Source organism: Nicotiana tabacum, chromosome 23, assembly GCF_000715075.1.
Source record: "Nicotiana tabacum cultivar K326 chromosome 23, ASM71507v2, whole genome shotgun sequence".
NCBI lineage: Eukaryota > Viridiplantae > Streptophyta > Magnoliopsida > Solanales > Solanaceae > Nicotiana > Nicotiana tabacum.
This window is the reverse complement of record NC_134102.1, coordinates 140,387,501-140,512,771: the sequence shown is the minus strand read 5'-3', so window position 1 is coordinate 140,512,771 and position 125,271 is coordinate 140,387,501. Positions and strand designations below refer to the sequence as shown.

Sequence of the window (125,271 nt, the reverse complement as noted above, 5' to 3'; positions counted from 1 at the left end):
CACTAATAATGGATTGAGAGCCTTTTAAGGTGTGATGTATATAATTTGTAAGTAATCCTTGTTTAGGGAGGGTAATATAAAAAATTAGAACAATTTTGTTAGGAACGAAAAGATCCCTTGATTTTCTTTGGGTTATTGGCAAGTTAGGTTAGAAATTTATTGAAAATTTTACCTCCTATAGCAAAGTTATACACCCTATTTATTATAAATTAAAATAATTTTTAAATATTATTTTCTATAGCTACCTTTTATATTTTATAGCAAAATAAGTATTTATGGTATATATTATCATTGAGGCATGAAATAAGGCATGAAATACGCTATTTATGTTTTTCCTATCTCTTAGACAGCTGGACATACCTATTTTTAAGGTGATTGACGATACTGTATTCATGAATACATGGCGCGAATACATATGAATGCATGCGCATACAGCTGAACTTTCCTGATTTTAGGCATTTCTTTACTGCTATATTCATGAATACAACAGCGTGAATACATGTGAATACATGCGCGTACAGCTGGACTGCCTGATTTTAGGCGCTTTTTGCTGATGTATTCATTAATACATGGTACAAATACATGTGAATACATGCGCGTACATCTGGACGGCCCTGATTTTAGGCGCTTTTTACTGTTGTATTCATGAATACAGCAGCGCGAATACATGTGAATACATGCGCATACAGCTGGACTGTCCTGATTTTAGGCACTTTTTGCTGCTATATTCATGAATACATGGTGCGAATACATGTGAATACATACGCGCACAACTGGACTACCCTGATTTTATAACACCCCGAAAAAAACTTTTTAAGTATTTTATGATGGGATAAAGTTGAAAATTATATGATGGGATAAAGTTTCAAGTGAGTTTGCACAAAATCTAATTTCAAACGAGCATAACTATCAAGATATGAAGGGTTATATGGTGTATAACCTATCAAATTAAAGCTTTGTGAGTCTAGTTTTCAATGCATTAAACCGTTCATCATTTGGATATGTATACAGAAAGTTATGGCCATTTTACTGGGCATGTGTCATATGCGCGCCCAGATGCACGACCGGGCATATTTGAGACTTTCTGCCTTAGGTGCGCGGCCACTTGCCCAGGTGCGCGGCCGCGCACGTATGAGCTCATTTAATACCCCCAAGGCCGGGTAGGGAGAAGGTTTAAGTCATTTTTGAGCTAAAATCTGACATTTTAGAGAGAGAAAGTGAAGACTTAGTCATTTATCCATCAATTCTTGTTCAAGGTTTGAAGATTTCACAAGGATCTTGCTAGGACTTCAAAGAGGTAAGAATTTATTTCCCCAATTCTTCAATTTCGGGTTTGGAGTAAAAATGGGTAATTAAAAGTATGATTCTTGAGTGTTAGAGTATTATTTATACATACACATACCAATAAGGTTTATGGAAGGATTATTGAGTTCAAATGGGTAAAGATTGGGTTGAAAACGGTAGAAATCTTTATAGACTTTAATTGAAGATTTGAGGGTCGAGTTGATGTCAGAATTTGGTGAAATTTATATGGTTGGACTCGTGGTTGGATGGGCGTTCATATTTTATAACTTTTGTCGGGTTCCGAGACATGGGCCCCACAGACAATTTTTGAGTTAATTTCGGATTTGTTTTTTGGAAAATTAATATTTCCTTATGGAATTAATTACAATAATTGGTATTGACTGAATCGAATTAATTGTGGCTAGATACGAGGCTTTCAGAGATCAATTCTCGTGGTAAGGGCATAACAGAATAAAGAATTACACAGTTTGAGGTAAGTAACATTTCTAAACTTGGTTCTGAGGGTATGAATCCTCGAATTTGGTATGATATGAATTGTTTGGAGGTGACACACACGATAGGTGACGAAAATGTAGACGTGCACCACAGAAAGTGTGTCTGAATAAATCCTGTGAAGTAGTAAAATTAAAGAATCATGTTATTATGTGAACATGTGGCACATGTTAGAGGAATTATGCTGAGGCTAGTAATAAAGATCATGTTTAGGCTATGTGCCGATATTTTAGGATCCATGGGGTCGTGATGCTGTTGAATTAATTGTTCTAAAATATACATTTCACCCTCAGTAATAATTGTCCACTGTGAGGATATTTATGGGATTGAGCTGCGCAACGCAGCAGGCCATTTGGCTTTATATATGTTATTATTAAATGGATCGGGGCTGCCCGCATGCAGCAGGCCAGAATGGCTTTATACATTATTATTGTTCTGGATCGGGGCTGCCCACCTGCAGCAGGCCTTATTGGCTTTACTATTTTATGGATCGGGGCTACCCACCTACAACAGGCCTTATAGGCTTTGTTATTATACGGATCGGGACTGCCCGCCTGCAGTAGGCCATATTGGCTTTGTATTACGCTTGGACTGAAGGAGCCCCTCCAGAGTCTGTACACCTCCAATGAGCGTAGATGATTATATATATTCGGGATAGACTTCTTATTTATATTGTAATGAATTTACCTGGACATGGATATTGTCTGTATCATTTGCATTTGGGGATAAATTACCCCAGGGCTGGATTGCCCTTATATGGTACTGAATGACTAACTGTGAGTCGACATGTATATATATACGGGTTGAAACACCCCGGGGCTGGACTGGCCATAAACTGTACCGAGTGACCGAATAATTGGTGACCAATATCTACAGGAGGTCTTGCTACTGAGATGTCATATTCCTCATATCATGCAGTATTGATCTATTTCACTTGTACTGAGTTTAACTGTTGAACTTGAAAGCATGCCTACCTTTATGTACCATTATTTTTACTGGACTGTACCTGCAGAGCTCATCATTTCTTTTAACCCAGGGGTTAGTCTTGTTACTTATTGAGTTAGTTGTACTCATACTACACTCTTCACTTCGTGTGCAGATCCAGGTACTTTCAGATACGGAGATTGTTAGATTTCAGAGTACTATTAGTTGGAGACCATCAAGGTAGCTGCTTGGCGCCCGCTGACCTTGTCTCTCTTTCCTTCAGTTATTGTATTGTTCTATACTTTCAGACAGTGGTTTTTATCAGTCAAACATTGTATTCACATTAGATGCTCATGTACTCAGTGACACCGGATTTTGGGAGTGATATATTTGAAATTTTAAGATTTCTTCCGCTGAATTTAATTATTTTATTTTCAAACTTAAAAGAATGGTGATTTATTGAGATTTTTGGCTTGCCTAGTATTGAGATAAGCACCATCACAATAAGTGAGATTTAGGGTCGTGACAGATTTTTAGGCGCTTTTTGCTGCTGTATTCATGAATACAGCAGCGCGAATACAACGAATACACTACTGTAACAACTGAATAATAGCTATAGGAAGTAATTATGTATATGATAGCTATAGGAAGTTAATAGCCACTAAACAACAGTTGTTTCTGAAAATTTCTCAAATTTATTTGCAAGTGATCCATATGGCCCAATGTTTAATGGGCGGTGCAAAACTAGAGAATGACACTTAACTAATTGTTTTGTTAAGAAAAATTTCACTAGACATGATTTTGATACTTAATGATGAAGCAAATATCATGTACCCGTCTAGTGTAACTTGACCAACTTCAACATATTATTTTTCTTCTTTTAAATAATCTAATGGTACAAAAAAAAAAAGAGATTACTCTATTCAAATTTAAAAGTAAAAATGTTAAATCATTCTAAAAAAAGTAAACGTAATTTTTTTTAATTTTTCCATTTGGTATGTCAGGTACTTTTATTGGGATTTTGACTAATTCGGATTCACGATGGCAAGACTATTAGAAGACGGAAGCGCTCTGTACTAAAAAAATTTGTCCGAATTCGCGACGCATAAGACTTACTAAAAGAGGGAAGCGGTCCGTACTCAAAAATTTTTTATATCCAAGGCTTAAACCCGAAACTTCTTACAAGAACGAAAGATCCATATCCATCCAAGACCTTTGGTGATAAGTAATTGAAAACTTACAAAATGGTAGACATATAGTGACGTCGAAAAAGTAGTCAGCAAATTGGCAGGATATATAGTGCACTTCATGAAACTATTTTGCCTTCTAGCCAAATTTAGATAAGTGTATTAGTTAGTTAGGGTCAAACATTAGTGTTGTAGGTTAGAGGTAGTCAAACTTTTTTTTTCTTTGCACCGGGAATAAGGCTAGTTTGATAGGGTTGATCTTAGACGGCTAGTGGTTAATATTATGTTCACACTATCCTTATGTTTTTCATAGCACCCGACATTAATTACTAATTATTGTTATTGCTTGTCATCTATTTTCTGATTTTTATGATGTTATTTCTATGATTTCTGTTGTCGGTACTGATATATTATCTCTTCTCGTCTTTTTCGTCTTCTTGAGCCGAGGGTCTATCGAAAATAGCTTCTCTGTTCTATCGGGTTAGGGTTAATGTATGTGTGCACACTACCCTTCCCAGACTCTACTTATAATTTTTTACTGGGTCGTTGTTGTATTAGTTAGCTAGGAACATAGAACTTAACGAAATTGACTTCTTTCTTTCTTTCTTTTGTTTGTTTAGTCTCTTTTTGGATTTACACCGTCCATCAAGTGACACTTTACATGCGGGCTGCAACATATTATATTGGGAATTGAATTGACTTTTTTCTTAATTGAATAACACCAGCAATTCCAATATAATCGGACAAATGAAATGGTAGCGTGTATGCAAATTTTATCCCCACATTACGAAGGTAAAAATGCTCTTTTCGAAAGACCCTACTTAAAAAATAACAGTCACAATATAATTTAAAAAAACAGTAACTTTCTTCTTACCGAAGAATTTACCAGAGATATTTATGTGAAGAGGACTAAAGTAGATATGTCAAGTGAGTCACCACGATAATAATTGTTGCACCATAATAAAAGGAGATAAATAAAGAACATTTCGCCTCAATATAAATCAACCACGCCTCAATCCCAAACAAATTTGGGTCGGCTATAGTGTTGTAAAACAAGAAGACTAAAATGCTGATAATTACAAGGAAAGGAATGAAAGAACAAATGAAATGCTGCTATAACCTTAAACTGAACAAGCTATTATTCATCAACTTTCCCTTTTTATCTTTCACTAAATAATGAAAACTCCACTTACATTCTGAAACTTTAAGTTAGATAATATAAACATTCCCATCCCTCTACAATCCTAATACTTATTAGTATATTCTAAATCATCCCTTCAAAGACTGATGGCCACTGGTTGGTAGAATAATTGTATGGATACATTGTGCAGTTTGACTTCAGTGACAATTTGATTCTGGAATTCCTTCATAACCATAGGGATTATTACTAGCCCAATTCCACTGATCTCTGCACATCTCTCCGATGCCATATTTCGCCCTGCAACATAAGTCAGACTGTTTAGAGGCGGATCCACGATTTAAAGATAGTGCGTGCATCTATTAATACACATCTGTATTTTTAAAATTCTCTCTCAATCTTCTATATTCATATATATTCTGAGTTTGGGATGAAGGTAACATGTGCACCCATTGCTTATATGTCGGAACGGCCTATGCTATCGGTGTGTTAAGAACCTTAAAAGGCAATGTAAACAGATCACTTAGTTAACTACATTTTGCATGAGTATATATATTTGCAAATGTCACTTACTTCCATTTTAATTCACGTTCTGCTTTCTCTGTAGCAGCATATACAATTTCGGCATCCCCAGGCCGTCGACCAGACATCACCAATGGAATTTTCTAAAAGAAGCACAAAGAGAGGTAATTAGTCCACCACCATAAACATTCATAAAGGCCTTTACAACAACTAGAAAGTTCCAGAGGCTGAAAAAGAAAAATGAATATCACTCGGGATGACATGGAAAAGAGCTAGCACTCGCCTAAGCCTTTATAGACAGAGTTACTCGATACAATATCCTTGTGGGAAGTAGCAACTATCTGGTGGATTAGTTGAATTGTGCCTAAACTAGCTCAGACACCACCATTTTAACTAAGAAGAAGGAGGAGGAGGTAGCACTTGTATGAAAACACTAGTAACCACAAAACAGCCTCACAGTTTTAGGGGTTTAGGAAAACCATGAAATCCCTTTCCTCCACCATCGAGAAGAAATGAAAGTGCTGCATTATACACCCATTTGAAGTTTCAGGAACATGCTCCAAACTCACAAAATCGAAGGACAATTATTCGAGATAGGAAGACTGAATTTAAGAAAACCAAGGAGTGTACATTATCCTCAACAAAAATCAGAATATAAGCTTGCAAAGGTGGGCCTAACGATATAAGTATAAAGGAGATTGCAATAAAAAGACTACCTTTCCTGATGCCTTCTCAAATGCAGCTACCATTTCCAAGACCGAAGTTCCTTTTCCAGTTCCCAAGTTGTACACTTCACAGCCTAAAAGGATCAATCAAAATCAGCATAGCCCAACAACTCTGAATCGAGCCAATGCTAAAAAAATTAAACTACCATGATAAAAACTCTTGACGTTTCTTCCATAATATCACGTATGGCAGATTTGTGTGACTGCCTTGTTAATGACACGGGAACATAAAGCAGAAAGAAGCATGCATTATTTAGAAAATAAACTTTGTGATTGGAAGAACATGAATCCGAAATTATACTTTTCAAGCATATGGTATTCTGCAATTACATCTCAGGTAGTTCCTAAGCAAACTAGCACCTGACAAGAAATTTAAACACGAATAGAAAAAGAAACCAAGTATAAAAAAATAGCAAATACACACCTATGGAAGGATCGGATAGCTTCTGTAAGGCAGCTATGTGTCCATCTGCTAAATCCACAACATGAATATAATCACGGACCTGAAAAGACATCACGATATAATCATTCTCCGAGGAAAAGCTCATACATGAACTGTATTGCAAATCACAATTTTATAATCAATTAATTTAAGAAGTGTTTGAAAAAATGTTGACATTTTAAATCATAATTTTGTCATATAAAATAGGACGAAGGAATAAAACTGGAACTTAAAACATTTCTAACACAAGTAAAGATTTGCTATTGAAAATACAGTCATACCCCTGTACCATCCTTTGTTGCATAATCAGTTCCATAAACTGTCAGCGCCGGTCTTCTGCCTACAGCAACTTGTTGAACAAATGGCATAAGGTTGTTGGGAATTCCACGCGGATCTTCACCAATGTGGCCACTTGAATGAGCACCAACAGGATTAAAGTACCGCAGTAATATGATTTTCCATTCAGAGTCGGAGGATCGTACATCACGGCATATTTCTTCAATGAAGAGCTGACAATTGAGTCTTGTTAGATTATGAACAGACAGGAACAGAAACAGAAATAGAATTCTTTCATACATGGGAAAGGAACTACAGCTTTCCCCTGTCAAAACCATGAAAAAAGAGGGGATATACATTTTTTGACAAATAAAAGGAGGATATACAAGACTTGGCCTTTTATCAGCAAGCTAGATAGAAAAGCAGCAAAATGAGGCTACATTTCAGTGTTGGACTTCAACAAGTTGAGCGCTAAAAATGCGAGATCAAACAATTGAAAGTACCTTTGTCCGTCCATAAGGATTTGCAGCACTTAGCGGGAATTCCTCAGTACAAGGAACCTCCTTTGGCCAACCATAAACTGTAGCTGACGATGAAAACACAAGCTGCAGATATGGAGAAGTAAACCAGTTAAGACAATGACATGCAAGAAAAGAAGATGTATCTTAAAAGTTCACTGAAGTGTGAGGAATTACCCTCTTGCATCCATGCGCTGCCATGACTTCCAGGAGAGTAATTGTTCCTATAAGGTTGTTGTTAAAATACATCAAAGGTTTCTGGACACTTTCACCTACTGCTTTTAGTCCAGCAAAATGGATAACAGCATCAAATCTGCATAGAATACGTAATTGAAGGCAAACCAATGTATCAAAAGGTAATATATTTGAGCAAAAGAGTCAATATGTTGATGTAGACATTAAACACCTCCATAGCTTTGTTTCATGTGAAACAGTACATAATTCATGCAAAAACACAGATCAAATTGAGACTCAACACAGCAAATAAACTATCGCACGTACAATGTAACTATATAGTAATCAATATAGAGGAAGTTTGAAATAAAAATCCAGTCTTATAAGAACCACTGAGGCAGATTTTTTTTCTTTTTGTGAGGGGTGATAGAACTTACTTGTTAGACCGGAAAATCTCCTCAATTGCAGGCTTATCACGTAGATCCACCTGCAGTATAAGACAAAACAACCATAGAATTCAGTCACCAACTTTTTAAAAAAATAGAAACAAAAGATCAGGTTAATCCTTGTAAAGCAAAGGTACTGTTATACAGGAAAACTATAATGAATTAGAGGCAATAACGGTAAAGGTGTTCACAAAAGAAAATTTTACTGTGGCCTACACAATTATTACCACCAAGCAGAAAACACCAAACTAAACAGACTACTGAGAATAATTTGCACCCAAATTTCTGGATTGTTAACAGTTTTTCTACATATGAAAAGAAAAAACAGTTTGACAGTTTGTTAAATGGAGAAAGAAGCACATGATACACCAGAAATAATTATTCTACCTTACAATTCAAAAAGAAACAAGAACACAGAGATTGACCCACATACAAAAATTTTACTGATTAAACCAATTTCAGAATCTAATAAAAATCCAATCTTTACATTAAAAAACAAAACCCAAAGCTCAAATTTATACAAATCCGCCCTTTTCCACAAACCCCAGAATAATTCTCCTTATGTTCATGGCATAAAATTCAAAGAGAAAAAAAGAACAAAGAGATTGACCACCTAGCAACAGTATACTGACTCAAACAATTCAAGAACCCCATAAAAATCCAAACTTTACATTAAAATAAGAACCCAAAACTCAAATTCATACAATTCCACCTTAACCATAATAATTCTGAACACACACACACACACACCCCAGACCCATGAAAAGAAAAAACAGAAAAATTCAAGAACCCCATAAAAATACAAAATTTACATTAAAATAAGAACCTAAAACTCAAATTCATACAATTCCACCTTATCCTTAATAATTCTGAAAACACACACAGAGACCCATGAAAAGGAAAAACAGAGACCTTGTGAAAGGAGAGGTTAGGGCCATATTGAGAAGCAAGTTCCTGAACCCTTTTGATAGCAATTTCAGAAGAATTATCCAAATTATCAATCACCACAGTTTTGTAGCCACCAAGCAGTAATTGCAACACAGTGTGACTCCCAATATACCCTGCTCCCCCTGTCACCAATATACTCTTTGACATGATGGTATATCCCAATTAAAAAAAAAAAACTAACTCCAACAATAAAAGAAGAAGAAGATTTGGGTTTTGGTAAAAAGAAGATATAAAAATCCAATCTTAAGTTATTGACAAGACTCAGACTTGAAACAAAGACTCCTGGTCTCCAAGCGTTTTATAGGTGAAATTATGGCAAAATAACAAATAAAAAAAAGAATTTCTTTTAAACTGTTTACTTAAGTTGGGTCAAAAGAATTTTCAAGAGAGACGCTAAGAGAGGAAAAGAGGAAGAAGAAGATGAAGAAGAAAAGGGACACGTGTAGTGTAGGTCTAAAGTCTAATGGTGGCTTGAGAAAAAAGTGTTTATATAAGAAAAAAGTGTTTATATGGGGGATTGTGTCTAGACTTAGCAGGACTCTCTAGATTCTTGATTCTTATTTGCTCCAGAATATATTCTTCTACTACTGTTAACTCATGATTAACCCAAGTTCCAAAAATAATATAATGATTTTAACTATTTTTTTCTAATATTTTATTCCACTTGTGTCAGTTTCTATGTATGGTGACTAATTTTAAATCCGAATAAAAAGAAGAATTATGGTAAATAAATTATTTATTTAAAGTAATCTAGTTATCTGAATACTATTTTGAATACATGTCATTGACCTTAACCGGTTGAAATTGGTACATAGTTGATTGATTAAAACTATTTTCTAAATATTTAGTTTCACTTATATTAATTTATAACGCTTAATTATTTTTACATTTTAACCATGAAGATATGTAATCAAATGAATGGGATCTATCTTTTCTTAATCGGGATCTCAGGTTCGAGCCCTTTTGGTTAAGCTATAAGTCCTCGGAGTGACCAAATTGTATTAGTCGAATCAATGCTAGATAACTAAATGTGTAGCCCAAAGAAAACTAGCTTTCAAATGAATAAAAAGAAATATTACTGTACATAAATAATATTTTTAATAGTCTGATATTCTAAACTTTAATTCTGAAATTAACGAGGTAAGTAATTGGTTGATTTAAATATTATGTAATATTTGTCTTTATTGTCTTTAATTCTGAAAATAACGAGGTAATAGTCACCTAGATTCGTGAAAATATATTTTTTATTTCTTCTTGTCCAGTCCCAGGATCTTTATTTTCTGTTAGCAGTTCTTTTGGATCATATTTTATACAAAAAAATACAACATTGGAAGTTGTGGCGAAGGTAAAAAAAAATTATTATGTGGTATGTTGATTTTCGAGGGTATGTTTCCTTGTGTTCTTGCTTCTAGATTTGTATGTTTCCTTCTGTTCTTTCTTCTAGAATTTCTCATATAGACATTCTTGTTTTTTTTATATATTTGAAATTGTCTTTTTCTATTTGTTTTGGTTGAGTCATCAAGTTATTTAATGTTTTGTTTTTATGCAAATCTTATCAACAAAACCTGTAATCCGTTGAAATTAACGTTTTTTCTATTTTTGCAAATCTTATCAATAAAACCTGTAATCTGCCGAAAGTAGCAACAATGCATTTTATTATTATTCTTTAACAAACTTTCCTTACGTAAGATATTATTTTGGCAGAATGGTTTTAATGCAAGTATATGACCTTTTTGGCGTTTTGAAATTCAATGCAATTGTTAACACATCATATGACACTATAAAAACAAAAATGACGATACATATTGGTACTGAAATTCATAGATACTTCATAGTTATCCTTAGTATAACAAAATAGTATTATCAATTATTCTCAATAATTTATTAGTTGGAGTCGAATATATCGTTAAGAGAACTGATAATAATCGAATTAAATTTTTTATGTTTTATGTTAACTTACCATACCTTCATCTTTTATTCTTTTTGGGACTAACTATACTTTATGTAACTATAGACGGAATATCCTTAATATTTAAATGGTGTTAAATTTTCACATTTGTGGGCAAAGTAACATAAATAATATTGATGACATTGTACAATCTTTTTGTCAAGAGAATTTAGGCATATTCCAAAGAATTATTTGTAAAAATTGGAGTCATATATCATGTTAGCATAATTTGTTACTGAAATGCGTTTATTGTTGTATTTGTTTTTCCAATAAACGCATGACTTATAAAAGTTGGAGTCACACTAAAACGTTAGCATATTAGTTACCAAAATGCGTTTACTGTATTTTTTTTTTGGGGGGGGGGGGGGGGGGCTAAAAACACATAAATTACAGAATATTTTATGTTAACATTTGGTATTAAACTTCCAAAAGATAATAGAAATTCTCATAAACAGAATCCATATTGAAGCTTAATTTCAACTACAAGGATTGTGGGAAAATAGTAAGTACCCCGTCATCTTTAATCAGAGGTCTGGGGTAAGTACCCTTAATATGGGACTTCTAAGTCAAATTTGAATTTTATCATACTCTAGTGTAGGCAGTAAATCCCGAACGGAGAATAAAAAACTTTCCCTGGAATATTTTGGAATTGTTACACAAATAGCCGGTCAGATTCAATATTTAATTTTTCTAGCTGGTATATATATATTATATATTAATTATAGAAAATTACACATATATTATATATGAATTATACATATGTTATATATCTATCGACTATTTATAATTTACAAGATTAGATGGACAACTATTTTAGTTAATTTTTTCTTTCTAGGTTGGCAATGGGGATGGTGCAGATAAATAGTATGTTCAAAATTTAGCTGTACACATTGTGGTCCAGTTTGTTAAACAATTTGAGGGTACCACACCTTTTACATGAATAACAACCAAAGATAATGTTAAAAGTAACTTTATCTTTTTTGCCACATTAGCTTTATTCCAAAACAGAGTAAAAGTATGGTTTATCACATTCCAATGGGATCTTTAAAATTCTCCCTTCTATTTTATAATACCAAAAGAGTTTACTAATAGTAAAAGGCCAAAAGATTGTCTTGATGTACCCTACACAAAAAGGGGCAAATTAAAGGGTTCCTCCTAGATTAAAGGAATGTTTTTTTGAGCCCTAAGTTTTTTTTTTTTTTATCTTTGATTAAATCCCCAAAATTTATTTTTTCTAGTGACATACTATCTACTTAATATGTTCTACTTTATGAGAAATAACCTCCCTATTAGTGCGTTATAAAAAGAACAATATATTTATATATTTAAAAATAATTTAATTTTAAACTTATTTCAGTCTTAGTATACTTTTATAGACCCCAAATCTCACGGTATACACAACAACAACAAAAACCCATTGTAATTTTATAAGTGGGGTCTGGGGAGAGTAGTGTGTGCGCAGACCTTACAGAAGCCGATCCAGGATTTAAGCTTTATGGGTTTAACCTTCAAGATATTTGGCATTGAACCTATTATATTTTTAAAGTTATGGGTTCATATATATTATTTATTGTAATTTTAGTAATTTTTACTCATAAATTTATGATCCGCGTCGAAAATACTGGATTCAGTTGAATCCGATAACTTTAAGCTCCATCCGCCCCTGAGACCTTATCTCTACCTTGAAAGATATAGAGACAAAAAATCTCACGATATATATAAGATCATAAGTTTCCAAAAAAAAAAAAAAAAATCATATTTCGTACGAAGTCAAATATCGCTACATAAATTGAGAATGAACGAGTAATTAAGTATTCTTTTGAAGAGAATTTAGTTGAACAACTAGGATAAAAGTCATGAATTATGATTCATGAACCACCTTTACTGCATTTCCAAGTGTCAACTCATAAGTGATCGTATGACTTTAGTCTATTTTAGTCTTAATTAGGAAAGACTTATATTAAATTTCCTTCCAAGAAATTTTACCTTTTTGGTAGTTGTCAACTGTCATATTGTCACCTTCCTTTAATTATGGCTAACGTGTTGTAACTGAAAAAAACAGTTGATTTCTTGAGGATAATGAGGTATCATCCTCCCTTTTTGACTGTCACATTAATTTAGTAATATCAGCCACGTGAAATCCATCCACCCTCTTGGAAAAGAATATAAGTAATATAATTAGTTCAAGAAAAGGCAACTTTCTTTTGGTTTGAAGGAATTAGAAAGGTCTGAGTCAAACCTGTAAATGGCGCAACAATATACGTTGTGTATTTTTTGTTACGATCATTTAGTATTCGAAATCCTCTAATTTAATTAACGAGTCTAATTTATATTCACATTACGTAGAGCTTATTATAAGAAAAATATTCTTTATTAAATTAAGATTCTAACTCGAGACCTCTAATCATCATCACATGTACTATACCTTTCATTCATTCTTCATGTCTAGAAACTATTTTATTTGGAAAGATATTTCGGAAGAAAAACAAATACTCTCACTCGATCTTTGTATCAACTAAAGATGTAAGACATATGTTTTATATATTTGTTTACCCGAAAAATCGGATAACATTAAATTTATGTATGGTTCTAAGGATACGTAATATCCTTTGATACAAAAATAACAATACAAGTATTTTGACTATGAGAATGGGAATAATAAACAGAAAGAATGAATAAGATGAAGTAAAACAAGCACAAGGGGATATCTTTGTATCTTCTGTACCCATAGCTTACAAGGATCCTCCCTTTTATAATAGAGGATTTTTACTTTATCTATAATAAAATAATAAAATAAAGCATATAGTGGAGGACCCATGATATTTGTCTCTTCCTCGATTTCCGCCAAGATTCTCTCTCCTAGTGCGGTTGTAATGGCTCTTGTTTGTGAGCTCGATACTGGCTCGAATTCTATACTAGCCCGAACTCGTCACTGGGTCAGCCCTTCGGTCTTGTCATGAGTTCGACTTTCGGGATGGGCGTGACGCATTTCCGACCTCGAAGTAATGCCTTGCGGATCGGTTTGGTCACGGACTCGATAAGATTATCGAGTCGACTCCTCGAGCAGCCTTCGGATTCGAGATTCGTTTGTACCATCTTCGGAGCTTACTCTCAAAATCCTACTCCGGTTTCTTACCACTCGATCTCGATCGAATGTAAGAAAGCCGAAATCTATTTTGACCGTATACAGATAATCTCCTCGATTCTCATGAAGGATGCGGTGAGAATCGATATGATTTTCGACGGTTCGATCGGGTAACAAGCTGACATTTTAACATGGATCGATTATGACGTATGTGATAGTTGTCCCCTCGATTTAGTCTTTCAAAGTTTTTAATGCTTGTCAGATGGTGGTCGGCCACCTCTGATATTGAACCGCCATGATGCGAGCCTATAAATAACCCTTTCTTTTATCCTTCACTACTTTTACATCTTCCACCTTCCAAATTTCCCAAATCCCTTTTCGTACTCTCCAACTTACCAGTAATTCTGTGATTTCTTTATGTAGAAGCCCCTATTCAATTCTGCCAAATCTTTGCCACTTTTCTCTATTCCTTACTTCTGAATTCAAAAATGGCGAAAATGTCATAGACCATCCCTCAGAAAGAGAAAGCTTCATCTTCACAGTGTGCCGCCGATGATACGTCGGTAGAACACGGCCTGAGGAGTGCGTTCCCGGGGGGTACGTCCTTACTTTTGATTTCAAGGTCGATTAAGGCTCATCGGTCCCAGGTCGATGTGAACCGGTATCGAGGTATATATATTTGATAACCGAGAAGCACCTCCAACAGCTAAAGAAGGATTGCAATTGGGATAAAAAAGAAATAATAATTCCTTCTTCTGACGAAGATATCACTTCGCACGTGAAAGGGTTTTTGAATGTGTATTCTTACCCTTTCACGTTGGGTCCCCTCGATTCCGTTATCATTGATTTCTGTCGTCAATACCAAATTACCCTAGGCCAGGTCCACCCATCTTTTTGGCGGATCGTTATCCTGATCCGATATTTTGTGAGCAAAATCAAGGGGATGCCATTCACCCTCGACCATCTTATCCGATTATACCGTCCTCCACTTTTTCGAGGAGGGTTAATAAAACTTCAACGCCGGGCTACCAAGGCTCTGTTCTCGAGCATTGACGAGGACAGGGATCGGGGTTGGATGGGCAGGTTCGTTCGAGTGAGGACTTCGGACCTGATTCCGACTGAAAAGATGCCCTTTCCCGAGGAGTGGAATATGAAACGTAAGTGTGATCCTGCTGTTACTTCTACTTTGTTCTTTCATTTCTTCTCTCATCGACACTCCTCTTTTTATGATGTAGCGGTTCCCTGGATGCCCGGAGTAGTTCCCGATCTCAAGAATTGAGTACGATCTCTTGTTTTGACCTCCACATACGCCGAGCGCTCATGGCGTGATTTGTCAAAGGGTCGATGGGAGGCCAAAAATCATGGTAAGCCCATTTCTCGCATTCTTCGAACGAGGTGGTTTTCAAATATTTTATTAGATTTTTCATATGCAAGTTTGGGTAAGGATGCGGTTTTGAGGCCTTTGTCCAACGTGGAAGAAATATTGGCCCCTGTCCCAAAACCGGCGAAGGGAAACAAAAGGAAAAGAGCCCCCATTCCCGAAGACCAAAATCGAAGAAGAGGATGGCTCACAAGCCGAGCAAGAATGCCATTCCTTTGACCTTGGAATTTGTTCCACGTCTAAGGGATGAAGATGAAGAAGAAGAAGAAAATAATGGGTCAGCGCTGGCAGCCCGAATGAAGAAAACCACCGATGCCCCATCGACAGCTGGATCGATGATGCTCCACGAGGCTCCGCCTCGAACTGAGGGTATACCGGAGAAAGATTTGGGTAGAGTCCCCGAATTATCGGAGATCAAAGACGTAATTCATCGAAGCCAACGGGCAGGGGATATGATCGAAGGGGCCCTTGAGTCCCTTCGAACCGAAGAGAATGCTCTAGGTGATTCATTTGGGGCAGCAACAGTCGAAGATTCACCTACCTTTCCCGCTTTTTCCGCTGGGGTGATTCGGGAAGCCCAAGCTCTGGGGGCCCTCGATCTACACAGGCCTCATGATGGATAGGATCCCTTTCGTGACCTGTTTACCGGTATCGAGGACATTGCCGGTACTGGTGATGAATCAGACCTTTTTCACGGGGTGCGGCAGGCTTTGAATCAGGTAAGCTTTTAAATTTGTTTTGCCGGTACTACCTTTATGTTTTACTTTTCGTTAACTTCGTTTCTTGTTTCTTTGTAGGCAGCGGCAGTTCATCGAGAAGCATGTTCTCGGTCCCAAAATGAGCTGCGTCGATATGAAGTCGACCTTCAACAGGTTACTGATGAGAGGAACTCCGTAAGACTTCTCTTAGGGCAGAGGGACGAGGCAATAAAAGACCTCCGAGCTGAATTGGCCAAGGCTTACCGAGATCAGACCGATTTGTCTGAGCAGCTAATGATAATTTTGAAAGCCTATGGGCTCGATACTAGAATGATGGCTAACTTTTTGGTCCCACAGCTACAGCAAAATATTGAGATGATCGGGAAGCTTCGTGAGGAGGTTGACATAATAAAAACGGAGTTTTTACAGTAAAAAGTAGGTATGGATCGCTTTGCTGCAGAAAAAGAAACTGCCCGAGCCCAGTTATCATCGGCCAAAACCCAACTTCAGAAAATGAAGGAAAAATGCTCGATTCAGGCAAGAAGGATAGAGGAGCTTGTGGCTCGGTTGGCCTCTATACTTGCCAAGGCCGAAACTGATGACGAAAAGGCAAAGCCCGATGTGGATGCACTCGTGGCCGTCTATCGGGCCTATGCTGAAGCTGTGCAGGTCCAAGCAAAAGAGGCAGCCGAGTCCACCGATATTCGAGCACATTGGGTAGCCGAACTAGCTAAGTGACGATCCCGAAGGGAAACCCTCGAGGAGATCCATGATGGTGGTTTTGACCTCGCTGAAGAAATAAAAAGGGCCAAAGAGCTCGAAGCCGATGTTGAAGCTTTAGTTTCCGATGGCGATGATGATGACAATGATGATGATAATGATGATGGGAGCAAGAGAGGATCCGAGAACAGGGGGGAGTCTGATAAAGAAGAGACCGCTCCCGATGATCCAGAAATTTAGTCCTTAGTTTTTACGTTGTAATCAACCATGTAGATAATTTTGTATATTGATAAATCTGCCGACCTGCTTCTATTTCGTGAAGACTTTTATTTACACCTTTATGAATGTTTTCATAAGTATCTAAATAACTTTAGTCAAATTTGGACTTCGTAGTCTCTATGATGTGGCCTTTAGGCTTACTAGCTGAGTCAATGATTCGAACTCGAAGAAATATAGCCTGTAGGCATAATGGTTGAGTGAGTGCTTGCTCGAACTCGAAATAAAAGTAGCTCGTAGGCTTATTAGTCGAGTGAATAATTCAAACTCGAAGTAATAAGCCCGTAGGCGTAATGGTTGAGTGGGTGCTTGCTCGAACTCGAAATGAAAGTAGCCCGTAGGCTTATTAGTCGAGTGAATGATTCGAACTCGAAGAAATATAGCCCGTAGGCGTAATGGTTGAGTGAGTGCTTGCTCGAACTCGAAATGAAAGTAGCCCGTAGGCTTATTAGTCGAGTGAATGATTCGAACTCGAAGTAATGTAGCCCGTAGGCGTAATGGTTGAGTGAGTGCTTGCTCGAACTCGAAATAAAAGTAGTCCATAGGCTTATTAGTCGAGTGAATGATTCGAACTCGAAGTAATGTAGCCCGTAGGCGTGATGGTCGAGTAAGTTTTATTGGCACTCAAAATGAAAGTAGCCCGTAGGCTTAGTAGTCAAGTGAAATGATTCGAACTCGAAATAAAAGTAGCCCGTAGGCTTAGTCGTCGAGTGGATGATCCTAACTCGAAGAAATATAGCCCGTAGGCGTAATGGTTGAGTGAGTGTTTGCTCGAACTCGAAATGAAAGTAGCCCGTAGGCTTATTAGTCGAGTGAATGATTCGAACTCGAAGTAATGTAGCCCGTAGGCGTGATGGTCGAGTGAGTTTTGTTGGCATTCGAAATGAAAGTAGCCCGTAGGCTTAGTGATCGAATTTAACTCAATTCTGTTTGCATAATAAATCTCCAAATAGAGGAATTTTCCTTAGATATAAGATGTCGGTAAAGAGGAGAACTTTCTTCGCAAGTCACTACACATGTGTTCATGTTTCGTACCTGGCTTCGGGCCAATCTACATGAGCATGGTTCGTTTCGACCATTTGGCTCTTACAATTTTTCCTATTGGAACCCTGTTGTTGTGAAATAACTTTCTTGCATATGAACTCGATGTATTTGAGGGCCTAATGCCCCCCCCAGTATTCGAGGTCGATTGTAAAGAGGCCTCAGATATTGTTATAAGTGCAACACAATCAATGGTTGCCTCATTAAAAACCTTGCCGAAAAACCCATTTGGGATAAAACCGGTCTAAGGAAAAAAGAGTGCAATGCGTGCTTTCAAGAGAAAGATCCATCTTAGCTCTTGTTCGGACTTCTGCAGGGGTCAGTTTTGAAATGTAGATTAATATGGAAGGGTCATGCCTTAGCAGTAGTACCATTTTAGATGTGATACATTCTAGCTAATTGATAGTTGTTTGCCGTTTAATATGCCGAGCATGTACGATCCCTTTCCGACGTTCTCGAGCACCTGATATGGTCCTTCCCAATTTGGTCCTAGTTTTTCTTCGTTCGGATTTCGGGTATTGATGGTGACTTTTCTTAACACTAAATTCCCGAGCTTGAAATGGCGGAGCTTGGTTCTTCGATTATAATATCTTTCGATTCGTTGCTTTTGGGCGGCCAATTGGACGAGAGTTGCTTCTCGTCTTTCGTCCGATAATTCAAGGCTGGTATTCATAGCCTCGTTATTTGATTCTTCCATCGAGAATTGAAATCTGGTACTAGGTTCACCGACTTCGACTGGTATCAATACTTCGGACCCATATACTAAGGAGAATGGGGTTGCCCCCGTACTGGAATTTGACGTTGTCCGATATGCCCAAAGGACTTCGGGCAGGATTTCTCTCCATTTTCCTTTAGCGTCATTTAACCTCTTCTTCAGGTTTTGAAGAATAGTTTTGTTTGTTGATTCGTCCTGTCCATTCCCACTGGGGTGGTATGGTGTTGATAGTATCCTTCTTATTTTGTGATCTTCGAAGAATTTTGTTACTTTGCTACCAACGAATTGCTACCCATTGTCACATACTATTTCGGCGGGTATCCCGAATCGGCATACGACATGATCCCAAATAAAGTCTATAACTTCTTTCTCTCTTATTTTCTCGAACGCTTGTGATTCAACCCATTTAAAAAAATAGTCAGTCATAAATAAAATGAATTTGGCTTTACCTGGGGTAGATGGCAGATGGCCGACGATATCCATTCCCCATTTCATGAATGGCCATGGGGATAGGACTGAGTGAAGTTGCTCTCCGGGTTGATGGATCACTGGCGCAAACCTTTGACATATGTCACATTTACGAACAAATTCCTTCACATCTTTGCCCTTATCGATCCAATAATGCCCTGCTCTGATTATTTTTCGAACTAATATATCGGCACCGGAGTGATTCCCGCAAGTGCCCTCGTGCACTTCCCATAGGATGTAATCGGTATCTCCCGGACCCAAGCATACTGCCAATGGTTCATCGAATGTCCTTCGATATAGTGTTCCGTTCGAAGCCAACGTGAATCGAGCAACTTTAGTCCGTAGGACCCTAGAATCTTTAGGGTCTGATGGGAGCTTTCCGCTCTTTAAGTATTCAATATACTTGTTTCTCCAATCCCAGGTTAAGCTTATAGAATTTATCTCGGTGTGACCTTCTTTGATTACCGATCTCGAAAGTTGAACAACAGTCCCCGAGCTCAAGTCATCTACCTCGACCGACGATCCCAAATTCGCAAGCGCATCAGCCTCATTATTCACTTCTCGTGGAACATGCCGTAAATTCCATTGTTTGAAATGGTGCAAAGTGACAAGCAGTTTGTCTAAATACCTTTACATTCTACCTTCTCGAACTTTGAAGGTTTTGTTTACTTGACTCACCACCAGCAAAGAGTCACAATTGGCTTCAATGACTTCTACTCCCAAGTTTTTAGCTAGCTCGAGACCTGCAATCATGGCTTCGTACTCGGCCTCGTTGTTAGTCTACTTGATAGTTTTAATAGATTGCCTAATAGTGTTACCCGTGGATGGTTTCAAAACTATGCCTAGCCTGGACCCCTTCATGTTCGAAGCCCCGTCCGTAAAAAGGATCCATACCCTCGATGATGTACCCGATTTTAACAGGAGTTCTTTTTCGACTTCGGGTACGAGGGTTGGCGTGAAATCGGCCACGAAGTCTGCTAAAGTTTGAGACTTAATGGCCGTACGGGTTTGATATTCGATATCATACCCACTGAGTTTGACGGCCCATTTGGCCAATCGACCTGATAGTTCGGGCTTGTGCAAAATATTACGAAGTGGGTAGGTGGTTAATACGCATATGGGGTGACATTGAAAGTACGGTCTTAACTTTCTAGAGGCGCTTATCAGTGCAAGTGCCAATTTTTCTAGGTGCGGATACCTAGTTTCCGCTTCTCCTAAGGTCCGACTTATATAATAAATGGGAAATTGCATACCTTGCTCTTCTCGAACTAGGACACTACTTACGGCAACTTCCGATACTGCCAAGTACAAGCAAAGTTTTTCGTCTGTTTTTGGAGTGTAAAGTAGTGGTGGGCTCGATAGATATCGTTTTAGTTCCTCTAATGCCTGTTGGCATTCCGGTGTCCAAGCGAAATCGTTCTTGTTTTTGAGTAGAGAAAAAATTTGTGACTTCGATCTGCTGATCTCGAAATGAATCGGCCTAAGGCTGCAATCCGTCCTGTTAGCCTTTGTACAGCTTTCACGCTGTCCACGATGGCGATGTCTTTGATGGACTTGATTTTGTACACCATGAAGCCGAGGAACTTGCCCGAACCGACCCCGAAAGCATATTATTTGGGGTTGAGTTTCATGTTATATTTTCTCAAAATCTCGAATGTTTTCTGCAAATGGGCCAAATGGTCCTCTGCGCGCAGGGACTTAACTAGCATGTCACCAATATATACTTCCATTGATTTACCTATTTGTTCTTCGAATATTTTATTTACTAGGCGTTAGTAAGTAGCCCTCGTTTTTAGCCCGAAGGGCATCACATTATAACAATATGTTCCATATTTGGTGATAAATGAAGTCTTTTCCTGGTCCTCCGGGTTCATCTGGATTTGATTATACCCGGAATAGGCATCAAGAAAAGTGAGGATCTCGTGGCCGGCCGTGGCATCGATCATGCGATCGATGTTGGGCAGCGGAAAGGAATTTTTGGGGCATGCTTTGTTCAAATCCTTATAGTCCACACACATTCTAAGTTTGTTCCCTTTTTTAGGCACTACAACCACATTGGCTAACCATTCGGGATATTTCACCTCCCTAATGGACCCTATCTTGAGAAGTTTGATTACCTTGTCCTTTATGAATGCGTGCTTTTCCTCGGACTGGGGTCTTCTTTTTTGCTTCACCGGTCTGAACCTAGGGTCCAAGCTTAGCCGATACGTCGTTATATCCGGTGGGATCCCTGTTATATCTAAATGGGACCAGGCAAAACAATCAATGTTATCGATAAGAAATCGAACAAGTTACTTCCTGAGTTCGGGGCTCAACCCCGTTCCCAGGTATACCTTTTGTTCGGGCTAGTGCTCGATTAGTATGACTTGCTCCAGTTCCTCAATTGTTGATTTGGTGGCGTCGGAATCACCGGGATTCACGAAGGATCGAGGGATCCTCTAATCATCATCTTCTTCGATCTTCTGATTATCTGGCTAGGTCGAAGCCGACATCTGTGATTGCTATTTAGTGTTCCGTTCTCCTTCTAAACCCTATCCCTTTATCGGCGAAGTCGAGGATATTGATTTTGCTTCCTCGACGATGAACATTTACTTTGCGGTCGGTTGTTCTCCGTACACTGTTTTGACATCTCTCGATGTTGGGAATTTGAGGACCTGGTGTAGGGTCGAAGGTACAAGTCTCATGTTGTGGATCCATGGCCTTCCGAAAAGGGCGTTGTATCTCATATCGCCTTCGATCACGTGAAATTTTGTTTCCTGGATAGTTCCGGCCACGTTTATTGGTAGGATTATCTCGCCTTTGGTGGTTTCACATGCCATATTGAATCTGTTTAGAACCAGAGTTGCGGGTACGATCTGGTCCTGCAGGCCGAGCTGTTCTACAACCTTCAATCTGATGATGTTGGCCGAGCTACCTGGATCGATTAACACACGCTTAATTTTAGTTTTATTCATGAGTACGGATATTACCAGCGCATCATTATGAGGTTGGATGACTCCTTCTGCTTCTTCATCATCGAAGGACAAAGTCCCTATGGGTGCGTAATCTTGAGTCCGAGATCGCTTTTTTCTCACAATCGATGTTTTAGTGTGTTTAAGCACCGGTCCCTGAGGGGTATCGATGCCGCCGATGATCATGTGAATGACGTGTTGCAGTTCTTCTTGCTCGTTTTGCTTGTCGAAATCCCTGTTTTTAAAATGGTTCTTTGCTCTATCACTCAGAAATTCCTGAAGGTGCCCTTTGTTAAATAAGCGGGCTACTTCCTCTCTTAGTTGCCTACAATCTTCCGTTCTGTGGTCATGGGTGCCATGATATTCGCACATTTGATTGGGATTCCTTTGGGCAGGATCGGTCTGCATGGGTCGAGGCCATTTAGTATCTTTGATGCGTCCGATAGCCGACACGATGGCGGATGCACCAACGCTGAAGTTATATTCTGATAATCGAGGTGCTTCTATAGGATCGGCATATTTATTAAAGCCGCTCTTGCTCATAAGTCCCCGAGAATTTTGCCCTCGATCAATCCTTTGATTGTTTCGAATTGTATTGCATATTGAACCGTTGTTCATCTGATCTGCGACGTACGGTTGATATCGGTCTCTGTTCGACCTTTGTTCTCTGTCGATCTCCCTTTGGTTTTTAGTAGCTGTCCTGTTGTGATGCACGGGTCAATACGGAGCTCCCAACTGATCATCCTCGACCCTAATTTTTGATTGATATCGGTTGTGTATATCTGGCCAAGTTATTGCTGGATACTCGATCAAATTTTGTTTCAGCCGACGTGATGCTGTCGAACTTAGCTCGTTCAACCCTTGGGTGAAAGCTTGTACGGCCCAATCGTCTGTGACCGGTGGCAATTCCATGCGTTCCATTTGAAATCGGGATACGAATTCCCTCAGCATTTCATTACCCCTTTGCTTTACTTTGAAGAGGCCTGACTTCCTTGTTGCAACTTTTATGGCACCAGCATATGCCTTTACGAACGAATCTGCTAACAATGCAAAAGAATCGATGGAATTTGGTGGTAAATTGTGATACCATATCATTGCTCTTTTCGAGAGGGTCTCCCCGAACGTTTTCAACAACACGGATTCGATCTCATCGTCCTTCAAATCGTTACCTTTGATGGCACATGTGTAAGAGGTGACATGTTCGTTAGGATCGGTCGTACCGTTATATTTGGAAATTTCGGGCATACCGAATTTTTTGGGGATTGGTTTTGGGGACGCACTCGAAGGAAAAGGCTTTTGTATGAATTTTTTCGAATCAAGTCCTTTTATCATTGGTGGAGCCCCCGAAATTTGATTGACCCTGGCATTGTATGTTTTCACTCTCTTGTCATTGGTTTCGAATCGTTTTGTAAGTTCGTCGAGCAATTTAGTAATTTCGGGAGTGGTCCCCGATTCTTGCTCGTTTGATTCCACTATGGCGGGCTCCGTTCTAGGTGTGATTTCTCGAAGCGGATTGGAATCCGGCTTGCTTTGTATATGAGTTTGTCTCTGTAACTGAGCTATCGCTACTTGTTGGGCTTATAGCGTCTCGAAGATCATACACAAGCTGGCCCCGATTTCCCCCGCATTATGGGTGTCTCGGGCTACGGATCGAGTACCGCCCTGAATGCTTCTTTCCGGTTCGGAGCGCTGATTCGCCTCTAGAATTTGTGAATTGATATCCAATGGTACTTTAGCTCGAATTTCGGGTACTTTGATTCGAGCCTCAGTGCCATCGTCAAGTGGCCTTCCGGCCCCGGGTGCCAAGTTGTTGGTTTCATCTTGAAGGCCGGCTTCGTGGTCGATAGGTAAAGCCATTGTTGATTTGAAGTTGTAAGCTGGTGTGTACTGTAGATTTATACCAAACAATCACTGTTATCCTTAGCCCCACGGTGAGCGCCAAACTGTTTACCCGAAAAATCGGATAACGTTAAATTTATGTATGGTTCTAAGGATACGTAATATCCTTTGATACAAAGATAACAATACAAGTATTTTGACTATGAGAATGGGAATGATAAACAGAAAGAATGAATAAGATGAAGTAAAACAAGCACAAGAAGATATCTTTGTATCTGAGAAAAGATCTTTTTTGTTCCAATCTATTCCATATCCATAGCTTACAAGGATCCCCCATTTTATAATAGAGGGCTTTTACTTTATCTATAACAAAACAATAAAATAAAGCATATAGTGGAGGACCCATGATGATTTATCTCTTCCTCGATTCCCGCCAAGATTCTCTCTCCTGGTGCGGTTGTAACGGCTCTTGTCTGTGAGCTCGATACTGGCTCGAATTCGATACTGGCCCGAACTCGTCACTGGGTCAGCCCTTCGGTCTTGTCTTGAGTTCGACCTTCGGGATGGGCGTGGCGCATTTCCGACCTCGAAGTAATGCCTTGCGGATCGGTTTGGTCACGGGCTCGATAAGATTATCGAGCCGACTCCTCGAGCAGCCTTCGGATTCGAGGCTCGTTTGTACCGTCTTCGGAGCTTACTCCCAAAATCCTACTCCGATTTCTTACCACTCGATCTCGATCGAACGTAGGAAAGCCAAAATCTATTTTGACCGTATACAATATTTTTTTACTTAATCCCATGGTTAGGTAAAGTATATTTTTACTTTAATTTATACTGCAGCTCTCATGATTATAAATTGATTTATTCGTGGTAAATACAAATGTATATATTTCGTGATATTTTCTCTCATATATCTCACTTTTTGAAAAAGTTTGAATATAGCGATGTTTACCTAACTTCATAACTAGAATAACTACTAGTTAGAAGGCAACCGACCTAGCTTCCTAATTGGACCACGAATTTTACATGTAATTAGAAGGACAAAGAAAGATTAAAAGATGAATGTGGATTAGGAGCTAACTTCTAAGGATTAAATATTTAAAAAAATAAATAGTTCTTACAATGAAGATTTATTTAAGAGAGCAATTTTGGTGATTCATTACCTTTGAGAATGAAGGAAAAAATAGATTTATATTTTAATAGGGAAATTTGGTTGATATTACTACCATTTGAAGAGTTGAACAATTGTTTTAACTATGATTTATTTAAATTAGAGTGTGTAACTATAAAAATGTGTGGCCTATATTACTCTTTATGTAATTTCTAAATATGTAAAGTGCACCAAAATTATCAATGAATATATTGATATTTAAGATTTACACAAAATTAGATATATTGATTTTCGTATTTAATAATTCTCCAGTATATTCGTAGGAAAAGAAAAGGAAAGAAAATATGATAATTGATAACCTAAGATTTATAGCAGGAACAGTCTGTTTCTTTTTATTTTCTTATTCAAAATTCAATAATGTCGAAGTGAAGTAACTTTTGTCTACTTTTCTTTCTTCCATATATATTCCTTTTTTATTCATTACGTAGTCAATGCTAAACATCACATTAAGACTTGAACAGTAGAATCTTTGGTTCGGTTCGGTCAGTTAATTTATAAAATTTATATCATACCAATTTTTTGGTTATTCTATAATGTATAACCAAAATTAAACTTTTAGAAACCATACAAATCATGTCGGTTTCTCTTCGATAGCGGTACGGTTAATTTTTCGTATTTTTTTAAATGTCACTTAAAAGTCACTAGTAGAAGCAGAATGCAACAACATACGCACTTTTATAGGACTTAGCAAAACTCTCTAGATATTTTTACTATTTAAAGGCTGATGAATTAAGAAAATATGAAAGAAGGTCAGAGTATAGATCCATCAACTATTCTAAAATAGTGTAAAAGAAACTAAGCAAAGACAAAGAAAATATAAATCACACGAGTGGAAAGATATTAAGTAAGTTGGGACTAAAGAATAAAGTCTATAAAAGATTAAATATTTAAAAATATAAATTTAAATCATACGAAAGAAAAAATATTCAATACATTGTAGTTTGCTACTCATAATTGCTAGAATACCTTGTGTCATGCTAATGAATATACTGAAGATAATTTAGTTTCAATAGTAGTATAATATGTTTGTGAATAAGGATTTTGAATTTAATTACTTGTTGGCTTGTAATCGTTTTCATAATTACAAGGCCCAAGAAAAATGTTAATGCTTTATTATTATTAAAGTTAATATATAAATATATTTTTTTCATATAAATTTATTCGGTACGGTTTGGTATTCTTTTGATTTATTTTCATAAAATAAAAAACTTAACCTAATTATCGGTACGATTATATAAAAACCTACGATTTTATTAAAAGAAACATAAAAATTGGTTCGGTGCTGTACGGTTTGATCGGTTTAGTCAATTTTTAAATATTCATTTACACCCCTACTTGCGGCCCACAAATTCATGTATCAGTTCTGTTGACATGAACAACATAAGTGTATCTTTACAAAAAATGCCAAAAGAATGATAAAATGACGAGTTTAACTTCTTTACACTTATAATATAGAAGAATTTTATATTATTAGATCATCTAAAAGGTAAATAAATGTGACTATTCGTAACAAGTGAAATTAATACTCTATAAACAAGAATAATATGTAATAAAGGCTACACCTGCAAAGCTTAATTTTTACAGATTGGCAGTGGTAATAAAATTCTTCAAAAAAATGGTAATAAAAATTCTTTTATTTATCTCAAAAATTTGTCGAGCCTCACTATATGTGCTGAAGCTGGAGATTAGGAACGAGAGGTTGTTAAAAAATGGAGGTGCGGGGAATCGAACCCCGTGCCTCTCGCATGCGAAGCGAGCGCTCTACCATATGAGCTACACCCCCTTACTTTTGGGTATTTGAAATAAATCTATATCAACGTGTTTCCGAGAACCCTACAACGCATGAATATTGTAATTAAGTCACTAAATAAGTATTATCATTGTTTTAGTTTATCATCTTGTATTCGGAACCCATTAGCCAAGTAATCATGATCGAGCCTATTAGGGAAGCACTCTCTGCCTTTTTTCGATCCCTAAGACTCGAACCCAAAATATTTATTTAATAGCGGATTGATTCTATCAATCCCACCACATATGTTGATGGTACTAACTAATTATATTCTTAGGTTTGTTTTACTATATCACATGGTTATTCATTGTTCTAGTATTACTTCAATCTTCAGGGTTTTATATTTTTAAGTTCCAAATAGTAGAGTGACAAAAAAGTTAGACGTATCAAGTACAATCAAACCTCTTTATAACTGTTATCTTTTATAATAACATTCACTATAACAACCAAGTTTTCTTTGGAATTATTTTTTCATATTATGTTATATTATATATTCTCTATAATAGGATTTTACTTAATATAGCAGTCAAAAAATATCGAAACAAACACAATTGTTATAGAGAGTTTTGACTGCAATATTTTTATTCTTTTTTCCTAAAAGAGACGTATAGGCCACCCCATTTTTCAGTTGTCTTAAAACCGTCTATGCCTTTGAAACGTAAAAACATTTTGGTTTTCCTTTTCTTTTCCCACCTTATCATTATATACTTGGTAAAATTTACCCACGCTCATTATTTATACCAAATTAATAAAAAGATATTTGCACATAAAATTTTATCACGTAACCATTTTTGATTAATGCATGTTCTTGCTTTTCTCATCTTCTACCATCATCTCAATAAATTGGTTAGAGTCCTCGGAATGAAAAAATTCATGGTTGGTAGGTTTCCCCTTTAAAAAAGAACGTCCAAATACTTAATGGTTAAACAACAAGAATAAAGATGCATCATAGGAATTAGGACTACCTTTTCTACTTAGAAATGCTATTACCGTCTAGTTGTATACCAAATTCAGTCGTTCAGAACTCGTTGATCTTTTCTCATCTTCTACCATCATCCGAATTAATATTGTACCTCAAAACCGAAATGGGACTTATTTTTATTTTTACCAAGCAGGTAAGCACCCTCATACCACTTCTAATCGAATCAAAAAGCACTTCACAACTATCCTACATTCAAAAAAATAAAGGCAGGCCGGTGCACTAATCAGGGGCGATCCGATGGTAAGGCAACTCAAGCAACCGCTTGAGGCCCCATATCTATGGGGGCCCAAAATTTTCTAATATTAAATAGCTGCATATTATAATTTTTTTTTAAAAATATCTAATATATCAAAAAAAGATGCATTTTTCATGAAAAAGGAAATAAGAGATAATTTGGTAATAGTTACTTTTGGGATTCAGCCCTAAACTTTATGTGTCAATATGTTTCTTGACTCCTTTATACACTATCATCATTATCATGAGGCCCACATTACTTTGATTACTCTGTCTTTCTTTACAAGTCCACTATCTCATAAAACATTCCGTCAAGTAAGATAGCAAAAGGCAATTCCAACCCTTTTTTGTCAAGCTTTCCCGGCATTGCACCAAAAATATTGAAGCAACAAAAGTAATATCAAGTTATCTATAACTGTTTGTTAAACCAGGTTCAATTGTTCCGTACTTTTCTTATTACTTTGCATCTAGAATTTGTTATTTTTTGATATCTTTTGTTTGTAAGTATATGTATCATCTTTTTATTTATTTATTATGAATTTTAATATGTCAACAAGAAAATATGAATCCGCGGATTAAAAATGCCAAAAAATGGAAGAATTAGAACTTTAATACAATCCCAAAAAGGAGCGCTTGATAAATTTTTAACGAACAATAAAATTTTAAATAAAAAATTAGGGAAAATTTTGTGGTAGATGAACAAATCACTAATATAGTTGAGTTAGACAGACAATGGAATCAAAGAAGAAGAAGAAATTCGTGAGTCACAGATTTTTTAGAAAATCAGGAAATCCTAAAAGAATTGAATAATAATCCTAGAAAGTGGAAACATATATAATCCTAGTCAAGAAATCGATTATAAATAAATTATTAATAATTTTACATCTCAAAAAACTAGAAAAATAAACTTTAAATAAAATTTTACTAAATAAGTTTTTTAATACCGAAAAATTTAGGGCCCCTCATTGAAGTTTGGCTTTAGGCCCCAAACACCGTTGGGCCGCCCCTGGCACTAATCTCTCGCTATGCGCGGGATCTGGGGAAGGGCCGGACCACAACTATCTTGCATTCCGCCACGAGGAAATCCGGCCAATAAACAAATCCGCGTGGAAGTTATTTTTGACACTATCTCTCATGTAAACGTCAATGTGTCGTGTAGTGGCAAAATGGATCGGGTCAGATAATTATCCATTTTTGCCTTTTTTGCATTACCCATTTTGACCCATCCATATTCGACCCGCCCGTTTGCCACCCCTAGAGTCGCGTATGCCAAAATTGCTAGTATTATTATTAAAAACTATTGAGTATTTGGAAAAAAATCCCAACAAGTAATGGGAGATGGAGGACCTGTACAATAATCGTTTTGCAAACTAGGTGCGAGTTAAATAGGAGTTGGAAGCGAGTGTCAATGATGCAAAAGGGTGCGACTTATAACATGCCACAATCCATAACGTAGTGTTAACGAGTTAGTTAAAGTAAAAGCAAAATGGATCAATAGTTCCAACTGATCTTCCCATTGGGAACAGGAAAAAAGATGTTCACGAAAAATGGGTCCAATATTTGAGTACAAATGATTATTGGAGTGATTCACGTAACAGTATGCTAGAGGTAAAGTTGCTACCAGCCTAAGGAAAAATGGCATCCGATTTATTCTGATAAATTATGAGTATGCTACCCCTTCATGCCGATCTAATGGCAATTTAGATTAAGGTAGAATACGTTCGCTCAGTTGTCACCATATACCCACTTCTCTGAATTGCTTGTGTAATTAACCAACTCTTCTGGTTTAAACCATAGGTTGATCTCATCCTTGGCAGTCTCGGGTCCATCGCTACCATGGATGATGTTCCTGTAAAGCAGCTTGTGTTAACATTATTATGAAATCATACGAGCAGAACGACTTTGGAATCAAGGGAAAAAATTTATTACCTTCCGACTACAACAGCTAAGTCACCTCTGATGGTTCCAGGTTCGGATTTTTGTGGATCTGTGGCTCCGATAAGCTTCCTTCCATATCTGATTACTCCTTCACCTTCCCAAACCTGAAGAAAAGTTGTATGGAGTTACTCATAAAGAAACAGTTTTGGCAAAAAAGTAAAATGACATTTGACTGTTAAAATTTATCTAACCATTGCTAGGACAGGGCCAGAGCTAAGGAAATCACATAGGCCATTAAAGAATGGTCTCTCTGACAAGTCATGATAGTGCTTCTGCGCAAATTCCTTGGAAGGAATCACAACTTTGATTGCAACCAGCTTGAAACCCTTGCGCTCAAAGCGTGCTATGATTTCTGAAATCTAAAATGCAACAACAATTTATCAACCAATCAGAAAGAGAATATATTTTCCCATCACACGAGTGCTAGACGGTAGGATTGTGACTAGAGATGAAGAGAAGGAAAAGGCATCAAAATATGAAAATGGCAAGTACTTAAGCTGCCACTTCAATAGGGGAAGCACATTAATGTGAGGTTATATAAGTAAAGGAAGCAGCAATGAAAACCAGTTATCATACCAGGCCCCTCTGCACTCCATCTGGCTTGATGGCAATAAAGGTGCGCTCCATCTTAAAAGAAGGGAAAAACAGATTATGTATGTTATTAAAAAGAATGAATGTGATTAAAAAAAAAAAGAATGATATAACACCTCAATCAAGAGGAAGGCTGAGTATAGGGTACCTGAGCAGCATGTGCTTCTTGCTCTTGGAGCATGTAAGCTAAACAATGAAGAGAGGGAAAAGGTGAAATTAGAATACAAGTTACTATTTTCCCGATAAGGAAACAAAGCAATTGCCGTGATCACTCGTAGAGGTGACAATGGATCTTTGAAAACCGACTACACCGAACCGAACCGATTATTAGGTTTATTTTAATAAAATCGTAAGTTTTTATATAAACTTATAACCATACCGAATAATAGGGTAGGTTTTTAGTTTTATAAAAATAAACCGAAAAAATACATAACCGTACCGAATAAATTTATATATGAAAAATATATTTTATATTCATTAAGTTTTTTTTCCATGGGTCTTGGGATTATGGAAATGGCTACAACCTACAAGTGACCAAATAATTAATATCCAAAGTTTCAACTTTCAAACCTATTCTACTACTCATCTTGAGTAGCAAGCCACTAGGTATTCCAGCGATCTTCAGTAGCAAGCCACAAGGTATTGAATATCTTTCCTTCTCGTATAATTTAGATTTCTTTTGTTGGTTACTAATCTTTCAATAAGCTCTATTCTTGAGTCCCAAACTTTGATTAGTATCTTTCCACTCGCATGATTTATATTTTTCTTGTTTTTGCTTAATTTATTTTACGTTATCATTGAATAGTAGGATGAATCTCTATTCTGGACGTCTTTCATGTTCCTTTGATCATCACTTTTAAAATAGTAAAAATGTCTAGAGAGTTTTGCCAAAGTCCTATGCAAGTAAACATTATCGAATTCTAACTTCGACTAGCGACTCTTGCATGACATTTTTAAGAAAATACCGAAAAATTAATCGAACCGTACCGATATCGAAGAGAATCCGAGATGATTGGAACGATTTCGAAAAGTCTAATTTTGGTTGGAATAACCGAAAATTTGCTATGGTATAAATTTCATAAAATAACCGGCCGAACCGAAGCATTGACACTCCTAATCACTTGTAATATGATTCTATTCTTCCTTTTCTTTTTAAACAAGTTCAAACATGATTTCACTCTTAAAACACTCTGTATATGCATGTGCTAAAGGATAGAGGAGAAGAGAATGTGAGTGAGGTGTTTTTTTTTTGAGAAGATAAGTAGCTTGTGCATTGAAAAGGAGAGATGTGAGTGAACATTCTTATGACTCGAGATGCGTATATAACCAAAATGAGAAACAAAGGAGGACAAGTTATAGCTTTTGTACGGGAGAAATGGAACGAAATGCTCATATTATGAGCACAAGTACAACAAACAATTTCACCCCATACCCCTGCACGAGCATTGACTATTTGTTATAGAATAGGTTCCAGATGCCATAATGCCAATATTAAGCAAGAGACAAGACTCCCCTTCTTCTGATTTCCCACTTGCACCACATTAACTATAAGGAGAAAAAGAAAAGAACTTTACTCTGAGCCACATGAAGCAATTAACCATTATTCCTCTAAGTATAGGTGATGGTACTTAACCCTCACACTTTCATGGAATTTTACTTTCTTAATACGAAGACCTTTTCCCCTAGCCCCACCACGAAACCAAAAACAGAAATAAGGAAAACCGGTAATAGAACTGAGTATTTCTGGCTCCTCAAATAGGAGCAGACGAGGTTTTGACACGACTCTTGTTGTAATTGTCCTAGCAAGGCGTACATAGGCACATAAATGGCAATAACTACTTCCTAGAAAAGGTACACTGGTACAGGAAAGAAGTTCACTCAAAAATCAAAATTTTGCCACAAGAGGCTTCACATATGGGCGTGCAACAAGTCCATGAGAAATAAGCTCGAGGAGCAACATTATAATACAAACCTGCTGCAGGAAGGGCAAGGACACCAGAAATCCAAGCTCTAGATGCATTTCCAGATTCCGTCCTGCCATATGAGGCTAGAGAAGGCACCACTCCTCTCAAAGAAACTGTGGCTGCTGCAGCTGCCGCTCGCCCCCCTGCAACAAAGATAGCTCAGAAATACATCTTTTATTCGGACTCTTCTAATTAGTATTCCCTTTTAATGGAAATCAGCCCTTTTTATATAAGCACATATATATAGTCTTTAAACATAAATGACACATAAGGGATCCATTCCCAACAAGTAATCAAACACAGGAAAATGGATCATCTTCAATTAGCAAAGCTAGGTGACTTAAACAAGTTGCAAAAGAAACACTATCTTGATCACTAGAACAAGAAGACGTACAATACATTAGTCATACAAATCAGTGGGAGGTAAATCCATAATTTGAAGCCACAGGTACACCACTAAAAATATATACAAATTTTAGCTTTTCTACTTAATTTTTTAAATACAAATATATAGTCCAAGTTTGAGGCAGATGCACATGTTGGATCCACAGTATACTAAAGATCAAAATTAATCCTCTTTTATACACGAATATAAATGTTGAAACAAGTAACAACCACAATCTATAACTAAAACATTTACAATATATATATATACTAGAATATTTTCTAAACGCGAAACATATATACTACTCAAAAGTAAAATAGCTCCTTCTCTCATTACTAGTTTTGAAGCATTTTCTAAAATATTATTCACTAAATCGATTTTGATTCTTATGGTACTTTTACATAATTTCTGAGTATATATAAATTTTACATTAAAAGCTCAAAACTGCACATTTTTTTAAATAACCAGCTCAAAATCCATCAATTAAAAATGATTGCAATTACAAACATCAATACATCCTCAGATTATAAGTCACATAATTAGCAATGAAAATGAAGAAATGGAATGAAAAATTTACCAGAAAAAGCACGAGAACCCTGCTTGGAGGCAGAAATGAGAGACTTAGCAGCTCGGGAAGCAGATCTGCAAATCTGAGAATTCATCTCTTCGGCTTTTACGAGAAAGAGAGAGAGAGAGAGAGAGAGAGAGAGAGAGAGAGAGAGAGAGAGAGAAGTCAAATTGACGTGAAGTGTGAGAGTGTGAGAAAATAGAGTTGAAGCAAATTTATGTGATAGTTCCCAATGTTGATATCTGAGAAGGTCATATCTGCACGCGCCTTTGGGAGCGTGAGAGCGAGGAGTATGGGATTCGGCTGGGTTTAAAACCCTAGCCCAATTTGTTGGGCTGAAATCAGAATGGTTTGATCATAAACCGAAATTATTAAAACGAATCTGATTCGTTAACTATGCTGTCGGTATAAGCATTGTGTGTACGACGTCGTATATCCTCTTAACTAAATCTGTAAGTTTAAAATCGTCTTTTTTCCCCAACTAGAACTGAATCACGTTTTTACACATTGTTAATGGGAAATATGGAGGCCAAATAGGTGACAGTGCTTAACAAGTTAATTGAGTGATTAACAAATGATTCAATCAATGAGTGGTGTAACATGAGTTCAACATCCTTTTCTAGTATAATGAGCTTGTCGTTACTTAAGGTTGAGTATTCCGACAAAATGGTTTCAAAGAAAGAGAAATGGGAAATCATTATGCAGTTATTGTTGATTTGAAAAGTTGATGGAATGTGGTGATTCTTAACATCATTAGATTTTGTCTCTTAAAAAATTATTGTGTTCTTGTTTATCCATGATTAATATTTATCACCAGGCATCCCTTTATAATTATTAAAGAAAAGCAGTCATTGTGCCCTTTATTTTTTCGAAAAATGGATAGAGTTGAATTTATACGCAGTTTCGAAGATATGTAGTACAACTTAATACAGAATGCTAGGATAAATAAAAGGATGAATATAGATTGGAGAAAACGTAATCCAGGCGAATCAATTATGAACAGTGAATTTAGGATTTTACAAAATATAATCAATCTCAGAAACTAGAAAGATCACTCTTTTCTTATAGAGGAAATAATACAGTTTGTGGTAGTCTATGTCCCCTTCAAAGGATGCCCTACAAGAATGATAAACAAGCCCTTTTATAGTGAAGGGGTTTGGCTACAAGTATAATAAAATAAACATCCAGTGGGAGACCCATGATAAATCAGTTTTCCCATAATTTCTGCCAAGATTCCCTCTAGTGGGATTACAATGGCTTTTGCCTGCGAGCTCGATCTTGCTTAGAATCCTCGATTTTGGTTCGAGCTTGATTTCGGCTCGAACTCGTGATCTTGGTTCGAGCCCGATCCTAGTTCGAGCCCTCGGATGGATTCCAGGTCGATGTAGGCTGGTTTTCGGATTATCAGCACGATAGATCTACCCGCGCCATGGTTCGATTCTTGTTCGAGTTTGATTATGATATCGATCTCAACACGGACCCGCCTCCCCGGACTCTAGGTTAGTTCGTGCCCCCCTTCGGGATCTTACTTCGATATACCACCATTCGAACCGTACCGGACATGCCAAGGCTGAAATCTATTTCGGTCGTATATAGATAGTCCCCTCGTTTCTCAGAAAGAAATATGACGAGAAACGATATGATTTTCAACGGCTTGATCGGATTATATCTTGTCGATTCCATCAAGTTCGACCATGACGCATATGATAGCTGTCCTGTCGGTTTAGTCTTTCAAGGCATTTAATGCATGTCAGGCGGTGGTCGGCCACTGCTGGTAATGAACCGCCGTCGCTTTGAACCTATAAATAATTCTCACCTTTATCTTTTACCATTTTGCATCTTCTATCTTCTAAAATTTCTCAATTTCTTCTTTATACTCTCCAGCCTACCAAAAAAGCTGTGATTTCTTTCCGAAAAGACCCCTCAATTCTACCAAATCTCTATCACTTTCTTCTACTCCTTATTTTTGAATTCAAAAATGGCAAAAATATCGCAAACCGTTCCTCAGAAAGAGAAAGCTTCATCTTCACATTGTGTCGCCGATGAGACACCGGCGGAGCCACGGCCAGAGGAGTGTGTCCCCGAGGCGTGCGTCCTTACTTCAGATTTTAAAGTTGATAAAGGTTCATCGGTCCCTGGCCGGTGTGAGCCGGTATCGAGGTACATGTGTTCGATTACTGAGAAGCACCTCGATCTGTTAAAGAAGGACTGCAATTGGGGAGAAAAAGAAGTGATAATACTTACCCCTGACGAAGACATCACTTCTCACGTGAAAGGGTTTTTGAACGTATATACTTACCCTTTCACTTTGGGTCCCCTCGATCCCGTCGTTATCAACTTCTGTCGACAGTATCAGGTAACCTTAGGCCAGGTCCATCCTTCTTTGTGGCAGATCATTATTCTGATCCGATATTTCGTGAGCAAAATCGAGGGGATGCCGTTCACTCTCGATCATCTTATCCGACTGTACCGTCCCCGACTTTTTCGGGGAGGGTTAATAAAACTCCAGCGTCGGGCTACCAAGGCTTTGTTCTCGAGTATTGATGAGGACATGGACCGAGGTTGGATGAGCAGGTTCGTTCGAGTAAGGACTTCGGACCTGATCCCGACTGAAAAGATGCCCTTTCCCGAGGAGTGGAATTTGAAACGTAAGTGTGATTTTGATGTTGCTTCTATTTTGTTCTTTCATTTGTTCTTTTATCGACACTCCTCTTTTCGTGATGTAGCGATTCCCTGGATGCCCGGAGCGGTTCTCGACCTCAAGAATTGGGTACGGGATCTCGTTTCGACTTCCACATACGCAGAACGCTCATGGCCTGATTTGTCTAAGGGTCGGTGGGAGGCCAAAAATCACGGTAAGCTCATTTCTCGGACTCTGATGAGGCATTTCTCGTTATTTTTTATAAGGTTTCCCATATGCAGGTTTGGGTAAGGACGCGGTCTTGAGACCTCTGTCTAATGAGGAGGATGTCTCGGCCTTCGTTCCAAAGCCGGTGAAGGAAAATAAAAGGAAGAGAGCCTCATTGCCCGACTATCCAAAACCGAAGAAGAGGACGGCTCATAAGCCGAACAAGAATGTTATTCCTTTGACCGTAGAATCCATTTTGCGCCTAAGGGATGAAGAAGAAGAAGAGGAAGAGGATAATGAGTCCACGCTGGCGGTCCGGACGAAGAGAGCCACCGATGCTTCAACGCCGGCTGGATTGATGATGCCCTATGGGGCTCCGTCTCGAACTGAAAATATACCGGAGAGAGGTTCCGGTAGAGTCCCCGAACTATCGGATGTCGAAGACGCCTCTCATCGAAATCAACCGGCAGGGGTTACACTCGAAGAGCCCTTCGAACCCCTCCAAGCCGATGGGAATGCTCCGAGAGAGTCGCTTGGGGCAGCAGCGATCGAGGACTCACCTACCTTTCCCGCTTTTTCCGCAGGGGTGATTCGGGAAGCTCAAGTTCTGGGGGCCCTTAATCTAGGTAGGCCTCACGATGAAGAGGACCTGTTTCGTGACCTGTTTACTGGTATCGAGGATGTTGCCGGCGCCGGTAATGAATCAGATCTTTTTCACGGTTTGCGGCAGGCTTTGAACCAGGTGAGTCTTTTAAAAATCTTTTTGTTGGTATTGCCTTTATGTTCGTCTTTCGTTAACTTCGCTTCTTGTTCCTTCGTAGGCTACGGCGGTCCATTGAGAACAATGTTCTCGTTCCCAGAATGAGCTGCATCGATACGCGGCCGACCTGAAACGTGTTACCGATGAGAGGAACTCTCTCAAACTTTCCTTAGGGCAGAGAGAGGAGGAAATAAAAGATCTCCGGGCCGAGCTGGCCAAGGCTTCCGAGACCAGGATGATTTGTCTGAGCAGGTAACGATGCTTTTGAAAACCTATGGGTTCGATACCAGAACGGTAGCTAACATTTAGGTCTCACAGTTGCAGCAAAAAATCGAGATGATAAGGAAGCTGCGTGAGGAGGTCGATGTGATAAAGATGGAATCCTTGCGGTGGAAAGAAGGTATGGACCGCTTTGCTGCAGAAAAAGAGACTGCTCGAGCCCAGTTATCATCGTCTGAAACCCAACTTCAGAAAATGAAGGAAAAAGGCCTGGTTCAAGCAAGAAAAATTGAGGAGCTCGAGGCTCGGTTGGCCTCAGTACTCGCCAAGGCCGAATCCGATGCTGAAACGGCAAAGACTTATGCGGATGCGCTCATGGCCGTCTATCAGACTGATGCTGAAACTGCCTAAGTTCAGGCAAGAGAGGCAGTCGAATCTGCCAATGGTTGGGCGGATTGGGTCGCCGAACTTGCTAAGTACCGATCCAGGAGAGAAACTCTCGAGGAGATTCATGCTCGCGGCTTCGATCTAACGGAAGAGATAAAAAAGGCATAAGAACTCGAAACTGATGCTGAAGCTCTGGTTTCCGATGATGATGACGACGACGATGGGAGCAAAAGCAGATCCGAGAACGGGGGGAACCTGATAAAGAAGAGACCGCTCCCGTTTGAATTTTTTTTTTTGCTGTAGCCACCTATGTAGATAAATTTTGTGCATAGGCATATCTCTCTGTATTAAACCACTTAATCAAACTTGAAACTCGTGGTCTCTACAACCGAGCGAGCGTTTATTCAAACTTAGGGCAATGTAGCCCTTTAGACTTATTAATTGTCAACGATTCGATTTTGAAGAGAATATAGCCCGTGGGCTTGACAGTCGAGCGAGTGTTTGCTTGTGCTCGAATTGATGTAGCCCGTAGGCTATTTGGTCGAAATGAGAGTTTGCTCGAACTCGAAATAAAAAATAGACCGTAGGCTTGATCGAGTAAATGATTCGAACTCGAATTAATGCAGCCCATAGGCTATTTGGTCGAGTGAGTGTTTGCTCGAACTCGAAATGAAAAATAGCCCGTAAACCTGGTCGAGTGAATGATTCGAACTCGAATTGATGCAGCCCGTAGGCTATTTGGTCGAGTGAGTGTTTGCTCGAACTCGAAATGAGAAATAGCCCGTAGGCCTGGTCGAGTGAATGATTCGAACTCGAATTGATGCAGCCCGTAGGCTATTTGGTCGAGTGAGTGTTTGCTCGAACTCGAGATGAAAAATAGCCCGTAGGCCTGGTCGAGTGAATGATTCGAACTCGAATTGATGCAGCCCGTAGTCTTAATTGGGCGAGTGAGTGTTTGCTCGAACTCAAAATGAGAAAATAGCCCGTAGGCTTAATGGTCGCATTATATCTTAATTCTTCGCATGTTATTACACGCCCGGGTTCTGGCCAATTTATACGAGCATGGCTTGCTTCGACCATTTGGTTCTTTACAGTTTTCCTATCGGGACCCTGTTGCTGTGAAGTAACTCTCTTACGGGGCCTCGAATATCATTATAAATGTTGCACGACCAGTGGTTGCCTCATTAAAAACCTTGTCGAAAAACCCATTTGGGATAAAACCGGTATAAGGAAAAAAGAGTGCAACGCGTGCTTTCTGATGAGAGATCCGTCCCTTGTTCGAACTTCTGCGGGGGTCAGTTTTGAGATATAAACGAATATGGAAAGGTTGTACCTTAACAGTAGTACCGTTTTAGATGTGATACATTCTAGTTACTTGATAACTGTTTGCCGTTTATAACGCCGATCCTGTACGACCCCTTTCCGATGTCCTCGAGTACCTGATATGGTCCTTCCCAATTCGGTCCTAGCTTCCCTTCATTCGGATTCCGGGTATTGATGGTAATTTTTCTCAACACTAAGTCCCCAGGCTTGAAATGGCGGAGCTTGGTTCTTCGATTATAATACCTTTCGATTCGCTGCTTTTGGGCGGCCATTCGGACGAGGGCAGTTTCTCGCCTTTCGTCCGATAGTTCGAGGCTTGTGTTCATAGCCTCGTTATTTGATTCTTCCGTCGAGAATTGAAATCTGGCACTGGGTTCACCAACCTCGACTGGTATCAATGCTTCGGATCCATATACTAAGGAGAACGGGGTCGCCCCCGTACTGGATTTTGATGTTGTCCGATATGCCCAAAGAACTTCGGGTAGGATTTCTCTCTATCTCCCTTTAGCATCGTTCAATCTCTTCTTTAAGTTTTGAATGACGGTTTTATTCGTTGATTCGGCCTGCCCGTTCCCACTGGGGTGGTACGGCGTCAACAATATCCTTCTTATCTTGTGGTCTTTGAGGAATCTTTTTACTTTACCTCCAATGAATTGCTTTCCATTATCACATACTATTTCGGCGGGTATCCTGAACCGGCATATGATATGATCCCAAATAAAGTTTATAACTTCTTTCTCTCTTATTTTCTCGAACGCCTGTGCTTCAACCCATTTAGAAAAATAGTCAGTCATAAACAAAATGAATTTGGCTTTACCTGGGGTCGATGGCAGAGGGGCGACGATATCCATTCCCCATTTCATGAAAGGCCACGGGGATAGGACCGAGTGGAGTTGTTCTCCGGGCTGGTGGATCATTGGTGCGAACCTTTGACATTTATCACATTTACGAACGAATTCCTTCATATCTTTGCCCATATCGATCCAATAATACACTGCTCTGATTATTTTTTGGGCTAATGTGTCGGCTCCAGAGTGATTCCCGCAAGTCCCCTCATGCACTTCCCGTAGGACATAATCGACATCCCCTGGACCCAAGCATACCGCCAATGGTCCGTTGAACGTTCTTTGGTACAGTGTTCCATCTGAAGCCAGAGTGAATCGAGCAGCCTTGGTCCATAGGGTTCTGGAGTCTTTAGGGTCCAATGGGAGTTTTCCGTTTTTCAAATATTCGATATTCTTGTTTCTCCAATCCCAGGTTAAGCTTGTAGAATTTATTTTGGCGTGTCCTTCTTCGATTACCGATCTCGAAAGTTGAACCACATTCCCCGAGCCCGTATCATCTACCTCGACCGATGACCCCAAATTCGCCAGTGCGTCGGCCTCATTATTCTGTTCCCGTGGCACATGTCGTAAAGTCCATTGTTTGAAATGGCACAAAGTGATAAGCAGTTTATCTAAATACCTCTGTATTCTACCTTCTCGAACTTCGAAAGTTTTGTTTACCTGACTTACCACCAGCAAGGAGTCGCAGTTGGCTTCAATGATTTCTGCTCACAAATTTCTAGCTAGCTCGAGACCTGCAATCATGGTTTCGTACTCGGCCTCGTTGTTAGTCAACCTGATAGTTTTAATAGATTGTCTAATAATGCCACCCGTGGGTGGTTTCAAAACTATGCCCAGCCCGGACCCCTTTATGTTTGAAGCCCCATCCGTAAAAAGGATCCATACCCCCGATGATGTACCTGATTTCAACAGTTCTTTTTCGGCTTCAGGTACGAGGGCTGGTGTGAAATCGGCCACGAAGTCTACTAGGACTTGAGACTTGATGGTCGTGCGGGGTCGATATTCTATATCGTACCCACTGAGTTCGACAGCCCATTTGGCCAGTCGGCCTGATAACTCGGGTTTGTACAAAATATTACGAAACGGGTAAGTAGATAATACGCATATGGGGTGACGTTGGAAGTATGGCCTTAACTTCCTTGAGGCGCTTATTAGTGCAAGCGCCAACCTTTCTAGGAGCGGATATCTAGTTTTCGCCTCTCCTAAGGTTTGACTTGTATAATAAACTGGAAATTGCGTACCTTGCTCTTCTCGAACTAGGACACCGCTTACAGCGACTTCCGATACTGCCAAGTACAAACAAAGTTTCTCATCGATTTTTGGAGTGTGAAGCAGTTGTGCGCTTGATAGATATCGTTTTAGTCCTTCCAATGCTTGTTGGCACTCCGGGGTCCAAGAAAAATCGTTCTTCTTTTTGAGTAGAGAAAAAAAATTATGACTTCGATCGGACGATCTCGATATGAATTGGCTTAGGGCGGCAATCCGACCCGTTAGTCTTTGCACGACCTTCACGCTGTCTACGATGATGATGTCTTCGACAGCCCTGATTTTATCGGGGTTAATTATACCATGAAGCCGATGAACTTGCCCGAACCGACCCCGAAGGCACATTTTTCGGGGTTGAGCTTCATTTTGTATTTCCTCAGAATCTCGAACGTTTCCTGCAAATGAATTAAATGGTCCCCTGCGCGCAGGGATTTGACTAACTTGTCATCAATATAAACCTCCATTGATTTTCCTATTTGTTCTTCGAACATTTTATTCACTAGGCGTTGGTAAGTGGCCCCTGCGTTTTTTAGCCCGAAGGGCATCACATTATAACAATACGTTCCATACTTGGTGACAAATGAGATTTTTTCCTGGTCCTCCGGGTTCATCTGTATTTGATTATACCTGGAATAGGCATCGAGAAAAGTGAGGATCCCGTGGCCGGCCATGGCATCGATCATCCGATCGATGTTGGGCAACAGAAAAGAATCTTTGGGGCATGCTTTGTTCAAATCCTTATAGTCCACGCACATTCTAAGTTTGTCCCCTTTTTTAGGGACTACCACTACGTTGGCTAACCATTCGGGATATTTTACCTCCCGAATGGACCCTATTTTGAGAAGTTTGGTTACCTCATCCTTTATGAAGGCGTTCTTTCTATCAGACTGGGGTCTTCTTTTTTGCTTCACCGGTCTGAACCTATGGTCCAAACTTAGCTGATGCGTCGTTATGTCCGGCGGGATCCCTGTTATATCTAAATGGGACCAGGCAAAACAATCGATGTTATTGATAAGAAATTGAACGAGTTTCTTCCTGAGTTCGGGGCTCAACCCTGTTCCCAAGTATACCTTTTGCTCGGGCCGGCGCTCGATTAATATGACTTGCTCTAGCTCCTCGATCGTCGATTTTATGGCATCGTAGTCATCGGGAATTACGAAAGATCGAGGGACCCTTTGGTCCCCCTCCTCTTCGACTTTTTGATTGTCTGGTTGGGTTGAAGTCGCTGTCTGTGATTGCTATTTGGTGTCCCGTTCTCCTTCCGGGCCCGATCCTTTTATCGGCGAAAGTGAGGACATTGGTTTGGCTTCGTTGACGGCGAACATTTCTTTTGCAGCTGGTTGCCCTCCGTATACCGTTTTGACATCTCCCGATGCCGGAAATTTGAGGACCTGGTGTAGGGTCGAAGGCACGACTCTCATGTTGTGGATCCATGGCCTTCCGAAAAGGGCGTTATACCTCATATCGCCTTCGATCACGTGAAACTTTATTTCTTGGATAGTTCCGGCAACGTTTATAGGTAAGGCTATCTCCCCTTTGGTGGTTTCGCATGCCATATTGAACCCGTTCAGGACCAGAGTTGCAGGTACGATCCGATCCTGCAGGCCGAGCTGCTCTACTACCTTCAATCGGATGATATTGGCCGAGCTACCTGGATCGATCAACACACGCTTAATTTTAGTTTTATTTACGAGTACGGATATTACCAGTGCGTCGTTGTGAGGTTGGATGACCCCCTCTGCATCTTTATCACCGAAGGACAAAGTCCCCTTGGGTGCGTAATCTTGAGTCCGAGATCGCTTTTCCCTCACCATCGATGTTTTTGTGCGCTTAAGCATCGGTCCTCGGGGGGTACCGGTGTCGCCGATGATCATGTGGATAACGTGTTGTGGTTCTTCTTGCTCGTTCTGCTTGCTGAAATCCCTACTTCTAAAATGGCTCTTTGCCCTATCACTCAGAAACTCCCGAAGATGCCCTTTGTTAAATAGGCGAGCTATTTCCTCTCTTAGTTGCTTGCAATCTTCTGTTCTGTGGCCATGGGTACCATGATATTCGCACGTTTGATTGGGATTTCTCCGGGCAGGATTGGTTTGCATTGGTCGAGGCCATTTAGTGTCTTCGATGCGTCCGATGGCCGACACGAGAGCGGATGCGCCAATGCTGAAGTTATATTCTGATAATCGAGGTGCTTCTATAGGCTCGGCATATTTGTCGAAGCCTCTCTTACTCATAAGCCCCCGAGAATTTTGTCCCCGATCAAATCTTTGACTGTTCCGAACTGCGCTGCGTGTTGAACCATTGTTTACTCGATCGGTGACGTACGGTCGATATCGGTCTCTGTTTGACCTTTGCTCTTTGTCGATCTGCTTTTGATTAATAACTGCCCTGTTCTGATGAACAGGTCCGTACGGGGTCCCCGACTGATCATCCTTGACCCTAATTTTTGATTGATATCGGTTGTGCACATCTGCCCAAGTTACCGCCGGATACTCGATCAAATTTTGCTTCAGCCTATGTGATGTTGTCGAACTTAGCTCGTTCAACCCTTGGGTGAAAGCTTGTACGGCCCAGTCGTCGGTGACCGGGGGTAATTCCATGCGTTCCATTTGAAATCGGGATACGAATTCCCTCAGCATCTCTCCATGCCTTTGCTTTACTTTGAAGAGGTCTGATTTTCTCGTTGCAACCTTTATGGCTCCAGCATGCGCTTTACGAACGAATCTGCTAACATGGCAAAAGAATCGATGGAATTTGGTGGTAAATTGTGGTACCAAATCATAGCTCCTTTCGACAGGGTCTCTCCAAACTTTTTCAATAGCACGGATTCGATCTTATCATCTTCCAAATCGTTGCCTTTTATGGCACATGTGTAAGAGGTGACATGTTCGTTAGGATCGGTCGTACCGTTATATTTGAGAATTTCGGGCATACGGAACTTTTTGGGGATAGGCTTCGATGCCTCACTCGACGGAAAAGGCTTTTGTATGATTTTTTTTGAATCAAGCCCTTTTACCATTGGTGGAGCCCCCGGGATTTGATCTACCCTGGCATTATACGTTTCCACCCTCTTGTCGTTTGCTTCGACTCGTTTTGTGAGTTCCTCGAGCAATTTAGTAATTCCGGGAGTAGTCCCCGATTCCTGCTCATTAGATTTTACTATGGCAGGCTCTGTTCTGGGGTGACCTCTCGAAGTAACCCCTGTCGGACCTCTCGAAGTGGATTGGAAACCGGCCTGCTTTGTGCTTGAGTTTGGCTCTGTAGCCGAGCTATCGCTAATTGCTGGGCTTGCAACATCTCGAAGATCATGCGTAAGCTGGCCCCGATCTCCTTTGGATTTTGGGTGTCTTGGGCTACGGATCGAGCACCGCCCTGAATGCTTCTTTCCGGTTCGGAACGATGGTTTGCTTCCAAAGCAATTTGTGAATTGACATCTAGTGGTATTTCGGCTCGAATCTCGGGTAGTGCCAAGTTGTTGGTTTCATCTTGAAGGCCAGCTTCGTAATCGGTCGGTGAAGCCATTCGGTCGGTGGCTATTCGTAGCCGAACCTGGATTGAAGGTGTTTTCGGAAATAAGTGACCACTGTTATCCTCGGCCCCACGGTGGGCGCCAAACTGTTTTTCCGAAAAATGGATAGAGTTGAATTTATACGCAGTTCCGAAGATATGTGGTACAACTTAATACAGAATGCTAGGATAAATATAAGGATGAATATAGGTTGGAGAAAACGTAATCCAGGCGAATCAATTATGAACAGTGAATTTAGGATTTTACAAAATATAATCAATCTCAGAAACTAGAAAGATCACTCTTTTCTTATAGAGGAAATAATACAGTTTGTGATAGTCTATGTCCCCTCCAAAGGATGCCCTACAAGAATGATAAACAAGCCCTTTTATAGTAAAGGGGTTTGGCTACAAGTATAATAAAATAAACATTCAGTGGGAGACCCATGATAAATCAGCTTTTTCATAATTTCTGCCAAGATTCCCTCTAGTGGGATTACAACGGCTTTTGCCTGCGAGCTCGATCTTGCTTAGAATCCTCGATTTTGGTTCGAGCTTGATTTCGGCCCGAACTCGTGATCTTGGTTCGAGCCCGATCCTGGTTCGAGCCCTCGGATGGATTCCAGGTCGATGTAGGTTGGTTTTCGGATTATCAGCACGATAGATCTACCCGCGCCATGATTCGATTCTTGTTCGAGTTTGATTATGATATCGATCTCAACACGGACCGGCCTCCCCGGACTCTAGGTTAGTTCGTGCCCCCCTTCGAGATCTTACTTCGATATACCACCATTCGAACCGTACCGGACATGCCAACGCTGAAATTCATTTCGGCCGTATACACCCTTGCATTATTATGAGAACACAACTTACGCTATTATTTTTTTTAAAGACATCTGCTATCCAAAACACACTGATCCACTAATTTGAATTCACGTCGAAAATTGAATAGGCCTTTTAAGGTAAAACGCTTTCGAATAAGTTCTTTACTCCCACAGTTCGATACAAGACTTGTAGTAGTAGATGACAACATTTAGTCTTATCATTTCAGAAGCCTTAGGCACATTATCGAAGCTTGGAAAATATGGTTTGTGCTTCGTACTTAAACGATCGAGTTTTTGTCACTTTACTATTTAAACTATTCGGTATCCCAAAAATCCCCCTGAACTATATTGCCCTTCATATTAAAAATTTCTCATTGTATTCTTAGAGGTGTGTCTAGTACACGCTCCTAATTGTCTAAAAAACGTGCCATATAGCACTACACATGGCTATTTAACTCAGCCTAAAACCCTCCTAAACTATCACTTTTTCGCGAGTTACCTATTTAAACTATTTGGTGTCCCCAAAATCCCCCTGAATTATATTCCCCTATATATTAAAACTCCATATCGTACTTTTAAAGGTACGTCTGTCTAACTATATTAACTTATGGTTTGTACAAAAAAATTTATATAGTTTATTCATGATGTATTACTCTTGAATGATTGATTAATTCTAGGATTTTTTGCCAAAATAATATCTAATGTACTGTGTTAATTTTAGGTTTAATTGTGATTGTGCTTTATGCTAGACTCCAATTGATAAGTCCTTATTTATATTCACTTTGTAGCACAGTTAAAATATAAATAAAGGCATATAATGTTATATTTCTTAAAAGTCATCTTGTATTACATAAAAAAGATTACACAAAATAAAATTTCGCAAATAAAAAATTAATTGCCCACCAATTATATTTTCTAATTCTAGATTACATAAAAAGGTTCAATAGATTAAACTTTATTCTTTACAAGGTGTTGAGTTTAATAAGATGATTTAAATTGGTATTCTTTTAACAGTATGTGTAAGGCATGAAAGAAGACTAAAACAAGAATAAATAATTTCAGAGGAAACAAGAGAGAGAAATTTTTTCAGAGGAAACCCATATGAAGAACTGAAGAAAAAAAGGTTAAAAATGAAGAAGAAGGTGAAAAAAACAAGGAAGAATGGTGAAAAATGAGGAAGAAAGATGGATATAATTGAAATAAGGAGAATATTTATTAAAATAAATAAATTTGAAAGAGGGTTAGGCTAATTAGCCATTATTTTATGTTAGGTGGGTCATTTTGATGGCTTTCTTCAGCTACCACGCGCTCCAAAACGAGTATCTACGCATGTTATGTCAGTTCAGCGATGAGGAGTTTTTAATACGAGCGACAATATAGTTCATGGAGGTTTTGGGGATACCGAATAATTTAAGTGGGTTTTAGGGTATTAACTCAGTATATTTGCTGAAAAAGGATCACAAAATCAATGCATATGAGACGGAGAAAAACTTGCACGAAAAGGGTGTATTATCGGCTATGAGATGGAATACCTTATTCGCTTTGACATTCCATTAAGAAAGACATTGCTTTGTTTCCAGGACATCATTAATGGATGATAACAATCCTTAAACTGGAAACATTTTATTCAAATGGTAACTTGAACGGGCAGTTAGATAGGCTATGTACAGAATAATGGTGAAAACTAACAATTGGCAATCGACTTCCAAGTAAATGATAATGCCTTTGCTTCCATTTTTGACCTATTTACAGGTTCTAACAGAATACTGATAGAAGAACATGTCAAGTCTTAGTTAACTCATCAGGTGCTGTGCTATTAGATTGCAGCTCAGACTCAATTCTGTAATGTCGCCAACCAGGAATCAACCTGCAAAAGGAAGCATTCAGGTAGATGATAAAATGAGTATGAATCTATAAATCAGATTTTGGTTGTTAGTATACTAAACAACAACAACAACAACCCAGTATAATCCCACTAGTGGGGTCTGGGGAGGGTAGTGTGTACACAGACCTTACCCCTACCCTGGGGTAGAGGCTGTTTCCGATAGACCCTCGGCTCCCTCCCTCCAAGAACTCCCCACCTTGCTCTTGGGGTGACTCGAACTCACAATCTCTTGGTTGTTAGTATACTGTATTTGTAAAATAATTCTGGAGAAGAAAAACAACGTATAAACAGAAATGTAGAAGTAGAAATTAATCCGAGTCCACTGAATTCAGTGTTTCCTTAAGGAACTTAATCCACTCCTAGTACTCGAGGTTATGAATTATGTCCTCTCAGGATAGAACGGATTACACATTGGTGTAGCGGTACTTCAAACCCCAATGTTTCAACTAACACAAATGGCGGCAGCAATCACACTTACATTGTTTGTTTTGTAAGAATATAATGCAGAAAAGAAGAGGAAAATTCAGAATTTTCGTAAGGAAAATCTGAGGGAATGGCCTTCTATATATAGTCAGCAGGTTGGGTTTAAATGATTACGTAAAACGTCTATTACGTAAATGACTATTTACGCAAAAATGAAACGGGAAAATAGTATCGGAGGGAAACTTTAGATTCCGTTACAGAAACAGTCGATTTGGATTAAAGATTACTCCCTCCGGTCCACAATAAGTGACCAATTTACTTTTTCATTTTGGTTCAAAATAAGTGTCCATTTATGTAATCAAGAAAAAATTCAATTTGTTTTTACTCTTTTACCCTTATGTGCATATCCCTTAAAAGTTTTTTTACTCCTCACATTAATATTTAATTAAGGGTAGTTTAGTCATACTATGTATTTTTTTGTATAGAATTTAGTATTTTCTTAATGGGCGTGCCTAAAGCAAACTGGTCACTTATTGACTATTGTGGACCGGAGGGAGTAGTATTTAACAAATAAATTTGATCCGAAGCCGAGCGACGATGACAATTCAATTTGTTTTTACTCTTTTACCCTTATGTGCATATCCCTAAAAAGTTTTTTTTACTCCTCACATTAATATTTAATTAAGGGTAGTTTAGTCATACTATGTATTTTTGTATAGAATTTAGTATTTTCTTAATGGGCGTGCCTAAAGCAAACTGGTCACTTATTGTGGACCGGAGGGAGTAGTATTTAACAAATAAATTTGATCCGAAGCCGAGCGACGATGACGACAGCGCGATGCTTGCCTTCTTCTCAACTCTTTAAGAGCTAGAAGAGGTGTAATCATATATATACTCAACAAATGAGCTTTCTTCCTCCAATATGTGACAATGTTCCCTTGTAAAGGAGGGAAAATTAAAATTTTATTTTTACCTCCATTTCCCATTCACCTTATTTTAAGCTCTAAAAAGCTTAAAACCCAACATTGGTAAATACATGTATTAGTTACTGTTAGAAGTACTCGGTCCATTTGTTTATAATGATCTGGACTTGAAAATATCTAATCGTCCAGGGAAGACTAATTTGAAAAGACAAGATTCCAATAAAGCATTTTTATGTCCGGATATCAAGGCAATACATTTAGACTTTAGTACTACCAACAGGCACTTCGAAATCCATCATATCATGCATAGAAATAATGGAAAAGATCAATATATGCAGAGAGGCGCATATGAATTTGCATGTACACGCATGGTCCATAATCAACAGATAGTAGAACGAACAAAGACTGGGTACTCACAGTAAATGATCCAGATACAACCATTACCTGTATTTTAGAAACACTAGAACATTCATATCGCAACCCATGACGAGTTGAGATATAAAAGCAATACCGAGTTTCACCGTCTTCTCGTGTCAGACAAGGCAGGGCTCCAACTTCAACAACATCAGATAGGAGGGTCGAATCTTGAGGGCTCAGATCTGCGTCATGTTTACTCAAATTTATTCACGAAATAGCCTCTTTGTAGTGTTAAAAGATAACAGAACACTCTTCATGGTGTTACTAGATATCAGAATATCCAAGTACATAAAGAGATTATGGCAGTTTTTAAATCAAGAGAAGATAACGAGATGCATGGGCTCATGAGGAACTAAAGAGATATGAAACTACAAAGTCAGCTAATCCCAGTATAACTAAACGGTGAGCCATATCAAATATAGATGGCAATTTCAACATCAAGATGCTTTGACGGCATGATTAATTAAGCATATGCAAGCTATAATGTCAGTCAATCCCAATATAACTTAACAGTGAGCAATACCAAATAGAGATCAACAATTTTTACTCTTACCACAGGTACTTTTCCTCCTCCACCTACATGAACAGGGGAATTGGAGGATGAACTTTTGGAATTTTTTCAACCATATAGACTGTGGGCGGGGGAGGATATCATATAAGGTACACCATTCTCTACCCACACCGAATAAATATTTCCTCCATGTTTTGGATAGCTGAAACTTTTCAACTAATTTTAACGCCTCCCTCCACATGTTTTCACATCTTCAACCACTGTCTTCCACATTCTTGTGTCTGCTTCCATTCACCCTCTTCACGTTTGTCCATCAATTTTGCTAATATAGATTCTTTATTGATTTTGAAACTTTGACGTTGCAAAATTAGGGAAGAGTACAAGTTCAGTTATAGAGCATCAAAACCAATAAGGACGGTGCAAGTGCCCAATGCCCACTAGTGGGGGTGGACAGAAATTTCACCCACCTGATCACGAGGTGTGGGTGAGGTTGAGGGATCGATAAGGTCCTATTTTGGGGTTGAGGGTTTGAATTTCCATCTCTAATTACTAAAATCCCATACCAGTCAATCAAGACTCAAGAAACAATTAAAGCACATCAAACTATATGAGCAAATTTTAGGTGAGTACTTACGGGGAGGTACAGAGGAGAAGAAGAAGACAACACTAATATCTTGGGATAAGATCTGTGTGCCTAAAAAGTTTGGAGGACTTAATATTAAGAGCTGTCGACAATGGAATATTGCATCTGTTGGCAAGCTTATATGGCAACTATCAGAGAAGCAGGACTCCTTATGGGTGAAGTGGGTACATGGTGTGTATATGAAGCATGACAATAATATTTGGACACATAGGCCCCCTCTGGATTGCAGCTGGTATTGGAAGAAGATAAACTCTCTGAAGGATGACATGATCACTTGGTACTTAAATGGCAAATATTCTATTACAGGAAGCTACATTGCTCTCAAAGGTAATCTTACAAAATGGCCTACTGCTGACCTGGTGTGGACTGCTATTGCTCAACCAAAGCATCGGTTCATTCTATGGTTAGCTGTACAGAACAGACTCTTGACGAAAGATAGGCTTCGACAACTGAGTACTCAAGTGGATAACAGTGAATGCTGCCTATGTAGTACACACACAGCAGAAACTCCCTCACATCTATTTGCAGAATGTGCATGGACCAGTGCACTTCGAAAGGAATTGGAAAGCTGGCTGAGCATCCAACTTCAAGCAGGAGAGGTGAAGAGGGTAATGGAAAGAATCAGAAGTAAGCATTGGAAGCAAGCAACTAAGGAAACAGTAGCGGCTATATGAGGTGCTATCATTTACCATACATGGAGGGCAAGGAACTGGGCAATTTTCAAGAAACAAAGTGTAAATATTGAGCTAGTTGTAGTAAAGATTCAGAAGGAAATTGTACATAGATTAGAACTTCTAATCCAGACTAGAAGAAACTATAGGAACAATAGACTGATACAAAAAATCATGTGTAACTAGAAAGTCTTTTCTGAGGCCTAATTCTCCACATTAATCTTCCTAGAAGGTCGATGTGTGGTTAGGTGCTCTTTAGGTGTATTGTGAACTCATGATTGTTGGTATGGTAATATTCACAGTTATTACCAAGATTTTTTTTTTTTTAAGGTGAGTCCATTATACTACAATGAATACCATTACTCAGTATAAGCTGATAAGAAATCATTTAAGATTTCCCGGAAATTAGTTGAAAGATTCTGCCTCTTATGGAAACTCAAAATTGGGAGAAGAGAGAAAACACATAGCGTCATGTTACATCATCAAAAGTTTTGAATAATGTACTACCACTAATGTAGGGCAATACCAGAAAATGCATGACACTTGAAACTGAATGTTTCAGTGAAATTACCAGTGGATGATGAATACAAAAAAATACACGATCCCTGAAGGACAAGAAATCTAGGAAGCCAGTCGTCAACTTCAGTGTCATCATCAATTGGAAGAGGTTCTCCTGGTAAAGCCGCCCATCTCTGTCGAACAAAAGCAAGAAAAAGATTGTCACAAAGTTAATCCTGAAAATCCAAGAGATATCGAGAAAAGGACAGATGTTTGTGTTCAGTACCGTTCTCACAAATAAATAACCCGACAAGCGAGCTGACTGCAGTATTTCATCAATATGTTCTAATCTGTGAATAGAAAGATATACGTAGATATATCAGAACTGACATAAGATTACTGCTTAGACAAATCCATGAGTTCTCAATAAAATATACTGGAAGTTGTTCCAAAGCATGCCATCATATTGATAACTCATGTCTTCTCTCATTATCTAGAAAGCCAGTTATGCCATGTAATAATATTAATTCGATTTTCCTATCGACAATACTCACTTCCCAATATGTTTTTTCTTGTTTGAAAAGCATGGACCGGAAGTGCGTTAGTTCATTGAAGACTGAAGAGAACTCTCACAGCAATATCTAGCAGGATGTTCACTTTTCCTGCTATTTTTCCCTTTTATTTATTTCTTTTTATAATGGCAATGTCCCCACTAGCTAGCATGCACCTCGACTAATCCACCGAGGACCAACTGCCTCCCACGAGCCATGTACTAGGTAGCTCTGCCGTCAAGGCTTAGGCAGGTGGAAAGAATTCATCTAATTAGCCTCTGTCAGGATTCCACCCTTGTTCTCAGTGGTAGATGAGAAGAATTTCCCGCTTTCTTCCATTTCAAGGGAAAAAAAGGAATTTCCTGCTTTCTGTTTTCCTCTTTTATCCACTCAACTATCCCGGATGGTTCCATTTTAGCCAGATGTGGAGAAAGCACTTAGAATGCATCCTCTTACCGAAGGATTTTCATAATCGAAGACTGAGGCAAGTCACACATGGAGAGTTCAGGTGTATAGCGCAGTTTTATTACACGTCATGTCATAGTTCCACCTTAGCACATTCATAGAATGTGCAAAAAGACTGTTCAAAGGCCAAGTCAGCTAAGGAAAATAAATAAATAAAACTTGGCGAAGCTTCAATGCTTTTGCTCGTAAACCTCTGATTTTACACTGCAGCCAATGTTGGTTATATTTATATCTATGGATGTGTTCATACTTCACATTACACTGATAATCTACCTGACTACCTCCAAAGAGATGAAGAAATAGGTCCTCCTATTCCATTATGCAAGAGGTTTGACAGTAACTTACTCCATGATTAAAACTTCCCACATTACAAAGCATCATAATGAGAAATTAACAAAACTATATGACCTAGAAATATGTGAGCAAATTAACCAGCAAAATGCCTGGGAACCCTTCTCCTTGCCACAGGTAATAAATCAAAGCACAATCACATCAAAGAGCCAACCACACCAAACACAAATGTGTTTAAAGAAAATAAAAGAGGTGCACGAGGCATAATATGAGAGCACAGTGAAAGCATCAACTTACTGCGCTTTTAAATGAGCTTCTCTTTCTTCCAAAGCAGCAATTTCTGACCGAAGAGATTCTACTTCTACAGCAGTTAAAACTACCTGCAGGTCATGATAAACACAATGTTCCTTCACTACACATTGATAATGCACGAACTTGCTAACGACTAACTAGGCAATACTAAGTTAGATGGTTAGATGATAACCAAGTAAAAGTTAGAACCTTTTTCTGACCATCTGTACCAGATATCCAAGGTAGCCTCCTGGGACTAAACAAGTTCAACATTGATGCAGAATTTTTCAATTTTCTTCAAGTCCACGATCTATTAATGGATCTATTCAAATAAGGGGAATAGTGAAGAGCAAAAGGTTGAGATTAATTTCATGAAGATGACACTTTTTTCACTTTAATAATGTTTAATTTATACCTCACAGAAAAAAATACCTCCCAATCTCTAGACAACTCTGGGCTCTGAATAGAGTTATCACCAAATGTTGAAGCTTGAAAATGATATCTAAGAAATTCTACTGCTCCAGGACCATCACCGTGAAGTATATATTTGCCAACAAACCCACCAGTCGTGACTGGATAAAGTGCAACCAGAATTACCGTCAAATCAGCATTTCCAACTTATAAACTGCATAATGGAAAATAACATTTTCATGACAATCAATATTTGTAGAAGTTTCACAAGTGCTGTTATTGCTGTACTACAATGAGAATAGAGACTCAGCAAATAAATTAGAAGGCAAGGCAGGGTTTCCGTCTCTTGTGGCATAAGGTTTTGCTTCTTGATTCTGATAATCGATTCAAACGTTTTTAACCATTGACATAGAAGTGCCTTACAAACAACGTAGCATGCCCTTCCATGGCCGAAATGCAATAGTAGCTGTCAAGCATCTGTATATAGCAGTATCTCGTACACATTGGCTAGCTCAAAAGCATTATAACGGTCCTGAAATGGAAACTAACTATTGCGCTTGCGGATCAACTTTTTAAACTGTACCTTGATGAGGTGATGGAAGCGGAAGAAGTTTATAAATAGCAATCACTTCCAATTGCAGAAGGAAGTAATACCACTTTGCAACTCGGCATATAATAGGAAAAACAAGACCAATAAGCAGATCTACACACCAGATTCCCATAGAAATCAGGAGGCATTACAAGGAAAAGCTATTGCCAAAGAATTTGACTTACCAGCTAGAGTTTCAACATTTTCCTTTCTCTAGTCTTTCTTCCATTACCAGTTTCAAGCTCCTTTTACACTCCATATTGGTTTAAATTTATGTCGATTATCCATGTCAGCTATATACTCTATCCCTCACACAGCCCAGGATTCAATATACGGCGAACTTTGAGCTATATACCACTTCTTATAGAAGGCCACCTTTGAGCTTTACCTCAAACTCTGTATGTCATAACTAAAATGTCTAGAGTACAATCAGTGAATCATAAAACTACTCGAAAAGTAACCTAAAGCTGGTATCAGTAAGACAGTAACCAATTATGAATTAAACATGGTCGAGCATAATCCCCAACGCGATCAATCGATCAATTAACTACCAATCGATCCCAACTAATTGGGGTCGGCTATACAAATTAAATTCAGCTAAAAAGAGGGGAAAATAAGTCTATTTCTGAAAGGGAAGCAGCGTTAAAAAACAAATTAAAGCAAAATAGAAACAAATTGCTTTTAAGAACCTAATAAAGAGAGCTAATAATTTCTGGGATCACAGGCACTAGAAATAGAGCTCAAGCTTTTACATTAGATAACCTAATTAAAGCAGGAAAAAAAAAAGGTTCAAAATTCACAAGTTTCACCTTACTTCTGCTATGAAGATAAAGATTATTATACTAAAAACAACTGAAAAAACTTAATTAAATTCAACAAACTATCCTAGTGATCAAAGAAAAAGGAAGAAATTGAAACCTGTATTGGTATAGAAAATTGACTTGGCGAAGACGAAGCTGTGCTGCGAGGGGAACGAGGAGAAAACTTTCTGCGATGGTTTTACGAAATCGTTGGGGTAACACACACGGAAGTTGTCATCTTGTTTGGTCTCCGTTATCTACGATTCAATCCGTCTCAAAAACATTTTAGTATTAGCATAAATATTTTAATTTGATTAATTTTTTAAAATAAAGTAAAAAAAAAAGTAAAATAAGTGCACAAGTGATTACGTATTCAGGTAGGGTCCACCAAGACATATGACCTATAGCCTATAGGTGGAAACAAATAATTATGTTAATTATTTTTAAAAGATTTTAATAGGAAAAGTATCATGAGTTATCATTTTTTAAATCAAAATGTTTAAACGTATAGGGTAAAATATGTTATGCTAGGTGGCCGCTTAAAGGAGTGATACGTGGAGCCAAAGGCGGAGGATAGTTAAGACCGAAGGCAACTGTTCCGTTTGTAACCGAAAAGAATGATGTTCATAAAGATGCAATAAATACCTTTCGTCCGATAGCATTTAATGAAGGATATTCCACAATATTTAGTACACTGTCCGTTACAGAGAATTTGTCATTTATACTCACCGTCACACCTTCTTCGATGGCCCTCATAATTGAGATTAAAGAAGGACATGATCCTAGAACCTTATCCCCTATGTGCAGCTATAAATAGTGAGCTATGTTACCATTATAAATGACACGAATTTTCTGGCAAACTATCACGACCCAAATTCTAACCTGTCGTGATGGCGCCTATCTCGAAACTAGGCAAGCCGAAAATCTCAGTAAACCACAATTTCTTTTAAGTTTGAAAATATAATATTTAAATAAAATCCACAAATCCTACAAATACCGATACAACCACTCCCAAAACCTAGTGTCATTGAGTACATGAGCACCTAATATGATTACAAATCTAGAAAATACGGTTCATAATAGTCTCAGACCAAATACAGTAAACAAGGAGATAGGGAAGGAGAGGCAAGGTCTGCGAAACACGGCAGCTACCTCAGCATCTCCGTAAAATCAGTTGTGCGAAAGAATCAATACCCGTTATGCCCGGGAACACCTGGATCTGCACACGAAGTGCAGGGTGTAGTATGAGTACAACCAACTCACCAGGTAATAATAATAAATAAAGAACTGAAGATAGTGACGAGCTACACAGTTATAGTTCACTTTCAGTAATTCCAACAAAGAATAGACATGCTTTCAAATCCAGCAGTTTAAGTCAAATCAATTTTATACAGTTCAAATTCATGTAATCTGGATATAAATCCTTCAGATATTTCACAACAATAACAGATAGCAACCAAGTGCAACAACAAATGCAAAGCAAGTACAGCCTCTCAGGCAACAATTACTCAACTCATCACAACAGCTCAACCACTCGGCCCTCAGCACTCACACTCAATGGGTACCCACGCTCACTAGTGGTGTACAGACTCCGGAGGGGCTCCTACAACCCAAGCGCTATAATCTACATAAACAACTCACGTGTTGCACGGACAACTCACGTGCCATAGTATAAATATCTGAATCCGCACGGACAACTCACGTGTTGCACGGACAGCTCACGTGCTATATAATACAAGGATCCGCACGGACAACTCACGTGCTATAATATAATATCTCACAATCAGGCCCTCAGCCTCACTCAGTCACAAATCTCTCCAGTCTCTCGGGCTCTCAATAATCAAGAAATCAGTCCAAACAACAATGATATGATTCATCAATAATGAACAATAGAGGCTGAGATAAAATAAACAAATAAACTGTGACTGAATATAAAACAACAATTACGCAGGTAGTTCAACATGTACACGACCTCTGTGGGTCCCAATAGTACCAACATTAGCCTAAAAATAGTTTATAACATAATTTGCAGTCAAATCTCTATAACACAGAGAGAGCATATAGCTAGCAACAAGATATACAACTTTACAGTTTCACGGAATGGACCAAGTCCCAATTCCTACGGTGCACGCCCACATGCCCGTCACCTAGCATGTGTGTCATCTCCAGAATACTCACATAATCCAATAATCCGGGGTTTTATACCCTCAGGACCAAATTAAAAACTGTTACTTACCTCAAACTGTGAAATTCTTTATTCTGTAATGGCTTTTCCTCGTGAATTGGCCTCTGAACGCCTCGAATCTAGCCACAAATAATTCAATTCAGTCAATAAAATTTATTGGAATTAATTCCATAAGAAAATGCTAATTTTTCATAAAAATCCGAAATTTAGCTCAAAAATCGCCTGTGGGGCCCACGTCTCGAAACCCGACAAAAGTTACAAACTATGAACGCCCATTCAACCATGAATCTAACCATACCAAAATTACTAAATTCCGATAATAATTCGGCCCTCAAATCCTCAAATTTATCCAAGAGGGTTTTCAAACTTTTCCAACTTAATTCACCAATTAAATAATAAAAACAACCATGGGTTCGGATAATTTAACCAATATTGAGTTAAGAACACTTACCGCGTTATTTTTCTCTGAAAATCCCCCAAAAATCGCCTCAATACGAGCTTCAAATCATTAAAAATGTCTGAACTTAAACTTTCTGTCCAGACCTCTCTTCTTCGCGAATGCGACTGGTCCCTCGCGTTCGCGAAGCACAACTCGACTGCCCAGAATTTAACCCTTCGCGAACGCGACCATGGCTTCGTGAACGCGAAGCTTTACCAGCTCAGACCTTCGCGAACGCGACCACAACCTCGCGAACGCGTAGAACAAGGACCTGGGGGTCTCCAATTGCCTCCCTCCTCTTCGCAAACGTGACACCACTCCCGCGTTCGCTATGCACACATACACCATACCTTCGCGTTCGCGTCCTCCCCTTCGCGAATGCGAAGAAAACAATCTCACCACCTGCGTTCGCGATGCACACACAGACCATACCTTCGCGTTCGCGTCCTCCCCTTCGTGAACGCGAAGAACAAAATCTCACCACTCTTCGTGAACGTGAGGGCCCACTCGCGAACGCGAAAGAGGAAATCAGAAAAATGCAGCAGCAGATATCAGCAATCTCACCAAGGCCAAAAATGATATGTTAACCCCTTGGAACTCACCCGAGCCCCCGGGGTCCCAAACAAACATACCATCAAATAATTTTTCGGACACGCTCCTAAGTTTAAAATCACCATACGGAGCTATTGGAATCATCAAAATTCAAATCCGGGGTCGTTTACACATAAGTCCACATCCGGTCACTTTTCTAACTTAAAATTTTTAATTATTAGGCTAAGTGTCTCATTTCACTCCGGATTCTTTCCGGACCCGAACCAACTAACCCGGTAAATCATAAAACAACTGTAACGTATAAATTGAACAGTAAATGGGAGAACGGGGTTAAAATATTCAAAATGACCGGCCGGGTAGTTACACAAACTTATGCTATAATCAATTCAAAGCTTTATACAATTTTATCTTCTTATTCCTTGATTTCATTGATGTTGCGTATTTCTTCAGTTATTTTATTATTTCAGGATCGAATTAGTTCACTTCTCTAGAAACCACGTATAAATTCAACTGTACCGTTTTACGGGTAAATCACAGCTAGTAGAGTTTTTGGGTAATGTAACTAAATTTTTGAGTTATTAATCAATTGTACGTTTAGAAAATACAGAACTTCTAATATATTATGTGTTTTTGTGTAATATTGACCTGAAAAGAGTTTAAACGAAATAATATGGCCCGTGAGTTGATGTTGTAGTATTATCTTACGAGAAATTTGTTAATACAATTAATATAATATTAGAGCACGATCTCTTAGGATTTACACATGTTTTTTCAAAACCTTTTAACTTAACGACAATTAGTTAAAATATACTCTCACCTAATCTCACACTTCAGCTAAATTAACATGATTTGATTCAAAAATCAACATCATGTGCAACGCTGTGGCTTCTCCAATACGGTCTAATTACTTATAGTCTGAATTTCATTGTGTTTTTTAAGCACTTAAATATTTCCTTTCCAACAACCATCCGAGCTTTGTTGTTACTATGATTTTAAGTTACCACCAAAGGGTGTGGTGTAATGGACGGGCTGCTTTTTCTTTAACCAGATGTCTCAGGATCGAACTATGGGTATGAAAAATTCTTGATAGGGAACGCTTCTCTCCGAATGGGCGCCGACATAATGCGAATCCGAATATAATCAGACTCTAATGCAGGTACAAGACACCAGGTGGGAAACAAAAAAAACTATGATTTTAAGTTTGCAACTGAAGGTTGGGAGAAAAAGCTTACAATTTATGTTTCATTTTGCAGTTTTTGATGAAAAACTTTTACTACACAGGTTGAACCGGCTAATGTGGGCCTTTACTTTCAGCTGAGCCCAAATCTAAATAGAACAAAAAGTAACATAGTATTTTCTTGAAGAATTAACTTAAATAGCCACTTACCCAAATGCTTAAACTTAAAATAGGGGGATTTGCAGTCGTACCCTATATTTGTGTCACCTTTTAATATGTACCCTATTTTTAAAAATTATGATTTGGTAGCCAACTGACAAAAAAATTCGTAATAATATGATAATTATACCCCTAACAAAAGATATAAAACCTGCATCACGCATTAATCGCGTGATCTGCAACCTCATTCGTGAAAAAGGATCTCCTCCTCTCCTCTCAGCGGCTTTATCAAAAAACTAGAAACTTGTCCAGATTCATCTTCAGAATCACACTTGCATGAAATTGTTTCACCTTGAAGCTAAAATTTCATGTTAATGTAGCATGAAGTTGTTTCATGCTGAAGCTAAAACTTCATGTTAATATAGCACGAAGTTGTTTCACATTGAAGCTAAAACTTCATGCTAATGCATGTTGAAATTATTTATCCTCCAGTCTAGAGTTTAGTCATGAGTTTTATCCGAAACTCCAGTCTAAACATGTTGAAGTTATTTAGTTAATTTGCTAAAATTTCAATCTAAACATGCTGAAGTTATTTAGTTCATTTGCTAAAACTTCAGACAAAACACGCATAAGTTTTTTAGTTCATTTGCTAAAATTTCAGACTAAATATGCTTAAGTTATTTAGTTCATTTGCTAAAACTTTAGACTAAACATGCTTAAATTTTTTAGTTCATTTGCTAAAACTTCAGACTAAACATGCTTAAGTTTTTGTCTTGCGGTATGTAATTTTCTAATGAGTTTTTGCTAATGTATGCTGAATTTATTTAGTTCATTTGCTAAAACTTCATACCAAAACATGCTGAAGTTTTGTCATGCAGTCTACAGTTTTGTCATGAGTTTTATCCGAAATTTCAGTCTAAACAAACTGAAGATTTAGTTCATTTGGTAAAACTTCAGACTAAACATGCTTAAGTTTTTGTCTTGCAGTATGTAATTTTCTAGTTAATTTTTTTATAATCCATGCTGAAGTTATTTAGTTCATTTGCTAAAACATCATACTAAAACATGCTGAAGTTTTGCCCTGTAGTCTTGAGTTTTGTCAATAGTCTTTTATTAAAGAAGGGCAAAATCGTCTTTTTAAAATGTTTTTAACAAAAAATAGGTACGGATGCAAACGGAAAAATAAAACGGGTATAAGTTAAAAATGGGCGACCAAATAGGGGATTTGCAGCCGTAGCCTATATTTGTGTCACTTTTTAACCTGTACCCTATTTTTAAAAAGCATTGATTTGATAGCCAATTGACAAAAAATCTATAATAATATGACAATTACACCCCTAACAAAAGATATAAAACCTGCATCACGCATTAATCGCGTGATCTGCAACCTCATTCGTGAAAAAGGATCTCCTCTCCTCTCAATGGCTTTATCAAAAAAATAGAAATTTGTCCAGATTCATCTTTAGAATCACACTTGCATGAAGTTATTTCACCTTGAAGCTCAAATTTCATGCTAATGTAGCATGAAGTTGTTTTATATTGAAGCTAAAATTTCAAATGCATGCCGAAGCTATTTATCTTGCAGTCTAGAGTTTTGTCATGAGTTTTATCCGAAATTTCAGTCTAAATATGCTGAAATTATTTAGTTGATTTGCTAAAATTTCAGTCTAAACATGTTAAAGTTATTTAGTTCATTTGCTAAAATTTCAAACTAAACATGCTTAAGTTATTTAGTTCATTTGCTAAAACTTCAGACTAAACATGCTTAAGTTTTTTAGTTCATTTGCTAAAACTTCACACTTAACATGCTTAAGTTTTTGTCTGACTATATAATTTTCTAATGAGTTTTTGCTAATGCATGCTGAAGTTATTTAGTTCATTTGCTAAAACTTCAGACTAAACATGTTGAAGTTATTTAGTTCATTTGCTAAAACTTCTAACTAAACATACTTAAGTGTTTTTAGTTCATTTGCTAAAACTTCAGATTAAACATGCTTAAGTGTTTGTCTTGCAGTATGTAATTTTCTAATGAGTTTTTGTTAATGCATGCCGAAGTTATTTAGTTCATTTGCTAAAATTTCATACCAAAGCATGATGAAGTTTTGTCATGCAGTCTATAGTTTTGTCATGAGTTTTATCTGAAACTTCAGTCTAAACAAGCTGAAGGTTTTTAGTTCATTTGCTAAAATTTCAGACTAAACATGCTTAGTCTTGCAGTATGTAATTTTCTAATTATTTTTTTATAATGCATGCTGAAGTTATTTAGTTCATGCTAAAACATCGTACCAAAACATGCTGAAGTTTGTCCTGCAGCCTATAGTTTTGTCAATAGTCTTTTATTAAAGAAGGGCAAAATCGTCTTTTAAAGCGTTTTTAACAAAAAAAATTGGTTCGGATGCAAACGGAAAAACAAAACGGATATAAGTAAAAAAAGGGGCGACCAAATAGGGCGCCCCATGTAATTTTTACCTTAAAATAGCTGACGAATGAATAATATATGTATAATTCATGTATAATATATCTATAATCAGGCATAATTATCATATAATCTTTGTATGCTGACTAGAAAAATTAAATAGTAAATTCAACCAGCTATTTGTATAAAGATCCCTTTTCTTTCAAAAAAAGGTGAACAAACTGAATCAGAGCGAAAGACAATCATGTTTGGTGTATTATAATCCTTTAAGATCGTAATCTTCTTTTTTTTTTTTTTCCATTTTTAAGATCGTAAATCAAATAATAGAATTCCAAATGCGACCAAATAAGTTGAAATGACCATGAAAAAGGAGTACATGCTACAGCATAAGAGTGTCAAATGGGTGGTTGTACTGAGTTTAGGCAGGTCAAAATGGCTAAGTTAATAAGTGAGTTGATTGGATCAAAATGGTTAAACAATGAGTCATAGACTAACCAGCCCAAATCTTTATAAGTTTCAATTTCTAAATTTGTTTTCTTATAATTTATTTTTTATTATCGAACAAAATTAATAAAACTTTTATTATCTTTATTGTAGTTATATATAACATATTAAATAAAAATATTAAAGAATAATTTTACAATATATCTCATAGGTCAGTCGGGGCTAAATTTAGCCCATTTTAGATGGGCTGAGTTGTGCATGTCAACTTAACGGAGTTGGGCGGGTCAAAATGAGCAAGTTGGATGGATCATTTTTTTAAAGCTAATTTTGCCACCTCTACTACATAACTTGAGACGAATACATACATGAACACTTCTTAGAAACAATTAAAAGAACACAAGAAAATCAAGTTTACGAATTCTCTATCAGAGTAAGAAGAAATTCCCCACAGTAATCACAACGAAAGTACTTGCAAAAATCACGAACACTCAGATATCAAGGTATTTGTTTTATAAAGTACATTGTAGATAAACAGCACAAATGTGTCTTAACTATCTTCCTGGTCTCCAATATTATATATAAGCACTATTTACTTTCTAAATTGGTGGCCAGTTCAAAAGCATTTTTTTCAAATGAGAACTTCAAAATAGCAATTAGCAAATAGCATAAGGCAGCATCAATGACATACAATATAAACACTTCCACGGTTCTACTGGTATTTTAAAAAAGAATTAAACACTTTTTTTTTACCAAAGGAAAACAACATTTGAAAATATCAAGATATAAGGGTAGCCAAAAAAGGTAGAAAATGAAAAATGTAACTGGCGTCAAATGGTCCAAAAGCAGTAAAGCAGAGATGCATGCAAATAAATATAATGGAAAAGGGAAGTAAACGGAAAGCAAGGAAGAAAAAACGAAAAAATAAAGGATGTAACAGGAAATCAGATAAAAAGACAAATAGACGACGTCCATACCAGAAATCAGCCATGAGCATGGTGAGGTAGGCGTCTAATCCTTGCTCAACCTAAAAGCACTAGTGAGGAATTGTATACACCAACATCCCAAATAAAGTTGGAAACCCAAATAGACGAAAAGGTTAAAATCCCACAACGTATTTGTAGTAGTAGTAAGGGCTGACGTTGCTTTCTGGGAACAGAAACACAAGAAGAAGAAAAAAGGCAAGAGCATAAAATGAACCGAAATGTTTTATTGATTAGCTACGAGCAGCAAGCAGACAAAACATATGATGGATTATAAGCGGCATTTCAAAAACTCAGGAAAATAAATTGTCTCAATGTGTACTTTCAGGAGAATGATGTATCCGACTTAAATTTACTGACCCAGACTCAATTGACTCTGGCATCACTGCCTCAAATACCTCAGAAGACACATCAGGGTGTCGCAAGGGACCACATTTAGCATCAACAGACTCCTCTTCCTCTTTGACATTAACTAGAATTGAAATGTCGGTCCTTATCAAATCTTTAGATACCTGAGGTGCAGGGGCATCAGATCTACCCACCTCTCCGAGAGACGAGGAGTTCTCTTCAATTTTAATTTCCTGCGACACATCTGGAATGGTATCCCCGTCCATGCCAACTCTTTCCACCACGGAAGGAGGGAGATCTGATTTCTCAGTTGTGTTCAGACTCATTGGCTCACACAGCTCGTTACAGGTGGTGGTTTGTGAAAGCACTACAACTTCCTCAGAACTAACAGGGAGAGTAACCCCCTTAGCACCATCTTCTGCTAGCGCATTATCTGCTGGAGCAGTCTCCTCAACTTTAACATAATCTGAACTTGAATTCTCTAATTTAGGTGCTGGATAGGACTCACCTAGCCGACCAGAAAACGAACATTTCACATCGTTTACGAGTTTAATTTCTTCTCTCCTCTTCTTGTAAAGGGAAATGGCTTTCTGCAATTGGGTCACATGGGATAAGGGAAAATTAGAAAGCAGAAATTTATGTATATAAAGACAAAATTGATTCACTCTAAAACTGAGTAACCAGATTGGGTAACTAACCCATGAAAAATCCTTACCTCATCTCACAAATAAAAATTAAACAACTCCTATCCCCCATTATTTTCTTTTTTAAACAACTTATAGAGCACATCAGTGAGAAGGACCAAGTATGATTGTTCCTTTCATTGCTTTTCTCCTAAAAGGTGAAACAAAATATGTGCATCCAATAACACTGTAAGTAACCCCAACAAACATAAAATGTATTTCATAGTCCTCATAAAGACACTAATCCAACAGGTGGTTCTGCATAAACGGCCTAGCAACAGCTGATAAAATCAATACAAGAGAACATAGTTGATCAAAATATATCACTTTCCAACTCGATATGCATATGCAGCTGGCACAAACCACACCTGAAAAACAGAATCAGCCACGGTAGCAATGACTGAAGCACTTGAAAATTTGCCGGGCAGCACCGCATTATGTTCCACAGCACCCTGCTAGAGGAAGAATGAGCGTTACACTTTTGGGGATGAAAGTGATAAATTTGCAAAGAAACGATTCTGTTATCCAATTTACCTCCAAGAACAAAATTTTAGAGATATCTACATCAGATGTCATGTTCTGATCAACATCCATTAAGCTAGCACATTGATCAAACAACTCGGGCTCCGTAAGATCTGCTGATATATCAAGCTTTTCGAGGTAAACATTGCAAAGGCGAGCCTCTTCTTTCCCGGAAGGCTTCACCTCAATTGGCTGCTCTTTAGAATTAAGTTTCAAGCCTTCTGGAGTGCTCCTTCCAGGAACAATGCTGGACTGACTGATATCATTGCTTTCAGCATCTTGATCTGTCTGCTTTTGCTCACTCTGGGCTTGCTGAGCCGACTGAGCAGCAAAAGAATTATCTCCTGGACCCTGAACTGAACAAACCTCCTTCTGTGAACCAGATGGCAGCTCCACACTGGTGCCCCTTATTGGCCCTTTCCATACATCACCACTAGTCTCCCAACTGCGACTATTGTTGGACAGCGTCCTATTCTGGTCCCAGTCTGGCCTCCCATAAAGGTGAGCTTCTTCACCAAAATTGTTAGCATCCCACCCATGCAATGGAGGCCCGCATGAATCATCCAGTGGAGTTCGCCAACCCCCCATCGGGCGCCCATGGCCAGAAAAGCGGTCTGCATCTGGTATATGGTAAGGAACCCCAGAGTGACTCAAGTCCATTGAAGGTCTGACACCAAACATTGGCGGTCCAGGAAACTGCTGCATCACAGGATGAAAACCAACAGGAGGTGGACCATGCTGAAAAGGCATGAAACCATTTGCCAGAGGTGACGGCCAATTTGGAACCCCTTTCCAAGCATTTCCTTGCATTCTTCCAATATTGGGATCATTAATTCTTCTGTGACGGTTGGCCGACTTCCCTCTACTATCATCCTCCAAAGTGCCAAACACTAATGGGCTGTCAACTCCAGATCTAAATGGGGGAGGGGGAGGTAAAGCAGACTTTGAACTGCCCGAGAAGTGACTCCCTCTGATAAAAGGTGAAGAAACAGAGACGTTATCTCCGTCCATTTGTGATAGTTCCTCACCTGCAAATGCATCGCCAGCAAAGTCACGGTTTCCTCTGCCGTCCTTTACTTCCCTGGAGCCACCACTTCTCTGTGTTGATTCCTCAACATCAAGACTCCGGCGAACCTCAGATCTACTCAAGTGTCTTCGCTCATTGCTTGCTGAAGAAGGAGATCTATCCACCAACTGCAGGGGAGAACTACGAACGTCTGCTTTAAGCCGCCGTTCAGCTGAGAACTCTCCATGAAAGATATCCTCCTTCTGAATCAACTTCTCCGTTGATCGAGATGAAATCCTCTCCATTGATCCCCCAGAACCAGCATAATCTCGAGAGGTTCCACCATGTCGAATCCTGTCTTCATAAGGATAATCCCTGTACTTAGACTCTTCTTGCTTTGACAGCCTGGTAGGCAAAGAAGGGCAGTACATATCATTGTCAGCTTTTGTTAACATAAAGCAGACAGACAGACTGTTGGTAACAGAATATTAATCATCATTAGCATCATCAATAAAGCAGAACACAAGGGCCAAATAAGACAAAACTAGATCTCTGGATTGGGATCAAGAAGGTTTTATCGAGCAAAATTCTTAAATGCTCTGGTGTAATGCACAAGATTACCAACGAAACAAGCACCTCTATAATGTTTGTGAAATATAGCTTAAATGACTTAGCATCCAAATGTTGCACTAAAACAGAGAGTAATTATGTTCATGAGAAAGGCATGAGCAAATGTCACCTCTGATTAAGAACCTACACAGAAGATCAACAATTCCAAGATTATTTTTTTTGGGTAAGGAACAATTCCAAGAAAATTTATTACAAAGCAAAAGAACAGAAACCAAACAGAGTTCTTAGCCCTTTATACCATTCTGACCAACTAATAGATTACCCAAATATACAACGCTTAGAAACCAAAAGTCAGTACAAAGACTACCACTACTAAAACCATATAGCAAACATAAGTAGTGGCCCCATCTTCCTTCCCCTATTTCACATGAATATACCTTCAAACAGTACAAAGAAAAAAGCTTCTGAAATGCACAGAAGGAAATGGTTGAGCAGAAAATTGAATAATTCACTACAGGCATCCATTTTTCAGTCAACAACAGGCCTATCTCTGAACTACATCACAGGCCCATCAATCACAACCAGAGGAAGCAACTCTAAGTGATAGGAAAGCCAGCATACATACATAAATGTGAGTTATTCTACAAATCACAAAAGCCACTCTTGAAAGAACCCAAAAGGTCACTATTTCATAAACAAATCTAATTAACCTTGCAGAAATAGCACTTATCATAACCAGAAAACTTAGCTAGCTTTCCCAAAACTGAGCAGATCACGCATAGAGACATAGATTTATCTCTACTCATGGAATAAGCATGCAGCTGAACATTAAATTATAACAAGCCAAAATGGATTTTAGCATATAGGAGTAGCTCGCTCTGCACTGACTGCGACGTTGTATTCAGTTTCAGCATATTTTCAGAAAAATAAATTCCTACTTCTCATATTTGAAACTGGTGCAGTCTAAAGAGGTCAATCAAACATCCTCATCATTCCATCAACCAGCTACAAGTTTTCTTAATAATAAACCTCTCCTGCCCAGGGAAAGAACAACGATACCATTCAAATTGTAGTAGCTTTTTTTATTTCAACAAAGGCGGTCTCTGGGAGAGCTAACACACCTCGACACCTGCTACAACACACGAGCAGGTGATATATAAAATAGGCTCATATTGAGGGTTCTTGCCGCAATCCTAGACTTCAACTACTTAGCCAACCGTGTGGGACAATACAAATTGTAGTAGCTTAAGCTAGGTTCAAGCCCTATAAAGTTACACCAAGGGGGAACAAATAAAAGGATAGCATGATTATTCAAGAAATCAAGATCATTCAAGTAATCAAACAGATGATTTCAGTTCTAGCTGATGAATCACATCTATATTGTTGACATATATGAAACAGCAGGAAGAAAAAAAACTGGTAACTACTTGCCTGTAATTATCCCTAGTATGAGGGCCGGCACCGGGTGAAGTCCTCCACCTGCTCTTTTTTGGAGTAAGTTCTACATCAGCATTCCTTGAGGTAGACCTTCCACGATCGGTGACAGACTCTACTCTAGAACTGATGGATCTCTTCTCTGTTTCGGAGCGCTGCTCTTTAGAACCCCGAGACCTAATATCCCCGAGGTCCTCTTTATCATGAGTTCTCCTTCTTCCAAGCTCATCTTTATACCTTGTACGATCATCATAACCAGGGTTACCATCATGCAAACCTGATTTCCTTAAATGCAAATCAGAAGCATGACCCTCATCCCTAGAACGCTTCGCATCAGACCGGTCACCTGAATGGTCTCTTGGAGCACGTTCATCCCCATACTTGGCATCATTAATTCTCCTCTTTTTATCACTTTCATCTGCTTCATCACCATCTTTGCATCTTCCATGTCTTTCAAAATCTTCCCGGTGCTTCTCATCCTTGCGCCTTTTATCTCTTTCACCATCTTCTTTATATTTGAGGTCCCTCTGCCTATCATCCCTTTCACCATCTTCATGATATCTATCTTCATCGTGACGACCATCTTTTTCTGCATACTCTCGATACTTATCATCCCCATGCCTGATATCACTGTCACCATCTTCACGATATTTTCCATCCCTACGACGACTATCTCTTTCATCATCTTCTCTATACCTGTCATCTTTGCGTCTATTATCTCTGTCACCATCATCACGATATTTGTCATCCCGGCGTCTGCTATCTCTGTCGACATCTTCCAGGTACTTATCATCTCTACGTCTAATGTCTCTGTCACTATCTTCCCGATATTTATCATCACGTCGTTTTCTGTCCTTATCAACATCCTCACGATACCTATCATCCTTGTGCCTATCATCTTTATCACCATCTTCCTTGTATTCTTTATGTTTTTCATGCCGGTGTTTTTCATCTCTAGTACGTTCGGATTTCGAAGATAACCGCCTGTCATCGCTCTCATTTATATCATCTTCATATTTATCTCGATCACCAGGGACTTCTCTCCTCTTCCGTGCCTTCTTTTCAGTTTCCTTGTCCAAGTCAAGGTTCTGTACCTCATTTTGGATAGACCACTCTGTAACGATCAAAGAAAATTTTTGAGATAAAGAAGGTTAAACACCTAGCAATTTCTCCTTTAAGGAAAATCGGAAAAAAAACTAGCCAACATACTACAATTAAAGCAATTACGCAATGGAAATAATAACACCAAAAGTATTTTGATACCTTAAAATTTAATACTGGACAACCTATAACACCAATCTTTACATGTCTCCCACAGTACATAGGCATGTAAGATCATACAACTTAATCCTCGTCTACCGTGATATTCCTACAGCTTGACTTAGTATATCCAGGGCAAACTTGACCATTTAAAAGAAAAAGGAGTAATAATGCACCAAACGGATAATAATACTGCATCTAGCATGTGCGGAAAAGATAATCCTGAGAACAAACAGCTAATGCAAATCAATTTCATTGACTTGCAATATTCAAGCTACAATGCCAAGCCAAAATCCACCATTCAGAGGGGAGAGTAAGACAATCCATCTTCACCTCTGTTTCCCATCAAGTTACAAAAATTACAATCTTCAATACACGGATGCATTGGGGAAATGCCACAAATGGGCACCCAAATATACATATTTCTTACATACGATAGACTAAATGAATGCAACAGGAACATAACTACAGCCGGGTTCCCTCGAAATTCTCCCCCCGTTCCCCGGAAACAAGATCACTTTTTTTAATAAGGACCCCCGTAAACAACATCACTCAACAAGAAAGCAAGGGAGGGAGCCTTTTTATTCCTTATTTCCATGAAGTGCTCCTAGTTTAGGATATGGAACTGTCTCCCACTATTGTCATCTGCCCACTTAACGCAGTGAAGAGTCATCTAAATTTCGAACAAATTTCACAAGGAATCCTACTATTCTTATACCAGACATAGAGAGGACTTCCGCCAAGAGAGCTTCAACTTGCGCATCTCTACGGCACATTCTCTACCAAACAATAACCAGATGCTTGAACAACAGAAGGTTACAGAATTCACTTTCCTAGAGTCATACCGGACCAGAATATTGTCCCCACTATTAGTCTCGGTTAGACGTGCAGAAATTGAACAAAAAAATGCATTTTTTAATATTTAAATCCTTTAAGGTTTCCAATAGATTATATGGGGATATTCAGACTAACAACAACTCACCAAAAGCTTAGACATTCCAACAACAAATACTACTCAAATAAGTTACCTTACCAGCAGTTTCTCTACCTTTTTTGTTCTGCTTTTCCTCACAAACATCACCTAATTGAGACCCTTGCTTCTTCACATTGTCCACATCATCGCGTTTACTCTCATGACCTTTCTTTTCCCTATCTGACCCTCGCTCCTTTTCCTTCAAATCCTTGCCCTCTTTTCGAGCAGAATCCTTCTCAGATTTCCTCTTTGACTCCACTTTTCCACTACTCTTGCTCTCCTCTTTCTCCACCAATGAGACAATACTACCTTCTTTCTTACTATTTTTACTCTTGGAATCACTTGAACTCTTCGTTTCCTTCCCTTTAGAACCCTTATCTGCATCACATTTCAAACTTTCTACCTTCATTTCACTATCCACAGCACCATTCCACCTATCTGCGCCACCACTAGTCGCCTCTGCAGCCTTCTCTTTGCGCCTCTTGGACGAAGTATACTCCTCCGAAACATCACCATTTCCACAGCCACTTAGATCTTTACCTTTCCGCTTCTCACCGGAAGCTACGTGGCTTGAATCCTTAGAAACCCTAGCCAAACTCTCCTCTTTACTGCTCTTCTCCTTCTCTTTCTCCTTCATCTTCACATCCGAATCCGAATCCGAGTACGAGTAATCCTTACCCTCTTTCGGACTATGTTTGCTCTGCTTGTGCGATTTATGCTTTGAACTTCGAGGCATAACTGTAAATATACCAAAAACTAAACCTTTTTTATTCTCCGAAACCCTAACTCTCTTAACGTTTCCACCAGAACAACAACAACAATAACAACAACTCTCAATCAAATTCCATTACCATCACCAGCTCACCGCCACTGTATAGCCAATTCGAATCTGAACAAGCACCGCCGGTTTCCGTCACCGGTAATAAAATGACAAACTTCCAGAAACCCTAAATCTCTTGCAGTTCAAAACTTAAACAGATTCCATTACAATCACGCGCTGCGCTATAGAACCAAATCAAATGCAAAACACGCCGCCGGTCTATTTCCCTGAAATCTGAGAAAGTTGTTCAAATCGGTCGATATCGCCGAAAGCAACAGAGATACATACAACAATAGTGTACAGTATACGTATAAATACAAGTCTAGATAGACAGCGAGAGAGAGAGAAATTATTGAGAGGAGACTGAGAAGAGAAAAATGGGAAATTTTAAGAGAGAAGATCGGAGGCGATGGTTTGCTGCTGCTGGGCTGCTAAATTAAAATGTGATTCGTATTGGGGTATCGCAGATAATAGGATGTGTTATGTCGAGAATACCCTCGATCAGAGTTTGTATTTACTATGGAGTTAGGGCTGACCCGCACTCCCCTACTCGACCCATGAGTACTAATAAAGGGGTATTTTATGATAAAATTTCTTATCTTTTTTTTTTTTCGATATGATATTTAATATTTATACAGATTCCACTAATCCTACCGGATACCTATCAAAGATGACTTTATTCACAAGCTCTAATGATTTTTGGTTAAGAGTGAGAAGTACTTATCGATACCTATTTTACTTTGATTTGATTATAGATCAAATTGAGGTCAAGTGCAAGGAAGGCTCAGCCTTTTATATTTGGGAGCAAGAGACATCAAATGCTATCTAAGCAAGACGCTCTAAAATTTCATTATGTAGGAAAGAAGGATTTTGTGACTTCTCAATTAGAATTTAACTTTGATAAGTTCGAACACTCGCGAATTCTTCTCCTTTAAGTCTTCAACTATGGTCAACGCTTTGACGACCAACACCATCGACATGGATGAATAGGTTGTTGCGATGGCGCAAACATTTGATTCCTTAAAAAATGTTGATATATTACTTATAAGTTTAATTTCATCTACGTCTTATATTGCATAAAATAGCATATTATTTTATAAAATTCATGCAAATGTTAGCTATTAATTAAACCTTGGTATTAGTTATGCTAAAAAAGTTATTTCTTGTGTGCTCAGCCAAACTATAATACTTATATAAAATTTTATCCTGAGATTATATTTGTGTACAAGACCAACCAAACAATCCTGAAAACCTAATTAAGATGCAGTATTTGAATTATAATTCATGATAAGAATAACGCAATCTGAACAAGCAAAATTAAACTTGGTTTGGCGCACTAAAGCGAGCTCTAAGTTTGAGCTCAAACTTTATTCGATGGAGTTTTAAGGAGTTTAAACTTATTCGTAAATTTAGTCGATATCAAATAAAGCTAAACTTCGTTATTTATTTCACACACTTTTCTATTCTTCCGGATATAAACAACACTACATACGGTCAAAACTGATTAATCCGTCGTACGGACTGGTCGGTGTAATAATACTTCGATCGAGGGGCGGCTTCATAATACCAAATCAAGGTCCGAAGTCAGGTCATCAAGCTTCGAGTTCCAGGGCCGATCAAGACAAGCTCGATATTATTATCGAACTCAAATCGAACTACAAGGCAAGTGAAATTAGCGAGCCTAAGATGTATAGACCGGCCGACACCAACTCCGAACCAGTACCAGACTCCGAGTCAGAATCAAGCTCGAGTCAATATAGAGGGCTCGAGTCAATATCGAGCTCGCAGATAAGAGTTGTTGCAACCGCACTAGGGAAAGAATCCTAGCAGGAATTAAGAAAAAATTAATCCCTCCACTATAAAAGGGAATAATTTTTGTTTCTGTAAGAGAACATACACACATTGTAACAAAAGACTATTTCTTGTATTGAAAGATCAATCCTTTGAACCCTTTTTCTTCATTTTATTTGGTTCATTCATTTTCCTCTTTTCAACTATTACATCTTTCGTTCTTATAGTCAAGGATCGGATATTCCTATTTTCTCTTTACGATTTGTGTCAAATCATACCACATACCCTTAGAACTACGTATAAATTCAACTCTATCCGATTTTGAGGGTAAACAGTTTGGCGCCCACCGTGGGGCTGAGGGTAACAGTGGTTGTTTGATACAAACCTGCGACATACACTGTTTAACGCTTGTCTTTTAAGAGTATCTTTGACTTCAAATTAGCAATTACAAACCCCCGATTAATGGCTTTACCTATTGACAATGAAGTCGGCCTTCAAGATGAAACCAACAACTTAACGCCCACGGCCGGAGGGCCGCTTGTCGACATCGTTGAAGCTCGAGTCGAAGTAACACTAGGCGTTAATTCATATGTAGCCCTTGAGGCAAACCAACGTTCTGAACCTGAACATAGCATTCGTGGTGGTACTCGATCCGCAGCTCGAGACACTCATAACATTGAGGAAAACGGCGTCAGCTTGCGAATAATTTTTGAAATGTTGCAAGCCCAACAAGTAGCGATAGCTCAGTTGTAGAGCCAAACCTAGCTATCGAGCAGGCCAGATCCTAATCCACCTCGAGAAATTGCCCACAGAACGGAGCCAGCCATAGTAAGGTCAAACGAGCAAGAATCGGGGACAACTCCCGAAATTGCTAAAATACTCGAGGAGCTCACAAAGCGAGTCGAATCCAAATATAAAATAGTAGAAACGTATAACTCCAGGATCGATCAGATCCTGGGGGCTCCACCAATGATAAAAGGATTGGATTCCAAAAATTTCATGCAAAAGCCTTTTCGCTCGAGTGCAGCCCCAAAACCAATCCCCCGAAAATTCCGTATGCCCGAAATTCCCAAAATAATAGAATGACCGACCCCAACGAACACGTCACCTCTTACACGTGTGCCATCGAGGGTAACGATTTAGAAGACGATGAAATCGAATATATGTTGTCAAAAATATTCGGGGAGCCCCTCTCGAAGGGAGCAATGATTTGGTATCACAACCTACCACCGAATTCCATCGACTCATTTGCCATGTTAGCAGATTCTTTTGTAAAGGCACACGCCGGTGCCATAAAAGTCGCTACAAGAAAATCAGACCATTTCAAAGTAAAACAAAGGGATAATGAAATGTTGCGGGAGTTCGTGTCCCGGTTTCAAATAGAACGCATGGAATTGCCACTGGTCACGGATGATTGGGCCGTTCAAGCTTTCACCCAAGGTTTGAATAAGCGAAGTTCGATAGCATCACGTCGGTTGAAACAAAATTTGATCGAATATCCAGCAATAACTTGGGCAGATGTACACAATCGATACCAATAAAAAATCAGGGTCTAAGACGACCAATTAGGAGCCCATCCCGGATTAGCACATCCAAACAGGTCGGTTATATCGACTATTAAAAACCAAAGGGACATCGACAGAGAGCCAAGGTCGAACAGAGACCGATATCAACCATACATCTCAGATCGAAGGAACAATGGTTCAAGACGCAATTCCACTCGGAGCAATCGAAGAAGTTAGCGAGGGCAGAACTCTCGGGGGCTTATGAATAATAGTGGTTTTGACAAATATGTCGATCCTATAGAGGCACCATGGTTATCAGAATATAACTTCAACGTCGATGCATCGGGCATTGTATCGGCAATCGGAAGAATCAAGGATACCAGGTGGCCCAGACCCATGCAAACTGATCCTTCCCAAAGAAACCCAAATTTTATGTGCAAATATCATGGTACGCATGGCCACAGGACCGAGGATTACAGACAATTAAGGGAAGAGGTAGCCCGTCTATTCAATGAGGGCTACATTCGAGAGTTCCTCAGCAATCGATCTAAGAATCACTTCAGGGAAAGGGACGCCAATAGAAAAAATGAACAAGAGGAACCTCAACATATCATTCATATGATCATCGGTGGGGTCGACACTCCACAGGGGCCCATATTCAAACTCAATAAGGTATGAACCACTGGGGTAAAACGAACCCGATATTATGTGCTCGAAGGCACTCTATCATTCGATAACGAAGAAGCATAAGGCATTTCTCATCCCCACAATGACGCTCTGGTAATCTCTATCCTATTAAATAAAGTTCAAGTTAAGCGTGTTTTAGTGGATCCAGGTAGCTCTGCGAACATCGTCCGATCGAGGGTCGTGGAACAGCTCGGACTGCAAAATCAGGTCGTGCCCGCAGCTCGGGCCTTAAACGGTTTCAATATGGCCAGTGAAACAACTAAAGGGGAAATTATTCTAGCGGTGAACGTGGCTGGGACCATCCAAAATACCAAATTCCACGACATCGAGGGCGACATGAGGTACAATGCCTTACTTGGAAGGCCTTGGATCCACAACATGAGGGCGGTACCTTCGACTCTCCACCAAGTAATGAAATTCCCGACCTCGGACGACATGAAAATGGTATACGGGGAGTAGCATGATGCGAAGGAAATATTTGCAGTCGATGCGATAACATCGATATCAACACTCTCAACCTCAGAAAGATCGAGCATTAAAGATAAGCGAGAAGTCAAATAGCAGTCACAGCCGCCAGTCTCGACCGAATCGGGGAAGCAGGAAATGGAAGAAGATGAGGAGGATTTTTTGTCCCCTCAAACTTTTATCACCCTTGAAGATTCTGACGCCACCAAATCAACGATCGAAAAATTGGAACAGGTTATATTGATCGAGCATGTACCCGAGAAAAAGGTATACATTGGGACGGGATTAACCCCCGAACTCAGGAAAAAACTTATTCAATTTCTTATTAATAACATAGATTGTTTTGCTTGGTCCCATTTAGACATGGCAGGTATCCCGCCATCGATAACAGCGCACCGGTTGAGCTTGGACCCTAGGTTCAAACTGTTGAAGCAAAAAAACAGACCTCAGTCCGAGATAAAGCACACATTTGTAAAGGAAGAGGTAACTAAACTTCTCAAAATAGGGTCGATTCGAGAAGTAAAATATCCCGAATGGTTAGCCAATGTAGTAGTAGTCCCTAAAAAGGGGAACAGACTTAGAATGTATGTAGATTATAAAGATCTGAACAAGGCGTGGCCCAAAGATTCTTTTCCACTGCCTAACATCGATCGCATGATCGATGCCACAACCGACCTTGAGATACTTACTTTTCTCGATGCCTATTCCGGGTATAATCAAATTCAAATGAACCCGGAGGACCGAGAAAAGACCTCATTTATCACCAAATATAGAACATATTGCTATAATGTAATGCCCTTCGGGCTAAAAAATGCAAGAGCTACTTACCAACGCCTAGTGAATAAAATGTTCGAAGAACAAATAGGTAAGTCAATAGAACTTTATATTGATGACATGCTAGTTAAGTCCCTGCGCGCAGAGGACCATTTGACTCATTTGCAGGAAACGTTCGAGATTTTAAGGAAATACAACATGAAGCTCAACCACGAGAAATGTGCTTTCGGGGTTGGTTCAGGCAAGTTCCTTGGCTTCATGGTATCAAATCGGGGAACAGAGATCAACCCCGATAAAATCAAGGCCATCGAAGATATCACCATCGTGGATAGTGTAAAAGCAGTGCAGAAGCTAATCAGACGGATAACTGCCTTAGGCCGGTTCATTTCGAGGTCATCGGATCGAAGCCACAGATTCTTCTCTCTACTAAAAAAGAAGAACGATTTCGCCTGGACTCCGGAATGCCAACAAGCACTAGAACGATTGAAGCAATACCTGTCGAGTCCACCATTGCTTCACACTCCGAAGGCAGATGAGAAACTTTACTTATACTTGGCGGTATCGAAAATCGCGGTAAGTGGCGTCCTAGTTCGAGAAGAGCAAGGTACGCAATTTCCTGTTTATTATGTAATTCGGATCTTAGGAGAGGCAGAAACTAGGTATCCTCACTTAGAGAAATTGGCATTTGCACTGATAAGCCCCTCTAGGAAGCTAAGACCATACTTTTAATGTCACCCCATATGCGTTTTAACTACTTACCCACTTCGTAATATTTTGCACAAGCCCAAACTATCGGGCCGATTGGCCAAATGGTTCGTCGAACTCAGTGGGTACGATATCGAATATCAACCTTGTACGACAAACAAATCTCAACTTTTAGCGGACTTCGTGGCCGATTTCACGCCAACCCTCGTACCCAAAGTTGAAAAAGAGCTCTTGTCAAAATCGGGTACAACATCGGGGGTTGGACCTTCCACATATGGTGCTTCGAATGTGAAGGGGTTTGGGCTAGGCATCGTTTTGAAGCCGCCCACGGGTAGCACTATTAGGCAATCTATCAAAACTTATAGATTGACTAACAATGAGGCCGAGTACGAGGCCGTGATTGCAGGTCTCGAGCTAGCTAAAAGCTTGGGAGTAGAAGTCATTGACGCCAGATGTCACTCTTTGCTAGTGGTAAACCAAGTAAACAAAACCTTCGAAATTCGAGAAGATAGAATGCAAAGGTATTTGGGCAACTTACATGTAATTTTGCACCGTTTTAAGGAATGGACTTTACGACATGTGCCTCGAGAATAAAACAGTGAGGCCGATACACTCACAAATTTAGGGTCATCGATCGAGGAAGACGAGATCGACTCAGGGACTGTCATCAAACTATCGAGATCCGTGATCGAGGAAGGTCATACCAAGATAAATTCTACAAGCTTAACCTGGGATTGGAGGAATAAGTATATTGAATACTTGAAGAACGAAAAACTCCCATCGAACCCTAAAGAATCAAGGGCCCTATGAACCAAAGCTACTCAATTCACGTTGGTTGAAGATGGAACACTATACAGAAGGATGTTCGATGGACCATTGGCAGTATGCCTAGGACCAGGAGACACCGATTATGTCTTACGAGAGGTTCATGAAGGTACTTGTGGAAACTACTCCGGCGTCGAATCACTGATTCACAAAATCATCAGGGCAGGATACTACTGGAATAGTATGGAAAAAGACATTAAGGAGTTTATTTGAAATTATGATAAATGCCAAAGTTTTGCACCGATGATCCATCGACCCGGGGAGCAACTTCATTCAGTATTATCTCCATGGCCATTCATGAAATGGTGGGGTGGATATCGTCGTCCCTCTACCATCGGCCCCAGGTAAAGCTAAGTTCATTTTATTTATGACTAGCTATTTCTCTAAATGAGTTAAAGCACAGGCATTCGAAAAAGTGAGAGAAAAAATGGTTATCGACTTCATCTGGGATCACATCGTGTGTCGGTTTGGGATACCCGCAGAAATAGCATGCGACAATGGTAAGCAATTTATCGGCAGTAAAGTAACAAAATTTCTCGAAGACCATAAAATAAAAAGGATATTGTCAACACTATACCATCCTAGTGGGAACGGACATGCCGAATCGACAAACAAGACTATCATCCAAAACCTGAAGAAAAGGTTGAACGAAGCTAAAGGGAAATGGAGAGAAATTTTGCCTGAGGTCCTTTGGGCATATCGAACAACATCGAAGTCCAGTACGGGGGCAACTCCGTTTTCCTTAGTGTATGGCTCTGAGGCCTTAATCCAGTTGGAGAACCCAACCCAAGGTTTCGACATACATCGAAAGAATCGAACCACGAGGCTATGAATATTAGCCTCAAATTATTGGATGAAAAACGAGAAACAACACTTGTTCGAATGGCTGCACAAAAGCAACGAATCGAAAGGTACTACAATAGAAGAACTAACCTCCGCTTCTTCAGGGTAGAAAACTTAGTCCTAAGGAAGGTCACCATCAACACCCGAGATCCTACTGAAGGAAAGCTAGGTCCGAATTGGGAAGGACCCTATCAAGTCCTCGATATAGTCGGAAAAAGGTTTTATAAACTCGGAACGATGAATGGCAAACCACTACCAAATAATTGGAACATATCACTTCTCAAACGATATTATTGTTAAGGTATGATTTTCTCCCTCCTTTCGTCCATATATATTTGACGCTAACACATTGCAAGAGTTCGACCAAAGACATCGAGACCTCAGGTTTTAAAGTACGCGTTCTACTCTTTTCCCCTTCGATCAGTTTTTATCCCAATTGGGTTTTTCCGATGAGGTTTTTAATGAGGCAATAACTATGTGCTACGTGAGGACAATTCAACAGTATCCAAGGCCTCCTTACAGTCAATCTCGAATACTGGGGGGCTTTACCATCGAATAAATCAAGTTCGATACAACAAAGTTATTTCATATCAAATTCATGTCAGACAGGGTCTCGATAGAGAAAAATATAAGGGCCAAATGGTCAAAACGAACCATGCCCACATAGTTTTGCTTGAGCATGGGTGCAAAATACGAACACATGCATAATGACTTATAAAGGAAAACTTCTTCTTTACCGATATCTCATACTTTGCAAAGTTCGTTCTACTTCATGATTCAAACAGGCTCAAGGGCCGACCATAAAGCCTACGGGCTGCAATACTTCGAGTTTGAGCAATCACTCACTTGACCACAAAGCCTACAGGCTGCAATACTTCGAGTTCGAGCAACCACTCACTAGGCTATTAAGCCTCAGGGCTATCTTATTTAGAGTTCGAGCAATCACTCACTCAACCATAAAACCTAAGGGCTATCTTACTTCGAGTTCGAGCAATCACTCACTCGACCACAAAGCCTATGTGCTGCAATACTTCGAGTTCGAGCAACCACTCACTCGACCATAAAGCCTAAGGGCTGTCTTACTTCGAGTTCGAGAAATCACTCATTTGACCACAAAGCCTATGGGCTGCAATACTTCGAGTTCGAGCAACCACTCATTCGACCATAAAGCCTAAGGGCTATCTTACTTCGAGTTTGAGCAACCACTCACTCGACCATAAAGCCTAAGGTTTATCTTACTTTGAGTTCGAGCAATCACTCACTCGGCTATTAAGCCTAAGGGCTACTTTACTAAAAGTTCGAGCAAACATTTGCTCAACTAAATCCTCAAACTTATGAACATTTTCATAAGACACAAGTGAGGCAAAATCTTCACTAGGCAGAAAAGGAAACAGAGACAAGGTGGGAAAAAAAGAGACCTTTATATATATGACGATGTTTACAAAACGTCCGATCAGGACCTTACACGAGAAGATCAAAATAAAAAAAACCCTAATTATCTACATGAGAAGTCTTCTCTCCATCGGGCTTTTCCCCACTCTAAGACCCGCTCTTGCTCCCATCACTGTCATTGTCATCATCATCATCGTCATCATCATCATCAGAGGCCAAGGCCCGATATCGACTTCAAGCTCTTTTGCCTTTGTTATCTCTTTAGTAAAATCGAAGCCTCGAGCATGGACCTCTTCGAGGGTTTCCCTCCGAGATTGGCATTTGGCTAATTCGGCAATCCAATATGCTCGAGTTCGAGCGGTCTCGGCTACTTCTCTCGCATGCAACTGAGCGGCCTCAGCATCGACCCGATAAACAGCCACAATTGCGTCTGCATCGGCCTTTGTCTTTTCAGCCTTAGCAAGTTCAAAAGCCAACCGAGCCTCGAGCTCCTATGTTTTCCTTGCTTGAACCAAGCTTTTCTCCTTCAGACTCTGAAGTTGACTTTCGACCGATGATAATTGGGCCCGAGAAGCCTCTTTCTCTGCAGCAAAGCGGTCCATACTTCCTTTCCATTTCAAGGACTTCGCCTTTATCATATCGACCTCCTTACAGAGCTTCCTGATCATCTCAAGCTTCTGCTGCAGCTGTGAGACCGAAAAATTAGCCATCGTTCCAGCATCGAGTCCATAGGCTTTTAATAATGTCATTACCTTCTCGGACAGATCGATCTGATCTTGGTGAGCTTTGGCCAACTCAGCTTGGATGTCCTTGATTTCTTTTCCCCTTTTCCCTAAGAGGAGTTTAAGGGTCTTCCTCTCTTCCGCGACCCGTTGGAGATCAGCCTCGTATCGACGCAACTCAGCTCGGGATCGAGAACATGCTTCTCGATGAGCTGCCACGGCCTACGAAGAAAGAAGAAACAAAGTAAGAAAAAAAAAACAGATATAAGAGATAATACCAACAAAATAATTTAAGGCTTACCTGATTCAAAGCCTGATGCACTCCGTGAAAAAGATCCGATGCATCACTAATACCGGCAGTAACCTCGACACCGGTAAACAAGTCATAAAAGGGATCCTCCCCCTCATAAGGCATGTCTAGTTCGAGGGCCCCCAAAGCTTGGGCTTCCCGAATCGTCCCTTCGGAAAAAGCAGGGAAGGTGGGCGAGTCTTCGATTGCTACTGCCCCAAGTGAGTCGCTTGGGGCGTTCTCGTCGGTTCGAAGGGATTCGGGGAGAGCCTCTTCTCATATATCCCCCATCCGTTGGCTCCGATGGGAAGCATCCCCGATCTCCAACGACTCAGGGACTTTGCCCGAATCTTTCTCCGATATATCCTCAGTTCGAGGCGGAGCCTTATAAACCACCATCGATCCAGCTGCTTGTGGAACATCAGTGGTCTTCTTCGATCGGGCCACCAGTACGGACCCGTCGTCTTATTGTTCCTCATTTTCATCCCTTATACGCTGAACCGATTCTAAGGTGAAAGGGATGGTATTCTTCCTCGACTTACGAGTCAACCTTGCCTTCGATTTTGGATTTTCGGAAGCAGAGGCCCTTTTTCTCTTATTTCCCTCGGCTGGTTTAGAAACCGGGTCCGAGGCTTCTTCTTCGCCGAGCAGGGGCCTCAGAACCGTATCTCTGCCTAGGCCTACACACAAGAAAATCAATTGAATATGTGGAAAATATTTCGTTCAAACTATCGAAACATGAGAAATAGGCTTACCATGATTTTTGGCCTCCCATTGGCCTTTTTCCAAATCACGCCACTAACGTTTGGCGTATGGAGGTCGAAGCCAGGGTCCGTACCCAGCTCTTAAGATTGGGAATGGCACCGGGCATCCAAGGAACCGCTGCATCACAAAATAGATATCAGCAAGAGAGAAACAAAGAGACAAGGCGATATGGAATAAGCAGTATAATTACACTTACGCTTCATATTCCATTCTTCGAGGAATGACATCTTCTCGGCTGGAATCAGGTCCGAAGTTTTCACTCGAACGAACTTGCCCATCCAACCTCGATTCTTGTCCTCATCTATGCTCGAGAACAATAACTTGGTAGCCCGGCGTTGAAGTTTTACTAATCCACCTCGAAAGAGACGGGGACTATACAATCTGATAAGATGATCGAGGGTGAAAGGCATCCCCTCGATCTTGTTTGCAAAGAAACGGATCAGGATAACAATCCGCCAAAAGGATGGATGAATCTGACCTAGAGTTATTCGGTATTGACAACAAAAATCGATGACAACAAGGTCGAGAGGTTCTAACGTAAAAGGGTAAGTATACACACTAAGGAACCCTTCCACTTGGGTGGTAATATCTTCGTCGGGAGACGAAATTACCACTTCCTTGTTATCCCAGTTGCAATCCGTTGAAAGTTCAAGTTGCTTTTTGGTTATCGAGCACAAATACCTCGATACCGGTTCACACCGACCAGGAACCAACGGGCCCTTATCGACCTTAAAATCCAAGGTAAGAAGACACGTTCCGGGAACAAATTCCTCAGGCCGTGGCTCTACCAGTGTTTTATCGGCGACATGCTGTGAAGAAGAAGCCTCTTCTTTTTGAGGGGAGGTTTTTGATATTTTTACCATTTTTGAATTCAGAAGAAAGAAATAAAGATATGGTGTTTCAAAGAAAGATTTTGCAGTAAAACCAGGAAAAAATCACACTTAATTCAGAAGGTGCGAGAAAATACTTAGGAAATTTTGAGATTAGAAGAAGTAAAAGTGATTAATGGTGGAAGAAGAGGATATTTATAGGCTGAGCAGTGGCGGTCCAATATCGGTAATGTCCGACCACCATCTGACACGCATTAAATGCCTCGGTAAACTAAACCGATGGGACAACTATCGTGTACTTCACGATCGGATTCAATGCACACGTTAGTATATATCTAATCGTACCGTTGGAAAATTATATCGTTTCTCGATACATTCTTCCCGAGAAATGCGAGGATTATCTGTATACGGTCAAAATCGATTAGTCTGTCGTACAGATTGGTCGGTATGATAATACTTCGATCGAAGGGCAGCTTCGTAATACCAGATCAAGGTTCGAAGTCAGGTCATCAAGCTTCGAGTTCCAGGACTGATCAAGACAAGCTTGGTATTATTATCGAACTCAAATCGAACTACGAGGCAAAGCGAAATTAGCGAGCCTAAGATGTATAGACCGACCGACACCGACTCCGAACCAGTACCAGACTCCGAGTCAGAATCAAGCTCGAGTCAAGATAGAGGGCTCGAGTCAATATCGAGCTCGCAGACAAGAGCTGTTGCAACCGCACTAGGGGAGATAATCCTGACAGGAATTAAGGGAAAGTTAATCCCTCATGGCTTCCCCACTATGTATTTTTTATTATATCTAAAGTAGGATTCCTCCGCTATAAAGGAAATGATTGTTGTTTGTGTAAGAGAATATTCACACATTGTAACAAAAAACTATTTCTTGTATTGAAAGATCAATCCTTTGATCCCTCTTTCTTCATTTTATTTGGTTCATACATTTTCCTCTTTTCAACTATTACATCTTTCCTTCTTATAGTCAAGGATTGGATATTCCTATTTTTTCTTTACGATTTGTGAGTCATACTACATACTCCTAGAACTACGTATAAATTCAACTCTATCCGGTTTTGAGGGTAAACAAACAATTACAAAAAAATTTTGGGTTTAGTATCGCATTAAATAGAAATAATTTACGGAATGAGAGTGATGCTATTACGAAGAATAACTAAAAATTAATGAAACAACATCTTTTCTTAAGTAAGTTGAATTTAACTAATCAATCAGCTGTGCTCCGATTAGTACCTCTTTGATGTCGATTATATTAATTTTCTATACTTGTTGCTCCCTACTAAGTCTCAGTTCATTTCGATAATCAATTGTCTTTTGTATAGATAGATTTGAGATTTTCTGAAATTAGAGGTATATATTAACCAAACTTCAGTGTCGTAATAAAGAATGTTAGGCTAATTAGTAACCAGTCTTGATAATGGCCTTGAGTCCAGTTCGTGTAATAACTAACAAGAATCAAGAGTGTCTTGTGCTAATTATAATTATTGATTCTTTAACAAGTCATTACCAGAATTGTCAACTTATTTTCAATGTTTGAAACGCGAGTACACTACGAATTGAGAATTTGTTGCTTTAAGAGTCATAAACAATTGAATTCAACATCATAAGAAATTAGTAATTAGTAAATCTAACTACAAAGGCAAACTTCACGCCAACAGTTAATTACTTTGAAATTAAAATGTCATGTATAGGTCAAAATTCTCTTTGAGTATGTCCTTCAACTGTTCAATGTACAACATTGGTTATTCATGTAAGTATTATTTTTTAGCTAATTAACCTATAGAAAGTAAACTATTTTAGCATAAAATGATATTATCGCGTTCGGGATTTCTTTTATTTTGTAAAGATTTTGGTATATCATTGCTAAAAGTACCAGTAATATGATTAATAGAACTACATATGCTCATTTTACGAAAATTGTGACAGGGCAAAAAATGAACATGTAAAATTTGGATGGTCTAACTAGCATGTTTTAAAGGACGTCACTCTTTCCGTTGCAACTCCTGCTATTCCCTCAAGTTGTGACTATAATAGAAAAAATGTTACACATATTTTACATTTACATTAAATCAATAAGCACACGATACGCGTCTTTTATATGTAGTTTTTATTTTTACTATATCTAATTAATATATATTCCCTTCGCTTTAAATTACTTATCCTATTTCGCTTTTCGAGAGTCAATTTGAATAATCTTCGAAAATAAATTGTAACTCAATATTTTAAATTTAGATATTTAAAACTATATAAAAAATACTACAAGTTACAATTTTTCTCATACCGATATGATGAAAAATATATTTCAAAACATTGATTAAAGTTCATATAATTTGACATTTGAGAAGCGAAATGTGAAAACTAATTTGAGACGGATGAAATATTATTACATCTCTATTGATAATTTAATCAATGATAATTAATAAGTATAATCTAATGTAAATACAAGTACAAGGGTAAATAATTACTACTTATTTTTTTGTGGAGAAGGAGAAACAAAAGACGGAAGTGAAAAGATAATGTACTATCTACAAAATCTAAACAGCTCTTACAAATGTATACAGTAACGCTGAACCATTGTCTTTCATTTGTCAATTGAAGATATCAAAGTACAAACAAATTCGTGGTCAGAATTCAGTCTCTCATTTCTACAAAACACTTCTCACCACCTTTCTTCCCAAATCCAACTCTCTTGAGAAACAAATCATGGCTTGTTCTTCTTCTTCTTCTTTTCAACTCTCAAGTCTCCAAATTCAAACCCCACCTCTCAAAAAATCCAACTTTCTAGGCCAATCTCACAACCTTAATATTCATACCAAATCAACTCTGAAACCATCTTCAACCTCAATTACTACTGCAAAATTCAATCTTTATGAGATTCTTGGAGGTAGAGGTCTATGTAATGGAGAAGAAGGTATACAAAAAGAGCTAAAGAAGTCAATTTCAGAAGAACAATCCTCGGCAAAATCAGCCACTGATGATAATAATAATAATAATAATCAAGAAAAGAAGGAAACTGGGGAGTTTCCTGAAGATGGATTTGAGAAAGAAATGATGGGGTTAGTAGGTGGATTTCCTGGAGGTGAAAAGGGTTTAAAGAAATTCATAGAACAAAATCCACCTCCTAAGAAAACAGAATCAAGAATGGAGGGTTTTAATCTCAGTCTTGTGAAGAAACCAAAGCCACCCGAATTACCACTTTTGTTACCTGGGATGATTGCTATAGTTAAGAATTCTAATAATCCATATTATATGTATTGTGGGATTGTGCAAAGGATTACTGATGGAAAAGCTGCTGTGCTTTTTGAAGGTGGGAATTGGGATAGATTGATTTCTTTTAGGCTTGAAGAGTTGGAAAGAAGAGAGAAAGGACCACCAATGGTAAATCCTAGGTCTGCGATACTTGAAACCATGTTAGAAAAGAGTTCTGAAGCTTGATTTGCTTCCTTTTTTAATTTCCAGTTTGAGTTAGCTCCTTTGTTTGGAGGAGAGTTTCCACGTAACTTGTAAAGTTGTTGTCGTGTAAAGTTACTGTCACGTAACCATGGAGTCACGGGTTCGAACCGTATTAACAACTTCTTGTAGAAATGCAGGGTAAGACTGCATATAATAGATCCTTGTGGTCCGGCCCTTTTTCGGACCTCGCGCATAGCGAAAGCTTAGTGCACCGGACTGCCTTTTAGTTGGATCCTTTGTTTCTTTTGTCTTTTTGGTTGTTGTACAAACAAGATGTAATAAGAAATGCGGAATACTTTATGCACGAAGATTGTAATTCTATTGCTTTTGATAATAATATTTGTTCCATTGTTGAAACTTTTTCCTTTCGTTATGGCTAATTCAATAGCATACACTACCTAAATAACACATGACTCAATCTACTCCTTTTGACTAGTTTGGGGTTTGAATATCGGGCAACCCCTATCATATTGAAATTTTAATTCTCTATATGAAATTTCCAACCAACTTCATGAAATTTTTGAGTAGATTTACCTACATCTTGACTGACACAAGTATATAAGTGAATAACAAGCTCCCACCTTACCCTGCACCCTGCAGGGACTAGAACATGAACTACTTTTCACAATCATGAAGGAATGTCCCTGATGCCATATGGTGGATATTTCAGGTTCCATAATTTGACAATGCTAGCTAGCATGAGACAGAGTAAACAAGACTGCAGATTGAGCCTTCAAGGCTTTGGCTTGCCTAACTGTGAGACCGACCGGTTGAATAGAGACAAAAGTGGGCCATAGTAATTCGGGAGTCCGTGTGGAAGGGCTCTCGCTCAACGGATCAAAGGTACCCGAGGGATAACATGCTGATGACTCCCAAGAGCTACTATCGACGAGTCGTTTGGCACTTCGATTTCGACTCATTAAATTTTGGGGCTGACGAAGGTCCCAAGGGTTCGTTTGTTCGCCGATCCAAGTGGTACGTGAATTGGGTTTAGAACGTGGTGAGAGAGCAAAAACATGATATGTGGTTTAAGCACACATCACATATTTGAACTATGTTGAAGAAAAGAACTTGGTATGTAAGTGGAGAAGTGTAGAACGATGTGCCAATATCTATCGAGTTGCAAATAAACTACTCCCTCGATCCCAAATTATTTAATGTAATTCTAACTTCAAGAGTCAACCTTTTTTAGTTCAATCGCGAATTTAGACAAAGAATTATAAGTTTCTTAAAATAAAATTTATATATTTGTAAACTATGTACTAATACTATACATCACCATAGTTAACAATAACTTAAAATATTTAAAAGCTACAAGAATAAGTTACAATCAAAGATAAAGTAGTTTGACTCTCAAAACTCAAATTGCATTAAATTAATTGGGACAAAGAGGTTTCACTGAAAACTACAAAAAGAATATGTTAGGATGATTAAAATCTATTCGAAACTCTTTAGAACCATTTATAAATACCTAGTAGTACTATATCGAAAAAGAAAAAAGAAATATATTGGGGATTATCAATTTTCTCACACTATGTAATAAAATTAAAGAATAGAACTTGTTATATTCGAACTCGTTATAAGCTTGAAGAAAATACAACAACCTTATTGATTTATAAAATTTTAAAAATATTATTTATGATTTATAGGCGATTATCTTATCAAAGGGTTCCTATAGTCCCTAAGCATATCCCCAGAAAATGATAAGCCTTTTCTATTTTTGTTACTACCACGAGAAATGCACATACATGAAAATTAGCTAATACTCCCTCCGTATCAATTTATATTATGTAGTTTGACATCGATGGAGTTCAAGAAAAAGGAACAACTTTTAAAACTTGTGGCATCAATCATGCATGAAATTTTTGTGTCTATAAAATTATGTTATTAAGGATAAAATAGATTTTTTTTCTAAATGAAGTGGACCCTCGGCTTGAAAATATTAAATAGACTAATTTAACGGGCTTTTACCTATATATGTAAAATTATAATCCTAATTACCACTATTAAGTATTAACAAGGTTTTATTTAATTAACATAAACGTATTTACCAATTGTATACAAAGTTAGAGATTATGTTTCAACCTTCCCTATTTTCTCTCCCTAATCTCATTTTCCATTTGATTCAACTTCTAAGGTTAATTTATGCAGCTTTAAAGTAATAAAATGTATCTAATGTTAGCTCTAATTCAAAATTAAAGCGTAAACATGGATATTTGGTATTTGAAACTCGCGTGGAACGTCAAACTCGTTTTTTTTTTTTTTTGTGTGGTTGCAACCGTGTTGTTAATAGTGAACTACCAACTTAGGCTATTTTAAGAAAACTAGATCTTGTTTGGGTGTGAAAACGTGAAGATAAGAGGTTAAACACTATTAAAAAAGTTCAAAGTTTTGAATTTGAAAATCATGCTTTACGAAATTGTTATATATTTCAACCAGTCACGACCAGAATTCCCACCTTCAGAACCGTGATGGTGCCTAACATTCCACTCGCTAGGCAAGCCAACGCTAGAGTAAATAGTTTGCCTTTTTAAACAAATCGAGTAATTAAAACCAATTAAGCTGAAATAAATAAAGTGTAATGGTTGAAATATCTGAGTACAACCCCGAACCTGGTGTCACAAGTGCACGAGCTACTAGAAGTTCTACAAATAGAGTCTGAAATAAATACAACTGCTTCGAATGAAATGAACAGTAAATGAGGTAAGAGGAAGGGGACTTCAATGTCTGCGGACGTCAGCAAATCTACCTCAAGTCTCCAAATACGATTGGTGCACCTCACGTACAACTGGGACCAATACCAAAATACGCACAAGAAGTGCATAGTGTATTATGAGTACAATCGACCCCATATACTTTGTTAGTGTCGAGCCTAACCTCGACGAAGTAGTGACGATGCTAAGGCAGTCACTTACAATAACCTGCACACAATATAAAATAAATACTGGAAAGAAAAATACGGAAACGAATTAAAATAGTTAACACATGAAACTAACTCAATCTCCAAAGGAAAACAAGTAAATGCCAGAATACAAATCCTTAGAATCTCGTATGAAAATACCGAAACCAACCCAATACAATAAGGAATTGAAATACATAGATTGTTGCGGCACGCAACCCGATCCCACCATATAATCAGAATCAATATCATAATTCACCATTATTTCACCATATCAATCCACGCTTATTTCACATGTTGCGATGCGCAACCCGATCCCACCATATCAATATAAATTCACCCTTATTTCGCCATATCAATCCACTTTTATTTCACTTGTTGCGGCGCGCAACCCGCTCTCACTCTACAATATGAATAAATCAATAAGTGTAATCAATTTAACAGCTCGAATCACAAGAATTCTTTACGATTAATAGATATGAAGCAGAACCAGAAAAGAAATCTCGTATCAAATTAAGAATTCTCTATGGTTAATGCTAAACAGTAAGACAAGTCAAATAAATGACAACTAAAGGGTACAAGTAAGTCATTGAAGGCAAGTAGCAGTAAATCATGGAAGTATGGGAGAATCTAACATTTTTAACATGAGAATAGTAAATAACAAGTAGCAAATAAAGGCTTGGGAAGTATTTAAAGCATGTAACAGTTAAGGTATGTAATAAAATAATTAGTGAATGCGGAAAAATAGGGAAACAAGTATTTTGGCGGCGTATATATACTCGTCAGCTCGCATATACGCTGCAACACATGAATTTCACATAGCACATAACTAAAGGGTTCCTAATTCCCTCAAATCAAGGATAAACCCAGCACTTACCTCACTTCACAATCAACTTAGAGCTTTACCGTGGCCTTTCCTCTAAAATCCGCCTCCAAACCAATCGTATCTAACCAAAATAGACTCGATAACTAAAGAAGATAATACGGATAAGGCATCATCACAACCAACTCAGATTTGATTGAATCTATTTCTGTTGTAATGTAATCCCTAATAACATGGGATCTCATCTCATCCTACAACATAGCCTTTGTACTATAAATACTAACCTACAACAACGAGAAGATGTGCGTGGAAATTCTCACAACAACTTGAGTTGTTTTAATAACATCAAACAAACTAGGGTAATCAATTACAATATATAAAGTTAAGATTTTTACACTTTTTCCAAAAAGTCAAAAAAGTCAACCCCAGGCTCGCTTGGTCAAACCCCGAGATTTGAACCAAAACCCATTTACCCATTCACCTCCGAGCCCGATTATGTAATTAATTTCGAAATTCGACCCCAAATTGAGGTCTAAATCCCTAATTTTCTAATTATGAAAGGACAAATATTAAGGCTAAAAATTAATGGGTAATGTTAGAAATGGAAGAAAATGAGTTAAAGTATGCTAACCTATGAAAAGATGATGAATTTTCTCTTCCAAATCGCCTCTAGGCCGAGCTCTAATGGAAAGATGGTGAAAAATGGGTGAAATCCCCTTTTTGAAATGTCTAGGCGTCAGGTGTAGATCGCGTTCGCAATACACCTGACGCGTTCGCGAAGGGCACTGCACATTTGGCTTACGCGATCGCGACATACTCTACGCGTTCGCGTAGGTTTAGCCCACCATCTATTGCATTGGCGATTAAGGAAAACACCCCCAGCCCAGTTTACTCTTCGCGATCGTAAGAGTACCTTCGCGATTGCGAAGAAGAAAACACCAAATGACAACATAAGTTCAAAATGACTAATAAATTTCTAAGTTCGAAACACCCGAAACCTATCCGAAACTCACCTGAGTCATCGGGGATCCGAATCAAACATGCACACAAGTCCAAAAAAATTATATGAACTCGCTCGCGCGATCAAAACACCAGAATAATGCCTAGAACTATGAATCAGACACCAAAATAAATAAAATTTTCAATAAAACTTATGAACTTTCGTTTTAACAATCGGACGTCCGAATCACGCCAAATCAACTCTGTTTTGCACTAAATTTTGCAGATAAGTCATAAATACAGTAATGAACTTATACCAAGTTCTAGAACCAAAATCTGGACCTCGTAGCAGCAAAGTCAAACTTGAAATTTCTTTAAAACTTTAAACTTTTAATTTTTAACAAATTGCTATAAATCAAACTAGGGACCTCCAAATTCGATTCCGGGTATACGCTCAAGTCCCACATCACGATATGGACCCACCGGGATCATTAATACACGGATCCGGATCTATTTTCTCAAAACATTGACCGAAGTCAACTCAAATGAGTTTTAAAGTACGATTTCACATTTTAATCAATGTTTCACATAAAAACCTTTCGGAAGAAGACACACAAATCAAGAAAGGCTAAACAAAGCTATTTGAGGTTTAGAAATACATAATTAAGGGTTAAAACTCTAGATGACCTATCTGGTCATCATATTCTCTACCTCTAAAATAAACGTTCGTCCTCGAACGAACATAGAAAAATACCTAGACTGGTGAAAAGGTATGGATATCTACTCCATATGTCCGACTCGGATTCCCAAGTGACTGCCTCGATCGGATGACTTCTCCACTACACTTGAACTGAAGGATAACTCTTATACCTCAACTGTCAGACCTGTCGGGCTAGAATAGCCACCGACTCCTCCTCATAATTCATATCCTTGTCTAATTGGACTGGACTGAAATCTAACACATGGGACGTATCACCATGATACTTCCGGAGCATAGACACATGGAACACTGGATAAACTGCTAATAAACTAGGTGGCAATGCGAGCCTGTAGGCCACCTCACCTACTCTCTGAAGAATCTCAAAGGGTCTGATGTACCTAGGGCTCAACGTTCCCTTCTTTCCGAACCTCATCACACCTTCATGGGTGAAACATGGAGTAATACCCTCTCTCCAAGCATGAATACAATTTCACGAACTCTACGGTCGACATAACTCTTCTGCCTAGACTGAGCTGTGCGAAGTTGATCCTGAATAATCTTGACCTTATCCAAAGCATCATATACTAAATTTGTACCTAACAATCGAGCCTCCCTTGGCTTGAACCATCCAATTGGCGATCGACACTGCCTCCCGTATAATGCCTTATAGGGGGTCATCTGAATGCTCGACTGTTAGCTGTTATTGTAGGTAAATTCCGCAAGCGCCAAAAACTGATCCCAAAAACACCCGAAATCCATAAAACAAGTGCAAAGCATATCCTCCAATATCTAAGTAGTGCGCTACGACTGTCCGTCTGGGGATGAAATGTTATGCTCAATTCAACCTACGTGCCCAACTCACGCTGTACTTCCCTCTAAAAGTGCAAGGTGAACTGCGTACCTCGATCAGAAACGATAGACACAGACACACCGTAAAGACGGGCGATCTCGTGAATGTAGATCTCAGCTAGTCGCTCTGAAGAATAGGTAATTGCCACTAGAATGAAATGTGCTGACTTGGCCAACCTGTCCATAATGACCCATACCACGTTGAACTTCCTCTGAGTCTGTGGGAGTCCAACAACAAAATCTATAGTGATATGCTCTCACTTCAACTTAGGAATCTCTAACTTCTGAAGCAAACCACCATGCCTCTGATGCTCGTACTTAACTTGTTGACAATTTAGACACAGAGCTATATATGCAACTATATCCTTCTTCATCCTTGTCCACCAATAATGTTACCGCAAGTCTTGATACATCTTGGCAACACTCGGATGAGTAGAATACCGGGAACTGTGAGCCTCCTCAAGAATCAACTCACGAAGTCCATCTACATTGGGCACACAAATACGACCATGCATCCTCAAAACCTCATCATCTCCAACAGTAACATACTTGGCACCTCTGTGCCGTATTGTGTCCCTAAGGACAAGTAAATGAGGATCATCATACTGACGCTCTCTGATACGCTCATACAAGGAAGACCGAGCGACTGTACAAGCAAGAACATGATTGGGCTCTGAAATATCTAACCTTACGAACTATTTGGCCAAAGCATGAACATCTTATGCAAACGGTATCTCACCAAATGAGATGTATGCAAGGCTTCCCATACTCACTACCTTTCTACTCAAGGCATCGGCCACCACACTGGCCTTTCCGGGGTGATACAAAATGGTGATATCATAGTCTTTCAACAGCTCCAACCACCTCCTCTACCTCAAGTTGAGATCCTTTTGTTTGAACAAATATTGTAGACTCCGATGATCCGTGAATACCTCGCACGACACGCCGTAAAGATAGTTCCTCCAAATCTTCAGCACATGAACAATGGTTGCCAACTCTAAGTCATGAACATGGCAATTCTTCTCATGAACCTTCAACTGTCGTGACGCATATGCGATCACCCTGCCATCCTACATTAATACCACACCGAGCCCAATACGAGATGCATCACAATACACCGTATAAGATCCCGAATATGTGGGCAACACCAACACTGGCGCCATAGTCAAAGCAGTTTTGAGCTTTTGAAAGCTCAACTCATACTCATTTGAACATATAAATGGGTCACCCTTCTGGGTCAATCTAGTCAATGAGGCCGATATGGATGAAAACCCCTCCACGAACCGGCGGTAATAACCCGCAAAACCTAGGAAACTCTAGATCTTTGTAGCTGAAATAAGTCTAGGTCAGTTCTGAACTGCCTCAATCTTTTGGGATCTACCTTTATGCCCTCTGGTGATACTACATGCCCTAAAAAGGCGATTGAGTCCAACCAAAACTCACATTTAAAACTTGGCATATAACTGGCTATCTCTCAAAGTCTGAAGTATAATCCGAAGATGCATCCCATGCTCCTCTTGACTGCGAGAGTAAATCAAGATATCATCAATAAATACAACCACAAAGGAATCCAAATAGGGCTTGAACTCCCGGTTCATCAAATCTATAAATATTTTGGGTGCATTTGTCAGCCCTAATGACATCACTAAGAACTCATAATGCCTATATCGAGTCCGAAAAGATGTCTTAGGGACATCGGATGCCCTAATGTTCAACTGATGGTAGCCAGACCTCAAATCAATATCTGAAAACATCTTGGCACCCTGAAGCTGATGAAATAAGTCATCAATCATCGTCAATGGATACTTGTTCTTAATGGTGACTTTGTTCAACTACCGATAATCTATGCACATCCTTATCGATCCATTTTTTTTCTTCACGAACAATACAGGCACACCCCAGGGCGAGACACTAGCTCTAATGAAACCCTTATCAAGCAAGTCTTGCAGTTGCTCCTTTAATTCTTTCAACTTTGGCTGGGCCATACGGTATGTCGGAATATAAATAGGCTGAGTGCCTGGAGCTAAATTAATACAGAAGTCAATATCTCTGTCGGGTGGCATCCCCGATAGATCTGCAGGAAACACCTCTAGAAACTCATGGACAACTGGTACTGAATCCATGGAAGGAAGTTGCGCACTAGAATCACGAATATAAGCCAAATAAGCTAGACACCCCTTCTCGACTCAGGGTCGAGCCTTCACATAAGACATAACCCTGCTGGTAGAATGGCCAAGAGTTCCCCTCCACTATAATCGAGGCAACCCCGACATTACTAAGGTCACTGTCTTGGCATGACAATCCAATAAGCATGATACAGTGATAACCAATCCATATCCAAGCTGATATCAAAATCTACCATATCAAGAAGTAAGAGATCTACGCTAGTCTGAAAAATCCCAATAGTAACTACACACGAGCGATAGACACGATCTACAACAATAGAATCTCCCACAAGTGTGGACACATACACATGAGCACTCAAAGAATCATGAGGCACAACCAGATATGAAGCAAAATAGGATGAAACGTAGGAAAAATACTTGTGATAAAAGCGTCAGATGACAAAGCCTCAAGTCTAGAGGGGAAAGCATAAAATCGGGGTTGGGCCTCACCACTATGAACTACGTCTCTATGACGGGCTTTAGTTGGCTGGCCTCCACCTCTAACAGCCTGACCCCTACCTATGGCTGTCTGACCCCTGTCCCTAGCTGGTTGAGTGGGCGACGGAGAAACCGGTGCCGGAATCATGGCACGAGAACTCTGTTGTGGCATGCCGCCTAATAATCTCATACATGACCTTCTGATATGCCCAATACCACCACATTAAAAACATCCATCCTGCTGTTGTGGCTGCTGAAACTGAAGCTGACCCAAATAGGCTAGATAACCACGATGATAGCTCCGAATCGGAGGCGCACTGATATGAGTTGATGGTTCACTGTAAGTTGGCTACCCCAAATAAGGCACATAAGGACCACACATCCATGAAGCACTGTGAGAAGCCTGAACCACTGACGGAAATGGCCTGGGAGGATGGCCTCTACCAAAATTACCTCTGCTTATAGATGAGGCATTACTGAAACCACCAGAATGACGAGGCCTCTTATTAGACACATGCCCCCTCTCCTGAGCATAAACCATCTCGATCCGCCCAGCAATGTTTGCAGCCGTCTAGAAGGAAATATCATTCCCGATTTCCTTGGCCATTTGTAGCCTGATAGTGTAAGTGAGTCCATCAATAAATCTCCTCACTCTATCTCTCTCAGTAGCAAGCAAGATAATGGCATGACAGGCTAGGTCCACAAAACGGGTCTCGTACTGAGTAACAATCATATTACACTGCTGAAGGCGCTCGAACTGCCTGCGGTACTCCTCCCTCAGGGTGACATAGAGGAACTTCTCTAGAAATAGCTGTGAGAACTGATCCCAAGTAAGTGCAGGTGACCCAGCTGGTCTGGTCAACATATAGTCTCTCCACTACCTCTTGGCAGAACCCGTTATCTGAAACACAGTAAAATTGACCCCATTGGTCTCAACTATACCCGTGTTCCGTAGCACCTCATGGCAGTGGTCAAGATAATCATTTGGGTCCTCAGAAGGTGCACCACTGAAGTGAACTGGAAAGAGCTTGGTAAACTTGTCTAATCTCAACAAAGCCTCGTAAGACATTACGGGCCTATCACCGGCTTGTGCCGCAACAACCGGCTGAACTACCCCAACTGGAGGGGTTACTGGAGTCTGATACTGGGGAGCCATCTGCTCCGGAGTGTGAGTAGCGAGAGTCTGTGCTCCTCCCCCAACCTGAGAGATGGCTGATGCTACCGGAAATGTACCGGCATGGGCCACACTCTTCATAAGTTCCACCAAACGGACTAGAGCGTCATGGAGCACTATAATGACTATGAACCCCTCCGGAACCTGAACGGGTCCAACGGGTACTGTCTAAGCTGGAACCTCTTCATCAAAATCTACTTGAGGCTTCACTGCTGGTGTTGCTGCTCGAGCTCTAGGCTGAGCTCGGCCTCTGGCACGACCTCAGCCTCGATCTCTGCCCCTGGTAGGAGCTGCCACTAGGGGCTCCGGCAGCTGTCCAGCTGTAGATACAGTACGTGTTCTTGCCATCTGTGAGAGAACAAGAATAAAAGAATTCAATCATCAATGATAGAATACAATCACACGACAGAGAAGAATATACGTGAAATTGTTCCTAAACTCCATAGACTTTCGAAGATAAGTACATACGTCTCCGTACCGATACTCCAAACTCTACTAAGACGGCTCGTGGCTCGTGAGACTTAGGTAACCTAGTGCTCTGATACCAACTTGTCAAGACCTGGAATTCCTACCTTTGGGAGTGTGATGACGTCCAATATTCCACTCGCTAGGCATGCCAACATTAGAGTAAATATTATAACTTTTTAAACAATTCGGGTAATTAAAACTAATTAAGTTGAAATAAAATTGGAATAAGGTGTAATGACAAAAATATCTAAGTACAACCTCGAACCTGGTGTCACAAGTGCACGAGATGCTAGAAGTTCTACAAATAGAGTTTGAAATAAATACAATTGTTTCGAATGAAATGAATAGGAAAAGAGGTAAGAGGAGGGGGACTTCAAGGTCTGCGGACGTTAGCAGATCTACCTCAAGTCTCCAAATGTGATAATCCGAGCTAGTGCACCTCACGTTGTAATGACTCGGCCGGTCGTTTTTACTATTACAATCTCGTTTCCCCATTTACTTCTCAATTTATGATTTATAGTTATTTTATGACTTACTAGGTTAATTGGTTCGGGTCCAGTGAGGTTTTGGAATGAATTGGAACACATAGTTCCAAGGTTTAAACTTTAAGTTAAAATAGTGGTTGAATGTCGGCTTATGTGTAAACGACCCTGTAATGGAGTTTTGATGATTCCAATAGCTCCGTATGATGATTTTGGACTTAGAAGCATGTTTGGAAAATTATTTGGAAGTCTGTAGTGGGAATTGGCTTGAAATGGTGAAAATTAAATTTTCGAGAAGTTTGATTGGGGAATTGACCTTTTGTCATCGGGGTCGAAATCCACTTCTGAAAATTTTCATAGCTTCGTTATGTCATTTATGACTTGTGTGCAAAATTTGAGGTCAATCGGACGTGATTTGATATGTTCCGAGTTTTGCCATTTTTGGACCTTCAAGCACAATTTTTGGGGCGATTTTCAGAGAAAATTCAAAGGAAACTTGAGGTAAGTAATTTGTGATCATTTCTACTCCATAACATTGAATTATCATTGAATAATCCGACTAGATTACGTCTTTTTCAGGTATAAATCGAGGATTTGAACATAAGGATTTGAAAATAAGATTTGAGAGTTTGGAGGTCGAGTTGAGGTGAGATTTTGGTAAAATTTATATGGTTAGACTCGTGATTGAATGGGCTTTTGGATTTTATAACTTTTATCGGGTTCCGAGATGTGGTCCCCACGGGCGATTTTTGAGCTAAATTTCGAATTCTGTTAGAAAAAATAGTATTTTATTTTGGAATTAATTCCAATAAATTTTATTGACTGAATCGAATTAAATTTGGTTAGATTCGAGGTGTTTGGAGGCCAATTCACGAGGTAAAGGTATAACAGAATAAATAATTACATAATTTGAGGTAAGTAACACTTCTAAACTTGATTCTGAGGTTATGAATCCGTGAATTTGGTATGATAAAAATTGTTTGGAGGTGACACACACGATAGGTGAAGGGCATGTAGACGTGCACCATAGAAATTTGGGACTTGAATAAATCCTGTGAAGTTGTAAAATTAAAGAATCATGTTATTATTTTAACATGGTCCACGCGTAAGAGAAATTGAGCCGATGCCCTTATTAAACATTGTGTTTAGACTATGTGCCAATATTTTGGGACACATGGGGTCGTGTTGCTATGGAATTAATTATTTCAAAAGTATACATTCCATACTCAGTCATATTCGTCTATTATGAGAATATTTATGGGATCGAGTTACCCTCCGCTGTAGGCCATATTTGCTTTATATATGTTATCATTATATGGATCGGGGCTGCTTGGTTGCAGCAGGACAAAATGGTTTTATACATTATTATTATATGGATCGGGGCTGCCAGACCTTATACGCTTTACTATTTTATGGATCGGGGCAGCCTACGTGCAGCATGCCTTATAGGCTTTGTTATTATACGTATCGAGACTGCCTGCATGCAGTATGCCATATAGGCTTTATGTCACGTTTGGGCTGAAGGAGCCCCTCCGAAGTCTGTACACACCCCGGTGAGCGTAGATGATTATATATATTTGGGATGGATTTTTCAGGGCATAGACTTGCCTTACTTATTTATATTGTAATGAATTTACCTCGATATGGATCTTGTCTGTATCATTTACATTTGGGGATAAATAACCCCAAGGCTGGATTGGCCTTATACGGTACTGAGTGATTGACTGTCAGTCGATATATATATATATACAGGACGGAATATCCTTGGACTGGATTGGCCATAAATAGTACTGAGTGACCGAATAATATGTGACCAATATTTACATGAGGTTTTTCTACTGAGATGTCATATTCCTCATATCATGCAGTATTGATCCATTTCACTTGTATTGAGTTTAACTATTAAACTTGAAAGCATGCCTATATTTTTGTACCATTATTTATACTAGTCTGTACCTGCGGAGCTCGTCACTACTTTCAGCCCAGAGGTTAGTCTTGTTACTTATTGAGTCAGTTGTACTCATACTAGGGGTGGGCGTCGGTCGGTTCGGTCGGTTATTATGAAAGTACGGTTCGGTTTATCGGTTTTGTAATATTAATAACCAAATCAAACCAAAGTATTTACGGTTCGGTGTGATTTTTTCAAGGTTCGGTTCGGTTATTTCCGGTTTAGTTTTTCGGTTATTAACAGTTCAAGATTTTTATATCCGATGTAGACTACGGATCTTTAATTATAGTAAATTCTTTCACTATTTCTAGTTGGCAGTCCGACACTCTCGAAACACCAGTTATACCACTAGATTTTAAGCCTTGGCAATGCATGAAAAAGAACAGAAAAAAGATTGCAGAAAAGACTGCAAATCTCAAACAGTAGAGCATTCTACAAATGCAGCTTCCCATTTCAAAGAACCAAAGACTAACACCTAATTTGAGCATTTGGGCTTAGTAAGACTAATATGCTAATAGGCTAAGGTACAGATGGGCTTGGCTAACTTGGGCTTCAGATGGGTATGAGTAGCGTAAGTCTGTAGGCCGGAAATTTTGGGTATGAGTCCAAAATTTTAGTTTTTCGGTTTAACCGAAAATCGAAATACCAAAATCGTAAACCGCACCGAAAAACCGAAATTTAATACTTTTAAAACCGCACACCGACCGAATAACCGTTTAAACCGAAACCGAAAAATTAAAATTTACGGTTCGACCGATATTATTCCCACCCCTAACTCATACTACACTTTGCACCATGTGTGCAGATCCAAGTGCTTTCAGATACGATAATTGTTAGATCTCAGAGTGATATCAGTTGGAGACTATCAAGGTACTTGCGTGGAGTCCGCTGACCTTGTCTCTCTTTCTTTGAGTTAGTGTATTTTTTTTATACTTTCAGACAGTGTTTTATTAGTTAAACTCTGTATTTATATTAGATGCTTATGTACTTAGTGATACCGAATTTTGGGAGTGTTTATATTTGTGTTTGTGAGGTTTTCTTCCGATGAATATAAAAATTATGTTTTCAAATTTAAAAGATATGGTGGTTTATTGAGATTTTCGACTTGCCTAGTATTGAGATAGGCATCATCACGACATGTGAGATTTTGGATCGTGACAAGTTGGTATAAGAGCTCTAGATTACATAGGTCTCACAAGTCATGAGCAAGTTTAATAGAGTCTTGCGGATCGGTACGGAGACGTCTGTACTTATTTTCAAGAGGCTGCCGAACCCTTAGGAAAATTTCACTTTCTTGTATTCTATCATGCGGAATTGGTTTAGCTTGAAACATAACTATTTGAATTCCTTCCACGCATTCGTGTGTGCATGTGAGCGCTCGATATCAGTTGTGCATCGCCGACTTGTGATTCTAGGGATGAGGTTCGAGATATGTATTTTGTGTTTTGGTGATGGGCCAGTCTGGAGGACTCGAGTCCAGGGTTAGACCGCAGCTTAAGCTTAGTAGCTTCAGTTGTAACGTGTACATTTGGACTTATATGTCCAGTAATGTCCCTACATATGGAATTTGTGGCTCGATGAGCCGTGGAATGGCTTTGTGATGAGTATGATATGACTGCAGGGATATGTTAAAACGATTTGAATATGACGAGAAGCATTTCCTTGAAATGTAAAAAGGGCCATTAAGTGCTTGATTTTCGTTTTGATGTGACGTACAGTCTCGAGTATGAATGTTTTGAAGGATATTTCAGTTAAATTGTGGGACAAATTAAATTCTCATGTCTTGTTAATGAGTTTGGACTCAAAAAGTTTAAGTGATTGCGTAGTAATTGCAGCTGCGAAAGGGTATATCAAGATGCCAATTTGAGGCTAAGCAGGTGGGTTATCTCCTACGGAGTAATCTACATAGGTGTGTTCCTTATAATGTTGAGTGTAGAGTTTCTTTTATACCAGCGGAGTGTATGTGTGTTGATATTTGAATTTGAATCTGATTGAGAAAGTTGACTTGAGTGTTAAAAGAATAAAGTCGAGCTTAGTAGATGATTTGAGGTATTTTATGATTTGTGTTACCTGAGCTTGTGAAAACTTTTCGTGGAATTGACTACATGATTATGACAATAGTAGAGTATGGGTATGGTGAGTTATCAGATGTTTTTTTATATGACTTTGAGTCAAGTGAGGGAGTCTTCTATCTACGATTTGATTGCACGATTATGTGCGGTATTGTTTTTGGTTTGAGGTATACTTGTTGATTAGTTATGACTTGTAGAGGTTGATATCGGGGATGACTCGAGTAAGAAAATTTCTTGAATGCGGGTTATATTGCACTTTATGAAAATATGAAAAATCATAAAATGATTAAATTATTATTTTGAAGGATGTAGTGCGCACAAAATATGAATTTGATTGGTGGTGTTAAGGCAGGGTTACTTCTTTGGAGGTTGTTGTGCTAATGGGGCTTGTGTCTTTCTGCCCGTTTGGACGGTGCAATTTAGATTTGAGCATAGTGGGTGACTTTCGAAAGGGTTCTAATGGATTCAAAATGTATATATGTCAATTGAAATTCAAAATTTGTATATTGCTAGAATCGGTTATTTACACTGGATGGTGCCGGGACTTGCGCTAATTCTGTATGACTATGGATTCTATATTTCAGTGCAAGAAAGGTAAAAAGGAACAATTTTAAATCCGCATAAGGTATTTTCAGTATGGGGGTCTCGGTTGTGGTACTTTTGTGGCGCTTAAAAAGAATACGGTGGTTTATGGGCCTTAGGGCGGTATAGTTTTATGTTAGGATGTCTTGTAGTGAGCTGTGGATAAGGATAGTAGTGTTCTGACAAGGAGAAATGTCAACTTGAGGGTAATTCAGAAGAAACTCGAAGATAATAGGACAAATTGGTAACAAGTTGGATCAGTATGGTAATGGTATGCTCAGTTCTTTTGGTAATTATAATGTGGTGAGATTTTTACAGATGTTTCGGTGCCGATATTCTTGGGTTTGGTGACCTGCGTGGCTTGGTCGAGTTAGAGGATTTCAGTTCTGATAGCTTGGTTAGGTGCAAATGGATTTCGAATAGTTCTTGATGGTTTCTACCATGGGTTGAGCCAGATATTCTCTATCGGTGTGGGGAACGTGTTTTATGTTGTGATTTTCTCCTAGAAAGAAGCAAGAGAGAGATTTCTAACTAACCGGATATGTAACTTACTGGTGACCCAGAGTTAATAATGAGATTCTTGTGCTTTTCACATGATGGCAAGATAGATTTTATGTGTTGTGCGGAAGTTAGATTTACATGTATAAGGTGGCAGTTAGTCTTGAAGGAAGGTCACGAAGTTTGGGCAGAATGGTCATGAATTCTTAGACAACATGTGCGGTTCCAAATGACTAGATGAATACTATTATTACTTGGTGTTGTATGAGAAGGGTGCGTATTTCAGAAGGTGCATTATATTTTGACTTACAAATGTTAAATTAGTATTGCGGTACTCACATGGTTGATAGACTACTGATATTCAAATTATTGCTATGTGGCACGAAAGAATTTTGAAAGATTTCCTCGTGAGATGATCGTGCATGAAGGATGTATTAGTCATTCGAGTACTGGAGTTGGGATTAGTTACGGTTGTTCATGTATTATATGAATTTGGAAACTGGGAGTTCTCTAAAGCATATTGTTTCAGGGTTGCGGCCTGTTTGAGGTAAGTGTTTTATTTAAACTCAGTGGAGGAACCGGTTGCGTTAATTAATTGTGATAGCTATGCACTATGAGTGTGCATATATGTGAGATTTGAGCCCATGTGCGGGCATCGGGGCAAGTATTCATACTCGGAAGAATGCTTAGGCAAAGATATGCCTAGAATTGACTATTAAGCATAAAGTTATAACGTTTCTCGTATTTATACTTTTGTCGAGAACTATCTGGGCTACACTTGAGGTTACAAAGAGGCTAATTCCCTGAATAAATTGGGTAGTTACTATTTCTGTGTTAACTTACTAATTTGAGTTGTGACAACACACTTTGCACATGCCTACCCTATGGCGTGTTATTTATACACGTTCAGGAGCATGTGAATCTTATTTCATTTATCATATACATGTGTACTTATTTGATTGCTCATCTATGATATGCTTGGACTGGAGGCATGTGACCATGCGAGGTGGATTATGTTATTGGCACGTAAGTTGTCCGTTCGAATCCATATACTGATATTATTGGCACGTGAGTTGTCCGTGCGGGTCTAGATATTGATACTATAGCACGTGAGTTGTCCGTGCGAGTGATGATAATGTGAGCTCTAGAAGAGCTGGTTACTGTTATTAAATTTGTATGTATTGATTCTACTATATATAATGAGCTTATATCATTGCAGTTATGGTGGTGCTTGTTGAACTCGCAATACAGTTCTCTTCTTTGAGACATTTTCCATTTTTGGGTACACAGATTGCGCAGTTGTGGCTTGAGTTATATTGGTGTGGCATGTCTGTGGGATAATTGTATTTAATAATATATGGTCATTGGATCTAGAATGGGTACTGTCAGGTTTGATTACGGTATAGTTGGGAAGATGACATTAAAAGTTAGTTAAGAAAAGGATTATGGTTTTGGTTGGGGCGAGAGAGCTCCATGACTTGTTGATCTGATAAAGGGTTATGAGATTTCGCATATGTATTTCATTTTCAGTAGTGTACGAAGGTTTTGGAATGAGGTTTTGTTTGATATGGGGTTAATACCAGTACCGGTTGGTTTGAGTAGTTAATGTGATCGGGAATGGTGCTGCGAACATATGAGTTGTGTAGTATGTTACGTGATTATATCTGGGGTTGTGTTTATGGCTTGATACAACTTGTTCAGACTTATACAATGTGTAGATATGAGATTCGTGTCTTGAAAAGAATTCTGGATGTTGGAAATTTGGGTTCTAAGTTTATGGGCTAAGGTTAAATTAATGATTTTCAGTTGTATTGTGTTGTGTGGCCTATATAGAATAGGGTGACGTGGGATCACCCCCGGGTACATGCGTGGCAAGATGGAATAGTGAGTTGATGGCATGGAAACAACTCTTAGCATGTTCGAGGACGAACGCATGTTTAAGTGGGGGAGAGTATAATGACCCGACCGGACGTTTTTAGTATTACAACCCTGTTTTCCCATTTACTGCTCAATTTATGCTTTATAGTTGTTTTATGACTTATCGGGTTAATTGGTTCGGGTTCGGTGAGGCTTTGAAATAAATTGAAACACTTAGTTCTATGGTTTAAAGTTTAAGTGAAAATAATGACCGGATGTCGACTTATGTGTAAACGACCCCGAAATAGAGTTTTGATGATTCTAATAGCTCCGTATGGTGATTTTGGACGTATGAGCGTGCCCGAAAAATTATTTGGAAGTCCGTAGTGGGATTTGGCTTGAAATGGCGAAAATTGAATTTTCGATAAGTTTGACCGGGGAGTTGACTTTTTGTCATCGGGGTTAGAATCCAGGTCTGAAAATTTTTATAGCTTCGTTATGTCATTTATGACTTGTGTGCAAAATTTGAGGTCAATCAGACGTGATTTGATAGGTTCCGAGTTTTGCCATTTTTGGACCTTCAAGCACGGTTTTTGGGGTAATTTTCCGAGAGAATTCAAGGAAAACTTGAGGTAAGTCACTTGTAATCATTTTTACTCCATAACATTGAATTATCATCGAATAATCCGACTAGATTACGTATTTTTGAGGTATAAATCGGGGATTTGAAAATAAGATTTAAGGGTTTGGAGGTCGAGTTGAGGTCGGATTTTGGCAAAATTTGTATGGTTAGACTCATGGTTGAATGGAATTTCGGATTTTATAACTTTTGTCGGGTTCCGATACGTGGGTCCCACGGGTGATTTTTGAGCTAAATTTCGGATTTTATTGGAAAAATTAGTATTTTCTTATGGAATTAATTCCAATACATTTTATTGAATGAATCGAATTAATTGTGGCTAGATTCGAGGCGTTTGGAGTCCAATTCACGATGCAAAGGCATAACATAATAAAGAATTACACTATTTGAGGTAAGTAACACTTCTAAACTTGGTTGTGAGGGTATGAATCCCCGAATTTGGTATGATATAAATTGTTTGGAGGTGACACACACGATAGGTGACGGGCTTGTGGACGTGCACCATAGAAATTTGTGACTTGAATAAATCCCGTGAAGTTGTAAAATTAAAGAATCATGTTATTAGCTGAACATGTTCCACGCGTTAGAGAAATTGAGTCGAGGCTCTTATTAAATATCGTGTTTAGGCTATGTGCCAATATTTTGGGACCCATGGGGTCGTGTTGCTATGGAATTAATTGTTTCAAAAATATACATTTCACACTCAGTCATATTCGTCCATCGTGAGGATATTTATGGGATCGAGCTGTGCGTCGCAGAAGGCCATATTGGCTTTATATATGTTATCATTAAATGGATCGTGGCTGCCCAGCTGCAACATGCAAGAATGGCTTTATACATTATTATATGGATCGGGGCTGCCCGCCTACAACACACCTTATAGGCTTTACTATTTTATGAATTGGGGTTGCCCGCGTGCAGCAGACCTTATAGGCTTTGTTATTATACGGATCGGGACTGCCCGCCTGCAGTAGGACATATAGGCTTTATGGCATGCTTGGGCTGAAGGAGCCCCTCCGGAGTCTGTACACACCGCAGTGAGCGTAGATGATTATATATATTCGGGATGGATTTTCTAGGGCATGGACTTGCCTTACTTATTTATATTATAATGAATTTACCTGGACATGGATCTTGTCTGTATCATTTACATTTGGGGATAAATTATCCCAGGGCTGGATTGGCCTTATACGGTACTGAGTGACTATTGTCAATCGATGTGTATATGTATATGTGATAGAATATCCCTGGGCTAGATTGGCCATAAACAATACTGAGTGACCGAATAATTTGTGACCAGTATTTACATGAGGCCTTTCTACTGAGATGTCATATTCCTCATATCATGCAGTATTGATCCATTTCACTTGTACTGAGTTTAACTGTTGAACTTGAAAGCATGCCTACATTTTGTACCATTATTTATACTGGACTGTACCTGCGGAGCTCGTCACTACTTTCAGCCTAGAGGTTAGTCTTGTTACTTATTGAGTTGGTTGTACTCATACTACACTTTGTACCTCGTGTGCAGATCCAGGTGTTAGATCTGAGAGTGCTATCAGTTGGAGACTATCAAGGTAGCTGCCTGGAGTCTACTGACCTTGTCTATCTTTCTTTCAGTTATTGTATTGTTCTATACTTTCAGACAGTGTTTTATCGGTCAGACTATATATTTATATTAGATGCTCATGTACTCAATGACACCGACTTTTGGGAGTGTTTATATTTGTGTTTGTGAGGTTTTCTTCAGCTGAATATAAAAATTATTTTTTCAAATTTAAAAGATATGGTGATTTATTGAGATTTTCGGCTTGCCTAGTATTGAGATAGGCTCCATCACGACATGTGAGATTTTGGGTCGTGACACACGTACAACTGGGACTAATATCAAAATCCGCATAAGAAGTGCAGAGTGTAGTATGAGTACAACCGGCCCCATATACTCTGTAAGTGTCGAGCCAGCCTCGACGAAGCAGTGACAAGGCCAAGACAGTCACTTACAATAACCTGTACGCAATATAAAATAAAGACATGAAAGAAAAATACGAAAATGAATTAAAACAGTTAACACATGAAAGTAACTCAATCTCCGAAGGAAAACTAGTAAATGACAGAATACAAATCCTTAGAATCTCGTATGAAAATACTGAAGCCAACACAACACAATAAGGAATAGAAACACATAGATTGTTGCGACACGCAACCCGATCCCACCGTACAACACAATCCTCCCTTATTCCACCATAATAATATCAACAATAATGAATAAATATATGTTACGGAGCGCAACCCGATCCCACTATATAATCGAAGTCAATATCATAATTCACTCACATTTCACCATATCAATCCACCCTTATTTCACATGTTGCGGCGCGCAACCCGATCCCACCATATCAATATAAATTCACCCTTATTTCGCCATATCAATCCACTCTTATTTCACCTGTTGCGCGCGCAACCCGATCTCACCCTACAATATGAATAAACCAATAAGTGTAATCAATTTAACAGCTCGAATCACAAGAATTATGTACGATTAATAGATATGACGCAGAACCAGAAAGGAAATCTCGTCTCTGATTAAGAATTCACTATGGTTAATGCTAAACAGTAAGACACTTCAAATAAATGACAACTAAAGGGTACAAGTAAGTCATTAAAGGCAAGTAGCAGTAAATCATGGAATCTTGGGAGAATCTAATATTTTTAACATGAGAATAATAAATGACAAGTAGCAAATAAAGGCATAGGAAGTATCTAAAGTATGTAACAGTTAAGGCATGTAATGAAAAAATTAGTGAAATGCGGAAAAACGGGGAAACAAGTATTTTGGCGGCGTATATACACTCGTCACCTCGTATATACGCCACAACACATGAATTTCACATAGCACATAACTCAAGGGTTCTTAATTCCCTCAAATCAAGGATAAACCCAGCACTTACCTCACTCCGCCATAAACTCAGAGCTCTACTGGGGCCTTTCCTCTATAATCCGCCTCCAAACCAATCGTATCTAACCAAAATTTACTCGATAACATCAAGAAGTACTATAGATATCAATTACAATACGTAAAGTTAAGATTTTTACACTTTTTCCTAAAAAGTCAAAAAACATCATCCCCGGGCTCGCTTGGTAAAACCCCGAGATTCAGACCAAAACTCATTTACCCATTCTCCTTCGAGCCCGATTATATAATTAGTTTCAAAATCTAACCCCAAATTGAGGTCTAAATCATGAATAAAAAAACTCAATTCTTCCCAAATCCCTAGTTTTCTACCATGAAAGGACAAAGATTAAGGCTAAAAACTAATGGGTGATATTAGAAATGGAAGAAAATGAGTAAAAGTATGCTAACCTATGAAAGGATGATGAATTTTCTCTTCCAAATCGTCTCTAGGCCGAGCTCTAATGGAAAGATGGTAAAAAATGAGTGAAATTCCGTTTTTGAAATGTTTAAATGACTGGGCAGCAAGTGTTCATCGCGTTCGCGAGACACGTGATGCGTTCGCGAAGGGTTCTGCCCATTTGGCTTACGCGACGTGCTCACGTAGGTTTAGCCCACCACACCTGCGCATTCGCGAGCCTGGGCGCGAGTTTGCGTAGACTAAAGCACTGGTCTCCCTTCCCAGGTCCAAACCCATATGCCTTCGCGAGAAGCTGGTCGCCTTCGCGAAGGGTAAGTCCCCCATTGCTCCGCATTTGCGACCCAGCTATTGCGTTCGCAATTAAGGAAAATACCCCAACCCAAATTACTCTTCGCGATCGCGAAGAAGAAATCACCAGATGATAGCAGAAGTTCAAATAACCCAAAAATTTCTAAGTCCGAAACACCTGTAGCATATCTGAAACTCACCCAAGCCCTCGGTGCCCCAAACCAAACATGCACACAAGTCCAAAAATATTATACGAACTCGCTCACCCGATCAACATACCAAAATAAATCCTAGAACTACGAATTAGACACCAAAACGAATGAAATTTTCAATAAAACTTAAGAACTTTCGTTTTAACAAACGCACATCTAAATCACGCCGAATCAACTTCGTTTTGCACCAAATTTTGAAGACAAGTCGTAAATACAGTAATAAACTTATTCCAAGTTTCGGAACCAAAATCTGAATCTGGTAGAAACAAAGTCAAACTTTGGTCAAACTTAAAATTTCTTTAAACCTTTAAACTTCTAATTTTCAACAAACTGCGATAAATGAAGCTAGGGACCTCCGAATTTAATTTCGGGCATACACCCAAATTCTAAATCACGATACGGATCTACCCGGATTGTTAAAATATAGATCCGAGTCTGTTTGCTCAAAACGTTGACTGAAACCAAGTCAAATGAGTGTTAAAGCATGATTTCACATTTTAATCAATTTTTCACATAAAAATAATCCGGAAGAAGTCACGGACTGCGCACGCAAATCGAAAAAAGCTAAACATCGCTATTTGAGATTTTGAAATACAGAACTAAGGGTTAAAACTCTAGATGACCTATCGGGTCATCACAATCGTGTTCAGTTATAAAATATTAGGAATATCATGTGGAGTTTATAAATTAACTTTGAGATAGTTTGGTGAAGGCTCAAGTTGTTTTGACTGAAATTTCAGACTGAAACATGTAGAGGGAGACATAAATAAATTGTATTTATTTTGTATGCCGGGTGTACATACAACATACAAAATACAATATGCAACAACAACAAAAAAAACCAGTGTAATCCCATAACACAAAATACAATATAACAAACATAATTTTATGTAAATTGTATGTTTTGAAAACATTCTATACAAATTTTTTATATGCGCGTTGTACGTTTTGACCATATTATATATACAATTTTTATGCACATTGTATAAGAGTTGTTTGTTTTGTTCGGATTCTATACAACAAATGGTTGTATACAAATTGTATGTTTTGATAGAATTTGCATATATTTTTATAAAACAAAGCTACTTTTTGAAAACCCAAAGAATTAGCTAAAGCATATAAATATTGTCTTATTTTTATACTTAGAGAAACAATATCCCTAATTTTATTTGTAAGGTCCAAAATTAACTATTCAATCCAACTAAAGGTGGTTCTAATTACATCCATGTAATTGGACTCAAAAAATTACCCAACTAGTAATTTTAAGGGGTGGTTTGGTTGGGGATTTAGCACAACTAATCTCCACGAATGACAAAAATAGGACATTTCAATGTTTATTGATTTTTTTTATTCCGTAACAAAAGTTTGGGAAAAAGATCCCACCAAAATTTAAAAGTTTGCTTGCTATAACTTTTCTCAATTGCCAAGATTTTAAAGCACACAACATTAAGCTGATTGTCATGATTTTAGCATAAAATTCTAATGGATCACCATCAGATTTTTTTAGCAATTTGACTCCAAATTCTGGTGATTGATTTCTGTCAAATAGGTCTATTTAACATAGTTGAAGGAGAATTTTGATGCACCATAAATCATGACAATGACTATAATTTTCAACCATAATACTGAAAAACTATGGTGATCCGTCATAATTTTGTGATAAAATCTTGACCATCACCATAAGGTTGTGTGCTTTAAAATTTTGTGAATAAGGAAAATCCTAGTAATCGAACTTTAATATTTTGACGGGACCTTTTTAGCAAACTTCTACGGGGATTAAAAAATCGATAATGGCATTGAAGTTTCTTATTTCTGCCATTTTCCCCATACAAATCTGCAGTAAATTACATAATGGTTGGTTGAGTAGAAGCGAATTAGTAGGCGTTTGGATATAAAAATTGTGAATTTAAAAAAAATAATATTTTGAGTTAAGTTGAAAAAAGAGTAATTAAAATTTAAAATTATGTTTGGACATGCATTTTACTTGAAAAAAAATTATAATTTTATAAGGAAAATAATTTTTTACTTGAAAAAGTGGTAAAACTCACATTTCAAACTTGAAATTCATATAAATTTTTTTATGGACAAACAGGTAAAGTCTCCACAGAAATAGGAATAAAGTTATACTGTTGGTAATTACTCTTTGTTGTTTTCCTTGTAAATAATACTATCTTCCTATGTTATGCAATAATTGATATACTATTATTTTATATAGGAATAGAGGTAGAGCCAAGACGACCCCTTACCAGAGATGTTCATAAAAACCCGATATATTTTAGGTTTGGTTTGTTTTTGGTTTTGAATTTTAAAAATCGATAAAATATGGTTTGGTTTTAGTTTTAATCAAAAAATAACCGGAAAAAATGAACCAAACCGACTATACAAGTAGATATTTAAATTTATTATTACACCTATATATATGTATATTTTTATATAAAGTTTCTAAAATTTTATGGTACATATTAGTCGTTGATATTTTTAGTCTAATTTTTTGTTATTATAATAATCTAATTCTTTGCCTTTACTTTCTAGTTTGATTGGTAGTTTTCTTTTGCTAAGTAAAAGAATTTATTTCATGTTAAAAATAATTAATTTTTAATTGAGTACTTAAATTATTCATGTGATTTAATTATCATCAATATATCTTGGTAAATGGTAGATTTCTCAAAGAGCAATTGGTTCGATAGTGTTACGTTGAAAATGTAATCGCCGGAATATGTCTTTGGTAGTGTATGTCTCATATTTAAGAAAAAAATCGAAAAATAACCGAAAAAACGACAAAAACGAATCGATAAAAAATCAACTTTATTGATCTGGCTTGGTTCAAATATTTTAAGAACCGACTTACTTGATTTTTTTTTTTTAGGAAAAAAATCGATTCAAACTGAACCACAAATTGCTCACATTCTAAACACTTGAAAATAGTAATTAGGGGGAACTATTAATTTTTCCGGGTTCCGCACAATCCATATATTTACCCTCTCTCACTTCTCACTCACGAAACTAACAAGCTCCGACTTACAAATTACAACCAAAAAGCTCTGATCTCTCTAATGGAGTAAGAAACTCCTCTCAGCCATTTTACTATAAAGTCAATTGCTTAGTTAGTTTTTAGAGTAGCATTTTCAAAATTATAGTCGGAACATATCATTTGTTTGGTAATAGTAACAATCTTATTTGATTTTCTTTCACGTTACAGAGGACAAGTTGATGTTTTAAAGTGAAGGAGGCGATAGTGAACGACGATACTAATGGTGATAAATTTTTCTTGTGGTTTAATAGTTACCGTGCGTTGTTTACTTATTAACATATAATTAACCTTGTGCAGGTGTGAGATTCCCCTGTTTGGTGTGCCTCACCACTGCAGCAAAGTGGGGATCAAAGACCACTACATGAACCGCCATAAGAGTTACGCTGTTAAATACAAAGAGAAAACAACAACAATAACAACCCAGTGTATTCTCACTAGTCGGGTCTAGGGAGGGTAGTTTGCACGCATACCTTACCCCTATCATGCAGAGTCTGTTTCCGATAGACCCTCGGCTCCCTCCCTCCAAGAACTCTCCCACCTTGCTCTTGGGTTGACTCGAACTCACAACCTCTTGATTGTGAGTGAAGGATGCTCACCACTAGAGCAACCTACTCTTGACTAAAATGTAAAGAGAAAACATGTTCGTATAAGTTTGAAAATGAAGCTGCTATGGAGCAGCATCACAATGATGCTCATTCCGAGTTAGTTGTTACTAAAACTCTTAAATCTCTTTTTGTTTTGTTTTTGTTATGATGAGTTTATTCTAACTTATTTTTTGTCCTTTTTTTTTTTTGAAGGAGAGCGCGCCACAAGAAAGTAGTACTCCTATCTCTTTTTAGTAGTATTCTTTTTTAGATTTCTTTATTTCTTTTTTAGTCTCCAAGTGTACGGTTTTGTTCTTTCCGGTTCTTTCTGTAAACAGAGTTTTGAACCAGAGTTTTTTTGTTTGTGTTGTTCTTGTTTGAATTCTGTAATTGCAGAAAGAAGTATAATCTGTAATGAAGTTCAAAAACTTTTATTGCCTCTATGCTATATTATATTATGAACAACTTGCGCTTAAATCACATGAAATATTTGATGATGTTGCTAGTATAACACCGAAGGCGTCCCAATGAAACTCGTGGCTTAAAGTAAATTTTTAATAAGGGGCTTAATTTTTTTTTTTCTATAGTATAGTTATCTTGCAAAATATAATATTAATATTACATTAGTTTTTCTTCTTTATTTCTTTTTGTCTATAGTGAAGTTATCTTATAAAATATAATATTAATATTCACAGTGATAATAAAATTCAAGTTAATAAGATGTTAGCCATGTATTTATAATTTGTTACCTTGAATCTTATTGAAAAAAATATTATTTATCAATATGAAGATGTGAGTATCTTAATTCAAAGTTCTAAATTATTTCTATTGTTAAAAAATAAGTAGTCCTTCTATCAATTTTTATAAGGATTTTGTAATTTTTTTTCTTTTCATATAAGCTTCAATAAAATAGTAAATTCACTACCAAAAAAAATTTTGGGGTCCAAAAATTTAGGGGTTAGGCTTTACTAGCCTCCCCTTGAGCTACCCCTTATAACACACAATATCACAGCAACTACAGTACAGTTACAGCAGTAGTAGCATATAATGAGTGAGTTTTTGAGCTATAATAATGAAGGGCATTTTCGTAATTTCGGTGGTCCGGTTGCGTATTTTCGTCTTGAGCCACCCCTTATACTATTTATTTTCGTAATTTCGTAATTTGAGCTATAATAATGAGTTGGTGAAGATCCTCCAGAAGAGGAGGGTCAATATAGCGTGTGTCCAGGAGACAAGGTGGGTAGGGTCGAGGCCGAGGGACGTGGACGGGTATAAACTTTGGTACTCAGGAGTCTAGAAAGGTAAGAATGGAGTGGGCATCTTGGTGGATAGGGAACTTAGAGAGTCTGTGGTTGAGGTTAGACAAGTGAATGATAGATTGATGACTATTAAGTTGGTGGTTGGAGAGTGCACCCTAAACATCATTAGCGCCTATGCGCCGCATGTGGGCCTAGATGAGGAGGTTAAACGACGCTTCTGGGAAGGGTTAGATGAGATTGTGCATCAGGTTCCGCCTGCTGAGAAGCTATTCATAGGAGGGGATTTCAATGGGCATATTGGGTCGACCGCAGGTGGTTATGGCGAGGTGCATGGAGGCTTTGGTTTTGGGGAGAGGAACGGAGGAGGTACATCATTGTTGGACTTCGCTAAGGCTTTTGGGTTAGTGATTGCGAACTCTAGCTTTCAGTAGAGGGAGGGGCATGTGGTTACTTTTCAAAATGCGGTGGCGAAGACCCAGATTGACTATATCCTCCTCAGGAGGCGTGACAGAGGGTTGTGCAAGGATTGTAAGGTGATTCCGGGTGAGATACTCGTGACGCAGCATAGGTTCTTGGTGATGGACGTTGGTATTATGTTAAAGAGGAGGAAAAGGTCTACTCGAGGAAGACCGAGAATCAGGTGGGGAGCCTTAACTAAGGATAAATCCCAAGCGTTGGAGGGGCGGTTGTCGGCTATGGGAGCTTGGAAGAGCAGTGGTGATGCGAGCATTATGTGGTCAACGACAGTAGACTGTATTAGGGAAGCTGCGAGAGAGGTGTTAGGGGTCTCGACGGGCGTCTCTGGTGGGCACAAAGGAGACTGGTGGTGGAATGAAGTGGTCCAAGGTAAAGTGGAAGCAAAGAAGGCGGCGTACCTGAAGTTAGTGGGGAGCATAGGTGAGGAGGAGAGGCGAGTGTGTATGGATAGGTATAAGGCAGCTAGGAAGGAGGCTAAGCTGGCGGTCACAGAGGCTAAGACTGCGGCTTATTGTCGTATGTACGAGGAATTGGGGGAAAAAGGTGGGGAGAAGAAGTTATTCCGGCTGGTCAAGTTGAGAGAGAGGAAGCCTCGGGATTTGGACCAAGTGAGATACATCAAAGACGAAGATGGTAGAGTATTGATGGAAGATGCCCAGATTAAGAGGAGATGACAGACTTACTTTCATAAACTTCTGAATGAATAAGGGGATCGGGATATTGTGCTAGGCGAATTGGAGCATTCCGAGAGTCACCGTGACTTTGGGTACTGCAGGCGTATTGAGGTTGAGGAGGTCGTGGGATCTATACGTAAGATGAGTAGGGGCAGAGCGACCGGGCCAAATGAGATTCCGATAGAATTTTGGAAGTGTGTGGGGAGAGCAAGTTTGGAGTGGTTGACTAAGTTGTTTAATGTTATTTTTAAGGGGAAAATGATACCGGGTGAGTGGAGGTGGAGTACGGTGGTTCCATTATATAAGAACAAAGGTAATATCCAGAATTGCAACAATTATAGGGGTATAAAATTACTGAGTCATACCATGAAAGTGTGGAAGAGAGTGGTTGAAGCGAAGGTGAGGATGACAGTGTCTGTATCCGACAACCAGTTCGGGTTCATGCCGGGTCGTTCGACTACAGAAGCTATACACCTTGTTAGAAGGTTGGTGGAACTATACAGAGAGAGGAAGAAAGATCTGCACATGGTGTTTATTGACCTAGAGAAAGCGTATGACAAGGTTCCTAGAGAAATTCTCTGGAGATGCCTAGAGGCAAAAGGTGTGTCAGTTCCCTACATTATGGCGATTAAGGACATGTATGATGGGGCTAAGACTCGGGTTAGGACAGTAGGAGGCGACTCTGAGCATTTTCCGATTGTAATGGGGTTACACCAAGGTTCTGCGCTCAGTCCGTTCTTATTCGCCCTAGTGATGGACGCGTTAACACACCATATTCAAGGGGATGTGCCATGGTGCATGCTATTCGCCGATGACATAGTTTTGATTGACGAGTCGTGAGCCGATATTAATGAGAGGCTGGAGGTTTGGAGACAGGCTCTTGAGTCTAAGGGTTTCAAGCTGAGCAGGACGAAGACGGAATACCTGGAGTATAAGTTCAGTGCTGAGCCAGGGGAAGTGGGTGTGGATGTGAGGCTTGATTCGCAGGTCATCCCGATTAGAGGCAGCTTTAAGTACCTTGGTTCGGTTATCCAGGGGGGAGGGGAGATCGACGAGGATGTCACACACCGTATTGGGGTAGGATGGATGAAGTAGAGGTTAGCATCTGGAGTCATATGTGACAAGAGAGTGCCACCGATACTCAAAGGTAAGTTTTATAAAGCGGTGGTTAGACCGGCCATGATGTATGGGGCTGAGTGTTGGCCCGTTAAGAACTCACATATCCAGAAGATGAAAGTAGCAGAAATGAGGATGTTGCGGTGGATGTGCGGGCACACTAGGATAGATAAGATTAGGAATGATGATATTCGGGAGAAGGTGCATGTGGCTCCCATTGATGACAAGATGCGGGAAGCGAGGCTTAGATGGTTCGGACATGTTCAGAGAAGAAGCTCAGATGCTCCGGTACGGAGGTGTGAGCAGCTGGTTACGGAGGGCACGAGAAGAGGTAGAGGGCGGCCTAAGAAGTATTGGGGAGAGGTGATTAGGCAGGATATGGCGAGGCTCCATATTTTCGAGGACATGACACTTGATAAGAAAATGTGGAGGGTCTTTCGGAAATAGCCTCTCTACTCCTTCGGGGTAAGGGTAAGGTCTGCATACACACTACCCTCTCCAGACCCCATTAGTGGGATTTTACTGGGTTGTTGCTGTTGTTGTTGTTGTTGTTGTTGTTGTTGTTGTTGTTGCTGCTTTGATTAGAAAACAAGTGTTACTCACGCGCACTTTCTTTTATCATTGTTCCCCATCTTGTTTGTTTCTTGGCTCTCTCGGTTAATATTTCATTTTTGCCTTCTTCCCTGCTTCTTTCAGTAATATACGGGAGTTTCTTTATATTGGGCCAACAATACCCCTAACGTATTGAAAATGTCTCAAAAATACATTCCGTTAATCTTTTGGTCTGCAAATGCTCCTAACATTTATTTTTGGGCACAAACTTATCCCTATATCTAACATAAGGGCCAACAATACTCCTAACATATTGAAAATGGCTAAAAAATACTCTTCGTTGACTTTTTGGTCCGCAAATGCCTCTAACGTTTGTTTTTGGGCTCAAACTTACCAATATATCTAACATAACAAACCTAATCAATTTTTTCACTTTAACTTCGCCATGCGATATTTTCTTAACGGTAAAGGGCCAAATATACCCTTTTACTTTCAAAAATAGTTTAAGAATACCCCTCGTTATACTATTGGGTTATCTATACCCCTACAGTCATACTTTGGGTTCAAATATACCCCTCATTTAAACGGAGGGACACGTGTCATCGTCCTGTTGGTCAGTTCTAAATATCTCCTAATTAATTAAAAAGTCTCATTATCCATACCCGAAAAATAATTTTTTTTTGTAAAAACTAGAAAAAACTAATTTCCTTTTTTTACTAAATTTTTTTCCAGTTTTTACAAAAACATTACTTTAAAAAAACTAAAAAATATTTTCTAAAACAATATTTTCGTAAAAACTGGAAAAAAAACTGAAAAACAATTTTTTTGTAAAAACTAAAAAAAACCTGAAATTGTTTTTACTAAAAACTGAAAAAAATAAAAATATATTTTTTTCCAGTTTTTACAAAAACTTTGCTTTAAAAAAAGCTGAAAAATATTTTCTAAAACAATATTTTTGTAAAACCTGAAAAAAAAACTAAAAAGATTTTTTCTAAAGCAATATATTTGTAAAAACTAAAAAAACAAATATTTTCTTTTTTTTCATTTTAATATTTCAATTTTTTCCAGTTTTTAGTAAAATAAAATTAGTTTTTTTCCAGTTTTTACAAAAAAAAATAAATTATTTTTCGGGTATGGGTAATGGGTCTTTTTAATTAACTATGAGATATTTAAAATTGACCAACAGGACGATGGCATGTGTCCCTTCGTTTAAATGAAGGGTATATTTGAACCCAAAGTATGACTATAGGGGTATAGATAACCCAATAGTATAACGAAAAGTAATCTTAGACCATTTTCGAAACTAGAGCGGCGTATTTGGCCCTTTGCCGTTTTCTTAATCCGCCACGTATATTATATGTATTAAATAAATCCACCTGTATCTTTTAAAATACCCAACGACCCTGACCCGCTCCTATATATTTGGACGGTCGGCTAAAAATAATTACATTCACTAGTTAAATATATAAAAAATATACATTGATTATATATAAAAATATGTATATTATACATTAATATTTTAATATATATTTTACATGATATTATTTTATATTTTACATGATATTATTTTTAGGAGAAATTATATGGTATAGTTTTTCCTTCAAATTTTGCAGATCTTAACAAGTTTAACAAATATAAATTTTAATTTACAAATATAAAAATGATATTGTTCTATTTATATGTGTCACGACCCAAAATCTCACATGTCGTGATGGCGCCTATCTCAATACTAGGCAAGCCAACAATCTCAATAAACCACCATATCTTTTAAGTTTGAAAATAAAATAATTAAATTCAGCGGAAGAAACTCACAATTTCAAATATAACACTCCCAAAACCCGGTGTCACTGAATACATGAGCATCTAATATGAATATAAAGTCTGACGGATAAAAATCACTGTATGAAAATATAGAACAGTACAATAATTAAACAGGAAAGGAATCGAGTCTGCGAACGTCAAGCACCTACCTTGATAGTCCCCAACAAAATTAACTTCGAAATCTAGCAGCCGCCGTATCGGGGAGCATCTGGATCTGCACATGAGGGACAAAGTGTAGTATGAGTACAACTAACTCAATAAGTAACAAGACTAACCTATGGGCTGAAAGTAGTGACGAGCTTCGCAGGTACAGTCTAATATAAATAATGGTACAAAAATATAGGCATGCTTTCAAGTTCAACAATTAAACTCAATACAAGTGAAATAGATTAATACTGCATGATATGAGCAATATGACATCTCAGTAGAAAGACCTCATGTAAATACTGGTCACAAATTATTCGGTCACTCGGTATTGTTTATGGCCAATCCAGCCCAGGGGTGTTCCAACCCGTATATAAATACATATCGACTGACAGTCAGTCACTTAGTATCGTATAAGGCCAATCCAGCCCTGAGGTAATTTATCCCCAAATGTAAATGATACGGACAAGATCTATGTCCAGGTAAATTCATTTAGGGGTGGGCATCGGTCGGTTCGGTTCGATTATGAATATTATCGGTTTAGCATATCGGTTATCGGTTTACAAATATAATAAATCGATAACCAAACCGATAAGATATTAGTTATCGGTTATCGGTTAATAGGTTATCGATCATTATTGGTTCGGTTATCGGTTTACCCAATAAGATAACTCAATCTAGAGTTAAGCAAAAAAGAGAAGGTTAAAACTCGTTTCTAGCCACAACTAAAACAGTTTTATAAAACAGTTTTATATCAGTTCTGGACAGTGGACACAACTAATTGTATTAATCTTCCTGCTAGCTTTGACTTAATCTGACCCCTGCAATACAGTTGTTGTATCACATGTATTACCAATTATGCTAAAACAGTTTTATATCGACAACTAATATTCAACGTAATCAACACTGCATTGAATAAAGAATCTGCAACAAACATAATCACACACTACATTGAACAAAGAATCTGCAACTAATATTCAACATAATGTTACTGCTACAACTTTCTAGTTTCCAACACTACAAACATCAACATAATGTTGCTGCTAAGCCATAAAATTTGCAACTAATAGTTCAACACTACAAACAGTTGTCCAATTATTTGAAAGAGTAGGGATGACATCGATAGAATCAAACACAACTAATAGTTCAAATATATTAATAACAATACAAAGTAGTAGCAATTTCACCTTAAGATTAACAAGTCCAAACATAGTACTAATAGTTCAAATTCAAGTTAAAAAGAAAAGAGCAATGTAATGCATGGTTATTCTAATGCAATCTGATGTGTGGCTATAATTTCATAGTTTCGTATATTATGTGCCTTGCATTTTACATGCTTTAATGATTACACTTTATTTGTGTATAATGGAGTATATTTTATGTGTAGGTGAATTGGAGATGAAAGTAGAGAAAAAGAGATACTTAAACGTTGAAAGTGTGCTCGAGAACAGTGAAAAGGAAAGACCTGGCGAGGCCGGCCAAAGGCCAGGCTGGACCAGGCTTTAGCCTGGCGAGGCCAGCCTAAGGCCAGGCTGGACCAGGCTTTAGCCTGGCAAGGCCAGCCTAAGGCCATGCTGAACCAGGCTTTAGCCTAGTGAGGCCAGCCAAATTCCAGGCGTTAGGCTGGCGACGCCAGGCCTGAGGCCAAGCCCAATCCGAGTTTTGAAGACTTAATTCGTTCCGGGTTTGACTAGGACTCGGCCCACACGTTTAGGGTTTCTAATCAAATATGTTACTACTGACTGCACACTGTAGTACCGGTAATTTCTTTTGATCGGTGAATGCACTACCAGTAAGGTTCTATTTTCATGACAAAATCTTAAAAATGAATTAAAAGAATCTAGACATAAGGCAACTGAACAAAATACATATTGGTTTTATCCTACACCTACTTTTTCTGTGATTTTACAATTAATATTCTCAGAATTTTTTCATTCTTAAAGTTGATTCTACGATTTCCTAGATAATGAAGTTCCATATAGACAATGAAGATGAAGCAACTAAAAACTTACACGAAAAATGAAGATGAAGCTGAAGAATGCGGCTGAGAAATGTGAATTGTGAAGCAATTGAAGAGTGAAGAGTCTGAACTCTAAAGAATACGGCTGAGGCTGAGAAAGAATAGGAAAGAATGAAGCCCTAGCATATCTGCATACGTATATACTTAAGGGTAAAGTAGTAATTTCGTTAATCCTTATTGGGTTATCGGTTAACCCAATAACAGAATTATCAAACCGAGGCCCGAACCGATAACCCATAGTGAAAAAAATTCTAAACCGTTACCGAACCGTTAACCCAATAACCCAATACTGATAACCCAATAAATAATTAACGGTTCGGGTTATCGGTTTTACCCGATATATGCCCAGCCCTAAATTCATTACAATATAAATAAGTAAGGCAAGTCCATACCCTGAGAAATCCATCCCGAATATATATAATCATCTACGCTCACTGGGGTATGTACAGACCCCGGAGAGGCTTCTTCAGCCCAAGCGTGATATAAAGCCTTACGGCCTACTGCAGGCGGGCAGTCCCGATCCGTATAATAATAAAGCCTATAAGGCCTGCTGCAGGCGGGTAGCCCCGATCCACAAAATAGTAAAGCCTATAACGCGTGCTGCAGGCGGGAAACCCCGATCCAATAATAATAATAATGTATAAAGCCATTTTGGCCTGCTGCAGGCGGGCAACCCCGATCCATTTAATGATAACATATATAAAGCCAATATGACCTGCTGCGGCACGCAACTCGATCCCATAAATATCCTCACAATGGACAAATATGACTGAGTGTGAAATGTATAATTTTAAAATAATTAATTCAACAGCAACACGACCCTATGGGTCCCAAAATATTGGCACATAGACTAAACACGATATTTAATAAGAGCCTCGGCTCAATTTCTCTCACACGTGGAACGCGTTCAGATTATAACATGATTCATTAATTTTACAACTGCACATGATTTATTCAAGACACAATTTCTGTGGTACACGTCTACATATGCGTCACTTATCGTGTGTGTCACCTTCAAACAATTTATATCATACCAAATTTCGGGGATTCATACCCTCAGAATCAAGTTTAGAAGTGTTACTTACCTCAAACCGTGTAATTCTTTACTCCGATATGCCTTTGTCTCGTGATTTGACCTCTAAACGCCTTGAATCTACCCACAATTAATTCGATTCAATCAATAAAATTTATTAGAATTAATCTCATAAGAAAATACTAATTTTCCAACAAAATCCGAAATTTAGCTCAAAAATAGCATGTGGGGCCCACATCTCGGAATCCGATAAAAGTTACAAAATCCGAAATTTCATTCAACCACGAGTCTAACCATACTAATTTTACCAAAATTCAACCTCAACTCGACCCCCAAACCCTCAAATTGTATTTTTAAATCCCTAGTTTTACACCTCAAAAATACGTAATCTAGTCGGATTATTCGACGATAATTCAATATTATGGAGTAGAAATGATGAGAAGTGACTTACCTCAAGATTTCCTGTGATTTCTCGCTCAAGAATCGCCCAACTCTAGCTTGAAATTCCCAAAAATGGCAAAAGCTCGAAACTCCTCCAATTTTATTCTTTTTAGGGCATGTCGCACCTGCGACCAGATTAGCCGCATTTGCGGTTTCGCAGGTGCGATGAAATGTCCGCATCTGCAATTGCCCAAAATGCTCCCTTCGCTTCTATCCGTTCCCTTTCGCACCCGCGACCTCGCATATGCGAAATTTCTTCGCACCTACGACCACTGCCCCTCTTCATGCCTGGTCGCTTCTAAGCACATGCAGCTTCGCACCTACGATCAAACCTCCGCAGGTGCGAAAATACCAGAAGCAAAATTTCTAGCAGTGGTTTTAAGTCTAAATTTGATCTGTTAACCATTCGAAACTCACCCGAGGCCCCTAGGACCTCAATCAAATATACCAGCAAGTCCTAAAACATCATACGAACTTAGTTGAGTCTTCAAATCACATCCAACAACACTAAAAACACGAATCACACATAGATTCAAGCCTAATGAACTTTGAAACTTCTAATTTATACAAACGATGCCGGAACCTATCAAATCACGTCCGATTGACCTCAAATTTTGTACACAAGTCGTAAATGACATAATGGAGGTATTCAAATTTTCAGAATCGGATTCCGATTCTGATATCAAAAGTCACACACCCCGGTCAAACTTCCCAATAATTCGATTTTTGCCATTTCAAGCCAAATTCAACTACGAACTTTTCAATAATTTTTCGGACACGCACCTAAATCCAAAAATCACCATACAAAGCTATTGGAATCATCAAAACTCCATTCCGGGTTCGTTTACACATAAGTCGACATCCGATCACTATTTTAACTTAAGCTTTAAACCTTGGAACTAAATGTTCCAATTCAATCCAAAATCTCAACGGACCCGAACCAATTAACTCGGTAAGTATAAAATAATTGTAAAGAATAAATTAAGCAGTAAATGAGGAAACAGGGTGGTAATACTCAAAACGACCGGGCGGGTCATTACATTCTCCCCCACTTAAACATACGTTCGTCCTCGAACATGCCAAGAGTTGTTTCCAAGCCATCACATCACTATTCTATCTATCACGCACATACTCGGGAGTGATCCTACGCCACCCTATACTGTGTAGATTGTATAGGCCTGACAACACAACATAATTAAAAATTATTACTTCAACTTCAGCCCATAAACCTTGGAATTCAATTTCCAACATTCAGAATTTCTTTTCAAGATCTAAATCTCACATCAACTCGCTGTATGAGTCTGAACAAGCTGTATCAAGTCATAACCATAGCCCAGATATAATCACTTAACATACTACACAACTCGCATGCTCGCAGCACCATTTTCGATCATATTAACTACTCCAAAGTAACCCAGTAATAGTATTATACCCCATATCAGACAAAACCTCGTTCTAAAACTTCCGCACACTGCTGATAATGAAAGAAACACTCGAAATCTCATAACATCTTATCAGATCGACAAGTCATGGAGCTCTCCCGCCCCAACCAGAACCATAATCACTTTCTAAGTCGACTTTTAATATTATCCTCCCAATATACTGTAATCAAACCTGATAGTACCCATTCTAGGTCCAATGACCTTATTTTATTAAACACAGCTATCCCATTGACATGCCACACCAATTCAACTCAATCCACAACTGCGCAACCTTGTACCCAAAATGGAAGATATCTCAAAGTAGAGAACCGTATTATAAGTTCAACAAGCACCACCACAACTGTAATGCTATAAGCTAATTATATACAGTAGAACCAAGACACACAAAATTAATAATAGTAACCAGCTCTTCTAGAGCTCACATTAACATCACTCGCACGGACAACTCACGTGTTGTAGTATCAATATCTGAACCCGCATGAACAACTCACGTGCCAATAATATCATTATATGAATCCGCACGAACAACTCACGTACCAATCACATAATACACCTGGCATGGTCACATGCATCTAATCCAAGCATATCATATAAGAGCAATCAAATAAGTATACATGAACCATCGTAACTGATCACAACTCCAGCACTCGCATGGCTATCACATCCTTCATGCATGATCATACCACTAGGAATATTTCCATAATTCCTCCGTGCCACATATCAATAACTCGTATATCAGTAGTTTATCAACTATGTGAGTATCGCAATATCGATGACATCTGAAAGTCAAAACACAATGCGCCTTTTGAAATGCGCACCCTTCTCAGGGATTACCGAGCAATTATAACATTTATCTAAATATCTGAAAACTGACTATGTTATCTATAATTCATGACCTTCCCTTCAAGAATGTACTGCCACTGTGTACATATAAATATTAATCCCGCGCAACACACCACATCTATTATGCCATCATGTGACAAGCACAAGAGTCTCGTTATAAACTCTGAGTCACCAGCAAATTACATACCTGATTGCCCTATTTTCTCTGATTTTTCTTCTGAAATACCCTCCAGTTGTCACTTCCCCTTGTAAGAACACTAACTCACTACAAGACATCCTGACATAAAATTACATCGCCCTAATGCCCATAAGGTACTGTATTCTTCTTGAGCACCCCCATAAATACCACAACTGAACTGCCCACTCTGAAAATACCCCATGTGAATTTAAAGTTGTTCTTTTACTCTTCTTATACTGGAATGTGAAATCCATAGTCATACAAAATTACCGCAAGCCCCACACCATCCAGTGCAAATAACCGATTCTGGCAATATACAAATTACGAAAAATTTTCAATTGACACCTATACATTTTGAATCCATTATAACCCTTTCGAAAGTCACCCACTATGCTCAAATCTAAATTGCACCGCCCGAACGGACCAAAAGACGCAAGCCCCCATTAGCACAACAGCCCCCAAAGAAGTAACTATGCCTTAATACCACCAATCAAATTCATACTCCGTGCGCACTACATCCTTCAAAATAACAATTTAATCATCTCATGATTTATTTTTTCATAAAGTGCAATATAACCCACATTCAAGAATTTTTTCTTACTCAAGTCATCCCCGATCTCAACCTCTACAAGTCATAACTAATCCACAAGTGTACCTCGGAACGAAACCAATATCGCACATAATCACGCAATCAAATCGTAGATAGCAGACTCCCCCACTTGGCCCAAAGCCATATGACAAAACATCTGGTATCTCACCATACCCAGATAATATCTAAATTGACCATACTAAGCAATAAAAGATCAACTCTGGTCTCGTCCCCTAATAATTTCCACACACGACCGATACACATGGCATACAATTATAGTATCGCCCACCGGCGTAGATAAATGAACATGTGAAACTAAGGACTTATGGGACATATCCAGAAAATGAACAAAATATGATGAAACATACGAATATATGGAGCCGGGGTCAAATAATATAGATGACTCCCTGTGGCACACTGAGACAATACCTGTGATCACTGCAT

The 125,271-nt window shown here is 38.7% G+C and overlaps 5 protein-coding genes and 1 non-coding gene across 15 annotated transcripts; 1 reads left to right on the top strand and 5 right to left on the bottom strand.

Moving 5' to 3' along the window:
- Nucleotides 1–5,001: 5,001 nt before the first annotated feature.
- On the bottom strand, nt 5,002–9,628 carry LOC107827456 (UDP-glucose 4-epimerase GEPI48). The gene is made up of 9 exons (XM_016654594.2): nt 9,062–9,628; nt 8,141–8,190; nt 7,707–7,842; nt 7,515–7,616; nt 7,017–7,244; nt 6,718–6,796; nt 6,285–6,367; nt 5,620–5,711; nt 5,002–5,346 (listed from the first exon to the last, which is right to left on the bottom strand). Exons 1-9 carry the CDS (start codon nt 9,242–9,244, stop codon nt 5,247–5,249), a joined length of 1,053 nt encoding a protein of 350 aa, XP_016510080.1. The 5' UTR covers nt 9,245–9,628; the 3' UTR covers nt 5,002–5,246.
- A 17,472-nt stretch (nt 9,629–27,100) lies between these two features.
- TRNAA-CGC (transfer RNA alanine (anticodon CGC)) lies at nt 27,101–27,173 on the bottom strand. Its single transcript has one exon. It is a non-coding gene; the product is annotated as a tRNA-Ala (tRNA).
- A 2,717-nt stretch (nt 27,174–29,890) lies between these two features.
- Nucleotides 29,891–34,033, bottom strand: LOC107817868 (nucleoside diphosphate kinase 3). The gene is made up of 7 exons (XM_016643758.2): nt 33,851–34,033; nt 32,897–33,031; nt 31,073–31,110; nt 30,910–30,960; nt 30,525–30,692; nt 30,325–30,437; nt 29,891–30,244 (listed from the first exon to the last, which is right to left on the bottom strand). The coding sequence occupies exons 1-7, from the start codon at nt 33,933–33,935 to the stop codon at nt 30,121–30,123; spliced, it is 714 nt and encodes a 237-aa protein (XP_016499244.1). The 5' UTR covers nt 33,936–34,033; the 3' UTR covers nt 29,891–30,120.
- A 13,384-nt stretch (nt 34,034–47,417) lies between these two features.
- LOC107811694 (uncharacterized) lies at nt 47,418–55,462 on the bottom strand. 7 transcript variants are annotated; one of them, XM_075245370.1, is made up of 9 exons: nt 55,305–55,459; nt 54,572–54,782; nt 53,802–54,011; nt 53,597–53,708; nt 53,393–53,475; nt 52,075–52,138; nt 51,862–51,982; nt 49,493–49,647; nt 47,418–47,684 (listed from the first exon to the last, which is right to left on the bottom strand). In XM_075245370.1, exons 4-9 carry the CDS (start codon nt 53,657–53,659, stop codon nt 47,652–47,654), a joined length of 519 nt encoding a protein of 172 aa, XP_075101471.1. In that variant the 5' UTR covers nt 53,660–53,708; nt 53,802–54,011; nt 54,572–54,782; nt 55,305–55,459; the 3' UTR covers nt 47,418–47,651. The 7 variants fall into 7 exon arrangements, with proteins under 7 accessions (XP_075101471.1, XP_075101469.1, XP_075101470.1 ...); XM_075245368.1 differs by having other exon boundaries at nt 54,572–54,804; nt 55,305–55,458; XM_075245369.1 differs by having other exon boundaries at nt 54,572–54,795; nt 55,305–55,458.
- An 8,283-nt stretch (nt 55,463–63,745) lies between these two features.
- On the bottom strand, nt 63,746–71,604 carry LOC107811702 (uncharacterized). Of its 4 annotated transcripts, none has more exons than XM_016636700.2 (5): nt 70,395–71,604; nt 68,099–69,215; nt 65,104–66,502; nt 64,938–65,021; nt 63,746–64,476 (listed from the first exon to the last, which is right to left on the bottom strand). In XM_016636700.2, the coding sequence occupies exons 1-5, from the start codon at nt 71,068–71,070 to the stop codon at nt 63,850–63,852; spliced, it is 3,903 nt and encodes a 1,300-aa protein (XP_016492186.2). In that variant the 5' UTR covers nt 71,071–71,604; the 3' UTR covers nt 63,746–63,849. The 4 variants fall into 4 exon arrangements, with proteins under 4 accessions (XP_016492186.2, XP_016492179.2, XP_016492190.2 ...); XM_016636693.2 differs by having other exon boundaries at nt 64,938–65,024; nt 70,395–71,586; XM_016636704.2 differs by having other exon boundaries at nt 64,938–65,024; nt 70,410–71,565.
- Nucleotides 71,605–85,322: 13,718 nt separating this feature from the next.
- Nucleotides 85,323–86,575, top strand: LOC107811723 (NAD(P)H-quinone oxidoreductase subunit S, chloroplastic-like). The gene has a single exon (XM_016636714.2). It carries the CDS (start codon nt 85,469–85,471, stop codon nt 86,198–86,200), a length of 732 nt encoding a protein of 243 aa, XP_016492200.1. The 5' UTR covers nt 85,323–85,468; the 3' UTR covers nt 86,201–86,575.
- The last annotated feature ends 38,696 nt before the right edge of the window (nt 86,576–125,271 follow it).

Excerpts from the sequence above, each read along its gene's own strand:
- LOC107827456 (XM_016654594.2), bottom strand. The coding sequence starts at position 9,244 with ATGTCAAAGAGTATATTGGTGACAGGGGGAGCAGGGTATATTGGGAGT. Across the intron at positions 7,617-7,706 it reads CAGCGCATGGATGCAAGAGG|CTTGTGTTTTCATCGTCAGC; the intron begins GTAATTCCTCAC and ends CCATATCTGCAG. Across the intron at positions 6,368-6,717 it reads GCTATCCGATCCTTCCATAG|GCTGTGAAGTGTACAACTTG; the intron begins GTGTGTATTTGC and ends TGATCCTTTTAG.
- LOC107817868 (XM_016643758.2), bottom strand. The coding sequence starts at position 33,935 with ATGAATTCTCAGATTTGCAGATCTGCTTCCCGAGCTGCTAAGTCTCTC. Across the intron at positions 33,032-33,850 it reads GGGTTCTCGTGCTTTTTCTG|GGGGGCGAGCGGCAGCTGCA; the intron begins GTAAATTTTTCA and ends TCTTTGTTGCAG. Across the intron at positions 30,693-30,909 it reads ATGGAGTGCAGAGGGGCCTG|ATTTCAGAAATCATAGCACG; the intron begins GTATGATAACTG and ends GTTGCATTTTAG.
- LOC107811694 (XM_075245366.1), bottom strand. The coding sequence starts at position 53,659 with ATGTTGAACTTGTTTAGTCCCAGGAGGCTACCTTGGATATCTGGTACA. Across the intron at positions 53,476-53,596 it reads GTACAGATGGTCAGAAAAAG|GTAGTTTTAACTGCTGTAGA; the intron begins GTTCTAACTTTT and ends CATGACCTGCAG. Across the intron at positions 49,648-51,861 it reads TTTGTATTCATCATCCACTG|ATCTGAGCCCTCAAGATTCG; the intron begins GTAATTTCACTG and ends AACATGACGCAG.
- LOC107811702 (XM_016636693.2), bottom strand. The coding sequence starts at position 71,070 with ATGCCTCGAAGTTCAAAGCATAAATCGCACAAGCAGAGCAAACATAGT. Across the intron at positions 66,503-68,098 it reads CATACTAGGGATAATTACAG|GCTGTCAAAGCAAGAAGAGT; the intron begins GCAAGTAGTTAC and ends TTTGCCTACCAG. Across the intron at positions 64,477-64,937 it reads TGGCTGATTCTGTTTTTCAG|AAAGCCATTTCCCTTTACAA; the intron begins GTGTGGTTTGTG and ends ACCCAATTGCAG.
- LOC107811723 (XM_016636714.2), top strand. The coding sequence starts at position 85,469 with ATGGCTTGTTCTTCTTCTTCTTCTTTTCAACTCTCAAGTCTCCAAATT.